The sequence below is a fragment of the Pelodiscus sinensis genome, chromosome 11 (assembly GCF_052426305.1).
Source record: "Pelodiscus sinensis isolate ZL-2025 chromosome 11, ASM5242630v1, whole genome shotgun sequence".
Taxonomy (NCBI): Eukaryota; Metazoa; Chordata; order Testudines; family Trionychidae; genus Pelodiscus; species Pelodiscus sinensis.
Genome location: NC_143062.1, coordinates 18,015,648 through 18,137,543, shown reverse-complemented (window position 1 = coordinate 18,137,543; position 121,896 = coordinate 18,015,648). Strand labels below are relative to the sequence as shown.

Genomic DNA, 121,896 nt, shown 5'->3' with positions numbered 1-121,896 from the left:
CAGGATTTAAGATATCTGCTCAGTGGCCCACTCTGAAGCCCCTGCTGTCAGACAACAGTGGGAAGTGAGCCAGAACTACTCCCCATGCCCTGCTCCCCCCTGTGACAGGTGGGCTATGGGGAAAGTAGATGGCTGGTGTATCCCAGCTGTTGAGGCTAACTCCATCCCATCCCCCAACTACCCCTTGACAACCTCGCTGCACGACTCACAGGAAACAGAGCCAGGGGTCCGGTCCATGGTGTTCTTTTTATTAATACCACATCAGTTGCAGTTTGACAGGAACCGGGTTGATCAGCTCCTGGGACACTACTGTAATTTATGCTGCACGCACACACGCACACACACACACAGAGCTTCATTAGTAGTTTGTTTCTGGTTTTGTGTCTACATGTTCTCTTTAAAAAAACAAATTGCCTGGCACAAAGACCTGTTCAACATCTCACAACAGCAGTAACAGAACAGATGTAAGAACTGGGCCAACGCTTCCAGTGCAGAAAAAGGTCCTGGGGAGGGAGAAGTCGGGGCAGGCCGATCAGTGCAGTTTCCTCTGGGGATAGCAGAGAATGTGGTTTGGTGCTGCGATGCTGAGAAGAGACCAGGGCAGGAGCAAAGAGGCTTCGAACTACCTTCATTCATCCCGCCACGCTTCGCCCAGGAGGAGGAAGGTGGCACAGTCCCCCAGCCAGCTGCAAATCCTTTGGCTTCAGCATGTGGCTTCTCGGGTCTGGAGGCAGATTCCCTGTAATAACCTAACTGCATCTAGGCTTTGAGTCAGCTGGGCTCAGTTTAAAAGCAGAGTTGTATTTTTTGTTTAAACTCTGCCACGCAGGGCTCAGAGTCCCTTGCTCCATTAGCAGATGCTATGCTAAAGAGGAGCCTGCAATTCTCCATAGCAGCCAAAGTCTCCTTTCTCCCTGCCAAACTAAATTGACTCGAGGGAGGGGAGAATCCCCTTTGCCCCCAAATGCTGAACAGCTCATTCATCCACCAGGTATTTTCCTTCCACTCCAGCTAGCCAGGGGCCCCTTTCCCCCTGGAAAAAGCAACAGAAGTGAGCTTTTGGTCTAAGCCTCTTCAGACAGCCACCTTTCACCAGGGCATGGCAGACTGGTTAAAGACCAACTACTTCCAACCAGAGGAAACTCAAAGCTGCCTTCAAAGGAAGTTCAGCGAATTAAGAGTCTGTACAAAAAATACAAATATGCTGCTCTAAGGCTATTCTGCACACTAGAGTATTAAGTACCATTTCTCTACCTGGCTGGGGTTTAAAGGGACCTTTGCTCCCCGCTGCCAGGTTGGCAAAGGGGCAAGGCAGCATGTGGCACTGTCTCAGTAGTTCAGCTCTCAGTGGTCACCCACCCTCCAGGGGCTGAGAAGGGTTCTGACAGCAGAGGAGTCACATGCAGAGGTCGGGGGAGGGAGGGAAGTTGAGGGATGTTATTTTTCCTCTACACAAGTATAGAGCAGTGTACAGCAGATACAGACATGTTCATCTCATAGTAAGAAATAAAAGGTACAACCTTGGAAAGGGCAGGGGAGCACATTGCAGGAACTGGAGAGGAGAGGGATGAACCAGACTAAAGCACAGAACTGAAGTCACGCAGGGGGGTACTCACACCTCCTTTCCATCAGCAAGGCTGAGGGGGCAGTTTCCTGGACTTCCCACCCCTCGCCTTTGAGTACGAGTCTGACCCCCACGGAGCCAGCTGGGAGAGTATTTTGGAACAGGGACTGCAGAGTGCTGCTCTGTGGAAGTGCAGGAAGCTGAGAGGGTTGTCTCCTTGCAGCAATTCCCCTTGGCAGGCGGGAAAGCGGTCAGTCGAGCAGAGCGCCACCCTGCCCTCACGGGAGGCTGGGAACCGAGGAGGAGCCAGCGCGCAGAGCAGCATTCGGTTCCCTGCGACCGGGGACAAGACCCTCACAATCATTCAGGTGTGCTGAGGCCTCCCCTAATGGCTTTGACGGCAGGTGTCCTTTAGTCTGGTGCACGTTCTGAGCCCAAGGTTCTAGGCTTAGAAAAGCAAATGCCAAATAATAACAAGAAACACTTGGAATGCAGGCTCAAGCTGACTCAGCATGTTCCTTCATAGGTACAAGTAACAATGGTTATAACTATCGTATGGAGTTTAGTACGGACTGGATCCTGGGGCTGCCCACCCCCCAGCTTATTCTGGTTTTTTCTTCACCACTCCTGGAAGTTTTGCTTGGATCCTACAGGAAAAGAAGTGGGGAGAGGGTGAGTTTACAGGGTGAGAGGTCAGCCAGATGCTCATTAACTTATGACAGACTAGTGGTTGGAGCATGAAAGATGTTTATGAGGCTACTGGATCGGAGGCTTCGGCTCAGGCAGCACACACCCACGCTTTGAGGTGGCAGGTTCTAGCCCAGCAGCCATGTCACTGCACTGGATTTACTTAGGACCATCCATGTGGCTCTCTCCTTTCCATTCAGCCCCTTTTCTAAAGAGCATCTTGTGCCCCAACTGCTCTTTGCTCCAGGAGGGATTTAGCAAAAGCTCATGGAAGCTGTGGAAGAACCAGATTAGACTGGAAACTGCTGGGGCCGGAACAGTCACACGTGTGTACACAAGGAGCAGCCCAGTGGGGCCCCCCATTGAGAACTACCCGAATGCAACGAAGGGAATTCTTTTCGAAGCGTCTAACTCCCCCTACAAGTCAATGGCAGTCAGGCATCGAGAGCAGAAAGCCACTCTGCAGTACACAGGTCACATGCGGCTCTTTTACAAAGTGTGGCTCACAGAGCCCCCCATGGATCCCCACCTCACCTAACACAGGGGTGGGCAAGATACAGTGGCCCGCCACAGCCCAGCAGGACCCTTGGGCAGGCTCCTTGCCTGCCTCAGCCCCACACATTGCTCAAAGCAGCCAGCTGCTGGGGCTGGTGTGTGTGTCTGCAGGGTGCACCCCTTGGAGTCTCCATGCCCTGCCCCCACTCCCAGCACCATCCTCACAGTCCCCCATCGGATGGTTGCAGGCCAATGGGCGCTGCAAGAGCAGTGCTTGTGGGTGTGTGCAGCATGCAGAGACCTGCTGCCCCCCTCCTCTATTGGGTGCGCAGTGCAAAGATGCCCATGCTGACCCCAATAGTCAGCCACTTTGAGTTGCATGTAGGATGCCACAGCAAGGGAGCCTGTCTGAAGATCCTGCTGAGAGCCACCTACAATAAGCGCTTCCCAGCCAGAGCCTGCACCTGGCACCCCCTCCTACAGCTCAATCCCCTGTCCCAGGTCACATCCTCCTCTGGCACCCCCTCCTATACTCTTGTCACAGGTCACAATCCCCTCCTGCACCAGACCCTGCACCCCAAACCCCTGCCCCAGGTCACAACCCCCTCCAGCACCCAAATTAAGAGTCTAAAAAAAATGACAAATTGTGAAATATGCCGCTCTAAGACTATTCTGCAGTTTCTTGGACTTCCCACCCCACGCCTTTGAGTTTGAATCCCTGATGACCATGGAGCCAGCTGGGAGAGTATTTTGGGAGCAGGGACTGCAGAGTGCCACTCTGTGGAAGTGCAGGAAGCCAAGAGGGAGAGAGAGGGCTGTCTCCTTGCACCCATTCCCCTTGGCAGGTGGGAAAGTGTTTGGTCCAGCAGAGAGTCATCCTGCCCTCATGGGAGGCTGGGAATCAAAGAGGCACACCCCCTAATGGACTCCCTGCCTGCCTCAAGTCATAACCCCCTCTTGTACCCAAACTCTTTCCCCGCCCCAGGTCATAACCTCTTCCTGAACCCAAACTGCCTCCCAGACCCCTCCTCCCCATTAATATCACAGAAAAGTGCCACCCTGCCTATTTACCAAATTCTTAGAATGTCCCCCTCCATGGAAAATTATTGCCCACCCCTAGACTAACAGATCAGCAGGGAGAGGAGCTTGAGGCATCTGCCCTCTGGTGGGGCTCAGGGTTTTGGCCCCACAGGTCACACTTGCTGGGGCCCAGAGCTTTGGCAGGCACCTCTCATGGAACAGAAGCCCCAAGTTCCAGCAGATGAGCCCCCCAGGGGTGAAGCGCTGGCAGGCGTGTGGTTCCCACGGTTACGGTATGCGACTCCGAGGGCAGGAAGTTTGGTTCTCGGATGGACAGGCTCAGTAGCTGTAACCACTGCGCCAACCACCAGCACACCCAGCAGAGATGCTTCTCTTCTGCAGCAGAAGCAGGGCTCAATAAGGACTAGCTGGGAGGCTAAACCTTCACTTCCAGACAACCTGAACCCAGTCTAGCACACTGGCTCCCTGCACCTACGTGCCTCTGGGGAAGCCTTATGAACTAAGAGCACATGATCCATATGAAGATCACATGCACCCCAACCCTGACCCGCAATGCCTCTCAGTCAAAGTTCATTCACAACAATTAAAAACAGTTCACATGGGGCTTACACTGCTGTTAACTAGAAGCCCCAGCATGCCTGCTGTTATACAGACAGTCCAATCCCCAGGAGAGGATGAGCCCTCTGTCTGGGACTCCTTGCTCTCAGGTGACGGGGAGATGGATTTTGACAGTGGGGTTTTTAGAGAAGTGCTGAGTGGACTCACTTTGTAATAATCGACTTAGTCTGGTCCCGGGCAATTCCAACGTAGTGATCAATCTGTGTCTAAGGAAGAACCAACAGGTTAGGACAGTTGGAAGGGGCAGTGTATCCAACAGACAGCAATGCCTCTTCCCTTCACAGTTCTCTGAATGCCTGCGTCAATTTCCTTTTTAAGGCCAGGTGGGGCCATCACACTCATGTGACCAGACTACTAATGTAGCTACAAACTTAGCATAGGCAAACTTTAGCTAGGAACCACAGAGGCTCCTTATATACCTGCATTTCTCCTCCTACGAAGCTACTGCCTTAAATTCATGTGCCTCAAATGCAGTTCTGACCAAGGCTAATGTAGGGCTTTTACAGAGTTTGGAGGAGGATCCGGTGCCTCGGGCATCTGCTAAATGGTGTGTGCACCAAGAGATTGAGATGACTCACCTTGTATTTCTCATAGACAACTGGAATACCAAAAATCAGCAATTCCCCTGCAAGAGACAGACAAGACACTGGTCACAGGGAAGACAATAGCTCTTTCTTCTCTGGCTGCCCATGGAAACATACTGCCTTGTACAGAAGTGCTTCTGTACCATACAATATGGTCAGTATCATGACAAGATTCTATCTATGGTTATTTATATGCCTCAGAATCTCTAATGGAGCTATCCTCCCAGCACTCCTGAGGCAGGACAGTGCTGTTATCCCCATTTTACAAATGGGTAAAAGGCACAGAGAGACTAAATGACTTGCCCAAGATCACACCAGTTATCTGTGGCAGAGCAGGAAATGGAACCTGGGTCTCCTACCTCCCAAGCTAGTGTGCTAACCAGGAGGCCGACCTTGTGGCTCCTTAATACTCATTAGTAAATGCTGAGGGATGCTCAGCAACCCCATGGCAGAGTACAGCCCAGCTCTGACACCCCTGCCTGTAAGAACTAAGGGTTCACTGGTTAGGGACGGACAAACTAGAAGCTGATGCAATGGCTCCCAATATCCTGGTACACTGCTATGTTATTTAACACATACTGGATGGGCTCCTTGACGGACGATGAAACAGAAAGGTTGCCAGGCAGACCAGGGAACTGCTGTGTACAGAGGCCCATTGCCTTCATGAACTGCAGCTGCTCTCTTACCAAGAATGAGGAGGGTGATCCCGTTGAAAACAGCCCCGACGTAAGTCATCAGCCACATGACGACTGCCAGCTGCAAAGGGAACAGTTCTGTTAACGGGGCAGCGCTCACCTGCTCCATGCAGACTAGACTGATGCCACATTGGAGCACCAGTCCCTGGAAGCTGATCTGGGCCTCTTGGGATCGAGTTTTGCTTCATTAGTAAGGTCACAGCACCACTGATTCTAAACTCTTTGGGGAGGGAATGTCAACTGTGTACATGTACAGCACCTAGCACAAGGCTTGGTCCATGACTGGGGCTCCTTAGTGCTGTAATACAAATTCCCAATAGGATTTCACCAACTGCCTCTCTCAGTGATCTCTGGCTCATCTGTTTGTGGTGCTATTTCTTGCTTCAGAGCTGCCCAGAAATCAGTTCGGGCTGCTGAGCTCTAAGGAAAGCTCCCTCTCTAAAGAAGATTCCCTAAGGCAGGTATCACCAGAGCTGGGCTTCCCTCCTGCAGCATCACTGCCCAACAATATCCTCTGCTACCATGGAATCCCACCACCAACCTTCAGGGAATCCACCAGGTCCTCCACCAGGAAGAGACGGATGATGAGTTTCAGAGCTCGGTTGACATGCACCATTGCAGCATTCACATAATTGTGGAAGGCCTCTGAAGACAGGGTGATATCGAGATCCAGGTAGGCTCTGGAAGAACAAGAGTTGCACTCAATGAGATACATCAGCCGTATGCTAACAGTCTGACTCTCCCTGCAGAGCCAATCCATGCAGAGGCAGAAGAGTGCTATTTTTTAGGATCCAAGGAATCCGTTTGCTCTGGCAACAGAGCTTCATCCTTTTAGATTCCAAGAGCCCAAGTTTAAACCCCATAGTTGATACGTTCAAGTGCACTGCTGCTCAGAAAGGACTAACAAGGCAAGAAACCCCAATGGACTGGCTCCTTTCTGCTTCTAAAGGAAGGCATTAGACCACCACCGAGCAGGCACCACAGCCAGCAGGAGGGGAAATGTTCTAATCCTCAAAGTTCAAACCTGGTACACTTGCTACAACAACCAGACAGGGTGGAAGAAAGGGCCACTGGGACAGCACCACCCTGAGTGATAACTAAGGGAAGGAGAGGTCTTCAAACACATTCATGCTAGATTTGGAAGCGCCTGCTGCATTTGAAGTGCCATCAGCAGGATTAGGATGGAAAACATCCTAGTGCAGTAGCTCTCCTGAACTGTGTGGCTTGGATCCAGTTAGTTCTTCACTAGAGGATGCAGACATTCAGATTGCTTATGTGCAGTCTCCTTCACGGCAGCCTTGACATGAATACTGATGTTGGGAGGTGTTTTTGAGAAAGATCACAGATTGTCAACTCTGGGGCAAGAGCAGTCCTTAATGTATGTATAGCACCTAGGCTAGCAGAATGGAGCCCAGCATGGCTGGAGCTGCTGCATACCATGACAATAAAAAATGGAATGTACTGACATCAGTGTTCAGGTTCTAAAGCCATGGGTTCCACCAATTACTTTGGGAATCTTCTCTGCTGCAAACACTGACAAAGTAAGGGCTCGTCTACATGGGGAGTTACTCCTGATTAACTACCTACATGGATGCTCTTATTCTGGAGTAAAAGAGCTTTATTCCAAATTAGCTTAATTCACTTCCAAATTCCCAAATGAGCTATTCCCAATCTGATTTACTTTCAGGTTTAGACAAGCCTACACCATGCCTGATTGAGGTAGCCATGAGAGACTGACTACTCCCCAGGATTTTGACCCTGCTGTAGATGCCATGGCTCAACAAGTTTAAGTAGTTTTGTTGCCCCTTCCAGCTTGCTTTGTGTATAACAAATAGGATGCTGCTAGGAGACCTTCCTCCAGCATAGGGCACAAATAGCAAGTAGATAGTCACTCCACTCTGTGCAATGATTCCTGTGGGGTGGGACAGTATCTATCCTGTGAACTGCTGAGCAGTCACTTTCCGGGCACACGATCGTATTAAACAGAAGAGAAGGGAACGTGCCATTGTGTGAGCCTTCTCGCTCCTATTTCCACTCTGCCAGTGCTACTGCAATGAGAAGAGCTTAGGATACATCATTCCAGTTAGTTAGGTAACTGGGGAAGCTGTCCAATAGCCACATTTAAGAACAAAGGATTGGCTCACTTGAATGGATGCCCCTCTTCAGACTTCTGTACGGCCTGAATGACTGACTTGTAGACTCTAAAGCTGATGGTGACCGACAGCAGCGCCAGGATGAGGTAAGAAACCACGCTGATGACGCTGAAGGCGGCTAGAGAGAGCAGCATGATCAGTGACGTGCCAAAGACAAAGCCGGTCGTTTTCACATCTCGCCAGAAGATCAGATCGTGCACTGCCAAGGAAAGGGACAAAACAAGGGGAAGTTATGGAGGTGAGGGTAACACAACAGCAAAGAGTGCTGTACAGTGGGGAATCCAGTGCAGGCCCTTGTTAAATACTCCTTACTCAGACGTAGCTTTATGGGCCTATAGCAGCGGTTCCCTTGCACTACGCACAACAGGTCCAGAAGCCCAATCGTCTTCCTGAATGCACCTGCATATACACAGCATTAAGCAGGTGTAATTAATGAAACCAAAAAGAAAACCGTTTCTAAGTAGTGTTTCTTTAGCATCAAGTAATTAGTACGTAACTCCATGCAACTTGAACATAAGAACGGCCTTACTGGGTCAGACCAAAGGTCCATCTAGCCCAGCATTCTGTCTTCCGCTGGTGGTCAATGCCAGGTGCCCTGGAAAGAATGAACAGGTAACCATCAAGTGATCCATTACCTCACAGAGCACAGGGGATGGACTCAAAACCAGACAAGTGGAAACAAACCCAACGCAGAATTCTATTTGCTTACTCAGCCTTACTGGAGAGAGTCAAGTGGGAGCCCAGCTTTAGAGCTGGCAGACAGAGATGTTAAGCAGTTTGAGTGAAGTCACTCAGCAATATTAGCAGCACAACTGGGACCCTTCCCTTCTCGACAATATTACCCTATATATATATATGGGGATATACCTTTCTCATAGAGCTGGAAGGGACCTTGAGAGGTCATTGAGTCCAGCCCCCTGCCCTCATGACAGGACCAAGGTACCATCCCTGACAGATTTGCCCCAGATCCCTAAATGGTCCCCTCAAGGATTGAACTCACAACCCTGGGTTTAGCAGGCAAATGCTCAACCCACTGAGCTATCCCTCCTTCTTTCCCTAAGAAAAGCAAGACTGTCCAGAGTAAGCTGTCACAAGATACAGTCTGAGCAGGGAAATACCCGCTTGTCAGTCACAGTGACTGCTTAAAATCAAGCCTTTGACAACAACATGCAAGTTTTCATGCAGAGCATTTCCTTTATCATTGCAGATTTGTGTTGAGTAAGGGCCTCTCCCTTCCATCACACCCCATTACTTCAAAGCCTCAATGTGCCAAGAAGTCAGCCTTGTGCCCCAGAAGCCTAGGAATGGCTGGAATATTGCAACACAGCATTCTTATTTTGCTGGAAGGTTAAAGAGCAAAGCCACTCAGTGAAGACCAAGAAATATGAACAGGGGAGGGGCGCTAATGGAGGAAGGCTAGCAGTCAAGGACACTGACTGTAAAATGAGAGGAGCCTGTTTACTGCTGAGCAAGTTCTAGCAAATGCGACACAGGGCAGAACTGAGTGAGCTGAGCTACAGAGACAGGAAATGCAGCTGCAATAGCTTCAAAATGTCTATTAGCTATGATGAAGTCACCACAATCCACTTATTACACTACTCCCCCCCCCCCCCAATATCACAGTTTCAGCGCAACCCAATGTATGTTTATCCAAAGGGGACAGAAGATTAGTAATGTTTCTTTCCCCCCAGCCAATATGCTTAATTAAATCACACCTCAGACACCCATTTGATAGTACCAGACACCACATACTGATCTCTGAAGCATCAGCCCTACCCATCATGGCTTGGTCTGTGGTGCTTATGCAGCGCCCAATGCTGGGGTATCAAAGTATTGATAACACGGGTGACAGGTCTTAGCCACAGCGTCATCTCCAATGATCTTAGAGAGTAATTTGTGTTGGAGAAGTTACTCCAAAAGCTCTACTACTTTACAAATAAGCGAATGTCTTTAACAGAAATTTAAAACTCCAATTAGGGAACCTAGTCCAAGCCCAGGGTATACTCTCCATTCAGAATAAGGCCAATCTCTTTGGGTATTCCCTGGATTTAAAGGGCTTTATTTTTCCATCTCTTGTAAATAACGTCTCCTGGTAGGAGGCGCACGCTTTTGGGTATTACATTTCTTTGCCTGCAGTATCCTGCTTCCAGTAGAAGAGGGCGCCATTATCATTAATGGCAGCCTGCAGAAAGAACAAACACTAAATTGAAGAAGGATTTGCAGCAGTCCCCAACCTGTTTCCCAGTGCTGTTTATTCTACTAGTGACAGGGGGAGAGAGAGAAGATAATTGGGCAGCCAGTCAGCCAGCACCTCTCCCAGTATGCTGGCACTAATCCATGCTCCAAGCAAAACCTCTGCAAGAAAGCTATTCGAGTCTGTTCCAGGCAGAACAAAAAAGAAAAGGAGGAATTTCCAGAGTTTACCCTATGTTTTTCATGGCTGCTTTAGATATGTTAACTGAAGGTTAACTTTGCTAGGGAAGGTTTTGTGTTTTGCTTTTTTAAAATACCCAGCGATGAACCCCACTAGTGACAACATATTTAAAAAAGACCTGGCAGTGGGGGGGGAGAAGGGCGGCGGCGGCGAGGAGAGCTTTAAGACTTCTCTCCATTGATCTTCAGATTGAAACCTAGCAGAGAGCAAGTCTTCTGGTTGTTTTGGAAGAGCATAAAGGGTGCTCATTTTCTTAACTGCCTCTCCCAGGCAGTTTCTGAACCAGCAGCTTGGCAGAATTGGTTTTCAGTAGCAGAGCTTCCAGAAGGGAAATGCGGTAGGAGGGGAAGTGAGAACAATCTACACAATTACAGGCTGCTGGAGAATTAGCAATTTTAATTTTTCCCTGAATGCTTGCACAAAGTAGAGAGCGAGGGCTGATGGGTGAGTTAAAACAAAGATGGGAAGTGCAATAACCCAGATCAGAGGTAAAGGAAACATCCCAGAATCTCTAGCAGACTGTGATTCCATTTCATTGCTATGTCTTTGCCTGCCTGTTTAAAATCCCAGCCCCCTGCTAGTCTGTGGATCAGAGTCTGGAATGAGCTGCACCTTCATGTGTATACAGTATTCTGGCTTGGATTCTTGTAGCCAAACAAAACATGAAAGCGGTGGGGTGGAAGGGAGGAGCTATATTAGGAGCCTGCATTCCTTTTGAGGACGCCATATGCACTGCTAACACGGGACCAACTGCTCAGGTTGTGATGCTTCAAAACAAGCCCTCTCCATACGGATTAAGCTCCTACACTGAACAGGAACCAAAATAGGTTAATGGAGCCTGCTTCATTCTTTATATTTCATCCCCAGCCAGATCCAGAGCCCTCAGAAGAGGACAGAGGAGGCATTTACAAAGCAGCACAAGGCTGTTACTGTGAGAGACACGAGAGGCGCTTGCTCTGCGCTACGAAAGAGCCTGGCAACTGGCCAAAGATAAATTTATAAAAAGCCCTTTTGAAATGGGTTGCTCTCTCCTGACCTGCAGAAAAATAGTTTTTCCATGAAGAGATGCCTGGCTGTCAATCTCACATGCAACAAGGCAGAAGGGAATCACTTCTGCTACCAAAATTGCTGGAGAGAGAGAGAAAGCCAAGAACCACAGTTTGTCTGCACTGCACTAGACCAAATCAGAACAAAGAACAACAAAGCCAGCCTCCTATAAAGCAGTCAGGAAGAAATACACAGATGGGATGTAACTGCCTTGTCACATTCTCACTAGAGGATTTTGGCTGGTGATTCCCAAGCTATTTTATGCAGGAATTATGTCTACATCTCTCAAACATACACATGCTCTTGAGCCCAATATCCAAAGATAAAGCTCTGAGCACAACAGCCATATCAGACTAGATCCCTTCTGCCTGAATACACAGCATCATCCCTCTCAATTCACTTGATTAAAGGAATGCCTATGGGTGATGTGTGGTTTAGACTGACACCACCACCTTTTTACTTGAGGCCCACACCTCAGATGAATAGATTTGACAAGCTAAACTCAACTTCCACTTGGCTTTAATCATCTTTTACTTAAGCTTTCATCTCTTCCCTACAACACTGTGGGATTCCTGACCTTGCATAGTGAATTTAAGATCCATAACTGGATGCAAATTAAGGATGTTAAGAGGCAGGTAATTGACTAATCATGTAGACAATACACTTTGTATCGACTACACGATTAGTCAATAAGGGAAGGCGTTCAGTCCCAGTGTGCGCCGGTCCAGGAGCTCCCCTTGCTGCGGCTCTGAAGTTTAAATGTAGGAGGAATCGGACGCGCAGGCCAGGGATGTTGAAATCTCTTTAATCAGTTAAACGTTATGTGTAACTCATTAACTGCTTTTATAGGGGTAAGCTGGAGCATCCCTGCCTGCCCATAGCAGGCTGTTCTGACTGGGCTGGGCCCACAGCACTGCACCACAGGCAGAGAGCTGCTCCAGCCCATACTGGGCCCACCAGTTAACTGGTAATAGGTGATGCTTACCAGTTAACCATTGACATGCCCACTGCAGGCAACCCGGCTCCTACTACATTTAAATGGCAGTGGCACAGCAGGAGTAGGTCCCGTGAAATGCAGAGCTGCAGCAGTTTTGGACCGGTGCAAGCTGGGACTGAGCTGGGGCTTGCTCAGTCCCGGCTTGTGCTGGGTCTAGTAGCCCCTGTCCCCAGGGCTGGCTGCAAACAGGGGCTGCTGCTGAAGCAACTTCTGCCTATGGCCAGCCTGGGCACTGCGAACAGTGGCTGCTGCTTTAAGGGGCGGGGACGGGGGTGGGGAGGGGGGACAGGAAGCAAGCAAGCTTACATCCATAATACAAATCACTCCGGCTATTTAAAACCACAATGAAATGTATGAACATTCCTGCACTGGCAGTCCTACCCTCCAGCTCCTATGGAAATGTATCTTCTGTGGGCTTTATCAAAGATTTAAGAGATTTGCAGGAACTGGATATAGAAGGGTCTCAGCTCCATCAGTGCAGGATGCAGAACTGCTTATTACAATGTATTGTCTAAAGCCTCGTCCAAGCAATGAGTCTTCCGCTGCTTCCCCTGGAACCTACAGATCACTCCATTGCTTCCCTTTATCCCCCCCAAATAACTGCACTGTTCTTGGCAGGGCTGGATTAACTCTTCAGGGGCCCAGGGCTATTGGATTTTGTGGGGCTCCTATATACAAGTCTCTCAATTTAAAACAATGATCACATGCAGGGTGTGGGGGAAGGCTTGAGGCTTCCCTTAGGCTCCAGGAGGGGGCCAAAAATGAGGGGTTCAGATTACAGGAGAGGGATCCAGGCTGGGGCTAATGAGTTTGGAGTACAGGAGCAAGAAGGCTCTGGGCTGGGCTGTGGGATCAGGGAGGTGGATTAGGTTGCTTACCTTGGGCAGCTCCTGTTTGGTGGTGCAGTGGGGCTGAGACACCACTTCCAGAAGCATGTCCCTTTTTGTGGCCCGGGGGGAGGGGACACCACATGCTGCCTTCCCTTCCCCCGATCACCACAAGCCAGCTCTTGCAGGTCTTGCCCAGTGGAAGACTGGAGAGGGGGAGGGGAAGAGGGAGCATGCAGAGTTTCCTCCCCCTCACCAGGCAGGGCTAGATTAAAGCAAGGGATTTACTGGCTGCAGCATTTAAGATCTGGACTTTTGGCAGCCAGGAGATCTTTTAGTGGGGCCCTGGGCTGCAACAGCTAAGTTAACCAATTCTTGGTGTTTACACCCTTTACCAATTCACAGTATCATTTCCCAGGTCTGTTTCCATTGACTCTCAAGGAAGGACGTGTCATTTTAACATTTTTTGAAGATTATATATCCTGTGCCCCACCTCCAACCAACTCAAGCACCACACTCTCGGCTTGCCAGCATTTAATTGTTCCTTGCATTGGAATAGCACATGAACACCAAAACGGGCTGGTCGCACTGAAACCCCAAAAACTGAAGCGATTCATTTAGCGCAGTTCAACCACGGACTCTGACCCCTTGCATTAACTGAAATGTCATTCTGTCAAGAATGCCTTTCCATTCACTTGAATGGACACTAACTGCGCTTAGCTGTAATCCATGAGTGAATCTGTTCCCAGTATCCTTATTTTATATGCATACGTTAGATAGGGAGCTTAGAAAACCGGATTGAAATTCCTCTTACCAGCATAACCACAGTGGAAGTGTGAACAGAGCTTCTATTCAGGCCTCTTTCTAGTCCACACTTCCCTGCTCAGCCAAGCCACAACTTTGTCTAAAGAAATTGTCACAATACCCTCTTACAAAATCACCAGTGCTTGGGTTAGCAGTCATTTTGAAAATGAACCACATGAGGCAAAAGCCTCAGGGGCATCAAGTTATTAAAGGAACTGTTTGTGCCCCTGAGTATTTGCTATTCTAGCTGGCCATCTGATCATGTCATCTGGATTAACAGAAGTACTAGTGAAATGGATAGCGGTGGGTCCTTTATTCTCAACCTCCCATGCCCCAAATTATTCCCCAAGCACAGTTCTCACCCAAGACTCCACGCAATCTAGGAGGGACACTGTTATTTGTGATTTTATATGGAAGGCATTCATAAAACACAGAAACAGGTAACAGATTTAGATCAAGGGTGGGAAATTTTAGGCCCGGGGGCCAGATGAGGCCCCCAGCTTGTCTGGATGTGGCCCCCAAGGCTCAGGGGGAGCCTATCCTGGCACTCCAGTGCCCCTGCTGTCCCACTGCGGGGCTGGAGCACACAAAAGCTATTAGGCTAAGTTCCCCTAGGCTCTGGTGTACGAGGGGAATGTGGGGAGAATCTTCCTCCTCAGTCAGGGGCCACATCAGTGAGGGTTTGTTTTTTGGGGTTTTGTTTTGCTTCTCACTTGTGTGCATCTCCCAACTGATTTTTCTGTGGGTCAGTGGCCCCCAACCCAATAAAGATTCCCCACCCCGGATTTAGATTAGAGCCAGAAGGGAGCATTGGGATTGAGTCAGATCTCCTGTGCACCACAGGCCCACAGGGCTGCCCTGAATCAATTCCTATTTGCTCTAATCCAGACCTTTCAGAAAAAAAAAAACCCAGTGTGAATTTAAAAATTGCTAAGCTATTGTACTTTGTTCCAATAGTTAATTCCTCACTGTTCACAATTTGCACCTTATTTCCAGACTGGATTGTCTTTCATCAGCTTCCAGACATTAGATCAGGTCATACCTTTGCCTGCTCAACTGAAAAGCCCTCTACTATCAAATTTCTGCTCCTGGTGTAGACTAATGAAGCCATTGCTTAACCTTTGCTTTGCTAAACTAAACAGATTGAACTGCTCCAGCCTCTAACTATAAGGCACATAGTCTATTTGACAATAAGACAGACTTCAGCAAGCAAATAGCCCTTTTTTGAAGAATGGCAGAATGCATGTGGACATTAATCAAGCAAAGTTCTCGAGGAGGAAAACATGATTAGAACCACATAGAATCCAAGATGTGCTCTTGCAACCACAATGCAAATTAGCTGGTTTCCTTTGTAAAGCTAGATTTCTAAGGGCATTAACAAGGTGAGTGTCTGACAAGCAAATAAGGACATGAGACTGATATTGTATTTCCAAGATAAAATGTTTACCTGAAAACCCAGTCGGTAGCCTCACTAGGGCATGTTCTACTCGAGATCCAGTCACACTATCACAGACAGCTTCTTTGGGGATTTCACCATCAGTATTAATGTGAGTGGTGGCAGAGGTGAGCTTCATATTTGTTTGCTGCTGGATGCAGAGAGGTCGCTTCTCCAAAGTAGATTTCTGGGCAGGTGCTGAGGTGTCATGGTCCTGGTTTGCTACTTCACCTTCTAGTAGGGAGGTTTGATTTTGCATTAGAGTCTGCTTCTCATCCCGTTTCCCACCTAGTTCTTTAAGGGCCTTAATTGTTAGCTGCTCCTGCTCAAAGTCTTGAGCTACCGTGGGGGATCTTTTAGAGAACAAAGGTTTCTGGAGGTCGCCCTCGTCATCCGTGAGTTTTTGCACAGCATAATCACCATCCACTTTCACATCTGACCTATTTGCCTCATCTTTAGGAACAGGTCTTCCTGGAGGAGTGGTTTTTAGAGCTGCAGTTTCAGCCTCTAAGAAGTTTTCTGTCAAGTCCTCTAGAGAGCCATTACCTTGGGAATTCAAGCACTCCCGCATGAAATCCACGAAGTTCTCCCCACTTAAGGCACCTGGATGTTCTTGTTCTTCCAAGTTACCCAAGGGCAGAGAGAGGGGGACTCTCTCGTTCGGCATATATCTAAGATCCTTTAGTGGAGCACTTACTGGAGAAATGCTGCAAATTTTACCAGCCCTGAGCGGTTTCCCAAAAAGCCCTGGATCAGAGTCGCTTGACTGTTGCGTATTTATAGACGTCAAGTCCAGAGTGGGTGACTTGGGAGGTTTTTTCTCTGCAACTGGACTCCTTCCAACAATGTCCAGGTGAGTTTGTATAGTTTCAAAGTCTTCACCAAATCCCCGTTTGTCTTCTGGTGTCTTAGAGGACAAGTGACCTTCTCTGCTGTATTTGTGCAGCTTGTTACATGTCTCTTCGTTATCTGCAATTATCCAGTCTCTTGTTTCATCAGCAGTAGCAGGAGCTGAGGTCAGCTTCTCCACTGGTGCCATGCTGCTATCTGTGGGGTGAAAAACAAGTTTCTTGTTTCCACAGGCCAGATCTATTGGCACGTCTTCTATCACAGTGTCATCAGATTCGCCAGAACTGTCTGCATCTGTGATTTCAGCCAGGCCAGGACTTGACCAGCTCCCATCAGCCTTCAGTTCAACTGCAGAAGGTGAAGCAATCTTCAGTTTAACAGCTTCTTGGTCCAGAGGAACACGTTTATCAAATTGAGGTGCTGCTAAATCTGTATATGCTCTGTTTTTCTGATGGACACTGACAGTGACAGGATGAGGGATGGGTGCTTTGCATGCTTCTGTCCTACTGCCTGTTGGCTGCATAGGAGTACTGCGAGCCTCTTTGGAGGGCATTGCAGATAGGTTTGAGATTTCAGCAATCTTGTCAGAATTCTCCACTTTAGGAATCAAGTCCCAAGTCAGCAGCTCATTTGTGAAGCTGTGCATCTCACGTACACATTTGGACACTTCTTCTAGTGCAGCTGTTGTACCTGAAGATTGGCGTGATAGCCCAGGTCCTGTTGGAATGCTGCTCCCACTACGAGTTTTCACTTGGAACTCACAGATGCTATCTTCTGGAATATCCGTAAGTAGCTCTCTCTCACTGTGCATCACCCAATTGCTACTGAGATCATTGGAGTTGCTGATTAATGAATTCTTATACTCCTTATCAAAAGCTGCTTTGTCAATGATCACCTCAAAAGGCGATTCAGGAGAGTCTTTTTCCATAGGGGTCTCCCCACCAGATGGCATGGAAGAATGTGAACAGACACCTTTGATCAGAGGTTGCTCACTATCTTGCTTCTGGTCAGTCAGGAACATAAATCTGGATTCACTGCCTGTAGTGCTTCTCTTGTTTTGGCCCATAAAATCTTGGTCCTTACGTCTGCTTTGTTCAGCTTTATCTTCTGACAGGCAGATACTGGAGCCCCTTGCATAAGTATGTTCAGGAGAATTAGTTGAAATCATTGGGCTATCGGAATGAGGTTCTGTGCAAACAGAAAATGGTGAGCCTTCTGACCCAGGGGATCCAATGGATGTTGCCTCTATTCCAGAGTCTGCACTTGGTCCACGGAAACTATCCATTCTTTTGTTGTCTACAGCAACCACCAGCTCTTTCACCTCATTTGAGGGACAGGGCTTGCTGTCTATTTCTCGGCTGCTGTCTGCCCAAGTGGTCAAGCCAGGAGGTTCAGATCTCAGAATCCCTGCAGCTGCCTTATCAGAGAGAGAAGCAGGCCCCTCTGAAGCACGATTTGAGAGAGGAAGAGATTCAGAGTGCAGTTAAAATTCAAAAGTCAAAGTAGGCAACATGCACTCTTGGGATCTAGAGGAAGAGAGACGGGACCCAAGCCACTAGCCTTGGCAAACATGCATGGAATTGCCAGCCATAAGATAGGAAAGCCACTTTACACACAAGAGGTTGCAATCTATACCAATACTTTCCAAGCTGTTGTGATTTCATAGCATACAAAAGGGAGTGTTAAGGCCTACAAAATTAAGTATGCAAAGCAGCTATGGAGGAGCTTTAAGGCATGCTGAGAAAGTTAAAGCAATACAAATTAGAGTTTTGACTTTTTGTTATGTGCTATTTATGACAGATGGAATTGCTACACAAATAGAACAGGTCAGCCTAAATTCATCACCCAAATTAAAGTGACCCCTGAAACAACCTGAAAGCATTATTACACCTGCACTTAAGTGACAATGCTACAGTTATTGCCTACTGAATTTTCCAACTCAGTATAGAAACGGAGTGCAAAGGCACCTAGTCCTCCTTTGTTCCACTCAAGCCTGTGGGTGGGGTTCTGCCCTGTTCTTGGAAGAAGGGGGACAAGAATGTTCGCAGCAACACATTCTGCAGAGCTGGGATGGCAGAGTCTCATCCCCAAGAATGTGCAGAAAGGCAGTTTGGTTATCCCATCCAAAGGTGGTGTCTCATCTAGAGCATTCGCAGTTAGGAATGCAGGACTTTATAGGGTGTATACCCTATCAGAACCACTCCAATCTCCTTGAGCTTTGATGTGCTGTGATAAAAGCTTCACCCAGTGTTCTTGCAGATGTGCTTAGGAGCAGTTACTCTGATTGCACTGCTGAGGGAGCCAGTCTGACCCACAAGCAGGATAGAGTTATTTGGGAAACACTCCCTCCAAATGGAATTATAATTGTGAAAGGAGCAGAGGTGGGACCAATCCCTTTGCAGGTGGGAGTGTGCGCCTCTGGCATGATTTGGGTCTGTATGGCAGTAGTTTCTTAGTGATTCAGTCATGTTGATCAGCTTCTAAACAACTTCATACAAGATGAATCAGAGCAAGTGCCTGGGGAAATGTGCTATATGCTAAGCTGAGCTTTGAAAAGCATATAATAGAAAATAGTTACTCAATGCAGCTCCATTAGGATTTCACATGGAATGCTGTCCATTTTATTTACATTAAAATACGTTGGTTTGACACTGAACACAGATGTAACAAGGAATAAACTAGAGATCGGTCTTAACCTACATGCAAGGAGGACATCTGTGATTAAGGTGACTACGTTCCGAACGTCACTACAATAGAATTCCCAGCACAACAAAGAAAGGGTTTAGAAAAATAAGTGGCCAATTTTAATAGTTTAGCTTATATCTAGATAACACTTCTACTTATGTGTTGACTTTAGCAAATTTTCATTTATACCCACATCTTCCTCTACTTAAAGATGCAAAAAATACAGATTTTTTTTAAAGCATACGACATATATTTCTAGCTTGTCCAGTAACATCTATGAAGATGTTACAAATGCTAAATACAATGCAAGCAGGCCTTACATTGCTTCACAAATCACACTTCAGGAACTATAAAGCTTCACCAATGAAAGTTAAGTTTCCAATGAAGAATTACCTTTGTTACCATGACCATAAATGAAGTGATGTAGTTGGATACAACATGCTTGTTGTGCAGTCTCTGTAACAGCAGATATTGACTGGGCTTACTACAATTATATGAAAATATTACTAGATTCTAAAAGGAAGGGTTTTTTATGGAAAATTAATTTTCAACCCTCTTTAAATGAACAACAGGAATCATAGCTTCCCATGATTTCAGAAGGTGGTTTTGGAATCCCATCAATGGTGGGTTATAAGAACAGATTATCAAACACCTGTCAGGGATGGTCTAGCTTTACTTAGTCCTCCATTAGCGCTGGAGGACTCAACTAGAGAACCACTTAGTCCCTTCCAATCCTATGCATCTATGACACAGAATACATGCAGTTTGTTCAATGTTGCACTAGTATGCATTCAAGGAGGAGGAGGAGGTTGGACAGAGTATGAGAAGATTTAAGGGCAGCTGCCCTGAAGTTTAGGCTACTTGAACATGGTAGCTCTGTCTAAACCACACTCACACGAATAGAGAACAAGAAATAGAAATGATTTTCCTGTGTGCCTGATTTTCAGAGCCTAATGCTCCTGAAGTCCAAATGAGGGCTTTTAACTAGCAGAAGACAGTAACTGTCAATTTTGCTTAGTGTTTAAAATTTCTACCCATTTCCAGAAGATGCCCAAGACTCTTCCTCACATGAGAAATACCTAAAGTGTTAAGAAGCCAGCTTTGAAATGAACTTCCTAACATTCCAGATGGCAGACCCTCAATAGTCTTCTTCCCCAGAAGCCCAAGAAACTTAATATCAACATTCAGGAAAAGTCTGTCCAGTTCTAAGAAGCAATTTTCTTAGAATAGAAAAAAATGTGCTATGCAAGCTGAAAGAGTGACAATTACTACACAAAGCATTATCCAGATTTCTCTTTGATTCATCTGGAGGAAAACTGTGCACATTTTAAAGAAAAAAGTTAAATTTTCAGTGAAAGAAATTCCTAAGTTAAATTATCGCTAACGGGCACTTTTTTTTTTTAACTGGAGAGCACTGGCAAAATATACAACATGTTTCTCAATTTCGAAAACTAAGTTCTTCCCAACTATGCCTGCATTCGCTCATGTGGGGACACACAAAACTGTTAGGACTTGAAGGAACAAGGTAAAAGGAGATAGGTACCAGAATTCAACCATCAAGTTAAGGGCGCATCGGGCCTTTTCTAGATTGAGCATATGTGATAGTCACCCCTGCAACTGAAATCTCTGGCCAAGATACACTGCTTTAGGAGTTGTGGGGATGGAATACCGTCCTTTCCAAGGCTATAGCTTGAGATAGAAGATGGTTGTAATATATTTTAAAAATGATTTTCAAACTTTTCTTCCATCTGTGGACCACTAAAAAAAAATATTTAGAAATCTGAGACATTGTCCACAGGGCCCCCCGCCTCCTCAAGGTTTGTGGACCAGTGTGAAAACCATGGTTCCAACAGATCTTAAACAAGCTTCACAGATATAAGGTTAATCTGAAACACAGGCCTCCTATATGCAAATGACTTGTATGAAGATGGCATGAAAAGATGTTTTTTATAAAAGTGTTTCCTGTTTTTTTAATTTTAAAATGGAGAATCAAGATTTCTGTACCCGGCTTCCTTATGGAAATTAAAAAAAAAAAAAAAAGATAGCAATTGTTTAACTGCAATGGCAAGCTCTTACTTGGGGAATACTGGATTATATGGAATACTGATCTGGTATGCAACTCTTATGTTCTTATAATTGTAGGACTGCCAAATTAGATCAGATCTGGGCTCCATCTAGATCAGAATCCCATATCCAAGTGTCCAGATGCTTCAGAGAAAAACGTAAGAATCCCATAACAGGCTTCCTCATTTACACAGTCAAAACACAAGTCTAAGGATGTGTCTACACTGCACCCTTACCTCAAAATAAGCTATGCAATCGAATACCCCAAATCAAATACCTGGTATTCCAAAATAGGTCCACAGTGTAGACATAGCCTAAGGTATTAAATTTAAGTATGTCAATAGTTAGACGACTACGATTCACCAGAGCCAGCAAGGGGGTAGGTGGAGCAGGAGCAGGTGCCCGTGAAGAGAGGGCTTAAAAGCTGGCTCCCCACAGACACCAGAGCCACCTGCCCATCCCACTACCATGCTGCTGCCTCTGATAGAGAGGCAGCAGCACAGAGTGAGGCAGGCGGGAACTGATACGTGGGGAAGCTGGCTTTCAAGCCAGCTGCCCACGCATATTGGCTCCTGTGGACCCGCCTGCCCCCCACTTGCTGCCTCCTACAGAGGCAGCGGGGGGTGTGGTGGGCCTGGCAGGAGCCAGTGCTGGTGGAAGCGGACTTAAAAGCTGGTTCCCCCCAGCACCATCTCTGAAATGCCACCTATATCAGAGGCAGCAGTGTGTGGGGGGGAGCGGAGGGGGGGCTTCCCATGAACAGAGGCTGCTTCATGGTAGCAGCCCCTGTCCGCAGGGAGATCGGATCCTCAACGGACAGGGGCTGCTGCCACCCCACGCTGATGCCTCTGTATCAGAGGCAGCAGTGCAGGGTGTCAGGGAGTACACTGGCTGATGGCCTGCTCCTGGGGACTACTGAATAGTAGTGCAACTACTAAAATTTCACTTCCTTACACGACTATTCAATTACACACTATCCAACATAATTAAATTGTTCCTTCAATTGTTGGCCTCTGAGGATAGAGCAAGAAGCAATGGGCTTAAACTGAGCAAGGGAGGTTTAGGTTGGACATTAGGAAAAAGTTCCTAACTGTCAGGTTAGTTAAACACTGGAATAAATTGCCCAGGGAGGCTGTAGAATCCTCATCTGTGGAGATATTTAAGAGTAGGTTAGATAAATGTCTATCAGGGATGGTCTAGACAGTATTTGGTCCTGCCATGGGGGCAGGGGACTGGACTCTATGACCTCTCGAGGTCCCTTCCAGTCCTAGTATTCTATGATTCATCACTTTAGTATAGGCACTTCACAACTGTGAATATATTTATCTTCACACCCCTTTGTGTGTTAGGGGAAATGTTTGTATTTTCATTGTATAGAGTAGAAACTGAAGCCTAAAGGGACTATAGGATATTAGAGGTGTTAAGTTGTGGTTCTGACTAATTGTGTAGTCAAAACAATTTGTATGAAATAAACAATTAGTCGATAAGGACCATTCTGCACAGCCACAGCAGGGATAGCTTCAGGAATCCTCCTATTATTCACTCAAGTTGCGTGCAAAAAAAATTGCACAAATGGAAGTCAGCCACAGGGGAACAATTCTCCACTTTAAGTTGTTCCACTGTAAGCGCAAGTTTTTTGGAACATATCTTGGACTTATAACGAGGATGGCCTGTAGTGTAATGTAGACACTTAACTACAGTAATGGAAGAGGTTCTTCTATCACTGTTGTAAATCCGCCTCTCTGAAAGGGGGTAACCTGGTCAATGGAAGAATTCTTCCATGACCTAGCACTGTCAACACTGAGGCTTAGATCAGAATAATGACATATCTCAGGCGTCTGAATTTTTCATACCATTGAGTGACATAGTCTGCCTAACCTTCCAGTGTTGACTTAAATTACTTGCTCATGGTCATGCAGGAAATCTGTGGCAGAGCAGGAAATTAATGTTGGTTTCCCTAGTCCCAGGCAAGCTCCCTAACTGGACCATTCTTCCTCTTTAGGCTCAAAACCATTAAAAAAAAAAACCTATAGAGGCTATCTTTAGAGCAGGCAATATCTGTAGGAACCTCGCTCAACTTACAGATCAAATAAACTTGCTGTGCACTCTTTCACTCTCAGAATTCAATGTTCAGGTCATTTCTCTTACAGATTTGAGAATTGGTTTATATTTGGTTATCCTTCTGAAGTGTTCTGCATCTTGCTGTTTACACCACTTGATTAGTTTGTTTTCAAAAATTCATAAGCAGAATTTACTACTTTTAAGTCTAACAGCATGTTAGCTTATGGAAAAACATGGGGTTACACTGAAGATCTGTAGTAAGCTAACAAAGTGGTGGGGCAAACACTATATAATTATCACTTTAATAGGGTGATAGGCACTTGAGTCAGTATCTTTAACAACATGTGGATGCACACAAACACATCTGCCAAGTGATCAATTTGAAAAAAATATTCAGGCTTTTTGCCACTGAACTAATTTGTGTTATTTTTAATCCAAGCAAATACAACAGACAAAGATTGAAGCTAAAAACGTGCAAAGCAGTATCAGCACTTGACAGCCACAGCACCAAGATAGGAAGTTAGCCAGCAGACACTTTGCAGTCAAGCTAGGTTGCAAAGGACTTGAGTAACTGGGACAGAATAAAAAGAAAAATGTTTTTTAAAAGGCTGTAACCGGCTAACAACTTTGTTCCCATGGCTTGCCCCAAAGTTCTTCAGTCTTGCAACTTCCTATTCCAGATGCCTGGAGTGTACTGTGCCAGCTGCGTGAATTGGTTAGACAGCCATATAAAATAATTTGTATTTGTGATACTGCATAGCAGGCTTTTCCTTGCATTATCCTGTTTATGTAAGTCAGGAGGCAGCTCTTTTCCTTAGCTCTTTTTTGAAGGGTGACCAGTTTTGAAGTTTCTTCACTTTCTGGTCAACTAAGACATGACAATGTTTCATTCTGCCCTGGAGCTCCAACTGTCCCTTATAGCAGGAGTCACAATGTATTTGAAGTTTAACTGCGTACATGAAATCAGAATTAAACTAGTAACTCTGGTGGTTCCAACAAACCCAACTTTTTGTTTATTAAGTTAAATGAACAGCATCTCCAAAGACTGGCTGATACCAGGGCTAAGTTGACCACTAATACTATATTTAAATATTTCTAGTATTTCCAACACCATAAGTTTTCTAACTTTCAAAAGGTCTGGGCTACAAACTTAGAATTAGTAGATGTCAGTCAAAGCCACATGAGAACACTCCGGCTGTGTCTACACTGGCCACATAACCCGTAACAGCTATGGAAATGAGAGAAGTCAGAATAGGGAAATGCGCGGGGGATTTAAATATCCCCCGCGGGATTTAAATAAACATGGCCGCCGCTTTTTTCCGGCTTGGGGAAAAGCCGGAAAAGAGCGTCCAGACTGGCGCGATCCTCCGGAATAAAGCCCTATTCCGGAGGATCTCTTATTCCTACTTCAAAGTAGGAATAAGAGATCCTCCGGAATAGGGCTTTATTCCGGAGGATCGCGCCAGTCTGGACGCTCTTTTCCGGCTTTTCCCCAAGCCGGAAAAAAGCGGCGGCCATGTTTATTTAAATCCCGCGGGGGATATTTAAATCCCCCGCGCATTTCCCTATTCTGACTTCTCTCATTTCCATAGCTATTACGGGTTATGTGGCCAGTGTAGACACAGCCTCCTAGATTAGACTCTTTTGTCTCATTTTGTTTGGGAAATCCTACTAAGGGATTGGATCAAGTTGAATTTGCCCATCCATATCTTGGGATTTGTCTTTAAGAAAAAACTTGTACCACTTAACTATGTCAGGATATTTGGAACATTACAACATGCCCTCGCCAAGTTCAGAGGCATTTGTAGCAGTATAAAGGTGCTTCCTGTTGGTACACATATTTCCATGCAGGAAGGGAAATAAAAGATGCCTTCAATCAGTAATGCTTGACCAGTATAACTCTATCAAATACTAGGGGTAGTTTTGGTATAACTGTATCGATTAAACATCACAGCCCTAAACAAACTAGTTATGCTGGTTCAATATCTGTGAGAACTCTCTCTCAGAGCAATATCTGTGTGTAGACCAAGTCCTTGGTTTAGTGAATGGCTTTTCTCTTGTAGTAAGATGGAAACTGAAGTAATTTCAGATCTCAAGCATTTTCCTAGCTTACATTCCACCTTGTATTAACCATCTATAGGTCAACAGTTTATCTCCCCACCTCAGATTAGAAAAAGGTGGCATATTAAAGTATCTGTTGTCTAGTCTTTTCTATTCTATTAGCTACTGCCTTTAGCATCCTATTAAAAAAAGTATATTTGGTTGCTTTACGGGTATAGGATGGTATCATTTGCATTCATGACAAGACATGGGATGAGATGTGAAATGGAGAGAGAGAACACAGCATTCCCCACTCCTACCATTGCCTGAACTATATCAGCATCAATTTCCATCAGGGAATCCACAGCATAAGCTAAAGCACTAATGCACTGGCATTACTGTTAGATGCATCACTATATGTTGGATCAGAATTTCATAACAGCAAGCTACTATAGCTACCACAGAAGACATGGGGGGAGGCTTTGCTATTTTCTCCCTACAGACATTAAAGTCAATACCACTAAGGTACTACATATGCTAGTAGCCAAGCTGTTTTCCCAATACGAGTTCAGATGGGGCCTACAGTTGGCAACCAATTTAATCAACAGGTCCCAATGTCAAGCTCTTAGAAACACTATCCTACCCAAGCATAAGAAGAATTCTTCAAAGAAGAGCAGTCACTTTAACTCTGAGCTGAAAGGATTGTACTGGGACTTTTTAAACAGTTTTCCCCACTGATCAGGTTACCAGCATAAGACCTTGCACTAATACAGACAGAGCTAACATCTTTGTAAAAATGCTCTGATGGATAGGATCCCCATTGCATAGACTGGCAAACAAGGAGGGGAAGTGATTTGCCTGAAGCCCATATGGCAAATCAATAGCAGAGCTAGGGGTAGAACATAAGAGGCTCAGCCTTTTCTAACTATTAGCCCATGCTGCCTCCCCCAAAATAAAGAGGGGCTTATAGCAGGACAAGCAAAGCACATGGTTCTCCTCTGCATTCGTTGCCTGGTAGGACTGTGCTGAAGAAATGCACAGTTATTACAATGCCAATTCTCAATCAGCAGCTGGATGAAAAGAAAAGCCACAACACAGTAATAGCAACCAATCCTACATGTCAGTTAACTGCCTCCCTGGATTGTGGTATTAATCTGCAAAAAATTCAGCAAGAGACAAGACTATCAATAGTTTCACCGGAGCTTTCCATATGAACTGCACCAAACCTGTCTTGTTCTCCCAAATCTCTATTGCTTCAGGGTCACTATGTAATTTAGGAAATCCCACACATGCTCCTTAGCTTGTAGCTGTATATCCCTTCTGCAATTTGCTGTTAATAGCACTATCTAACTTCTGTATGAGGAAGAAAGAACATGTCTTTATCTTTCTTACACCAAGAGAAGAAGGTATTGGCTGCACCAGATCATTAGCTAACAGCTGCTGAGTGGTTCACATGGCGGGGAACTGTTTTGAAGTGATAGATTTTTAAGGGATAATTGTGGACAAGAGAAAGCCTTATGCCCCAGTTACAGCCTCTTTCTCAACATTTTTCTTTGATTAGTGTACAAGAAAATGATAGACTTGCCTTGAGAAGTCGTAAAGAGAGAGACAGGCTGAGAGGAAGAAACAAAGGAATCTGAAAGAAAATATACAGGATAAGAATTTGACAGTTATATACACTGTTTTGCAGTGAACCTCAAAAGCTGCAGAAAGGCCACAGAGCAAGAGGAAGAGCTTCTTGATTTATTTACTCACCTTGCTGCAACAGCTTTTTTTTTTTAAACGAAGCAACTATGAATATTAAGCCAAGCAATCAGTTTCACCCTCACCTGCTTGAAAAGGATAGTGTGAATCTATTATACACCAGTTTAGAGATAGAATGGGGGGCAGTCAGTGCTTGTATGAATTCATTAGATTTTCATTAGGGTTTTGCAAGTGTCTGCAGTGCTAAGCGGACATCTTCTAAAGCGCTGGTAACTGCATCAGCTACACCCATCTAATAAATAGGTTTCCAGTGTTGCCACAATAGACTGTTAATACGAGCAACACCAATGCCAAAAAGCCATATATTAACATATATGTTAATATGTGGGGCTACTGATGCTTCCCTTTTTCAAAGTTTGATTCCCACTTGTCTTAGCTAGAAACTACACATTTCTCCACCTCACCACAATATAAAATAAGTTCACTCTAAGGCTGCATGGGAGGTGTACTTTAGCTCCACTCTTCACATACAACTACAAAGACAGAACCACCTCTGGAAACTGCACAGACCACTTTCCTTAGAGATGGCTGTCTATTCTAGCATCTTCTAACAGATATTTAAACTCAGATAAGGGCTATACAAATTAAAACAAAAGACACTTTAATTCTGGACTTCCTAAAAAAGAGAAACAGAAGTTCTATATTACTTCATTTCATGTATGCACTTTATCTCCAAACCAAACACTCACCGTTACATCACTGTCCCAAAATGCACTGTTCTTATTTTAAGAGATATCTAAATAAAACTGTCTAGAAACCAAGGGGATTTATTCTCCTGCAACAGCGTAAAGGAAGTTGTTGGCCTCTGTGGGATTTTTGTCTCTCACATGGATGTGAAACTAAGGCCTTTCAAATTTAAACTGATCTTACCATATAAAGGATGAATTCAGTCTCTACATACGTAACTTCAGAAGTTTATTTTTCATATACATAGTACATCAAGCACTGGAGGCAGTATAGTGGATTTAGCATGGGACCAGGAATCCACTGTATGTGTTATGATTAACTTCCTCTGTGATCTAAAGCAAATGATACAGCCTTAGTTTCCCACCTCTAAAGCTTTAACCCTGAGATACAAAACTAGGCAGTAGCATACATGGGACTAGATTGTATTCCCTCTTTCTTTTTTTTCCTCTCAGAACCAGTTTATCCAACTCTTCAAGTGTCTTATTTACCTTTGGCTATAATCCTGTGGAAATAGAACGAGAGCAAGTTCTGGAACTTCAGGAACACAGTTGCAAATTTTTTGTCAAGAATTCCACTGGGTCTACACAATGGGAGGAATCTACCATCTCATTTTCCCCATTCAAAGCTCCCTTCTTAACAGCAGATTTTAACATAAGAACTATTTATCTATTGCTTGCGTAAACAAAAGTAGCTGTTCATAGTTATTAGTCAGTTATGATCAGGGTGAGAGGTCTGCACAGAGTCTTCCAATTGACAAAAGCATACTGTATGGCTTCAGATTGCATTCTTCAGCCCTAGCTCTGTGCAGCTGAACAGAGATCCAATGGAGGAATTATGAAGATTTTTTTCACCTTCAAATCCTATACCTGGATTCATTGCACTTTTCAAATTCCAGATGCTCTACCAAAGAACCTATTTAATGTCTTTAACTGTAGGAATATCCTTTAAGTAAACATTTTGATTCTCACTTTGTAAGAAGCTTGAAAAGCCTTCTCTCAAACCAGTTACAAGCCTGAAATTTTAGTGGTTTGAAACTCAAGCTTAATTTCTGACAAAAAATATACGGCCAATAGCTATAGGATTTTATAACTTCGAAGCACTAAAGGTATTTCCCACCTGGCTGTATCACCTCTCAAAATGCCAGAAAGCATTCCAAAACAATTGGCTCCATCCAGAAGAGATATACCTTAGCATATGAATCCCTGAACAAGCCCTTTACTGATGCCTAAGATTTTCAAAAGTCACTAACGATTGTGGACATCTCAGTTTTTGGTTAACCAGTTTAACACTTTAAAAGGGGACTTACTCAATAAGCACCTGCACTCCTCATAGCGAGATGCTTTAATCAGTGACTCAAGGTGGCACCCAAAAGTTTCAAAACCTCTGGTTCCCCGTGAAACTGTTGGCCTAGTGCTGCTTCTACTTATCTTGTGCATCTCCCTGCACTTTCATGTGACAAGTAATCAACAGGTTTTAAGAGAAAATGTTCCAGTGAATTAGTGCATCCTCTACTCCAGGGATGGGGAACCTCAGGCTCAGCATTGGGGAGCCCACACTGGTGCTCCTGCAGGGCTGGAGCACACAAAGTCTACTAGCCTGGGATTTCCTAGGTCCTGGTGTGCAAGGGGAATGTAGGGACTGTCTCTCAGTCAGGGGCTTCTCACTTTGATTCTTACTTGTGTGCAGCCCGACTGATTTTTCTGTGGGTCAGCATCTCCCAACCCAAAAAGGTTCCCCACCCCTGCTCTATTTCACTAGAAAGCCTGGAGCTGTGGTGTCTCAATGTTTTTGGTCTGAATGGAGACTTTAGGTGCTATGTTAGCCTAACAAAATATTAAACACAGTCTAGGGAGATAAAACTCGACTCAGCAGTATCTGATCCCCTCTAATGATGGGCTGGAGAATAGTTTGTGCTGGGAAAAAGCTTCTCGTTTAGGAGCCATGATTGGGTGGAAAGGAGGACGAGAGCTCTCTTCAGCAGGACACCTGTGAAGACAATCTAAGCACATGGATTAGTATGGAGGCCATAAGGGCAGGCTGCTGGCATGGTGATAAATCTGGTTTAGAGCATATAATGCTGGGAGTTACACTCGCATTCAGACAGATTAAGTGACCCATAGACCATGTGTTCCATGTGTATAATGAGAGGCCTGTAGATTTAGATCCAGAGCTTTAACACTGGAGATATAGTAGTATTCTTAAAATATGTGAAGAAATATCTAACAGATGAAGCACAGCAAATTAACAAGGATTGGTACGGGTCTACCGAGACTTAGCAGGATCCAGTAAAATAAAGTATTCTTACGTCAGGAGACCCAAGCTTTTCTTCTGCTTCTCAACAACTTGTTAAAGGCCATCAGAGCACATCACAACTTGTGTGACTCAGTTGTTTAATTTATAGTACTTAATGCAACTTAGCTGAGTGCTAAGTGTTACTGTCGTGCAGTTCTGCGTTCCAGTGGCCAGATGCTGCTTTTTATCTAACAGGAATACATTATATTATACAAGAAACACTTGTATATCTATAAACACAGTACAGCACAATATAACTAAGCAGTGTGATCATTATCTACCTAGTCAAAAATGATGCTACTGTTTTCTGTAAAGAACTTGTGATCTGTATATCATCTTTCAGCCTCTCTAAACAAATTAAAGATCTTCTTTTCTGATCTGAAAGAATTTACTTCTCTTTATTGCTTTGCATATAATATTACTACACTATATTTCCCCCCATCATCAAGCTGGTAATTTTAAAGTAAATACTGATAAGCCTGTGACCTTAGCTGCTATAAAACCAAACCAATTACTTGAAAACTTACAGCTAGACAATAGCCGGTTGGATTCTGTAAGCAAAAGAGAAGCTTATTGATTAGACAAAGCCATTTTGGCTTGCAGAGTTGGAAAGGGCTTTCAATTCATAACATACAGTTTTAGATAGTTGCATCAGGTTGGTTTTATTGTTTAAAAATAAGTCACGCTTTAGCTTCAGAACTTCATTCTCAAATACACAGCCCCTGGTATTTTATGTGTGTCGAGACTCCATTTTTCATTAGAAATTAGTGCTGGTTTCACAGCCCAGACACAGATGTCCTCCATATTTATCATAAAGCAAGTACAGCATAGATAGCAGCAGCACACATTTCCCCAATGTTATCCTATCACTGACGAGATGAGAAGACCAACTGCAGAGATTGAAGGGGGCAGATGTACCCTTCTATGAAGTTTCATATTTAGCCATTGTTAGCTAAGACATTCTCTACTAGCTAACACCCCATTGAATCAAATCATTGATCAGAGAGTTGCCAGTTACTGTGGCACCCAATCGCCAGCACACTGCTCATGCTAGCACATCCTTTCCTCCCCCATCAATGGACATGTGGAACTAGAATCCTGCCTGGCATATTTCTTTGCTACTAAATACAATGTACACCCAACATGAGAAGGTAGACTGTCAACTTTGCCTTTCTGTGATATGGGAGCAAATACACAAGAAGGAACACTGAAATAGCAGACATGCTTGCTGACAGACTTGTCACTAACCTCACATTTGTGAAGCATTTGACTAAATAAAGTTATTGTTAAACTTGAGTTGAGCTATGTCAGAAGTTCAATTTCAGATCACAGAATTGTTGTTTGTCACAACTGCATCTGCACCATTGTATCCCATCAGGCACTGAAATAATATATATAATTCAAATGATTTTACCTGTTATTTTTATGAAGAGCCACAAAGCCAGGTAGTAGTAATAACTATGGATGAGAAGGGACAACTGCATTTTTTGGGGGGGGGAGGGGGGGAGAGGAGGATGGGACTTTTTGTGTCAGGGCTGTTGACACACAGAAAAATTAGTCAGGGGCTGCACACAAATGAGAAGCCAAAACAAAAAAAACCAATCAACCAAAAACCCATGACAACCACCCTCACTGATGTGGCCCCTAACTGAAAAAGAGAAAGGCACTCCCCATATTCCCTTCATATGCCAGAGCCTAATGGGCCTCAGGCAAGATTTTATGGGCTCCAGTCCCACAGTAGCGGCAGGCTGCCCAGTGCTTGGGAGAGCCCTGAGCCTCGGGGACTGGATACAGGCAAGCTGGGGGCTGGTTCCCCACCCCTGCTTAGTTGCAGTCAAACACCTCATTAGCTATTTAAAATAAAACTTTCTGGGGCTCAGAGAAGCTTTCAGGAATACAAAATGCTGTTAGTCACTTAAAAGGTTAGCTTAATGGGTGATGCTTACAGGGTAATGGTTAACCGGTACCCAGGGAGCAGCCCCCCCACCCTGCACAGGGCCAGAAGCAACAGCAGCTTCACTTTAACTGGTTAACTAATTAAATGGGATTTTACATCTCTACACACATGTGGATGTGCAGATCATTTCTGGAGATGTAGATACAAATTTTGCATCCACGTAGGGCTCTAGATATAAATTTCAAAAATATTATGCCTATTAGACCAAAAGGCTGGTTAAAACCTTAACCATGTAGGCTTGATCACTTTTGTAAGCCATCCCTGAGATTTTCCATTAATTAAAGGACTTGTTTTTGCACTGGATCTCCCATAGTCAAGAGCAGTTGGGAAAGAGTAGCTTCAGAAGGTGGCATGAAATACCTTACAAAGGTGATGTGTAAATGAACAAATAATGAAAAATTACTTCAGTTCATAAATGAAGTAGTGAGACTGTTCTTAAACCATCACAAGTGTTTTCATCCACTCATTTCAGGTACTCTATCCACTTACTCTTCTATCTTGCTACATGCCACTAGGATTTTCACTTCCTGAAGCCAGCAAACTGGCTTAAGGACATTTAGACAATTTTCACTTTATTTTGAGCAGGGTGACTCTCAACCCATATCATGCAAACATCTAGGAGTAAAGCCCAGATGCTTTCTTCTTAAGAGAATCATGCAACGTTTTGCTTTTTCTAGCTACAAAAGAGTAGTAATGTGTGGGTCTGTCTGGTAACAGTGCCAGCAGTTACAGTCTCATATGGACAGTGGATGTGTTTTTTCCATTGTTTGAGAGAAAATGAAAGTTCAGGAACAATATAAGAAGCCTGTAGCCAGTGCGTGCAAATGTTCCTACTGCGTTCCCACATTGGCAATATTGCAATTACAATATCCCTGTAGCCCAACATGTCTGTTCATGTCACTGCCAAGCTCTGAAACACTTCACTGAAGCAACAAGCAGTTATGCTGACTACTAGCTATGTAGGTAGCTTCCCCAACACTGCTCAGGACAGCATCCTGATGATCCATAGCAACACTGTAGTTGATTTGGTTAAAAAAAAAAAAAAAAAAAAAGAGTGTTCTGCCCCCTCTTCAGCTGACACTTCCATAATTAAGAACAGAACAGAGTTAAAAGTTGCTGAAAAGTCTATGGTCAAAATCTGCACATTTTTCAATCTCATGTTTCCCCCATAGGAAGTCTGATCACTGGAGGAAAGAAGCTACTATTGTTTGAAGTAAATATCCCGTATCTTTCAAACAAGGATTCATAATGCTTTAAGGCACAAAACCATCCTAAAGAAGACAAAAAAAATATCATGGGGGAAGTTGAGACACAGCAAGATGAAGTGTCTTGTCATAGTGACTCCATGACAGAGGTTGGAAACAAGGAGTTTCTACACCCAAGCCCCTGCACTAGTGACTAGACAAACCTCAACCTGCCTGCCTTTTAAGAACCAAAGAATGACCAAGCTGATTTCCTAATGGTAAAAACTAATGTATCTATTAAGGATGTGAACAGCTAATGGTTAACCAGTAAGCATCATCCTTACTGCATAACAGTTAACCGGTTCCCTGGGAGCAACCTACCGTGGGGCAGAGGGCTGCTCCAGTGCTAGCAGCAGGAGCCCCAGTGTGAGGGCTGGGAGCCAGCATCAGCAGTCTTAGCTCCAGCCCCAGCATGGAGGCCAAGAGCCAGTGGGGGCCGAGAACTGGAGCCCCACAGGCTGTGGGCCACTTCAGCTGGGCTAGGCAGCCCCCTATTCAGGATTCTGCTTAGACAATTAACCACTTAAACATTAGGCTTATCAGTTAAACGTTAGGGATTTTACATCCCAGTATCTATAAACCATCTTGTTAGTCTTTAAAGTGCTACATTGTCCTGCATTTTGCTTCAACTACCCCAGACTAACACGGCTACATTTCTATCACTATTCTATAAACAGGGTCAGTGATTAGCCTTAACTGGATTATGACTTGTATTAGGGATGTAAAAAGTGGGTTAAAACAGTCACTGTGTAACTGATGAAAATCTTTGTGGTTACATGAGCTGTGGGCTCTGCAGTATAAAGCTTATTTAAGTTTTATACTGCAGAGCCCACAGCAAAGCATCTGAGAGTGGAGCCGCCTGCCCCTTCCAGCTCTGCTCTGCTCCCAGGGAGAGGGCTTCAGAATTTAACCAACAAGTTGATGCTTATCAGTTAAACTCTGAAGCCACTTTCCTGGCAGCAGGGCACCTTCAGAGCTTAACCGATAATATTAACCAATAAGCATAAGGTTATCAGTTAACCCATTAAACTTTAACATCCCTAATTTGTATTCCAGTAGCGGAGAGGTGTGAGATGATCTCAGGATCCCATGTACAATGCTTAGCATAAAAAAAAAAAAAATCTTTGCCCCAGAGAGCTTTATCTAGGTGAACAAAACAGGAAGGAAAAACTGAGGCATGGAGTGGAAGAGATCTTGTTTAAAGTCACAGCAGGTCACTGGCAGAGCTGGGAATAAAACCCAGGATTCCAGAGTCCCAGTTCAATGCACTACATAGCTTGCAACAGAAACTCTACATACCAGGACTTTTCTGGAACACTGAATGCTCCATGGTATCTTCTTCAAGTTAAGTGGGGAAAGGTGGGCCAGGGCAACAATTTTTAGAGTGAAGAAACCAAATCTTGAAATGAAATGTTAAACAAATGGGCAGGGTAGCTTGGTAATCATGCTGCATCATTTAAAAAAAGTGTATTAAAGTTATCTTACAGGCTGAGGGACAGAGATAAGGCAAGGCCGCAAAATACAAGGTTATAGTGGTAACTAAGCATTTTAAAAATCATTTTTGTTGTACGACATGTGATCCAGAGGAGTGGTTTGTAACCAGTAATAAAATCTTAATTAACTTCTTCACTATGATTAAGTCAGAAGAAGTCTACATGTTTAAAGAGTTACTGTATAAAATTAGTAGTGTTAAGCTCTCTAAGCATGCACAAAGTCTGACTTTTTGGAAATACTGAGGACTAATGGCTCTCATTGACTCCAGTTTGAATGACTATGCAGCATCTCAAACTGAGGCACAAGTCATTATGCATAAGCAGTTCACTGGGCAAACAGATGGCTTTAATCTCCAGAAGTGTTGCTATTTAAAAATCAAGACATCAAAGATTTTTTTAAATGTTGTTTGCAGTGGAATTTATAAAAAAAATGCAGTGCAAACAGTATCTAGAACAAAACCAAGTTCAGATACTACAGTTGTGATAAGATATACAAACTGCTGTAATAAACATTTAGTTTTGGGACATAGAAAAAAAGTCAGATAAAATGTGTTTTGCAGGCTACCCATGTTTTTACTATTAACACATTAATAAGCACTGAATTAGCTTAATTCTCCTGAATACAGATGGGTAAACTGAACTGAAGATTTGACACCCATCCACCTTCATTCCATGTTCTAACCTTGTAGTGTCCAACACGCTATCCACTAGCCACGTGTGGCTATTTGACTGGTTGAGTGTGGCTAGTTCGCTACAGCAGTAGCCACTATAATGGCTTCAGAACTGGTTGGACACCAAGGTTCTAATCACTAAACGACACCACTTCCCCAATAGCGGAAAACATGACTGTTACATGTGAGTCATATTACATCATTTTGGTATATCATCTTGCATATGTTTAATCTGAGCTTCAGGCAGACACTGGGCATAAATTAATCTTCTTGGGGAACAGAGTCCACACCTGATTCTAGAAGAAACATGACTCTGAACCCTTTTTGCCTTCTGATTACAAACTGTCTGTTAAACCACGGTGCCAATAGCTGTCAAGATGGCTCAACATTTATAGAACACTAGCTTATCTGGAGAATTTGAGGACAAAGGTTTGATTTCTAGGATAGCTGAGGTAATTCACAAACAATTGTGGTGAATCAGAGACTAAACAGTCCTCAAATACTGGGTGAAAGGGCTGCATTTCAGAGCAGACAGGGTGATGGATTAACCAATAATGATGAAGGCAAAGCACTAAATTGCTGAGTAATAACCTCCCTTTGCACCCCAGTTCTGGCACAAACTAAAACATCTGCAAGGAGGGGGTGGAAAAGCATCATGACACAAGGTTCCAGAAAGGCATACATTATACTCGCATGCTGTAAGGCTGAAGTGTGAAAGCATGCTGCCTCATCTTCCTTCGCTTGCCTGTAACCACACAGACCTGTCCTGCTAAGAAGTAGGAAAGCCATTTCATCTCTGAAATTAGGCTTGTATGGCACTTCAAAAGGGTGTTGGGCTTTAAGACGAAAGATGGAAGCTGCTGTACAGCTCATGTGCTGGGATGAGCAGTTTCTACAGCTACCCCGGAAAATCAGCTTCTCAACCAAATGAATTCTATTTAGTGAGAAAAACATGCCAGCCTGGTACATTCCCACGCAGGAGACAGGCAATTTGGTAAACAAGTTAAAACAGAAGACCCATGAATTTTTAAAGCTAACAAATCATTTTTGCTCTGGATGCTTGTTGAAAAAGATGAAATTGTGTTTATCATTGTTATGGCTGTTATAAAAAGCGCTGCCCCTTTAAGAGCTGTCACCTGCCCAGTTTTTCCCCCCCTCCAAGAAGGCATCTGCAGTGCAGATCTTTGCAAGAGAAGCTAGCTTGCCAACACCGAGCCTGACAGGGATATAAAGAGAAGTAAAGCACAGCCTCTTATTTTGGACAGCTCCCCTTAAATGAAGGGGGGATTTAGCCACATACTGCTTTGTTTAATATGCTCTCCCTCCACCCCCACTCCAATTACTGAGCAGCAACATAACAAAAGGGAGCATTTGCAATTGCTACCACCCCCTCAAAAACACAGATCACTGCAAGCTTCCAGCAGTCCCCCACCGCTCTTCCACCTGCCCTGAGAAATGTTTGTGATGGTGAAAGGGATTTTTCTAGGAATTAAGGTATTTCCTCACTGCCATGTCTAGTATTGGAACAATGGAGGGTGTGTGTATATATATACACTGTACATCTTGCATCATCACCCATCCAGCCCTTGCAGAGGGGTGATCCAGTGGGTATTGTGCTCTCCTCAGCACACCCCCTGATTTTTGATAATTCCTACAGTTTTGGGCCTTAAGAAACAGAGACGGTAAAAGTCAGCCCAGACTGGGAGGCTCAGCAAGATCTGGGAGTGAACACCACTAAGGCAAAGGGAATCTGCTCTATCACCTCCCTTCAATTCAGACATTGTTCCCTGACCCAGTCCCCTTTTAGTTTGAACCATCACTGTCAAAATGAAACTAGAAAGTGCAACATAGTACATTCTGCAATCCTCACCACCCCAATCTGAGACCCCCACCTCAATCTTCTTCCAGCCACCAAAACTCACCCTGCCCTAAAAAATCACACCTTTTACTTTACAAAATCCACCCTACCTAGCCCGAGTCTATACCCCACCACAGTTCTCTCCCCATGAGCCAAATTCCTGCCACCCTTGCACTTCAAAGCCCCTAACTATCCCCCAGTGATAGCAAGCCTGTAGCAAAGCTTCCCATGCCCCAACCTCGATCCAACCTTCAGCCCGAGTCCCCCTTACTCAAAATCTTAGCCCCCACTCACGCGCCAAACCCAAACTGCTCCCAGCTTCCCCCCCCCACTCCTTTAGCCCAGCCTCCACCCCCAGTTACTTCCCTCTTTTGCCGCCCCCGCCGGCTGTTCCCTTCTCCCACCCTCAGGCTCCCCCCCCACACTCCCGTGCCCACGTTCCCCGCCCCCCAGCTGTCACCAGGCTGTTCCTCGCAAGCACCATGGGCTGTGCCCACCACTCACACGGCTGTTCCCCCTCCCCCCACCCCAGCTGTTCCCAGATACTCCACAGGCTGTTCTTCCCACTCGTCGCCCCCAGCCCGCTGCCCGGCTGTTCCCTGCCCCTCCCCCCGGCTCTTACCGGCACAGGACTGGGAGCTGGTTCCCTTACAGTCGCGGCCGCCCGCGGGCATCGGGGCGGTACCCGGCTCTGAGGAGCCCCCTCCGGCGGAGGAGGAGATATACGGCGACTGGGTGGCGGGGTCGGCCATCTTCGCGACAGCAACGGGAGCCTAGCACTAAACGTCCGTCCCTCACGGCGGGAAGATACCGAGTAGACTGACACCGCGCAACCGAGCTCGGCTGTCCTAGCTAGGACGGATTGCAGGATAGCAACTGCGCATGCGCCATGGGGGAGGGCCGAGAAGAAGGCGTACCCCGCGCAAGCGCTTGTAGCTAGAGGCTGGACGGTTGAGCACCAGGCGTGAGCCACTGGAACAGAGAGGCGCTCGCAACGCGCAGGCGTCAACGGACGCCAGGTATTCACTACGCCTTCTGAGTTTTAGGGTTTGAGGTTGCTTATTACGCATGCGCCAAATGTGGGCAAGGGCGGAGTGGGCTCCCCTTTTACGCATGCGCAATAGATCCGATTAACATATGTGCTTTAGGCTCCAGAAAACCAGACTAGGGCGGGTGACGCCCTGCTGAGTCGAGACCGGGCGGCTGCTGAATTGATTCTTTGGTTCGAGTTTAATGGGAAAGGAGAATTTGTCTTTCATTTATTCCCCTTCAGCCTTTCTCGTATTTTCTCTCCTCCCCTTTCTTATTTCATCCGTTTGCCTTTTGTCACTTTCCTTTTCTTTATTTTCCCATTCTCTCTTTTTGCTGTTTTTTCTCTTTTCTCGCAAATCAAAAAGACATTTAAATCCATTTCCTTTCAAACCAGCCCTTCCCAAGACCTATGGGGCTGGGACTTAACTCCCCACTGAGGAGTACAGGGTTGCTCCCCTGAGTGACTGTCAGGCAGGTATGGCTGCCTTGGTCATGTACGAGGTCATGGTAGCAGCTCCCTGTGCTTTGAGCTATTGCCTCAGGCTCTCTGCAGATGCAGGCAGCATTAGTTACAGCTGAATTATCCTTTCAAACTTTTCTCCACAACCACAGAAGCTGGAAACTTCCTTTGTTTTATAAATGGAAACTGAGCTTTTGATGCAGTCATGACTCCAAAAGCTGGCATCCAACATGTGCCAACAGCCCTGCATGGCTGCACCAGAGCTGCACTCATTCCAGGGATTTGCTGTGGATCTGGTTGGAGCTATCTATGCTTTGCTGTCTATTGGTGTAGTTAAGATAACATCTTTTGTTTCCTTATCAGAGTGATTTTACCTTTCCGTTCTCTGGTTAAGCAATTGGATCATTGCATGCCTCACAGGACAAGATTGTCCGTGCCTTTTAGGGCAAAATGGAAGAGACTGTAGTTCAGATATTTGAATATATGGCGTTTCTGATGTATCAGCAGAAACTAAACAGTTGCTAATGTATATTTGCTTTCAAACGTATTCCCATCAGAGCTGTTTCTCTTCCTGAGTGCCTATTGGAGGGAATCTTTGTTTCCACATACAGGAATACTGCAGCATTATCTAAGAGGTAGGATCAGAACAGGGAGTGGCTTCTAGTCAGGTTGGGAACAACTGGGAATCAGGACTCCTGGGTTCTTTTCCAAGCAAAGTGTAATAAAATGTGGGGGCTCTTCAACCAGCTTCTTTCTACACTGTGTTTAAGAAACAGCATTGCCTATTGAACCCCCTCTCTTGCAGCATGGGGCCAGTCTGGAGTGTGAGTGAAGAGTGCCCCCTACTGAGTTACTCACTCTGCAGCACAGTGCCCTCCCCCACCCCCATCGTGTTGCACAGGGACGCTAAAGTGAGTACTGACTGAACACTGAGTAAGCCCTGCTAGCAGCACAGATGCCACAAGTAAAATTGCTTGGAAACTGCTGAAACTTTTAGGCATTTTGTAAAAAATGAGTTATTAATAAAAGTTGTGTAACCACAGACCTAGTGTGGTATACTGTTCCATGCAGTGGCACCTAGACCACAGCAACAGATAAGAACAAGAGGGCTACGTCTACACTGGCCCCTTTTTCGAAAGGGGCATGCTAATTTTAAACTTCGGAATAGGGAAATCCGCGGGGGATTTAAATATCCCCCGCGGGATTTAAATAAAGATGTCCGCCGCTTTTTTCCGGCTTGGGGAAAAGCCGGAAAAAAGCGTCTAGACTGGCCCAATCCTCCGGAATAAAGCCCTATTCCGGAGGATCTCTTATTCCTACTTCCCTTTATGCTCAGTCTCCAAGAAATGTGGCTTTTTATAGCTTTTAGGTGTCTTACACTCTTTGCTACGTCTACACTGGCAGCTTCTTGCGGAAGAACAGCCGTTCTTCTGCAAAAACTTGCCGGCTGTCTACATTGTATGAGCATTCTTCCAAAAGTAAATTTACAGTATAGCATTGTAAAACAGGGCTTCTTCCGGAAGAGTTATTCCTCTCCCCAGGAGGAATAAGCCCTCTTGCGCAAGAGCTCTTCCAGAAGAGGGCAGTGTAGACAGGCAACATGAATTTTTTGCACAAAGAAGCCCCTATGGTTAAAATAGCCATCAGAGCTTTCTGCGGAAGAGAGCGTCTACACTGCCATGGATGCTCTTGCAGAAAAGCACATTTCTAGCGCAAAAGCACATGGCAGCGTAGATGCTCTCTGTTGAAGAGTTTTTGCACAAGAACTCTTCTGCAAAAGAATTCTTGCACAAGAAGCTGTCAGTGTAGACATAGCCTTTGACTCCATAGAACAGTATGCCAAAATAAAGATCTTGGGGCTTATTGTCAAAGTGTTCCATGGCCTATGCCAAGGGCATCTCACAGTGCCTAAAGGCCCAGAACAAAGACTTGTTAACAACCTGGCTTTGCTAGCACAATGAAGCTCTCTGCAACAAGGATAACATTTTGTTGGTGGGCTGGAGCTTTCACTCAAGGGCTGGTGCTTGGCTATGGAATGGACTTCCCCACCTTCTGCTTCAGGCTCATTTCTTTGACCTTGCTTTCTCTAACAAACATGTATACATAGGGGTGCTGATATATAGTAGGTTGTGTCAGCCAAGCTCAAGGCACACTCCAGGGGCTCTTTGTATCTCTCCTTTCTCTCCCACAAGCTGCCTGTGTGCCATTTTCCCATTCCTCATGATTTGAGGAAATCCTTGCAGCCTGTCCATCCTCTCTTCATGCCTGGAGCTCTCTGACCGCCTTCCCCACTCCCCCTACCCTTCATATTAGTGTCTCCCATTCATGTCAAGTACTCTATGTGGTTCAAATTCCTCATATGCCAGGGACTCTTTTGTCTTCTCCATTCTTCCCTTTTTGCATACTAGCATCCTTCCTTCTCCCTCTGGCTGTTCTCCATTCTTCCCTTTTTGCATACTAGTATCCTTGCTTCTCCCTCTGGGTTGCCCATTGTCCTGTTCCCACCCCATGTCAACAACAGCAGTAGATGCTTGTGCTTTTGGCTCTGAGGTTTGCAGGGAGGGATAATCCCTCCCGTTGCTCAAGATGCAATATCTTGCATGGAATTGGTTGTGAACATCCTAATTTAGGTGGGGGTGAACTAATCTCTGTTGGGGCCTGTAGGTACTACTGGAATACATTAATAACAACAACGATAAATGTGTAAAGGCCTGCCCACCTGCTGTGCATGACTCCTCTTCTACAGCCAGCCCACAAAGTTCCTTCCTTTTTGCTGTCAGTTCCAGGACTCAGTCTCATACCTTGGGACTCTTCCTCAGAAGCCAGGAAGCAAGTTTAACTACAGCATTTGAAGGAACTGTTTAGAATAGCTGCAAGAGAGCTGCAGTGAATGGAGCTATGGGAAGAAGCCACATGTACAGGCAAAGATAATGCACTGGCTAGAAGAAAGGCGCAGAGCCCAGCTAGAGGCATTGTGAGCAAAGGCAATGCACAGGTTGCAGGGAAGGGCCAGGCAGGGCTCATCTTTCTTTGTGGAAGATGCACCATTCATACAGAGCCCTATATGCAAAGCTCTGCCAGTGCTCTGTAATCAGTCAGGGCTCCTGCCTTGGACTCCCAGGAGCCAACCACTAACTCTTACTCTCGCAAGCCTGGGCATTATCCCAGGCTCTGCTCTGAGAATGCTTTGGGTGGCGTGGGGCCCAGAGCAGCCAGGTCCGCAGTTACTCTCCCAAGGAGGCTGCCGAGAGACATAGTCCTGGACAATAGAGCTACCCAAAGAGAGGCTCCCCGTGTAGCGAGGGCGCCCGCCCAGCTGGTTGCTGGAATTTGTAGTCCTCTGACGCCATAGTTCGTTGAAATGGGTTCGTACCAGATGGGATGGCAAAGGGACTACATTTCCCGGCATGCCTCTCGGGAACGGTCGACTCTCTGCCTTCTCCCTCCCTCCTGGCGATAGCCCCGCCCATCCCATCCTGGCCCCGCGGCGCGGGCGGGGGGGGTCGAGGAGGAGGCGGCTCCATGTTGATCCCTGCACGGTGGCGGCAGCAGCGAACGGTGTCAAGCTGGAGGCGGCCGGTAATGGGGTCCCCTCCCCCCTCCCGGTATTAGGATCTCCTGTGGTGGGGGAGTCCCCGGTGGAGAAGGCGGGCGGGCCCTGGGGTCTGTGGAGCTGGAGTTCCCTATGGGGGGGAATAGGCATTCCCCACGCACAGAGGGAGGCATGGGGGTCCCGAGGGAGGTGCAGTCCCATAGACAGAAAGGGGATTTCTTATACGGAGAGGGAATGAGGCCATGTAGTTCCTTTTAGGGACAGGGCATATGTGGTCCCCAGAAATGAAAAAGGGGGCTATAGGGTCCCTATATGTAGAGAGGGGACAAGTCATAGGGTCCCCCGTAGAGAAAGAAGGCTATAAGGCCATGCAGCAGTAGAGAGCTGACTAGAACAGGCATCCCAGTGTGAGGAGAGGGTTTCTGTATGTCCCCCTGACCACCTTACATCAGGCCCTGGATGTGCATGTATAGAGTTGGCTGGGAGCTCTGCCCTCTCCCTGGATGAAAGGACCATTTATACCTCTACAGCTAGAGTCGTTAGAGCGCTTTGGGAATTTTATATGTATGTAACCGGCGGCCTGATTCTGCAATCGAGCACAGAGTGCCACTTGGTTTATGTGGCCTGTTGGCTATGCCAGTTGCTTGGGAGGGTATCAACACAGATGTTTGTTGCCCGGCTCTGTCACTGTCCTGCTGGGTGACCTTAGACAAATCATTTCCCTTCTCTGTGCCTGAATTTCCCCATCTGTGAAATGGGGAGAATGCTTCTCCTCACCCCCAACCCAGAAGGGCAAGATTGCTCTCTGTAGTTTTATTTCCCACATGCCAATGAGGCAGGATCTTTCCTTTCAGTCTTTGCCCCTTCTCCCAGGAGGTAGGCACATAAAGGGATTGGAAGGTGATGAGATGGATGTAGAGTGAGATTATAAAGTTTGACCCTCATTTGCTTGGGGAGCATGACCTCTGGCTTTTGATAGCTGTCAGTGATGCTGTCAGTGACTTGACTTATAGAATCAATAGGATAAAGCCATGTAGAGATTTGGCAAGGCCCGTTATGGTACTGAAAGTATTTTTTTTCATTGTTACGTTAGGATGGAATTGAATATTTGGGTATGAGGCTCTATGCTCTTACATGCTCATTAACCATCTGGGGATCAAATTACCCCATAAATGCTGGGTCGTCCTTTACCTTTACTTGAATCAGTTTCTGGATGCTAGATGTACCCTATAGCCTAATTCAGTGAAGAAGAAGGAATTTGAAGGTAAGATAGTCCAGAGGGTATGGTGTTAGAGAGACTTGGGTTAAATCCCTGTTTGGCCACAGGTTTCCTCAGTGACCTTGGGCAAGTCATGTAACTACTCTATGCCTCGGTTCTCCCATCCTTTAAATGGAAATAATAGCACTGCCCTGGGTTACAGGGCAGGTGTGAAGATTATGAGATGGTATCCGGGTTGTGTGTGTACTGTATAGATAGCTCTTTCTAAGACCGTGGCAGAGACAGGTATGATGCAGGCAGGGACTGGGCAGTCTTTCCTTTCACCTAGCTCCGTTGATGTTCCTCAGTTCTGGCACCTGTGAGGTGATAATTTACATCTTAGCTAGATCCAGTTCCATGTCTGGCTATATGTCCTGCATACATCTCACTATCTAATGTGTGGCAACTCCTCTGATGTTTTGAAGAGCAGTTGAGATGCGGCGTGATTAGCAGTTGCATATGAAAAATCAGGCGTTGCATTGGTAATAGCACAGGAAGCCCTTCTGCGATTCCCTGCCTACTTAATGTGAACCAGGCCTGGATTTCCTGACTGTGGGAAGGGTGGAGTAGGCAGGCAGAGTTGCTCTGTGTTTTCCACTCTCTGGCAGTGGAAACTACGTGCACGTAATTTTTGGGTGTGTGTGTGGTGCTGCCTCTCTCTCTCTCTCACACACACTCACTCACGCACTCCCAGGGAAGTACGTATATCTACAGCGGGGGAGGGAGCGCCAAAGCTTAACACTTAGTCATCTGTGCAGGCAGAGCTTTTGTAACTGCTTTTGAGTGAATTTAATCTTGGCTGAAGGAAGCCTTTGCAAGAGAAGCCTGGGGCAGATCCCTCTGCATGCTGGTTAAGTTCCAGCTGATCTGTGTTGAGCTGCATGTTTAACACCCTTGCATTGCAAATGTGTGCCCTGACTGGGAGTGTTGAGTAGGGAAATGTTGCTGTATGTTGCATTGTGCACATGTTGTGTTGCTTTGCAGGGATAAGGTGTGTCATGGCAAATGTGGTGGACTGTGAACCTTTTGTGATGAGCTGTAGACATTTTGAACAAGGTTGCTGTTGGACCCCATCAGATGGTGTTACAAATGTATTGTATTCAAGTGTCAAGAATGCTTTTCATCACCAGCACATTGTGTTGTGAATACTATTTGTATTGTGAGTTATTTGTACTGTGGTCATACTATAAGTTCCAATCATGTATCAGGACCTCATTGTGCTAGGCATGGTATAGAAGCAGAACAAAAAACTGATCCCTGCCCCAAAGAACTTCTAATTTTGGTATAAGTTAAGAGACAACATGTCGATACGGACAGTGGAAAAGCACAAGGAAATAATGAGATAATCAAGTTGTCATGATAAGCCGTTGTTCCAGTCTTCCAGCATAGCCCTTGTCAAGTATTTTGTAGCTGTCATGGCAAAGAAGAGTTTTATGGAGGGATTTGAAAGAGAATAAGGAGGTGGCTTTGCAGATGATTGCACTGTACAGGCAGTCCCCGGGTTACGTACAAGATAGGGACTGTAGGTTTGTTCTTAAGTTGAATTTGTATGCAAGTCGGAACTGGTACATATTGTAGGGGAAACTCTAGCCAAACATTTCTCCAGAGCTCAGTTTTATTCTCCCACACCTCACTTCCCTCAGTCCTTTATTCTCAAGCTGAGGGGTCTGCTGAGAGAAGCCGCTCCACGTCTCCCTGGTCTGCTCGGGGGGCAGGGGGGGGAGGCCGCTAGCTTCGCGTCTCCCTGGTCTGCTGAGGGGAAACAGCTAGTGCGGGGTTGCCTCACCCCGTTTGTAAGTAGGGATCCGATGTAAGGCGGATCCATGTAACCCGGGGACTGCCTGTATTGCAAATGGTTTGTACCACAAATGTTTTGTGTCCCAAATCCTTTTCCTTGGAAATGCATTGTACAAATTTGCAACCAGCCTGTCTTGCTAACACAGAGGTGGGCAATAATTTTTGTAGGGAGGGGGGGACCATTTCACCAATGTTGATAATGGCTGCGGGCCGACCCCAGAAGGGGTGGGGCCTCAGGCAGAAGGGGCGGTTCCTTCTAGGCACTGTGTGCCAGCAGGGGAGACTTCACGCACTGCCTGGTGGAGCAGGAAAGCACGGGAGGTTTCCCTGCCCTGGCCTGCCAGGGGTGTGCAGTGCCCAGAGGGAGCCGCCAGCTGTTTTGAACAGCTAGTGGTTCTCTCTGGCACCAGGCATCCCTGGCGTGGGGCAGAGACTTCATGCACTACCCCGCCTCCAGGTCCTGATTAGCCTGGGGGGTGGATGCATGGCTGGGCGGGCCGTGGGCTGGATCAAACGGGTTGGCAGGCTGTATCTTGTTCACCCATGTGCTAACACCTTGAATTGCTTCTCTGGGGCTCAAGCGGCCCACTGAACAGTAGCTGGCATGTCTCATTGTTGACGCTGCTCAATTCTGAAATGTTCAGGAGTTGTGGTCATGACCTCTCCAACCCTGAGGCCCTTTTGTTCCTTACTCTTGTGATATTTTCCTCTGCACCTTGGATATTTGATTCCTGGCTTGTTGTCTGCAATATTGACCAGAGGATGGTGCTAGCATTGTGGTGTCAGGACTTTAGTGAGCTTCAGAAGGGCTTTTTCTTGTTTTTTTCCCCTGTCACTGTGTAGCTGCTGACACTGGATGAAACCTTTTAGGGAATGGTTTGAAATATTGGCTTGTGTATTGGCATTATGTGTTTATCACACAGGAAAATGAGATCGTGTTTGAGAGAGTAAGGTATAATGCAGCCTCAGGATAAACTTCCTCTTCACCCAGCTCCGCCCATGCCCCTCAAGATGGACCCACGGTTTCAGGCTTTGGGCTGTCCTCTCCTCCCCTACACCATGTTTTCCTATGTCCCATAAACCTTCCCGGTAGCCCCCTGCTGTCCGAGTCTGGGCTCTTTCCTCCATCCAGCTCTGCCAGTGTCCCATAATTGTGACCTACAACATTGCTTCTTTCCCAGCTCTTAGGTCTTTACACGCACATCTTTGCCAATGCCTCACAATCCCAATCTGCCGCCCCCTGCTATCCCAGTTCTGGGCTCCCCACACATAGCTGTGCTGCTCCCCCTTAGTGCTGACTTCCAGCCACCTTCTGTCCCACTGCTAGGCACCCCACAGACAGAGCTATCAGTGCCCTTCAGTTTTAGGCTGCCCGCTCACTGGAGATAGCCTTAATGTGACTGACAGTGTCTGGAATGGCAACTGATTAGTCGGCAGTGTTAAAAAAATAGACTGCTCTCCTGCTGACAAAGCTAACACTGCTCATTGAAGATGGAAGGTTTTTGTTGGCAAAAGAGCTGCCAAACAACGGCTATGCTGCACAACTTTTAGCGACATGGCTACAGTGCCATAGCTGTGTCACTAAAAGCTGCATAGCGTAGACAAGTCTGAATCTTTTCCTGCAATGGCTTTGGGAACTCTACTCACTTTGCTTGTTGCCTGAATCAATGTTAAACCGAGGTGGCCAGAACTCTTGTGTATTAAAGTGGTATGGCACTAAACAGTCAGAAAAAGGATGCTAATTGCTCTTTTGCTGCACTTGGTAGTAAAGATAAAAAGGAACTGATAGTGTTGCTGTTTACTATGTGCATTACTGCAGACATCTCGCCTGAGATTGGGGCCCCATTATGGTGTGCATGTTATTAGTAGCATTATGATAGCGCCTAGAGCCGTGGTCACCAACAGGTCTATCGCGAGGCCTCAACCAGTCGATCGCGAGGCGTCCTGTCCACCCAACCCCCATTTCCCTTCCACTCCCGAGAAGCCCCACTACCTACCTCAAGTGAAAATGGAAGTAGTGTCAGCTTCCCAGGGATGGACATAAGTCCCACAGCTAAGCGCCACTTCCAGCGATTCCGGAAGTAGCACTAGCTGCTCTGCTGGGTGTACTGCGGGAGAGAGCATCGGCTCCCTGCACTGCACAAGAGGGGTGAGTCAACCCCGAGGGAAGCGCATGCGCGGGGCGGTCGACCCTGGGGCAGGCGCACGTGGAGTTTCCCTGCACGGGGCTTCCCTGCGCCGGGGGTCGGCCCCTGGGGCAGGTGCGTGTGTGCGGGGTTTTCCTCTGCCGGAGGGTTGGCCCCAGGGCAGGCGCGCGCGTGGGAGGGGCTTCCCTGTGCGGGGTTGACCGCGGGGCAGGCGTGTGCGCACGGGGCTTCCCTGCGCTGCGGGGGGGTCGGCCGCGGGGCAGGCGTGTGCGCGCGGGGCTTCCCTGCGCTGCGGGGGGGTCGGCCGCAGGGCAGGCACGCGCTGGTTTCCCTCTTGGGGGGGGGGGGGAGAATCCTGGGAGGAGGCAGATACAGGAGACTCTCTGCCTCCACTGGCACCCCGCTCCCCAGCTCCCACTCCCCAGCCACAGAACTCTGTCCCCACTCCCCGAACGCTGTCCCCACTTCCCTGTCCCGAGCCACAGAACTCTGTCCCCACTCCCCGAACGCTGTCCCCACTTCCCTGTCCCGAGCCACAGAATTCTGTCCCCACTCTCCGAACTCTGTCCCCACTCCCTTGTCCCCAGCCACAGAATTCTGTCCCCACTCCCCTGTCCCCAGCTACAGAACTCTGTCCCCACTCCCCTCCCCACTCCCTGAATGCTGTTCCCACTCCCCTGTCCCCAGCTACAGAACTCTGTCCCCACTCCCCGAACGCTGTCCCCACTCCCCTGTCCCCAGCCTCAGAACTCTGTCCCCACTCCCCTGTCCTCACTCCCCGAACTCCGTCCCCACTCCCGTCCCCAGCCTCAGAACTCTGTCCCCACTCCCCTCCCCACTCCCCGAACTCTGTCCCCACTCCTCTGTCCCCAGCCACAGAATTCTGTTCCCCTCTCCTCTAACTCTGTCCCCACTCCCCTATCCCCAGCCACAGAATTCTGTTCCCACTCCCCTGTTCCCAGCTACAGAACTCTGTCCCTATTCCTGTCCCCACTGGCACCCTGTCCCCAGCTGCAGAAACCTGTCCCCACTGGCACTCTGTTCCCTGCTGCAGAACCCTGTCCTCTGCCCTCCCAGCACCCTGTTCCCTCTTCCCTGCCCCCCGCCGCAGAACTCTGTCCCCACAAAATGTATAATTATAAATGCTTCATTTTAGATTTAAATAGCATGAATAAAAACCAGACCATTTATTTCATAACTATAAACACGTGATTTTAATTTTATACATCACATAATTTAAAAATAAGCTGTTTATCAGAGTGTGTAAGTAAGGGCTGGGGATAGCAAGTGATGGACAGGAGGAGAATAGAGAGCTTCAAGGAAGGGGCGGGGCGGTAGATCTTCGCCTGTTTGGAGATTTAAAAAGTGATCTTGGATGTTAAAAGGTTGGAGACCACTGGCCCAGAGGCTCCAGTTGAGATTGGAAGGTCTGTATTGAGTTGGACTCTGCACAGCCCTCTTTCTTAACTGAGATTAAGGGGTTCTGTAATGTGAGCCACAGAAAAAGTCTGTGGCTAATCATGGAGCAACTAGGGTGTCCCCCAAAGTTCCTCAACATCCAGCTACATGAAGACCAGCGTGGCCAAGTCAGACATGGCACTGACTCTCAGAGCCCTTCTCAGTATGCAACGGTGTAAAGCAAGGCTGCATCCTTGCACCGACTCTACATGATCTTCTTCAGTATGATGCTCCAAAGAGCTGCAGTAGAACTTGATGATGAAGATGGTGTCTATATCCGATACTGTACTGATGGCAGTCTCTTCAACCTGAGGCGACTAAAGGCCCATACTAAGACAGTGCGGCAACTCATCTGAGAATTACTCTTCGCTGACGATGCTGCCCTTGTTTCTCACATGGTGACAGTGCTGCAGCGCATAACATCCTGCTTTGCAGAGGCTGCTGAACTCTTTGGACTAGAAGTCAGCTTGAAGAAAACGGAAGTTCTCTATCAGCCCGCACCTCGGGAAGATTACCGCCCTCCCTGCATCACCATTGGCGAGTCAGAGCTGAAGACAGTTCATCAGTTCAGCTACTTGGGGTGTATCGTTTCCTTGGATGCCGAGGTCGATAAAGAGATTGATAACAGACTGGCAAAGGCAAACTGTGCATTCGTTAGGCCGTAGAAAAGAGTCTGGAACAACAAGCATTTGAAGAAAGGCACGAAGATTGGTGTATACAGAGCCGTTGTACCGAGTACCCTCTTGTACGGTTCCGAGTCGTGGGTTACCTACCGGCATCACTTGCGTCTCCTTGAGTGCTTCCATCAACGCTGCCTCCGCACCATCCTTAACATCCACTGGAATGATTTCATCACCAACATTGAAGTCCTTGAACAGGCGGAGGTTACCAGCATTGAGGCCATTCTATTGAAGACACAGCTGCGTTGGGCAGGGCACATCTCCAGGATGGAGGATCATCGCCTGCCCAAGATTGTGCTGTATAGTGAACTCGCCACTGGCCACCGCGACAGAGGAGCACCGAAGAAGAGGTACAAGGATTCTCTGAAGAAATCCCTTGGCATCTGTCATATTGACCACCGCCATTGGTCTGCTTTAGCCTCGGAACGAGCGGTCTGGAGACGCACCATTCACCAGGCTGTCTCCTCCTTTGAGAATACACGTTGGGTTGGTCTTGAGGACAAAAGGACATGGAGGAAGAATCGTGACACTGCAGCACTAAACTCAGAACAGAATTTCCCTTGCTGCCACTGCGGCCAAATCTGCCTGTCCCGTATTGGACTCATCAGTCACAAGCGAGCTTGCATCAGACGTGGACAAACCCCTTCCTAAATCTTCGTTCGCGAAGTCAAGCCATGAATGTGAGGGGACCCCATTGGACTGGGTACTGCACAGAGAAAGACAGTCAGAGATAAACCCAACTCACAAGAGCTTGGGTTCAGTGATGCTTGCCTGACCTTTCAGGGCCAATTGAATTCAAAGGAGGAACAGGGACTGGGGATGTTAAATATCAGTTAATTGAATAGTCGATTAACCTTGTGAATTCTTATCGGTTACTCGACTATTCTATAGTCCCTGGGGATGAGGCCGGAAGCCAATGTGCTCCGGCCCCACTCCCAAAGAGCCCCCTTCCACTCTGCGCTGCTGCCTCTGATACAGAGGCAGCAGCTTGGAGTACCAGATGGGAGCTGGTCCATGAGAGAAGGCAGTTTAAAAACCAGCTCTCCTCACAGACCAACTGCCTGTTGCCCTGTGCTGCTGCCTCTGATACAGAGGCAGCAGCGCAGGGTGGTAGCAGCCCCTGTTGAGTTGAAAGCAGGGATCTGAGCTCCCAGACCCAGAGTGAGCCAGGCTAGCTGCCCACCCGGCTCCTAATACACTTTAAATGCAGAGCGACAGCAGGGGTAAATCCCAGACCTGGTGCAAGCCATGACTGAGCCAGGCTGCTGACCAGCATGCTAAAAAATTTACTGGCTAGGAGGGAATGGGTGTAGTCCATAGCATTAACCTATAAGCTTTTGCTTATCGGTTAATCGACTACACCTGTGTTTCTTAAACTTCTGAAGGCCGAGGAACACCAAGCAAAAAATGTTTTTGATGAGGAACACCAAGGATTTTTTGTTAGGAGAAAAAAAAAAAGCGGGGGCGGGAGGGGAAGGGTCAGGGAAGTTATTGAGAAAAAAAGTCGCCTGCTCCTTTAAGGGTGGCCATTTTGAATTCTGTTGTTCTCCTTGGCACACCTCCGACTGCCTCCGTGGAACACAGTTTAAGAAACACTGTAATACACTGTTACATCCCTATGAGATACTATCTCCAAAATCTGATTTATAATTTTCTGAGTCGCTCCCGTCCTTAAGAAAAGCCCAGCCTGGAATCCAACATTTGTAGGACTAGCTGAAGACCAGGATTAGGCTTTCCCCAGAGAGCTGTGGATCCCAGCATGATGTCATGGTCATTCACTGGCCTCAACCACTGAGGTACTAGCTGGCCTAGAAAAGACTTGATTTGGGCAGAACTTGCTAGCAAGACTACAGGTTAGTAGGTTCCCAGATGTGCATAACAACGTGTGCCATTAGTAAACAAAACCCTACCAAAACACTTCACTATATGTGCAATTCCCCCTGCACCCAGGAAGAGGACAAACCAAACTAGGGTGTTGAGGGCAAGGTAAGAACCTGTACAAAATAGAAGGCAGGAGGAGGGAAAAGGAGCTGGCGGGGGGAAGGGGCCTTCTTGAATTGTAGGCACCAGAACTGGGACAAAGCATTCCAGCAGCATTTGCATGAGTACCAAATACAAATGTAATAGAACCACCCTATCTGTCTTTTTAACCATCTTCTCCTGGCTGCCCTGATCCCCTGGTGAGATCTTGAACTCGACTAGCTGCTGATCAAAGCTCCCTTTTCTAAATTCTGGAACTAACGAGCAACCTCATGATCAAAGCATGGGGCAGCAGGGTTGCTAATGCCTTAGGGGCAAACCTTTCCCTCTCTATTAGCTTCTGTTGTTGAAAGAGGATAATTCCATCCAAGGAAGGGGGATTGGGATGGATGCCTGTAAAGTGATTTGATAGTGAAGAGCCAAGGAAAGTGGAAGGTTTTATCCATAGCCCCTCAGATCTCATTACAGTCCATAGCTTGTGGAAGCATCCAGTGAAATGCTGTGGCCAAAAAGGCTAACGAGAAATGTGGCCATTTAGGCGGAGAATCTCGTATAGGTGTAGGGAGGCTCTGTTACATTTGTATTTAACACTCATGCGATCACTGCTGGAATGCTTTGTCCAGTTCTAGTGCCTACAATTCAAGAAGGTTGCTGGTGAACTGGTTCAGAGAAGAGCCAGGAAAATTATTAAAAGATCAGAAAAACATGGTTTGTAGTGGTAGACTCCAGGAGCTCAATCTGTTTAGCTTAAAGAGGAAGTTAAGGGAAGGTTTAATCACAGTCTAAAAGTATCTACATATGAAACTGTTGTTGTAGCCATGCTGGTTTCAGGATATTAGAGAAACAAGGGCTACGTCTAGACTACATCCCTTTTTCGTAAAAGGGATGTAAATTAGACGTATCACAATTGCTAATGAAGCGGGGATTTAAATCTTAGGATAAGGGATCTTTCGGAAAAGGCTTTATTTTCCGCAAGATCAGTGTCTAGACTGGCGCTTTTTTCCAGCAAAGCTCTGTGCTGGAAAAAAGCGGCAGCCATTTTTATGCTAATGAAGCGGGTGAGATTTAAATCCCCACTTCATTAGCAATTGCTATACGTCTAATTTACATCCCTTTTACGAAAAAGCGATGTAGTCTAGACATAGCCAAGGCGGGTGAGCTTTTTGTTGTTGTTATGGAACCAGTTTCTGTTGATGAGAGAGACAAGCCTTTGAGTTTGTAGTGCTCTGTAGCTTGGAAGCATTTTTCTCTTGCCAGTGGAAGTTTGTCCACTAAAGAGATTATCTCACCCACTTTATCTCTCTTCATGGGCAACAGAACTTTGATAGTGAGCTCTTTAGTCTAGAAGGAAAAGGTCTTAGAAAGAGCCCCTGGCTGGCAGTTGAAATTTGGGTTAGAAATAAGGCACAGATTTACCAGTGAAGGGGCTTGCCCAATGGAAAAACTTCCAAAGGGGCATGGTTCAGCGTCCATTGCTGGGAATGTTTAAGTTAAGGTTGGATGTGTTTCTAACAGATCTGCTCTAGTTCAACTAGGAATGGATTCAGGGCTGGCCTATGGCCTGAGTTATATAGGAGATCAAAGTTGATGATCACAGTGGGCCCTTCTGGCCGTAGCATCTGTGGATGCACCTGGTTCCATTTGCTGCCCAAACCTGCCCCACAGTGAGGAAGCAGAGGTTCAGACCCTAGGCTGGCACCAGTCAGAGGGTGAGTGGGTTGTGTTCATTTACACCAGCTGAGGAACTAGCCCAAGGAAGCTCTCTTATGGCAGCATTATTCTGTGTGGCATGTTAATTCACACTATTTTCCTTCAGCTGCTAGTTCTTTGGGGGCAGGGGTTGTCTCTAAGATCTGTGCTTGGAGAGCACCTGATCCCACGGGATCCTGGCCCATGTCACTTCAGCACATTAGCTAGGCTCTGGTCAGCATTGAGGTAAAATCCTTCTCTGTGGAATCTGCTGCACAAGGCTGTGAAAGATAACTGCCTGCCTGTGGCCCTAGCTCAGAAAGATTTTTAAGGCCAACAGAGAGCCACTGTCTAAAAATAATACTTCCCCCCTCCATGTTCCAACATTCATTCATCGTTATGCCTATTTTGCAGGTGGAGATTTAGGGATGCACAGGGATGAAATTACCTGCCGTAGGTTGCATGGGGAATCAGCTGCAGAGCCAGGAATAGAACCCACATCTCCAGAGCTACCAGGGTCTTAACTTCTAGCCCAGTATCAGCTCAGGCTCAAAGTATCCATTCATTCCACTTGACCTGAATGATTGGCACCCATGTTGGCCTAACCGGGGTGTAAGCAGCTACACTGCAGCACTTATCTGTATTACTCCATCTCCACTGAGCTGCTCTCCCTGTGTGCATGTCTAGGACATCTTGGGTCTTATTCCATGGTTCTCTGCTGCTACAGCAAGCTGAGCGGCTCTCATTCTTTCCCAGTGAATTGTGGGAGGACCTGTCTGTCCTTCGGGGGACACTGGGGGAAATTGAGGCACGGGAGCAGGCCTGCTGATAGGAGGGGCAAAGGGGGGCAGTTGCTTTGGGGCCTGGTGACTTTAAAGGGCCCAGGGCTCCCAGCCACCACTGCCGTTCCAGTGGCAACAACAGCAGCTGGAGCCCTGGGCCCTTTAAATCGCCATTGGAGCTTTGGGTGGCATGTACCAGGTAGCACTGACGGGCTTGTTGAGGGAGGTTAGCCCCAATCTTGCCTCTTCCTCCTGAGGCCCTGCTCCTCCCTGAAGTCTGGAACCAGCTCCCCCACCACCTTTGCCCAGGGCCCAGTGAAATCTATCTGCCACCTTGCACTGGAGCACTATCAACCCCTCAATTGATTTTATTTGCATCCTCACTGCAAAGTGGGGCTGGTTACCAGTCTGAGTAAACCTGGACTCTAACCCCCCTACACTAGTTGGGCAACTAAACTTGGGGGACAGGGTTTTGTATGTATGGGAGGGGAGCTGGGGTAACACCCAGGTAAAGAGCCTGCAATGAAGATATACTCTGATGACAGGACACAATCGCAGCAAGAGAGCAGCAACCTTCACCTGCTTGAGCCAGTTATTCCGACAGAAGGGCACCCAGATTTGCATGTGTTCTTTGGGCTGAGGGGTTGATATTCAAGGCTCTGACAGGTGGTCAGGCCACTTCCTAAATTTACTCTGTTCCTGCAGCCCCCATGGGTACCTGGATGTGACTAGCAACAGGAGGCTTTCGGTAAAGACTGCAGTGAAAATAACCTGGCTCCACCCTGCTCGCCAGATATCTCTGGTTCCAAGGCTTCCCTGTCCTGAGGGAAAACAGATCCAGGCTCACTCTCACCAGCTCCGGCTGCCTTGAGACATCCCTTTCTTGGCTGTTCTGTCTTGCGGGTTGCCCTGAAGACTTGGGGGGTAATCTCCGATGCAGTGTTGACATGGATTATTGTAACCTCTTTCCTCACTAGCCCCCAGCATGGGGGAAGGGGGAGCAGCCAGCCTTGCAATGGGAGCTCTAGCCTGGGGTGGGGTGGGGGTGTTATATGGCATTTCCATTTATTCAGCTTGTACCCAGATCCTGCTGGGCTTGGGTTTTAGTATCCAGCTCAGCAAGCTGCTGAGCGCCACCCACTCAGCAGGATTGGGGCTTGAGGGGCATGTAGCTAACCAGCTTAGCTTTCCCTAATCAGCTCCAGGTGGAAGGTACCCTTTCCCATGAGGGTGGAAGTAAGATCTCTGGCTCTGTGTTTGGAAAGGGAAATCAAAATCCTTTACGCCCTAACCCTTGGTCCTTTGGTGCTTGGGAGATTTCTGGTGTGTGGGTCAGGCCAGGGCTATGGTTCCCTTTCTGTACCGAGAGAGAGAGAGATAGGAATAGTCCTATCGGATCAGCCTCATGGAGCTCCATCTCTGATCAGCATGAAATGCTTCAGAGAGAAGTGAGCCCTCACCCCCTGAAGCAGCCAGACGTGGGAAAATCTCACCTCCCTCCCAGAAGATTGGTCCCAAGACTCCCATCCTCTCTTCCACTTCCCAAGCAATGTATTTATGCCCACAGGTGGGGACGCCATGGGGCGAGGGAAGCCTGGGCCAGTGCAGATTGTCTTGGTGCACAAGGAAGCCCACTCCTTTGAGCTGGATGAGAAGGCGCTGAGCCGAGTGCTGCTGCAGGATTCCATCCGGGACATGGATGTAGTGGTGGTGTCAGTAGCTGGAGCCTTCCGGAAAGGGAAATCTTTCCTGCTGGACTTCATGCTGCGTTACATGTACACTCAGGTAAGTTCTGTTCCCATGATGCCCTGCTGCTGCATTACATATTTACTTAGAGGAGGCACTGCCCCCTTCCCACAGTGCTTTGCTCCAGCCAACCTAGCCTTGCTCTCAGCCGAGAATCCCCTCCTCTTCCCCTCCCCCGCTTGTTCTGCAGAAGGAAGGCAGCATGTCCGACTGGCTGGGGCAAGAGGATGAGCCCCTGCTGGGGTTTTCATGGCGTGGGGGCTCAGACCCTGAGACCACTGGGATCCAGATCTGGAGTGAGGTGTTCACTGTTGCAAAACCAGATGGGAAAAAGGTAAGGTGGGAGCAATGGGGTGGGGGGGTGTCTCTGGCGGGGTGGAGGCATGGGGTAGGGGGAGCATACCTGGGAGGATGCTGCACCTTTGTGAGTATGATGCACAGAAAGGGCTGTGCCCCCCGGCTTGCAGCATTATGGAAGAAAGTGCACAGATCCTGGCAGTCAGCCAGCCTCTGTCCTGGAGCCAGACCTCTTCTCTGCCTGCTTTGCTTTGGCCTCCTGCCATTTTCTGCAGACTGGTGCAGCTACCCATGGAATCTGCAGGAGGGTGAGACCTGGGTCAGAATGGGATCAAGTCAGCAAGCAGACCGGAGTGCCATGCTAGGGGGAGGGCTAGTGTTAGCAGCTGTTGGTGTGCCAGGGACAGGGAAGCATCAGTCGGGATGATGCTAAGCCTGGTGATCTTTCCCTTGTGGAAGGGGTAGGCCAGGCTGATAGTGCCCCATGTGCCTTTGCTTGGATGCCATCTCCCCACTTGGGAGGGGAGCATTATCTCCACATAATGAGCTGTGGCTGGGGTCTCCCTGGGTTCCAACGTGGGGATGTGTCAGTGCACTTCCTTACATCCCAATCTGTGTCCCTTTTCCCCAGGTGGCAGTGGTTTTGATGGACACCCAGGGTGCTTTCGACAGCCAGTCGACCGTCAAGGACTGTGCCACCATCTTTGCGCTCAGCACCATGACCAGCTCCATGCAGGTGGGCTAGGCAGAGGGGAATGCCCTGGGATTAGACATGGGAAACCATCCCTTCCCTGCAGGTGCCTGGTATGTGGCCCTGGTGACAGGGATTGGGTCTTGGTGTCATCAGCATAGCATGTGGCACGGAGGCTGCCATCCCCCCAGCCCATAGGTGAACTGCACAGATGATCACCTCATGGCTCAGGACCTTAAGCAGTACATTGGGGGCTCTGAACATTGCTTGTGGCTGGGAGCACTCTGTTCCCACTGTGAATAGAGCAGGTGGCATCCACCTTGCTCTGGGTTGGTTAGCCCCATGGGGAACTTGCTGAGATTTCAGTGTGGAAGTTTGGGAGACATGAGCTTTAACCACACACATTGTGTTTGTCTGGGTAATGTGGGAATAGCCTTAGAGATAGAGGGGCCTTGCTTACAAGAACAGGCCAAAGAAGGTGACCTGGAGGTGACGGGGAAGGGGAGAGATGTGCACACAGTGTTCCCACACCAGCATTATGACTGGGAAGCTCGGTCTCACAATCTGATTGTCTGGTAGGGAAGGTTTGAATCTCTGCCTTGCAGCTTCCCTAGAGGGTGCTTGATGTTAACAGCACCTTCTTTCCTTTCAGATCTATAACCTGTCCCAGAACATCCAGGAGGACGACCTGCAGCAGCTGCAGGTAACATGGAAGGCCATGGGGGCCTTGTAACATGTGGATGTGGCAGGGAAGGTGAACTCAGCACCGAGGTGACTCAGAAACAGTCTTTTGAGTTGCTGTACCTGGCTTTGATAGGCCTGACTGGGGTGTGGGTGAGGCAGGGGTCTTACTTGGCCTGCAGTTGATATTTACATGGTGTCTGGTGCTGGCTGCATCTCCATCTGGAGCACCAACAAGGTAATGCCAGCTCCAAGCTCTCTTTCTGGATCAGCAGGGTAAGATCTGTCCCTGTAGCTACAGGATGCTGTGTCCAAAATGGCCAGTGCAATTTAAGATTGCAATGTATAAATGGGAGTAGTGAGCAGGATTTTACCTCTGACTATATTGCTGGTGAGACTGGTTTTTGGAATAGTGCTCACAATTTTGATGTGCATGTTTAAAAAAAAAAAGCGTGTTAAAAATTGGAGCGGGTGCAAGAGTAAAGTCAGAGATCTGATCAGAGGGCTGGAGAAATGCCTGACAGTGAGAGACATATGGAGAGTTAAGTTCTCGAAAAGGAGATTGAGAGGTGACTTGATCATCATGTACAAGTAACTTCACAGGAGAAAATCCCAGGTACTAAACAGCTCTTTCACCTAGTGGGGAAAAGCAGCACAAGAACCGATGGCTGGAAGTTAAAGGCAGGCATGTGTACATTAGGCACCAGTGTTTCACTGTGGGGATGACTGTCCTTTGGTACAAACTCCCAAAAGAAGTGGTGATATCTCCAGATCCAAGCAGGAGGACTTTCAGAAAGATGCTTTAGCCAAGTTCATTTATTGGGTTCAGTACTAGTGGAATGAGTGACATTATCTGGCCTCTGCTATACGGCAAGTCAGACTAGTTGATCTAATGGTTTCTTCTGGCCTTAAAATCTGATTACTGTGCTGGCCCATGTGGCTGTTGTGGGATGATGACCCAAGATGTGTGCATGTAGCTTTGTATCTCTGCTGACCCCCCAGTGATCATCTTCCTGTCCACTGCAGCTGTCTTGCCTTAACCATGAATCTCTCTGTTCTCTCAGCTCTTCACAGAATATGGGCGCCTAGCCATGGACGAGATCTTCCTCAAGCCATTCCAGGTAGACCCTTAAGCCCAGTCTGTCTTCATGCTCCACTTCATGCCCCAAGGGCTGAATGAGCACACAGGCCCCGTGGAGGAGCTCGTTGCTACACAGGCCTGCAAGGGGAACTAGATTAGGCCCAGGCTGCAAGTGTCCAGAGGTACCTGCAGAACAAGTAGCCTTAGGCAGAAGTTTTTGATCATTATCCACAATCCAGTAAGAAACTGGTTTGGAGCATGACTGCATTAGCCTGCTTGTTGTGTTTTGGAGCTGCTGGTTGTCAGGATACGAGTGTGTGACCACTGGATTTAAGCCGGAGTCCGCTCTTGGAATAGGGGCAGCTGCAGACGGGGCACTAGAGAGGCCCAGTTATTTTTGTTTGTAGTTCTCCATGGTCTTTTCTCCCCATGGAGTGTCACATCCCTCCTCTCCCAGGCTGTGGAAATTCTCCTGGGTTCCTGCTTCTGGCGAGGTGGCTTCTTCATCCGTGTCTCAGGCTGAGCAATTGGAGAAAATACAAGAAGGCTGGTCTGACCTTGCCTCTGCTCTAGCTTCTGGCTGTGTCTTCTTTCCTGCTGCTGTCAATAGGGATCACCGGTCTCCTTCTCAGCTATCACTGATTAGTGAGCAGGGCAGGTGGTGCTAGGTTCTGGACCTTAAAGGGCAGGGCACTTACCCTGTTACAGAAGGGTTGGTGGCACTAAGTGGCTTCAGAGCCCCAGCCTGTCTGTGAAATGCATTTGATAGGTCTCCACCTACTTCCCATCACAAAGAGCTGATGAAGCATGGAGATTAAATTCCCTTCTCCTAATAGGGGTCACAGCAATGAGACAGAGACAGGAAGCTGTAGCTGTGACTTGCTTCCCAGCCAGCAATCACATACAGGAATCCTATTGTCCCCAGTTCTGTGGCCTCCCCGCTATCTTAATGTCCTTCCCTGCTGAATCAGTTCTGCTCCTTGCAGGGGCAGTGAGGTGCTGCCTCTTGCTGTCAGCTGCCCAGGAGAGATTCAAATGCTGCCCAGCTGATTAGCAGAGTGCCCACAGCTGGCAGCACGTGTTTCTGTTGGTGGGGAACATCTGCACAAACCTTGGTGCACATAAAAAATGTGTTCTGCATATGCATGGAAAAAATTAGAAGGAACATTAGCTGTCACCCTGTTCTATCACTATTGCCCAATACAGTCCCAAGCTGGTGGTACAGAGCAAGCACATCCCCTCAGCCAGAGATGGGGAACCTACGGCCTGTGGGCTGGATTAGGTCTGTGGTTTGCCTTGATCAGGCTCGGGGCTCCCTCCCCCCTACAGGGGTGCGAGCTAGTGCTGGCTTCCTGCTACTGTGGGGAGCTTCAAGCCTCACAGGCCCAATCCAGGCAAGTTGAGGTTGGATCCCATCATCCCTTGAATCAACACCAATGGGAGTGATGGGGGGTGGTGCTGGCAGATAGTAGTTTACAGTCACACGGAGCCATGCACACCGCCCCCCTCAACCCTCCCGCCCTGAGTTGCACTAAGTAGGCATCCCCATCCTCTGTCCTCTCCTGTCCAGACCCCACACCTACCTCCCCTGCTCCACTCCTCCCTCCTGCACCCTTCCTCCTACCCAGACCCTTCACCCCCACCCTGGTCCTGCACCCCCCTTAAAAATCCCCATCCCAGCCCACTCCTGCACCCTACCTCCCAGCCAGACCTCCCACCCCAGCCCAGCCCAGTCCATTTCCCAGCAGCCCCCTCCCATGCACTGTGCCCCTCATTTTTGGCCTCATCCCAGAGTCTTCTTTTTCTTGTTTCTGAAATGGGGGGCCACATCTGTTAGGGTTTTTTTTCCTCGCTTGGGAGCCAGGTCCGTGAGGTGTTTGTCCTGCTTCAGTCAGGGCCCCTGACTGATTTTTCTGGGGTTCAGTGGCTCCAGACCCAAAATAAATTCCCTAAACCTGCCCCAAACCCTCAGCTGACCCACTATGACCTGCCTTCCCATCTCTCTCAGACCCTGATGTTCTTGGTCCGGGACTGGAGCTTCCCATACGAGTACCCCTATGGCCTGGAGGGAGGAAGGAAATTTCTGGAGAAGCGATTGAAGGTGAGGACTGACTAGGACAGCCACACTGGCTACACATCCATAAAGGGGGTTGGCATTTGATCCGAGTGAGCGAGCATGCTTGGGGCATCACTCAGCTGAGAGCCATTTGCAGCCCGGAGCTTAGAGCATGGGATGTAACTCACTTGCTTTCCAGCAGGTGGAGCCTGTCCCCCCAATCTGAGACTAGCTTGTCCCAGGAGTCTCTCTCAAACCTGAGCTCTTGACTGTGTTGACTCCATCTCTCATGTGTTGCTATCCCTCGGCTCTCAGGCCTTGACATCTTGCTTATGGGCCCTGCAGGATGACTGAGAGCTGAAGTCAGCAGGGTTGCATGGAGAGAGGGACAAATTAGTGCCAGATTTAGTCTTTTATTCCTGCTTTGTGCACTGATCCCCCCCATCCTCAGGCTTCCATCTTCATAGCAGAGTGATTCAGCAGCACCCCCTTGGGGAGCTATTAGTGGCTGTGTCAGAGGGGACGTTCTCCTGCACACCTTGGCCTTGGCCTGGATCCAACAGGATCTTTGGGTCTAGTTCATAATCCCCCAGGCAGCCCTCACTGGCATCAGGGTGGGAGGACTCCTTCTCCTAGAACAGGGGTGTGGCTCACTGGGATAATTGATGACATGGGAGATGTCGGCCTGCCTGTAGGTGAAGACCCATCAGCATGAGGAGATCCAGAACGTCCGCAGGCACATCCACTCCTGTTTCACCATGGTCAACTGCTTCCTCCTGCCGCACCCAGGACTCAAGGTGGCTACTAGCCCCGGCTTTGATGGGCGACTGAAAGGTAGGCTCTGTGCAGAATTGACTCTGCTCCCACCACAATCCAGAATGAATAATATAGCTCCCCTTGCATGGACTCAACGTAGCCTGTTCCTAACTCGGACACTGAGGGTTTGACAGGACTTAGGCCACAGCCACTGAGCACTGGAACACTGCCTCCAGGGTCTGCAAACTCAGAGTGCTGAAGAATCTGCATTATGATCTTTTGGAGACTGTATCTTAAAGGGGTCTGGTCATCTTAAAATTCCCAGCAAAAAATGTGCTCTGCTCAGGTTACAAATTGTAAATAATGGATTTGTCATGGGCTGTTCTGAGAAAACAAGGGAAAACCCCATAATATTTTCTCAAAGTTTTGGTGAACCAAAACGTAGGCAGATAATTCATTTGGGGTCCATCATTTTGGTTTTTGTGCTCCCCCCTTAAATTTTTTATATATAAAAATAAAAATAATTAAGTGAAAATTGTTTTGGTTTTTTTTGTCTTAAACAGTTTGCTAAAACTGACACCTGTGCATGAGATGTCTGTGTTAATTCAGATCTGCCTTTTCACTGAAAAAAGTTGACTCAGAAAATGTCCGGCTCTAGTTTAAAGTAGTTGTTATATTGAACTGTGTGAGGGCCTAAGAACCCTAGTCGTGGACTGGGACCCATAGTGCCCGGCGCTGTGAAAACAGAACAAAAAGCTGGTCTCTCCCCCAAACAGCTTTTAGATTAAGGATAAGACGAGACTACAGCTGGATACAACCAGATGATGAAGCACAAGGAAATCATTAGACTGCCCCACGCTCCTAAAATACTCTTATTGCAGAGCCACAGCATGGGTAGTTGCTGGACCCAGCACAAGCCAGAACTGAGTGTTTGCAGTGCTAACCCTTATCGATTAAGCGTGTAGTCAACAAAAATTGTATCGACTTAAAGATTAACAAATTACATGCTGCTTAACATCCCTAGTGTGTCTGTCTATGCTAGTTTCTTAACATGTCTTATTCCTTCCTGCCCGAGCCCAGACATTGCGGCTGAGTTCAAGGAACAACTCCAGCAGTTCATCCCCTTTGTGCTGGACCCTGGACAGCTGTTGGAGAAGGAGATTAATGGTTCCAAGGTCACTTGCCGAGGCCTGCTGGAATATTTCAAGGTGGGCAGAATCTAGGATGAATGAGAAAATGTAGCTGTTCTGATGCATTGTCTTTCCCTAGCCAGCAGGTGGCAGCAATACTAAAGCCACTGGCTGGTAGCCTTTGCAAATTGATGGTTGGGAACCAGGGTTTCCATTCTGCAGGGAATGCCAACATTTTGGCTTTTTTCCCCCCTGAAAATTTGTAAAAAGAGCCAAAATTTCCAGTGAAATGAAAATTCTTATACATTTTGATTGGGGTCCATGGGAAGCATTTGATAAGGTAAAGCATTTCCTTTTTACTTGATCATTTGGATTCTGTTCATTAGATTTTTACAGTCAATATTTTAATATAATAGCTTGTGTTGATTGCATTTAGCATTGTATATTTGTTATTTTATATTAACAGATAAATATCCATTATATATATTACATATTTCAATATACCGTAATTAATAAATAACATTAAATTGTACATTAAATTAAACATATGTAATATACAATATATATAATACAGTATTACAATTTGTATCTTGATAGTCCAAACAGAACGATCAAGTAGAAATGAAAACAGTTTATTCTACTATGAAAAAATGAGCAGTGAAATGATTAGTTTTGACATTTTCCCATCACATTCTTTTGAAATCACCACCCTCCTGCAAACTATTTTTGTTTTATTCAAAACTGTTCTTTTTGATGGAAGACTGTTTTGTTGCAAACTCTGTGACCAGCTCTGGTTACAAACCTTTGCTGTTTTAAGGAAAGACACCCTGTAGCAATGGAGTTGGGGAAAACTTCCCCCTGGAGACCAGTTACCCCATTGCTGCAGGGATGCTGGTAAGCTTCACAGACTGGAGCTCTGAGTGGTTGGGTCAGTCAGTCTGTTCTGATCCAGGCTGCCTCTTTCCTGTGATTAAGATTCCCAGGGCAGTGACTAAGAAGTGAACAGACACTGGTCTGTGATTTCATGTTGTGAGGTTGGGGCACTAACCTAGGACTGAGGAGGTCTGGGTTCAAGTCCCTGCTCCATTGCAAATGTCCTAAGTGATCTTGAGCAAGTCCATTACCTCCTCTCTGCCTTGTTTTCCCCATGTATAAAATAGGGATAACAGCACTGCCAGAGGTGTAAAGGAATAAATACATTAAAGATTATTATGTGAGCCATATAAGCACCTAAACCCTAGCCTAGGTTTCCACCTTACTTTCACTGCTGTCACTCTCCCCTCCCAGGCTTATATCAAGATCTACCAAGGAGAGGACCTGCCTCACCCCAAATCCATGCTGCAGGTGAGTTTGGTTAGCTAGGGCTAGCCTGTGCCCGGGGAAGAGGCTAATGAGAGGACCCAGAAACCTCTTCTGACTCTGGCTGTTGGGTAGAAACAGCAGTGAGTGACTAGCTGAGCAGCATGCCCTGAAGATCAGCTGCCTTCCACTGTCTCTGAAGGCGCCAGGGCCTGCATTCCTCCAAAGGGCTGGAAGTGACTCCCATTCAGAATGTGAGCTCTCCTAGCCCCTGCTGGCCCAGAGGTGTCTTTTCTAGGGCAGGCAACATAAATCCAGTCCTGCTTTCCTCTGGTGTCTGTTCTCAGCTGGAAGCTGCATCCTGCTTATCAACCCAGGCAGTGGGTAAGAACTGTCCTCTGGATGCCAGAGGGATACCAGGTTAAGCCAAATGCAATCCAATTTCCTGTTGACAGCAGATGGATCTGCACCCTGCAGGTGTGTACCAGCCTGTGCCTCCCAGAGGCTGCAGCCGCTCCAGCGCCACCAGAGGCAGCAGGTGGTACTGCACTGTGCACTGCAGCAGTGATGCTCATGGCAGTGCTGCTCAGTGGTTTGCTTTCACCCTCTCTCTGCAGGCCACTGCAGAAGCCAATAACTTAGCAGCTGTGGCATCTGCCAAGGACATGTATTACAACAAGATGGAGCAGGTGCGTGAGGTTGTGTGGGCTGGCATCTGTTGGGCAGCTAAGATTAGTGTCCATGTGATCAAACTGTGTATTCCACTTTCCCCACATGCTGGAAGTCAGGTCCTGCCAGTGTCGCTAGCAGGTCTGCTGCTTATCAGCAGAACTTGCAAAGATATTGTTAGAGGCTGGAAAGAGAACCCTGGAGTTCTGACTCCCTGGCCGTCTGCTCTAATGCACAGGCCCCCACTCCCATCGTACAGCTGGGGATGGAACCCAGTTGTCTTGTCTCCATCGCCCTGGTCCCTGCAATTGCTGGTGAGCTTGTGGGGGGGGCGTACTCCCGTGGGGGATATTCTGAATTCTCATAGATTCATTTGGGCATAGAGATGCAACCTCCTATATGATGCTCCCTTTCTTCCCAGATGTGTGGGGGCGATAAACCCTACATCTCTCCGGAGATCCTGGAGGAGAAGCACCAGCAGCATCGGGCATCAGCCCTAGAGCATTTCCAGAAGATCAAGAAGATGGGGGGGAAGGAGTTCAGCCAGCGCTATGAGGCAGAGCTGGAGAAGGAGATGACTGAGCTCTTTGAGCACTTTGCCAAGCACAACAAGAGCAAGAACATCTTCAGCACCTTCCGCACTCCGGCCGTCATCTTTAGCGCTATCATTGCCCTCTACATTAGCTCGGGCCTTACTGGCTTCCTGGGGCTGGATGTGGCTGCCCAGCTCTGCAACTGTGTGGTGGGGCTGCTGCTGATCGCACTGCTGGCCTGGGGCTACATCCGTTACTCAGGCCAGTACCGTGACTTGGGTGTGGTCATTGACACCACTGCTGACTTCGTCTTGGAGCAGGTGGGAAGTGCTAGGTGTGGGGGGGTAGGCATGACAGGGGGATGCAGATTGGGGCAGACCAGGCCTGGTGGCATGAATGGCTTGGTGTGTGGGAAAGAGGATAGTAGCTATTTAAAGGGAAGGTGGAACTGGCGAGCCAGGGAACTGACAAGTCCTATGGGCTGAGAAGGCTCAGTTCCACTGATAACATCATGACTGTGCAGTGTGGCTGTGGTACTGCAGGGTTTAGTAGCACTCACAGGACCAGAGCTGGAGATCCCCACAGAGGTCTTCCAGCAGTGGAAACGTGGCCACCCTTTCCCTTTGACCTCCCACAGAGCAGGTGGAACAGGAACTTGTTTCACACACGGAGAAGCGGTTTCACCCATTAGCCAGCGTGTTATAGTGCATATTGGGATATTCCAAGTGTCCCCACTAACCAACCTCTCTTCTGCACCTTTTCTCCAGGCCACTTCCCGCGTGGGCAATGCCACCCGGGCTGCTGTAGCTGACACATCGGGTGCAAGGGCTCCAGCGGACAAGAAAACCCAGTGAAGCCTTTGTGCCAAGGCCAAGTTGGGGCATCACAAAGTCCTGTGCTCCTGCTGCAGCTGGCTGGGTGCGGCTCCATGCCTCCAAATCTAGACTCTTCTCTTCTTTCATTCTTGTTTCTTTTCCCCTTCATCTTTTTTGCTTCCCCACCCCCTTTTTATTTTTTTTGCACTTTAAAAAAAAGACCAACTGCAGCTTTAACCTTCTACCTGTGCCAGCCAGTGCCTTGTCACAGAGATGGGGCAGCCGGACCCCACCAGACTTACATTCCTGCTTCTGGGAGTGACCCCTCTACTGGAGACCACATCTGGATCCCGGCTCCTTTAATGGCTACTTCCCATCGCGTGGGATCTGCTTCCCTCCAGCACGGGGAAGGGGCAAGTGTACGATCCCAGGCTCTGCCTCTCACTTTCTGCTCTCTCTGCTGTCTTCCCTCTGACCCAGCGGAAGCAAAGGATCCTCAAGGCCTGAGCAGAGTCACCCTTGCTGTTCCTCATTTTTCGTTGCTGCCCCTTGTGCCTTGGTAGAACTGAACTGTCATTGGGTCTCATGGAGACGAGGGGAACATCCCTCAATCAGCTGCTGCCTTAGGGTTGGGTGGGGATGGTACCAAAAAATACACACACACCCATCCTTCCCCCTGTCCAAAAGAGCCTTAGCCAACAGTGTGCTGTCCTGCCCTGCCTAATGTTGGCCAAGGACCAGCGAGCCCGTGATATGATTCTGGTGCTGCCAGCCAGCCTGGGCTCCTTAAGCAGGACCAACATGCTTCTAGTGAGAGACTCCTGCCAGTCTCTCCATCATGGACCAATGTGGCCTATTCATTTTACAGCCACACTTTCCTCCTATCCAGTGTGAAGAGCCCACTACCCCAGTTTCAGTTTTGGGGCAAAACCGAGCTCTGCTCAATGGAGATGCGCCCAGGGGGTCCTTTGTGCTGACAAACCCGCTCTTAAGTAGTCTTGTGCTGCAGCTCAGTCCCACATGGCATAGCTGTTGAAATGCAGTGCTGCTCACGGGGAGAGGTGGGGGAATGCCCTACTGAGCACCATGTGGGAGACTCCCTTTGTTAACATCTCTTGCTGAGTGACCACTCACCTTAGCCCTTGTGAGTAGGGAGCTTTTGCCATTGGGGTATCACACTGTAAAATCCTTAGTCTCTTGTTGGATTGTCTGGTGTCCCTTTACCAGGACCACTGATACCATTCGCCAGCCAAGCATGTCATGGCCTCCCCTCTCCACTGCGATCTGGCTGGAGTCAGTCAGGCAATGCCAGGATCTGTGATGTAAACCAGGGGACCAGATACCACCCATTCCCGGTCCAGTCTGACTCCAGCCCCTCCACCCCACCAACCCTGAAGCACTTGCACATTCCTGCTCATGTAAAGCACAAGAATAAAGCTCATTCCATTTCATGGTCACAGCACCTTATTTGGGAGGGAGTGGGGGTTATCCCTTTCCCTGGGAGGCTCAGTGCCTCTCTCTGTGTCTATTGTCCCTTGGCTGTTTGAGGCTTGTTCTGCTGGAGACTTCCTTGGCTCATCAAAATTCTCACCAGTGTATTGCCTCTGTCCGTGGGCCTGGACTGGTATTGCAGGCATCAGTGTGCGGGGGGGGGGGAGGAGGGGGGGATGTTGAACTATCTATAGTAGTGGTTCCCAATCTGTTCCAGATGGGACCCATTTTGACAATTCAGGAAGACTTAGTGACCCAAGGCAATTAAACAGGGTGAGGGGGGGTAGAGCCACCCCCAGCAACCCTTTTGAAATGTAATGGTGACCCATAGGTTGAGAAACCCTGATCTATAGCCTCTTTTTGAAATTCCTCAGTCCTGTAAGTATCTGAAGTCACCTTCATGTTGCCCACTTGAAGCCTTCTCTACCACCTCCCTATCAAGCCATTCCCTACTAGCCCTGGCTAGTTCCCACCAGTTGTCCCCCTGAAGATGCCCTTCCAACTTGCCCCCGTAAAAGCTGTCTGCATGGAGTCCAAGAGAAGTACATGATGAGGGGAGTGAAATCTGCAAAGGCTTTAAAGAGGGTGGGAGTGAAACTTAGCTAACAGGGACCAACTGTGGCATCAAGATTCTTTGGGAGTGGATGGATGATTATGCTGGGCTGATTCCCCCACATTGAGTTATCTTTGGAAAAATTCCTCTCCCAGTGTAGAATTACCAGTGGCTTCAAATTGATTCCACTAAAAGCTTTTTTTTGGAGGGAGAAACCTTCTCCAAATGTTAAAAAGAAAACATTAAGTATTAAGACTATACCACTAAAGTCAGGCCCCTTAAATTCTCAGCTCTGCAGTGTCATCTTTCAGTTTCCATTCAACCTTTCAAACGACTGGGTGACCAGCTCCATGTTACTTCCTTCAGCAGGGGTGCAGTGTGGTGAGGTCACTGTGTCAAGCGAATGGTTGTCTCTGTCCCTAGAGTAGCAGCCCACTGCCTGCTAACCTTTTGGCACCTTGGGAGGAAGAATGCCCTATCCCCATTTTACAGAGGGGGGCTACTAAGACACAGTGGTGCAGTGTAGCCTAGTGGATACAGCCAAAAAGGCCTTCTAGTCCAGGTTTGCCAGTTGCCTGCTGGGTGAGCTAGGTAAAGTCATGGTCAGCTGAGAGTGCTTTGATCTCAATGGAAGCAAAGGGTTGGAGAAGATGGAGGGATTGGCATTACACACAGATCCAGTGGCTGGAAGCTAAAGCTAGATAAGTTCAGCCTAGAAATAAAGCTTCCCCAACAAAACAAGAGCTTGGCTGTGGTTAGTCATTGATGTCTTTGGGGCTATGTAGAATAGTGGTAGAGATGTAGCCGTGTTAGTCTGGGGTAGCTGAAGCAAAATGCAGGACAATGTAGCACTTTAAAGACTAACAAGATGGTTTATTAGATGATGAGCTTTCGTGGGCCAGACCCACTTCCTCAGATCAAATAATGGACGAAAACAGTCACAGCCATATATACCAAAGGATACAATTTAAAAAAATGCACACACATGAAAAGGACAAATCACATTACAGAACAGAAGGGGGATGGGGGGGGGGGGGGGAGGAAGGTGAATGCCAGTGAGTTAATGATATTAGAGGTGGGGAAGGGGAAATGTCTGTGAGTTAATAGTATTAGAGGTGATAATTGGACAGGTTTAAGTTGGGGGTTGTAGGTGATGACAAGTGGTGTTCTATTGTTGGTTTTCTTGGGTCTGTCTTGAAGTAGATGGTTTCTAGGTATTCGTCTGGCTCTTTCAATTTGCTTTTTTATTTCTCTGGGTGGGTAGTTGAGGTTTATAAATGCTTGGTAGAGATCCTGAAGCTTCTGGTCTCTGTCAGTGGGATTAGAGCAGATGCGGTTGTACCACTTGTCATCACCTACAACCCCCAACTTAAACCTGTCCAACACATTATCAATAAACTACAGCCTATATTGGAACAGGATATCATACTCAAAGAGGCTCTGGGAGACAGACCAATAGTCTCCTATAGACAACCACCTAACCTCAAGATGCTTCTTACCAACCACCACAGGACATACCACACTAATACCAACCCTGGTACCTTCCCTTGCAACAAACCCCGTTGCCAGCTTTGTCCACATATTCATTCTGCTGATACCATTATTGGACCTAACCAAGTGAGTTATAAGATCAAGAACACATATTCCTGCACATCCAGAAATATAATCTATGCTATCATGTGCCGAAAGTGTCCGTCTGCTATGTACATTGGACAAACATCTCAGACACTTCGCCAAAGGATTAATGCCCACAAAACAGATATCAGACAAGATCACAAAGAGAAAACAGTTTCTTGTCATTTCAACCAGAAAGGACACAGTCTCAATGACCTGCTAACCTGCATCCTACTTCAGAAGACATTCAAATCTGCACTTGAAAGGGAATCCTCTGAACTGGCATTCATGCTAAAATTCGACACCCTCCGCACAGGTCTTAACAAAGACCCCAACTATCTTACACATTACAAAGATAGCTTCCCCAATTATCACCTCTAATACTATTAGCTCACAGACATTTCCCCTTCCCCACCTCTAATATTAACTCACTGGCATTCACCTTCCTTCCCCCCCCACATCCCCCTTCTGTTCTGAAATGTGATTTGTTCTTTTCATATGTGTTCATTTTTTTAAATTGTATCCTTTGGTATATATGGTTGTGACTGTTTTCTTCCATTATTTGATCTGAGGAAGTGGGACTGGCCCACGAAAGCTCATCATCTAATAAACCATCTTGTTAGTCTTTAAAGTGCTACATAGTCCTGTATTTTGGGGCTATGGTGGATTTTCCATCTCCGGGAGCGTTTGCATCAAGACTGGAGCTCTTTAAAAGCGATGGGTGGGACCTTTCTGGAGAAATCCTTGGGGGAGGGTCCTTGCTCTGTGCTGCGTGGAAAGTCAGGGTGAGCTGCCTGCAAAATCCAGCACTCAACCTGGATGTAATTTGGTCCATGAACTCAACGCACGCCGGGTCCGGCGGGGGGAGGCGCTTTGGCTGCCCAGCCCCACAGTAGCCGGCGACCTGGGGCCCCCATGGAGTGGGGGCGATGGTTAGCGAACAACAACGTTACAGCAGACTCCGGCTGCCACGATGGGCGGGGGGTGGCGCGCGGCATGAGCCTGGGGCCGCATCCCGGGAGTCCTGCTGGGCGCGTCCAGCCTGCTCGGGCCGCCCGGCGCTGCGCCCCGGCCCAGGGCTCGTGTCCGGCTCACGCGCCTCTCGCCACGGGCCCCAGGATGCCGGGGAGCGACCGGCTGGGCGGAGCCCCTTCGACCTCACGCCCGAGCTGCTGACCAAGCGTCAGCCCGGGCCCGCTGCAGCCTCCAGCCGCATGACGCACCCGCAGCAGCGCGCTGGGCGCGACGCCCTCTGCCGCCCGGCCCGGAGGAGAGGATCGTCGGGGGCTCGCCTGGAAACCTGCCCCGCGCTGCGGTCCTGCGGCAACCCAGTGCGCAGCAGTCCGGCCCCCCCGCCGGGTTCCTACCGCCCTTCGGGTCTGGCCCTTGGATCCGCGCCCCCCCTCCCGCTCCTATTTCTCCCCGGATCTGCACCCGCCGTGCTCCTACTGCCCCTAGGATCCACCCCCCCCCCCGGCTCCTACTGCCCCTAGGATCCACCCCCCCCGGCTCCTACTGCCCCTAGGATCCACCCCCCCCCCCGGCTCCTACTGCCCCGGGATCTGGCCCCTGCTGTTCGTAGGCTCCTACTGCCCCTTGGAGCCCAGCGCTTTCCCGGGGTCCCACTATCTCCCCCCTCCTCCTGTCCCTCAGAGCCACTCATGCCTGTTCCTTGAAGTTTCTTCCCCCCCCCCCCCCGCATCCACTTTAACCCCTGCATTCCCTCTGCTGCTCTTGTCCCTGCTCCCCTCAGACTTCGAGCCCCTTCTGCCTCTGGGACTTGTCCCCACCACCACTAGGACCAGCTCTCTGCTGGTCTCCTAATACCCAGGTGTAGTGATCTGCTTCCCCCCCCCCCAAGGATCCAAGCCCCAGTGGCTCCTAGTGCCCTATCCTCCAGGATCTGCTTCTTCTAGGCTCCCCACCCAAGCTCCTGACCCATTTGTGAACTGGCTGCCCAGGGAAAAGATCATTTCCCTCTCCTGCAATAGGTGCTCAGGCTGGGCTCTCACACTCCTTACTAGAGCCAAGCGGGGGCCACTGGCTGCACCCTGGAAATAGGTGCCTTGCTGCATGGTAACGCCAGAGCCAAGCTAGTGCCTGGCAGTTGTTTATTAGAACCACTGTTCTCTTTCACACCAGGCAAAGGAAGCATCTGGAGTCATGGAGCCAATAGAAAAACCGATTCCTTCCAGACCCCCCCACACGCTGCGGCAAAGCGAGCATGAAGCACTGCCTGGGACGTGTCTCACGTTGGCACCACTGGGTAAGTAGCAATGGGAGATGTGAAGAGGCAGTGGTGTCTGGCTGTAGCGTGATTCCACAGTCCCTTGCTTGTGCAGTGTAGCTGGACATGCATCACACCCTCATGTGACTGGGTGGGGAAGGAAGGGTGTTTGGGGGGGAAAAAAAAACAGCCAAGATTCTCCCCAGGGGCTCAAAACTGCACAGTGAGGGCTTAGACAGCTCCCATTATCCATTCTGGAAGCATAAATGGGAGAAGCACAATTGGAACCCCCAAGAAACTCTCCCTTGGTTAGCATGCAACTGCTGTCTGAATTCTTGACAGGCCCATCTGCCCCCGCTGGCATAGACACTGGATCGAAGATGTGGTGATTCTTCATGCTCTAGGAAGCCAGGTGTAAATTACAGTACCCTCTAGGCTGCTGTACACCCCCCCTTCCTAGTGTAAAACTATGGGAAGTGCAGAGCAGATTTAAAACCTCATCTGTGTGCCCCCAATCCTGCTCCATAGCTGACAATCAGACCAGCTGCGTTTAGACTGGCATGATTTTGCGGAAATACTTTTAACGGGAAAAACTTTTCCGTTAAAAGTATTTCTGCAAAAGCGCATCTAGATCCGTGCCAATCTAGACGCGATTTTGCACAAAGAAAGCCCTACTCACCATTTTAGCTATCGGGGCTTTTTTGCGCAAACCAGTTCTTCCCTGTCTACACTGGCCCTCTTGCGCAGGAGGGCTTTTTCCAGAGCATGAGCATGAAAGTATTTGCGCAAGAAGCACTGATTTTGTACATTACAGAGTCAGTGCTCTTGCGCAAATTCAAGCGGCCAGTGTAGATGGCTGGCAAGTTTTTGCGCAAAAGCAGTTGCTTTTGCGCAAAATCTTGCCAGTCTAGACGCACCCACCATGTATGTACAATGCAGACCATGGAACAGGGTGGGCAAAAGGACCAGATCTGGCCCACCAAGCACATTGATTCAGCCCATGGGGGCTCTGCTGCTTCCCCCCACCAATCGGGGGCGTTTCTTGGGGGAACCCTGCCTTCAGGGGGTCCCTTATTGTGCCTTCCTGAGGCAGGAGCCTGGTCCATTCCTGGGGCAGTCTGTGTTGGCTATCCAGCTGTTCCCAGGGCAGCCAGGACTCGAACACACCACTGTGCTCCCCAAGCAACTGCCCTATCCCCAGGGACCCCCTGAAGGCAGGATTTTGCATGCTCCTCCACCCCCGTACCAATCAGGGCCTGGGGACAGGAGAGCACATGAAGCACCCTGGGGGCGGGGGGGGGGCGCAAAGGAGAGAAGAGGGTAGAAGGAGGGGAGGAGGAGAATTCACACACTGCCCCCAGGCCAATCAGCTGGCAGTTGACTAAGTGCTGCACTCCCTTGCAGGACTGGAGCAGGGAGCCAGAGACTTCGTGTGCTCCCCCTCCACAGGCCCCAATTGACCTGGGGGAAGCAGGGGGGAGCATGCGAAGTCTCCTTCTGCCACCAGAGGCATGGGTACCTAAAGGGAACTGCCAGCTGTTCAGAACAGCTGGTGGTTCTCTGGGGGGCACAAAGATTTTACATGCTCCTCCACCCTCATACCAATCAGGGTCTGTGGGTCAGGAAGCACTGAAGTGTCCTGCCCCTTCTACCTGAGGCCCTGCCCCTTCGCAGACCAGGGCTTCTAAAAAACACCCAACCCTGAATTTTTGCCCCCCTCCAGTCAAAAATTATTGCCCACCCCTGCCATGGAAATACTTGTGATACAATGGGATACAGCCTCACCTTGGATCAGGGATGAGCTGACCACCAGATAAATGGCAGGGGGAGGAGAACAGTTCCAGGTCCCCTCTATGTTAATTTCATCCCAGCTCGTGTTACCAGGGGCAGTTCGCTTGAATGGCTGGGGATCTGGCTGAACTGTCCTGTCTCTGCTGCTAGGACAGGGGGGGGAGCTTTTTTGGGGGTTGGAGGCTGCTGACCCACAGAAAAAAAAAAACCTATTGGGGTCCACACAAGTGAGAAGCAAAAAAACCCACAAACAAACCAGCCTTCACTGACATGGCCCCTGACTAAGAAGCAGAAGGTCACTCCCCACATTTCCCCCCCCACCCGAGACTAAAGGGGCCCAGGCTGGTAGATTTTTTTGGTGGTTCAGCACCGTAGTGGGGCGGTGAGGGGCTGGAGCACCAGTGTTGGCCAATGCTGGGGGGGTGGGGAGCTCTGAGCCTCAGGGCCAGATCCAGCCCGCTGGCCTTACATTCCCCAAGCCTGTGCTAGGTGTACCAAATACCAGACTTCCCCAAATCCGGCCTGATCTTCCCCTAGGGCTCTCTCCTGGCCTTAGCTTCTCCCTAGGTGTTTTCTTCTACAGCAGTGAGATATAAGGTAGAGCAAGCTGCATGGCCCATTCAGCCCTGACTTACCATGGTAACTCTATTGTGATGCACTTACCTGTTATGACTAGGAAGCAGGCTGAGCCCCCACTCAGCTCATGACACCTGTGGGCTGCAGTCCAGCCTCAGCACCCATCTCTCTGTCCCTGTAGGTGCATCTGCAGCAAGCTGTGGCTCTGCCCAGTCTTCTTTCAAGACCCGGCCTGGAGACGACGAGATGAAAAGAAGCCTTAAAACAGAGACCCACAGCTCCTTGAAAACATGCCCTTCCATTGTGAGCATTGTAGGGGCAGATGGGGACCAAGCAAGCACATGCAGCTCCCACCATGCTCTTACTGTGTGTCTGGGCAGCATCTATGCCTGAGATCCTGGATGCTACCACAGCAGAAATAATCAGTACTCCTAATCAGTCATAATTAAGTAGGCCATAAACAATTAGGCTTTTACCCTGCTGCCCACCATTTAAGTGTCTGGGTGCCCACCCTGCAAAATCAATGACAGCAGGGGTCTTTCTGCCACTTCCTCCCATACTTTTCCCCTCTCCTCCCTGCACCTCAAATCAGGGTCTAGCACCGTGAAACCCTGATGTCTGTGCATTGCCTGGCACACAATGGGGGGGCCTTGATCACAGTGGGGGGGGGGGGGGGGGGGGGGGGGGGGGGGGGGGGGGGGGGGGGGGGGGGGGGGGGGGGGGGGGGGCATGTCTGTGTAGTGCCTGACAACTGAGGTCCTGATTTCATTCAGGACTGAGATCAGTGTGAGGCTAGGCTTAGGTTCTGCACAGGCCCCAAGTGAGATCGCTTCTGCCCCAAAGCAGGGGAAACAAAGAGACCAGCTCATGGCAGAGCTGGGGCAAGGACACAGGTGTCTTGAGTCTTAGCCAGTTCATTACCCACTAGGGCACCCAGTCTCCCCTGGGAAGCGACCAGCGGCTCCTTGAGTCTGGAATGCAGCCAAGCCCAACCCAGAAAAGATGTGCAATGGAAAGGTTAGATCAGTCGCAACTTGGCCCACCCCCTCCCTGCAGTTGGAGCTGAGGTGGAATGGCTTTGCCCTGTATCCTGCAGCCCAGGGCTTGCTGGCTCCCATTTTGCTGAACTTGTACATTTTTCTCCCCTCAGCTTCTGGCATTCCTCCAACCTCAGCACTTTAGCCCATTGTGTCTCTCCCCCACTGCTGGGAGGCCCTGGTTGGGGCACCTGGCTCTAATGGATGTAAACCTCAGACACTCCAGCTTGAACACTTTGATCCAGCAAGTTGGGAAAGGAAATAGGGCTCAGTATTTCCCCTTCTCTTCTCCTCCCACCTCCCAGGCTGATGTAATAATCTAAAATCAGCTGGCTCTTACACAGAGCTTGCAAAGTGCAGTACAAAAGAGGTCAATACCATCAGCGACAATATAAATTGGGAAACTGAGGCAGAGCAGGGACACCACTTACACCAGGTCACCCCACAGGCCAGCAGCCAAACTGGGAATAGAATTTAGGTCTCCTGATCCGAAGCCTGTGCTCTGTCCACTAGGTCACACTGCTTTGGAGAAAGCAGGTTAGTGGGTGGGAATGGGGTGGTATCCCTGTAAAGGGTCAGGAAGCCTCTTGTGGGGCTCCCTGTGTTCTGACTTCTCTTTGCCCCCAGCCTGCACATCTGATGGTGTTGCTTTTTGCACTGATTGGCACATCTTCAGCTTCTGTCACAATCTTGTCACCATTTCAACAGTCTAGCCTCACACCCATCATGCTTGGAGTCGAGACTGATCCCCTGAACGAGTCACGCAGGACGTCCCTCTTCATTGTGCACCTGTGCCGGGCCTGACCGTAACCTCCCACCCCATTCCCTCCCCTGCAGGCAGAGCTGGAACCAGGGGACTTGATTGAGATCTTCCGCTTCGGATACCAGCACTGGGCCATCTACGTGGGAGACGGCTATGTTGTTCACCTGGCCCCCCCTAGTAAGGCCTGATTTCACCAATGCCTAGAGCAAAGTGCTACCCCCTCTGCTCCTTTAGCATGTCTGCTGCAAGGAATGGTGGAGCAGGGAGACTTGAGACAGAATTAGATTTGCAGGCAGTGGGAGGAGAATGGTTAGAGGAGGGGGGCTGGGAGTCAAGATACTTGTGCTTTGTCCCCAGCTTTGAGGGGAAATGTGGACTAGTGGTAAGAGCATGAGGGTAGGGAGCTCAGAGCCAGGACTCCTAGGCTCTATCCCCAGCTCTGGGAGGGGAGTGGTGTCTAGTGGTCAGAGGTGGGGGTGGGAATTGGCGTCCCCGAGTTCCATTCGTTTCCATTCTCAGCGACTCTCATCCCAAGGTGAGGTGCCTGGAGCAGCCTTTGCCAGCCTGATGGCCACCCTGACCAACAAGGCCCTGGTGAAGAAGGAGCATCTCCAGGATGTGGTGGGGAGGCACCGCTACCGGCTCAACAACAAGCACGACAGGAAGTTCCCCCCACTGCCAGTGGGGAAGATTGTGCGGGCCGCTGAGCAGCTGGTGGGCCAGGAGATGTCCTACAAAGTCACCAGCGAGAACTGCGAGCACTTCGTCACGGAGCTGAGATACGGCGTGCCCAGGAGCGACCAGGTGCGGGGGCTGGCTCCTTGTCTTCCTGGCAGGGCTCCTGGGTCTCTTCCCAACTTTGGGAGGGGAGTGGGCTCTAGTGGTGAGAGCAGGGAGTCCTGAGTCAGGCTGTTTGGAGTCTCAGCTCAGCCCAGCCCCTGATTCCTTGAGCATCCTGGGCCAGTCACTCTGAGTGTTTCCACATTTAACTGGTGCAGGTGGCTCTGCAGCCCACTGCTGCTCTGCAGTTATCGTCCCTCATTCTTCCAGGGGGTTTCTCATTTGCAGAGCCCCATGTGCTTTACAAAGCAGGCCAGTATGACTACCCCATTTTACAGATGGGGAAAACAGAGGCACAGAGTACAGGTGGGGGAGTGAATCACTATATATAGAGCTGGGAATACAAGCCTGGTATCCTTACTCCCAGTCCTGTGCTCTAGCCCCTAGGCCCCATTGCCTCCTGCTGCACTGGTAACAGGCCAGGGTGTCTGACTGTCCCCTCATCCTGATTCTCTTCCTCTCTCGTCTTACAGGTGCGGGATGTCTTGGTGGGGGTGAGCGTTGCTGGGCTCGGGCTGGCTGCCCTGGGCCTCCTTGGGGTTGCAGTCCAAAGAAGAAAACGCCAGAACCAGTAACAGACTGAGTGGATCAGTGGGATTTGGGTTTTTTTGGATCCAAGCAGAAGAGACTTTGCAGCTGATTTGGGGGTGCGCTAGGAGCTTTGTATGTGTTGCTCTGTCCTCTACAGGGTTAGCATCCTCCCCACCCCCTCACCAGCACAATAATAAAACCAGGAGATTAGTACAAAGTCACCACGGTCACTGCCTGCCTGTGGGGGTTTCAATCAAAGGGGGGGAGCCAGCCTATGCTGGGGTCTTGCCACCCTGGGGGTACTGTGTGGGGAGGTCGGGGGCTCTAAGGCTGGTCTCTCTTGCCAGGGGTTGATCTTGGTTCTTTTGGGTCAAAGTGGGAGCTGCTGGCTACAGATGTATGGGAAGATCTTGGCCACTTCTTTGTGAGCCTACATCATGTCCCAGGCCCTGAGGTGAAGGGAGGGATTCCCAGGTCCAATGGCAGTGGCTGAGCTGGTGGGAGGAAGGTGGTGAGAATCCCATGTCCAGTGCAGGGACCGAGCCCTGGAGGGGAGGTGGGGGAGCTCTGGCTTTTGGACTAGCTCACCTCTAAATAATCAAGGGTCACATGTTCAAAAGCACTTAAGTGAATTATGAGCCAAAGTCTTGTTGAAAGTCATTGGGACTTAGGTGCTTTTGAAAAGGTCCCCCCTTGCCATCTCAAGGCAGCTCTCCTGGTGCCCCCACAGCCATGCAAAGCCCCAGATCAGCGGGCGTTCTAGAATTAATGCTAGCTGCTAGGGCTGCCAACCTTGTGATGGCAGAAAACCCAGCACCCTTGCCCTGCCCCTTTTCTGAGGCCCTGGCCTCTGGTCATTCCATCTCCCCTCCCTCCATTACTGGCTCTCCCCCATCTTCACCGGGCAGGGGATTGGGATGTGGGAGGGCAGGCTCTGGGGTGCAGGAGGGGCCACGGGGGGTGCAGAGCTCCAGGAGGTAGATGGGAAGGGGAGGGGGTCAGCGGTTGGCGTGTGGGACAGAATGAAGAGAGCAGGCTCCAGGTAGCGCTTCCCTCAGGTGGCTCCCGGAAGTCGCCGGTATGTGCCTCCAGCTCCTAGGGGCCAATGGGAGCTGCAAAACCAGTGCTTAGGACTAGGGACGTTCGAGCTTAACTGACTAGCCAGGTAACCGACATGATGATGCTTATCTGTTAGGCTGAGCTGGCTCCTGGGGAGGCAGCTTTGCTGCAGCAGGGCAGTGATGAAGCCTCCTTCCCAAGAGCCGGGCAGGCAAGTATAAAGCTAAGCTTTGCAGCAGCTACATGATTACCATATTAAGCGCTTTTTAACATTCCTACTTGGGCCACACCTGCACTGCAGGCAGGGGCAGTGTGCAGAGCCTCCTTGGCCACCCTGTGCCATGGAGCTGCGAGGACATGCTGGCTACTTCTGGGAGCCACGCAGAGCTCACCACACTTGGTCAACCCAACTTTTAGCAACCTGGTGAGCACCAGGGTCCCAGGTGCCTAGCAACCTTAGATTGTACCCCGATAGCTAGAAGCCCCTGTAAGGATTCTGGCCCCACTGCTCCAGGCACTGCCCAGACTCCAATGGAGATGGAGGCCCCATTATTCCAGTGGCACAGCTGCAGCTGAGTGACCCCTCATGGTTGCTCACCAGACTGCTGGGGATCCAAAGGTGTTTAAGTCTTCGGAGCAGGGGTGGGATCCTTTTTTGGGTCAGGGGCCACTGACCCACAGAAAAGTCAGTTGGGGGACCACGCACGCACACATGCCTCACTCACACAGCCTTGGACAGAGAAGCAGAAAAGCACTCTGCACACACACCAGAGTTGGGAGGGGGCAGGCTAGCAGATTTTGTGGACCCTCCAAGGCCCTGCGGTGGGAGCAAAAATGAGGGGTTCAGTATGTGGGAGGGGGCTGCCAGGAAGCAGACTTAGGGTGTGGAATCTGGGTGAGGAGGAGGGTGCAGGAGGCAAAGAGGGGGTACAAAGGCTGGGTAATGAGAGGGGCACTTACCTGGCACAGCTCCCCAAGGACATACATGCATCTGTAGCTGCCCACTGCTCCCAACTGTTCCTATTGGCTGTAATTACAGCCAATCAGATTGATGGGGGGGCTGGCATGCCAACACCAACTCCCCAATCAGGGAGCAGAAGGAAGAAGAGAAATCTCAAGCCTCCAGAGATTATACCCAGCCCCAGTCTTGGGGTCCCAATACACACTTGCCTGGTGCAGACCCTCTATCTAATAGCACCTGCTGAGGGCTATAATCACCCAGCCTACAGCCCAGCCCCTGGAATCAGCTGACTCCCCCATAGTATAACCACATCCTCTCCCAGCACCCACATTGCAGGTTACAGTTCTGCAGTCTCACAGGTCACATGGTGAGTGTAGCAAAACACACAGATACCGTGCAAGGGAACCCACAACACTACACACCTCACTTAACCAGATGCAAAAATCTACAGCAAACAAGAAGCTCACCCTTCCTGCATTCAGCTGGACCAGGTTCCTCTACCTCCTCAGACCCCTGCTACAGAATCTCCATGCTTGAGCTAGCAAAAAAGGCTAAAGTCCACCCCTTGATCAGCCTCCCTATACCTGCCCGGTCCGGCTGTCAGGTGACTCCCTCCTCCTGCCTCACCCTGCACAGGTGATCCTAGGCCCAGGTGATTTTGTTGCCAGGCAACCTTGCCCTGATAAATCTGTTCAGCTGGCTCAGTGAGATTTGGTTTCAAAGCTTGGGCACTTAAGCCAAGGGTGCTCCTTCACCACCAGCTGTGAGGGATTCAGCCTGATGGAAGGTTACAGCCTAACTAAGACGGTAAAGAATCCTGCCAAATATCCACAGAGAATGCCCCTATCAAACAGAGTCTTATGCTGCATATACAGAGTCCTCAGACCTTCGCAACCACCCCCTACTCTGAAAAGTTTCTGACCTAGATAGCCACCCCTAGCACTGCATGCCTGGCACATTAGCCCCGACCTTGGTCAGGGCCTTTACAGCATTTAGCATGATATGGGCCCTTAGCACGGTCAGGCCCTCTGGTCAGTACTGTAATTGAAACCCTAAAAATGTCTCTCTCCAGCGACTGTAACTTTCTTACTAGCTCAGATGTCTGGATTCAGTATTTCTGATGTGACTGACTTCCCCAAATAACACTTGCGCTACATCTACACTGCCTCTTTTTTGCAGAAGAGGCAATGCAAATGAAGCACACGTTAGCATCTTCTCATGCTTCATTTGCATATTCTCTTCCAATGCTTTTTGTGCAAGAGATTTTTGTGCCAAAAAATCTGTGGGTCTGTGTTGTGCAAAAAAACTCTTTTGCACAAGAACCTGTAAACATCATTTTTTGAGGAATAAGGGTTCTTGCACAAAAGGGATTTTTTTTGTGCAAAACGGACCCGTCTACACTGCTTTTTTTTTTGCGCAAAAAGCTCTTCTGCAAAAAGCATCGGAAGAGATTATGCAAATGAAGTGCGAGAAATTGCTAATGAGCGCTTTATTTGCATTGCCTCTTCTGCAAATAAGAGGCCATGTAGACGTAGCCGTGGATATGGTAGGTATGCAATTTGTGTTGGATATTGGTACTTGGGGTACATAACCAGGGTGTAGGTGCAATGAGCTGGTTTTATGTCTGAAGATAGCCTTGGTAAGACCCACCTTGCCATGCTGCCTTCTGCTCTGTTGGGCTTCCTTTAAAAAGGATGTTGAAAAATTGGAGCAGATGCAAAAACGAGCCAAAGAAATGATTTGAGGACTGAGAAAATACCTGTCCGGAAGAGACCTGGGCAGCTTGCTCTGTTTACCAGCTCCAAAAGCAGATCAAGCAATGACTTGATCAAGGTGAGTAAGTAAGTGTCAGATGCTGGGGCATGAGTCAGACCAGTGAGCAATTGTGTCACTGCCTGTAATAGACTCTGGCATGCCACAGAAAGCTGCTGCTACTTGTGGCTCCTTGCACAGGACACATACCCAGCCCGAACTCCCTGTATAGCTTGCTTTCAATCCCGTTGTATCCAACAGCTGCCAGCAGTCACCAGACATGCTCTTGCCTTTCCAGCCTTGGCTGATGTTAGCAGGTGACCTCAACAAACACCCCAGTCCCAAATGTTCCCAAACCCCTCTGCTCTGAAATGTCCAGCCCTCCCCTGCAACAGCCAGAAGAATAATACAATCCATTTTCTCCTTTAAAGAGACAAAAACCAACAACTTGCCACATCAACTGGGATAGATTAACAGTACAACAGGTTTATTAACAGAAGAAGACAGGCTTTTCAGTGAATCCAAGCATAAGAGATAAAGATAAAAACAGCTACAAGCCAATAAAATGCATCTAGAAGTCTAAAGCTTGCTCTAGCATTGGTCAAGATGGTTTTTCTCACCCCCCACTCTTCCAGCAGCATCATGGCTAACACCCCCATGGGACAGGTTCTTCTCCAGAAGCCCCAAAATGCTGGTTCCTTTGTCTACTTAAGTGAAAAAGAAAGCTTGGGCAGTACTAACAGGAACCCCAACCCTAGCACCCTACCCATAACAAGCCTAACTATAGGATGGAGACCCCTATCCATAGGAGCCCAAGCCCTAGCCAAGTATCCTCAGGGTTCCTATAGGCATTGTAGGAGGTTGTCTGTAGGCGAGGATTGGCCTGTCCCCCAAAGCCTGTGAGAACTATGGATCATTTTCCAGGCTAGGTTGTAGGTTGTCAACGATGTGTTAAGAGGGGGTTAAGCTGGTGGCTGTAGGTGTTCTTGTTATTTTCTTTGTTGGGCTTCTTGTCTTGAAGAAGCAGATTCCTGGGTACTTGTCTGGCTCTGTCAATCGGTTTCTTCATTTCCCTCTCTCGAGGTGCAAATGCACCTCTTTCTTTGATCACACAAGGCGGGTGAGCAGAAGGACTCGACCCTACCTGCCAGTGGAACACCACCCTGCTCTGATTGCACAGCTTCTAAACCAGCCAGTCTGTCCAACCTGTTGCCAGTTCAGAGCTAGTGCCCCCAAAGGGGATTGGCCTTGTATCCCTCCCTCATCCCTCTGAATCAGCCAGGCCTCCTGCCGTGGGGCCAGGCTGGAGCTAGCATCCCATGGTGGGGACAGCCCCCCCATCCTGCTCCCTACCTTCCTGGACCAGCCAATCCTGCTCTTCTCGTGGTTTTAACGAGAAGAGCAGTGTATGCTAAAGGACAACAGCTCGGTCTTGACTATAGAATTGGCTACAGAATTATACAGGAACTATCCTGTTCAATATCTCACCTTTAAAAACTAAGCAAGACAGTGCCTGAGTGATGTTGAAAAACACAGTAGCCCATACCCTGAAGCAGGGGTCTGATATCTTAAAAATATGTTAGCGCCTAGGTTTTGAAACCCTTACAGTGGTTTCAGTGACTGTGATTAACACACTGTTAAGAGTAAATTTAAACATAGGATTTCATTATAGTCATGTGATTTCCCCATGTCTAGAAATGGGTTCTATGCACTAGGGAAGCACTAGTGGAGCAGGTTGCGTTCTGAATTCCTATGAGCTAATGGGTGGGGAGTGTTCAGGTCAGGGGACAGGCTATAGAGGGTTGGGGGTTTACTCTGACAGGCTAACTCATGTGAAAGCTCCAAATTGCCTTGTCATCACCACCATGTGACAGAGACACTTTTTGTGTGTGTGTGAAATTAGTAAAAGCACAATCTATTTCCTTTATTTGCTCTGTGCTGCCGGGTAGACTCTGCCCCGCAGAGAAGTTCTTAGGCTCCAAAGGAAAGCAAAAGTGAAATTGCAGTGCGGAGGGGAGAAGCGCAGAGAAAATCACTCTGCACTCCAGCACTGCGGAGACGGCCCTGACGATGGTGAGTAGCTTCTCACAGAAAGTGCCCAGGACAAACCCCTCCCAGGCTCTGGGTGCTTTCGGGCAGTGGCTTGCAGCCTTTCCAGAATATTGTCCTTGTCCCAGGAGTCTGCTCCCAACTCTGGGCAGCGGGGGTGGACCTTGGGTTCAGCTCCACCACCCACAGCTGAAGCCTGTCACTTAGCTTCCTGGGGCCCCTGGGGCCTGGTGACTGGGCAACTGCCCTGCTTGTCACCCCTAATACCAGCCTTGTACTTGTAACCCCCCTAAATCTATGGCCCTAAGTAGGGTTGCAACCTCCAGATTGAGAAACACCTAGCACAGAGCAGTGAGAACAAGCCCGTTAGTCTGTATGGACTTCGCGAGTGCTTGTCATGCAGCCGGTTGTAAATCTGGGCAACTAGGCAGATGAGTTGCTGTACCCCCCCCCCCCGCAAGAGCACGGTGTACCCCCAGGTACCTGTACCCTGCTCGAGAGTCTGCACGGTGGGTGGGAGTGGGGTGGGAGTGGGGGGACCGACTCGTGCGAGTGCTGCTTGAGAAGCCACCGTGCCTAAAACTAGCCGGGGGGCCAACGTGGCACAGGCGGTGGCTCAGGCTAGCCACCCAAGCACAGACCTAGGAAGTCAGGCAGGCGCGGAGGCAGCGGCTAGCCTGAGACACTGCTCCTGCTGCGAGCCACGGTGCTATTTTTAGCGCGCCTGCTGGAGCAGAGCTAGTGGGTGACAGTTTCCCGGTGCAGACACCCCCTTTACGTGAGCTTGGCTCCGCGCCTGGGATGGCCGCTCTAGGCGCAGTTTCTTAGAGGAGCTGGGGGAGTCGCTCGCTGGGGATCTCTCACCAGACAGCGGCTCAGAGTCCCTGGGGGTGCCTGGGGAGCAAGTGCTCCAGTAGGGAAGCCATGCCAAGTGCCTCCTGAGGTGGGGAGAGGAGCGCCTGCCCCTGACTGGGGGGAAGCTGGATGGAGTCCGATGGACAGCTCTCTCCAGGTCGTCTTCAGCCTGCTCTGGCAGTCCTGCTAGTGTGTGTGTGTGTGTGGGGGGGGAGCCAGTGAAGGGTGGTGAGTGGGGTGGGGGGAGCAGGGAGAGATTATCAGGGAACAGAAGGGACTCGATGAGGGTGGGTTTGGCAGAGGGATGGGCAGCGCCAGCGGCGGGAGCGGGGAGTGTTAGCAAGGGAGCTGAAGGACAGTGGGAGCTAGGCATTACTGGCAGCAAAGGGACCCAGTGCGTGGGGGTTCATGGGAGCAGGGGAAGCTGGCAGGGGGGATTAGCAGCATGTGGGGGACCCCTGAGGGGACTAGTAGACAGCAGGGGACCAGAGGGCAATGGGGGAAGATTAACAGGCGTCGTGGGGAGGAAGTGAGGGGGTTTTGTGGGAGATCGGGGGGGCCGAAAGGCTCAGGGGGAGCTGAGTTGTGGGTGCTGGAGGTGTTTGCAGCAGTCAGGTTGGAGACAGTGTAGGGGGGATGGGCAGAGGAGCTGGTGGGAGGGATAAGTAGAGGGAGGCAGCGAACGGGTTTCGGAGGGGTGAGAGGCCTCAGAGACAGTCGTTGGTGCTTCCTTTGAGCATTCAGTTTAATCTGGCTCTCACTCCCGCAGGAGGAACCAAAGCCTGGGGACCTGATAGAGGTTTATCGCATTGGATACCAGCACTGGGCCCTCTATGTAGGAAATGGTTACGTCATCCACCTGGCCCCACCCAGTAAGGAATGGCCCCTCAATGAGCGGGGAGAGGTGCTGAGCTGGCGAGGGGAGGTTGGACTGGGTGGGGAGGAGCTGCTGGGCATGTCAGTCTGGGACAAGTGGGGGGGAGGGCTCCATACCAGACTGGGGGGCGGAGGGGGATACACCCACTGTGATCCAGCAGGAAATCCATCCTGGATTGTCATGCATCATTGGGGGTGCCTCCATTTACTGGGGCTGTCTGAGTTTCTGAGCCCTCGGAAGTTGGGTAGCAGGACATGGGGAGACTGGGAGGGATGGATGGGGTGTCTCAGGCTAGGCAGCCCCATAAATTGAGATACCCCTAAAACCACTGGTTACCTGTGAAAACATCTGCCCGTGCATCTGCCCAGCCAAGCCTGACACTCAGATGGCCCCACCATGGCCCCCACCCCCTGGTCCACCTGGTATGCATGGGTCACACTCCCAGCCACTGCCTTCAGGGACAAAGCTGAAGCCTGTGATGTGGGAGAGGGGAGCAGTGTGCTAACTCAGAGATGGGGACAGATCTGGCTGGGGTAGGAGCTACGGGATGGACAGAGAGAGAGAGATGGATGGATGGACTGAGGGGATGTATAGTGATGAAAGAGATACATCAACAGATATGTAGCTAGATATGAACATGTAGCACTGAGTAGATAGAGGGCTGTGCATAGAATCACAGAACACTAGAACTGGAAGGGATCTTGAAGGCCATCAAGTCCAGTCCCTGCCCTCACAGCAGGACCAAGCATCATCTAGATCATCCCTGACAGGTGTCTGTCTAACCTGCTCTTAAATATCTCCAATGACAGAGATTCCACAACCTCCCTAGGCAATTTATTCCAGTGTTTAACCATCCTGACGGTTAGGAAGCTTTTCCTAATGTTTAACCCACACTTCCCTTGCTGCAGTTTAAGCCTATTGCTTCTTGTCCTATCATCAGAGGCCAAGGAGAATATTTTTTCTCCCTTCTCTTTGTAACTTGAAAACTGCTACCATGTCCTCTCTCAGTCTTCTCTTTTCTAAACTAAACACACTCAGTGTTTTCAGTCTTCTCTCATAGGTCATGTTTTCTAGACCTCTAATAGCTTTTGTTGCAACATTGTCACACTCTTGACTTACATCTAGTTTGTGGTCCACTATGTCCCCTAAATGGCTTTCTGTGGTACTCCTTCCTAGACATTTTGTATGTGTGCAATTGATTGTTCCTCCCTAAGAGGAGCACTTTGCATTTGTCCTTTTTGCACTTCATCCTATTTACTTCAGACCATTTCTCCCTATTCCCCAAAGCACTTGCAACCTCTCCCAGCTTGGAATCATCTACACACTTTATAAGCGTACTGTCTATGCATTTATCTAAATCGTTGCTGAAGATATTGAACAAAACTGATCCCTGAGGAACCCCACTTGTTATGCCCTTCCAGCATGACTGTGAATCATTAATAGCTATACTCTGAGAACAGTTATCCAACCAGTTATGCACCCAACTAATAGTCACCCCATCTATGCTGTATTTCCCCAGTTTATTCATGAGAATAATATAATCATAGAATACTAGGACTGGAAGGGACCTCGAGAGGTCATCGAGTCCAGTCCCCTGCCCTCATGGCAGGACCAAATACTGTCTAGACCATCCCTGATAGACATTTATCTAACCTGCTCTTAAATATCTCCAGAGATGGAAAGTCCACAACCTCCCTGGGCAATTTATTCCAGTGTCTGACTACCCTGACAGTTAGGAACTTTTTCCTAATGTCCAACCTAAACCTCCCTTGCTGCAGTTTTAGCCCATTGCTTCTTGTTCTATCCTCAGAGGCCAAGATGAACAAGTTTTCTCCCTCCTCCTTATGACACCCTTTTAGATACTTGAAAACCACTATCATGTCCCCCTCAATCTTCTCTTTTCTAAACTAAACAAACCCAGTTCTTTCAGTCTTCCCTCATAGGTCATGTGCTCTAGACCTTTAATCATTCTCGTTGCTCTTCTCTGGACCCTCTCTAATTTCTTCACGTCTTTCTTGATATGCGGTGCCCAGAACTGGACACAATACTCCAACTGAGGCCTAACCAGCGCAGAGAAGAACGGAAGAATGACTTCTCGTGTCTTGCTAACAACACGCCTGTTAATGCATCCTAGAATCATGTTTGCTTTCTTTGCAACAGCATCACACTGCTGACTCATATTCAACTTGTGGTCCACTATAACCCTTAGATCCCTTTCTGCCATACTCCTTCCCAGACAGTCGCTTCCCATTCTGTATGTATGAAACTGATTGTTCCTTCCTAAGTGGAGCACTTTGCATTTGTCTTTATTAAACTTCATCCTATTTACCTCAGACCATTTCTCCAATTTGTCCAGGTCATTTTGAATTATTACCCTATCCTCCAGATTAGTTGTAACCCCTCCCAGCTTGGTATCATCTGCAAGCTTAACAAGTGTACTTTCTATACCAATATCTAAATCGTTGATGAAGATATTGAACAGAGCCGGTCCCAAAACAGACCCCTGCGGAACCCCACTTGTTATGCCTTTCCAGCAGGATTGTGAACCATTAATAACTACTCTCTGAGTACGGTTATCCAGCCAGTTATGCACCCACCTTATAGTAGCCCCATCTAAGTTGTATTTACTTAGTTTATTGATAAGAATATCATGCGAGACCGTATCAAATGCCTTACTAAAGTCTAGGTATACCACATCCACCACTTCTCCCTTATCCACAAGACTCGTTATCCTATTAAAGAAGGTAATGTGAGACTTTATCAAATGCCTTACTAAAGTGAAGGTATACCATGTCTACCACTTTCCCCTTGTCTACAAGGCTTCTCATTCTATCAAAGAGAGCTATCCAGTTGGTTTGACATGATTTGTTCTTTACAAATCCATGCTGACTGTTACTTCTCACCTTATCTTCCAGATACTTGCAGAATGATTCCTTAATTATTTGCCTTATTGTCTTTCCTGGCCAGAAGTTAAAATGACTGGTCTGTAGTTTCCTGAGTTGTCCTTATTTCCCTCTCTATAGATGGACACTATATTCTGCCCTTTTCCTGTCTTCTGGAATGTCTCCTGTCTTTCATAACTTTTCAAAGATGATGCTAATGGCTCAGACACCACGTCTACCAACTCCTTGAGTATTCTAGGATGTATTTCATCAGGCCCTGGTGACTTGAAGACATCCAACTTTTCTAGAAACAAGGAGTCCTGTGGCATCTTAAAGACTCACAGATTTATTTGGGCATAAGCTTTTGTGGGTAAAATCCACATCATCAGATGAATTGGAGTGGACATTACAGGCATTCATGTGATGAATTGCATTTTACCCACAACAATGTATGCCCAAATAAATCTGTTAGTCTTCAAGGTACCACAGGACTTCTTGCTTTTACAGGTACAGACTCTGACATCTCAGATGTGAGTCCCTGGCAGGCATTATACATCCTGGGATATCATGAGGAGGGAGGTGTGGACAGAGAGGAATGTATGCAGACTGGAGGGATAGAGAGGATGTATGGAGGGTATAGAAAGATAGGGGTGTCTACATGATTGGATCACATGGACATTTGCCACCCCAGGTGAGTTTGCAGGAGCTGGTTCTTCCAGTATCATGTCTGTGATGACTGACCGAGCCATGGTGAAGAAGGAGCGTCTCCGAGACGTTGTTGGGCGAGACAGGTATAAAGTCAACAACAAGTATGATGGGAGATGCTCGCCACTGCCTGTCAGCAAGATCCTCAGCGAGGCCGAATCTCTGGTGGGCCAGGAGATGGCGTACAGTGTCACCAGCCAGAACTGCGAGCACTTCGTCACCAATCTGCGCTATGGCCAGCCTATGTGCGACCAGGTGTGGGCAGGGGCCCCTCGCGTGCTTTCCCGGAGGGTGGGCTTGGTATAAAGCCACATCTCAGAGCTGCTGATGGGGGAACAAAGAGGGCAATTGCCCAGGGGCCTAAGCAACTTTAAAGGGCCTGGGACTCTCGGGGCTGCTGCTGTGGTAGCTGGGAGCTCCCTGCCACATTTAAATTGAGACTGTGCAGTGTGGTGGCAGCTGAGGGGGAGGGGGAGCCCCTGGGTTGCTCTGGGCTTCCTGACATATTTAAATCACAGCCATTTAATAGCTGGCTGGGATAGCAGCAGCACGAGGCACCCAGGACTGCGGCTGGGGGTGGGGGGAGGGAGGCAGCTATCCCAGGCTCTTTAAATGTTGGTGCAGCTCGGGCAGCAATGAAGGGCTGGATGGGGGCAACCCCCTCCCCCTTTTGCAACAATCCCCTCCCCGCACCTTGTTCAGGTACTTCTGTTGGCAGCCCAGCTACACCTACTTGGTCAGGGTCTGTGCAGCGCATGGCACAATGGGGCCCTATCTCACTCATGGTCAGGGCGGCGCCTGGTAGACCTGGGCCCGGATCTTGGTGTATAGCTGCTGCTGTGCCCCTATAAGGGGGATGTGGTCCTTGTGCTCGTGTTAGAGCCCTGGCGTCGCCCCAGCTCACGGGCCCAGCCTTTGGATCTCACATGTTTTGAAGCAGCTCCAGGCACTGCTTCTGGCCCTGGCCTTGTGGCATGTGCCCAAGGTACAGCGGCCGTTTCTGGCACCCCTCCCTGGGGTCATAGGACTCCATAGCCCAGCTGCCCTGGGTCTCAATACTAGTGCTAGCCCCCCTCATCTCCCCAGTAGCTTATGTAGCACCCAGTCGCTCCACCCCCTTCCCAGAAGCTTCACTCGGATTTATAATTTAACCCCCTGGAGACGGTATGGCAGGCAAAGAAAGGAACTTAACCACACACTCCCTCTCTCCCTCCCTCCCTCTCCTACTTGGGAAGCACACCGTGCTACAGGCCTGTGGTTGAACACTCACCACCTGAACACAGTCCCCTCCCTCAGAGCCCTACCCACCCCTGACGGTCTTGGGTTCTGGCCAGTGTCATCTGGGGAGGCCAGAGCCCCCCTGCTCAGACTCCTGGTTCTGCAACGGCCTGGCCCCTTGGCTATAGCCCATTGCTTTGTAAAGCCTCTTGTCTTCTGATACCTCTTGCCTGCCTCTCTTCGCACACTGGGCTTTTCCATGCTCTGGTCCTGCTGTGTGCTGATGGGCACAGAGGCTGTTAAGCATCCATGACAAAGAATGCCACAGTGGTGAGGAAACTGAGGCAGGGAACGGTGTGTAGGCGGGCTCATCCTTAGACATGCACGGAATACACAGCTGGATCGGGCACAAGTCAATCTGGCTCCGTTTGAGCTTCTCTAACACAGTCTTTCCGCCCACAAACGGACGGTCTAATCTGTACAGTTCCAAGGGCAGCTTGTGCTCAGCAAAGCCAGTGGGCCTGGACACCGTCCCTAGACCAGGGCTCCCTGGCAGCTAGCTGACTGGCTCCCCTTTCTGTCCTGCAGGTCAGGGAAACCATGACGACGGTGGGGATCGCTGGGGTGAGCCTGTTGGCTCTGGGACTCATCGGAGCCTTTGTTACCAGGCCCAGGCACCAGAAGCAATAGCATGGACTCCCCTCTGAGTCCCAGGCCCAGAACTACAGCTGCAGGGTCCTGCCAGGAGCAGGCTGGACTTGTCAGCATCTTCCTGTCATATGTATATTTTCTGCTACTAGACGTTTCCAAAATAAATTAACCTGCCCTCACATGCCGCCTCTGCCTGATCTTGCCGGTTTCACCTCGGCGTGGGGAGTGGGGGACTGACTCAGATCCCCGTAAATACCCACCTTGTGGGGTGGATTGTGGTGCTCTCCTGGTTTGTCCCTTTCCCAGTCACTCGATCTTCTCCCGCTCCACAGCTGGGCTCCCTCTGCCCTGAAGGGCAACTCACTTGCCACCCACGGAGCCGAGAGCTCAGCCGGGACCACCCAGGACATGCAGGTGGGGGGTGGTCCTGGCTGAGCAGGGACTGGCGAGGGTTGACAAGCCAGCCAGCTAGGGTTGCCAGATGGCTGAAACAAAAATACCGAACATGCCCCCCCCCCCCCAAAAAAAAACACCGGGAAAAAATTTTGTTGAAGGAAAAAAAGGGGGGGGACCAAAGTTGTTGAGCAAAAACAAAACAAAACAAAAAAGACTCAAAGAACCTGGGTCACTGCTAGGAGTCCAAAAAAAACAAAAAAAACAAACAACACAAAACCCAGAAACTCTTCATGGTGGGGGGAGGAGGACTGGCCAGGAAGGGAGCGGTGCTGGCTGGGAAGGGGGGGCAACAGGGCTGGCCGGAGGAGATGGAGAGACCAATGGGAAGCAGGGCTGATCGTGGGGGCGGGGGGTTGGGTGGAAAGGGGCTGGCCACAGGATATCGGGGGAGGGGAGACCAGCCAGGAGGGGGCGGGGCTGGCCGGGAGTAAAGGGGGGCGGGAAGCACAGCTGGGAGGAATCGGGGGCCGCGGCGCTGGCCAGGAGGAAGGGGGGGCCGGAAGGAAAGGGGGCTGGGAAGCATGGCTGGCGGGGTGGGGGGTGCAGCGGCACTGGCCAGGGGAGATCAAGAAGAGGAATGGGCCGGTGGGAAGCAGAGCTGGGGTGGGTGCAGGGGGGCTGGCTGGGGACGATCAGGAGGGGAAGTGGGGGAGGCCGGGAAGGGGGGGGATGAGCAAATTGGCTGGCGGGGAGCGGGACTGACCTGGGCACTTGCTGCCTGGCCTGCACAGGCTCCTGGCGACGCATGAGCGAGGAGGAGGCTTCCCCTCCTCACACTCAACCGACTGAGGGCTCCTGGCGGCAATTGCGGCCCCGCCTCCCAGCCAGGACTCCCAGCTGCTCCCCCCACCCATGCCAGGCTTCTGTCCGGTGTGCAGCTGGAAAAATCAGAAAATACTGGACATTGCACATGTCCGGTATTTTCTGATATTTTTTTTACCGGACAGAGCGCACAAATACCGGACTGTCCGGTACAATACTAGACACCTGGCAACCCCCCTTTAAAAAAATTTAAAGTATCCCTTTAAAAAAATTTATCAGTACCTACAGTTTTCAGACACACAACATTTTTTCTACAATTGCAACATATTTGTTTAAACAACCTCATCGTATTCCTGTCACTCCTTACAAGGTACATGGCCCATGGAGGTCAATGGGGCTGGGCTATTTTATATGTAAAGGTACTGAGAAATGTATCAATTACTTGAGAGGAAGAACGGCATTGCGCAAGAGGGGTTTTCTTGTGCAAGAAGGGGCAGTGTAGTCGCTCCTTCTTTCACAAGAGCCTCTTCTGAAAAAAATGGTGGCTCATTAGGTATGCAAATGAGGCTCAGCGATATTCCATGCGTAGCCTCATTTGCATATTACTCACGCAAGAAGACGCGAGTGTAGACATAGCCCAACTGAATGTCATTGTTTTGGTAATATTATGGGGCCTCAGCATGTCTTAATCAAGCACTGCAGGGTATGGATTACTTGGTAATTGCCCTGCTCTGTTCATTCCCACTCAAGCATCTGGCAGTCAGAGAAAGGATACTGGGCTAGATTGGCCATCCTGGCTCAGGCCAATGGCCCATGTTCTCATGAAGTATAAGAATCCAGGCGGGTGTTCCTGCTGAAATCACACTGCCAGCTCTACCCTGCTATTGATCGAAATGCTGATATACTCAGATCAACTCACTCAGCTGTTGCTATTTTCAGCTGCAGGACTGAACTTTGGACCCTGCGGCACAGTACTTCCTATACATATGAGGAATGTCTGGACACTACAGATTGAGGGTCAGGAAGGGAATGTCAGTGGAGGACTATTCAGACTCGCTACCTGGTACCCACCCCTTCAATACACCCACCCTGAAAAATGGGCAGGTAGAGGGCACCTCAAATGACCTGAGCACGGAGCGATACCTCTCCGGTGAGCTATCTCACTTAATATCTGCTTGTCTCAAGCATGCGCTTGTCTCGAGCATGGGTTTGAGTGAGGACAATAGGAGGGTTGGGCACAATTTCAGTTCAGGCACAGGTAGAATCAGCAGCAGAGACGTATGTGTCCCTCCCATAGGCTGGATCCAAGTCCTGAATATTCCACCCACATGGAACTTGCCTTAGATAAATCCAGTGGCAGAATCGAAACTGAAAGCTGACAAGCGTGTGTGGGAAGTCCAGAGCCAGGATAGCTAAGGAGCTCCAATCCCAGCCCCATGACGGAGAGATATCGTGTCCCTGTAAGTACTGAGGCACTGCACCAGGGTCGAACTAAAGCAAGTTAGTAAACAGCTCTGGAGAGTTTTAGCCAAAGGATGGCTTAGAAGTGGCCAGTCCTGGTAGCTGTTTGTCCATCAGCTCAGAGGCAGTCAGGCAGATCTGTCTGTTTGAGTTCTGTGAACGCCTGTTGTTTCTCCTGTAGCAGTAACGGGGCTATTGGAATACATAGATTTGGTGGAAGGGAATCGTTGGGTTCCCAACAATGGTTTAGAAGGCCGGACTTCTGGGTTGTCTTCTCAGCTCTTGGAAGTGAGAGTTCTAGTGGTTTAGAGTGGGAGGGGAGTAGGACCCAAGACTCCTGCATGGGCAGCGTCCTGCCTCAAAGCCCACCACCCCGCTCAGCCTCCTCCCCGAAGCCCTGTCTACACTCCACCCCCACCCAGCCCCTTCCCACCTACTCAGTCCCACTCAGCCCCTACCTGCCTCTCTGCTCCCTTTCCCAGGCCTCTTCCTGCCCATCTGCCTGCAGCTCACTGCTCACCTCTCCGCCTCCTCCCCCATCCCTCTCAGCCCACCTCTCACCTTTTCACCCCATGCCCCAGGGCTGGCTGCTCACTGCTTGTGGGCGCCTCTTTGCCACCTTCCCTGGCCAGCATGCAGAAGGAGTGGGGACAAGAGAAGGCGGAGGGAAGACAGGGACTCAGGGACAAGAGGGTGAGTGGAAGCGGGGCCTTGAGGCAGACCAAGGCCTCTGGGAGCAGAGAGGGCCATCCCTGTGGACAGAGAAGTGTGCAGAGCTGCCTGGTCGTATCTCTTCCTAGGAGTTGGAGGGGGGACTTGCTGCTGTTTTCAGGAGCTGCTTGAAGTAATCACCATCTGCAGGTGATTGACAGGAAGGGTCAATGGCCTTTTTGGCAGTGGCTACTCAAAAGGCAACAAGCTGGATGTCTGGGGAGGCCTAGTCTCCCCTGGCCTCTTATACCCAGCACCCATAGACTGCTGGGGTCTGACAACAGTGCGATTGGAGGATATCTGGATCCACACTGTAAGGCTGTATCTAGACTGGCAAGATTTTGCGCAAAAACTTGCCAGCTGTCTACACTGGCTGCTTGAATTTGCGCAAGAGCACTGACTTTGTAATGTACAAAATCAGTGCTTCTTGTGCAAATACTTTGACGCTCCCGCTCAGGGATAAGCCCTCTTGCGCAAGAATACTTGCTCAAGAGGGCTAGTGTAGAGAGGCACTTAATTTTTTGTGCAAAAAAACCCTGATGGCGAAAATGGCTAACGGAGCTTTCTTGCGCAAAATCACATCTAGACTGGCCACGGATGCTTTTGCGCAAAAGCACTTTTGCGCAAAAGCAGCTGTGCCAATCTAGATGCTCTTTTCTGCAAATGCTTTTAACAGAAAAACTTTTCCGTTAAAAGAATTTGTGGAAAATCATGCCAGTCTAGATGCAGCCTAAGAGTGTCCCATATAATGAGGAAAAGTTGAAGTGCCTTTGTTGTTCTTTTGTTGCACTCTTTGTTTCAGTGGGGAAATCACCAATGTGATATTAGTCTTCTTTTTAAAAGAAAAAAACAAAAACCAAAACAAAGCAAAAAAAATATTAATAATGGCTGTTGAAAATAGCAGCTGAGAAGATGCCAGCATTTGTTGCTCAATTTTATCCTACTATTTCTACAACAAATTACAGTGGATCAGTATTTGATTTTGGAGAAATGATGTAACAGCTGCCTAAATTGAACTTGAGCTCTCCTGTTCAAATCTGGAAGGCAGACATTAGATTCCCTTGGAGCATCAGATAAATCTGGAAAGGAAAAGCCCATTTCTGCTTGCATGGCTGTGGAAATTGACTCAAATCCTCCCGTGTGCCTGGGATGTGTCTAAAGCCGCTCAGGCCCTCAGTAGAACCTTCCCTCCATTACTGATCATATTAACCTCTCCAGGTCCACAGGCTAGGCTTCAGGCAGGAGCAGCCCTCTCAAGCCACCCAGTTCCTTCTTTGGGGCTCCCAGCCCAGGACACCAGCACCCCTGATCTAGTCTGGGGAAGGTTTCTGAGGACAAGATCTGGACCAAAGCCTCCTACTCCCTCTGCACACAAGTTTCGCATCCACCCCCCCTTCTAGCAGCTGGCTCTCCAGCACAGAAAGCTATTGTGCAAGGCTCTCATCTCGCACCCCTCCCTTTCTTGTTGCTAGTGACCAAGGGACTGCTGGGAAATGTAGTCTTTTCCATACTCCAAGGGTCAGCTCTTTAGGGCATGGAGTTGGCCAAGGAACTGCAGCTCCCATAGTACCTTGGGCTTTCAGTTCCCATTCCATCATGCTCCGCAGGCTCCCACTGTAGAGCACAGTGGGGAAGAAGTGAGTGGTATGGGCATGTTCTGAGCTTGGGCCCTGTGCCATGAGACAATTGGCACAAGAGTAAATCTGCTACTGCTGCAAACGCTGACGCTCACTAAAGCGGAGCACGTCTCTCTCAGCCCTCTGCGGCCACCTCCAGACCACCATGCCTATTTCCTCGGTAAGTACCAGCTGCCAAAAGAGCCCCAAGAACTGTCAGTCAAACCTTTTAGCTCAGCTGATCCCTGCTGTTGTTTATCTGTGTTGGCTGGGTGTTGTATCATGCACGCAAGGTAGTAACAAATTTCAACAGGTCTTTATTTACCAAAGGTGAAACCTCTTTACAAAGCTGGTGCTTCCCTCTGTAGCTCTCACTCAGGCCTAGCCCATCTCCTCCCTCCTCCTTTCTGTTTCCTGTGCTTCCAGATTCCCAATAGCCAGTGCTCCCAGTTCTAATAATTACAATCAGCATCTAAAACACCACACTGGGCCATGTCTGGACTGATTTCACTCTCTCATTTGTGGGGAGTGTTCAAGGAGTGCAATGCAGTGTCTGGTGTCTGATTACTGAGTCCTCTTGGCATGTGTCCTTGGACTAAATATAATCTTGGCTAGGCTGGCTGGCCGGAAGGAGAGATCCTGCTGTTGCACTGTATCTGGGCTTGTTTCCTCTCAATGGAGAGAAAGCAGGGAAGGCTATTACCCATCGTCAATCACAGTGCTGCATTCTACCCTCTGCAAAGCAAGAGGGATTTGGTTACTCAGTTGCCAGGCATTCAGGCCTCTTGATCTGCTGGAACCTCTTAAATCTGGTTGATTCGCTCAACACCATGAAAACAGACAGCAGGGCTATGTCTACACTGGCATGATTTTCTGGAAATGCTTTAACAGAAAAGGTTTTCCGTTAAAAGTATTTCCGGAAAAGCACGTCTAGATTGGCAGGACGCTTTTCCGGAAAAGCGAAAATGATGATCGGGGCTTTTTTGCGGAAAACACTACTGTGCTGTCTACACTGGCCCTTTTCCGGAACGGTTTTCCGGAAAAAGACTTTTGCCCGAATGGAAGCAGCATAGTTTTTCCGGAAAAGCACTGATGATTTTACATTAGATCGTCAGTGCTTTTCCGGAAATTCAAGCGGCCAGTGTAGACAGCTGGCAAGTTTTTCCGGAAAAGCGTCTGATTTTCCGGAATAACTTGCCAGTGTAGACACAGCCCAGGTGTATCCGACGGGGTGATCTGAGGGAGCTCAACTGGAGGCAGTAGGAAAATGTTTGGGTTCCTCCCCCCATAGAAAATTTTTGATGAAATAACCTTTATTAAGCAAAACCTGCTGAAAACTGAGTATTTCTGGTCAGAAACTAAGTATTTTTAGCCAAACACTGAATAATTTTGGCCAAAAAATGGACATTTTGAATCAAATTAGTCAAAAATGATTGTTTTAGCCTCAAACTGACAATCTGAATATTTAAATAAAATATTGTCAATCAACAACTAATAAAATTTGAATATTTGTGGATGAAACCTGCATATTTTTTGCCAAATCAGAAGTTTTTCAAAACTGACGAAAGCAAAATAGTTTAACTTTTTCACCTAAGTAAATTAACTTTTTGGTCTTTTGTAAGAAATGAGATTTTTAAAAATGAACATGGAACCTTTCCATGAACATTTTTGTTATCTCAAAACTTTAATTTTCCATTTGAAAATAGTGCTCTGAGGGACAATTTCCTGTCACTCTTAGTCTAGCAGCAAAGGAAAATCCCAACTAAATTCCCAACCCCTGCATATCCACAAGAGGTGTAACCTCAGGTCTGCCCTGAGATTCTGCACCCAGCATGCCATAGACCTAATGATGCATGAACAAACAGCCCATCTGGAGAACCTGTCCCAGGTGCCTCTTAGTGGCAGGGAGACATGCCCCTAATAACCCACATCATAGAATCATAGAATCATAGAACTGGAAGAGACCTCAGAAGGTCATCAAGTCCAGCCCCCTGCATCAAGACCCCTGCATCAAGACCAAGCACATGCCTGAGCCAAATCCCTTCTCCAGTTGCTCTTAGACTCCCTGCCTCTGAACCACTCTCCCTTCTGCCCATTTTGGTGGCTAACTAATCTCTAGTTAATTGCACCATCTTCACTGTACATTACACACCTTCCTGGCATCTGATGCACAGGGTCTGCTACAGTGACAGGCTGGACCAGCTGGATTCCTTTGCTCCAAAGGCAGAAGCTGGTGTGTGGGGCCCTGCCATTTGCCAGGTCAATCCCCATCAGCAGTTGGACTGACTGTTCTCTCAAAGACTCTGTGGTGCTGAGGGATAGATACCTTGCAGAGGGGTATGTAGGTAAGTAGGTAGATTTGCTCCTCCCTGTCTCACTTGTCATGATGATTTTGCTCCAACAGGTGGAACCCAAGCCTGGGGACCTGATAGAGATTTCCCGCTTTGGATACCAGCACTGGGCTATCTATGTGGGAAACGGTTATGTCATCCACTTGGCTCCCGCTTGTAAGCACCCCACCTGACTCTGCCACAGCTGGGGGAGGGAATTGCATGAACAGAGGGTGCTGATGTAAAGCAGTGCCTGAGGCTAAGTTGTCATCACTGGGACTCAAACCTGGGACTAAGCCAAGGGTGGGCAAAAGGGTCTCCATGGCAGGACCTGGTCTGCCAAGCAGTTGATCCGCCCTGCCATTCCCCCGCCCCCAGGCCAATTAAGGCTTGAGGGCAGGGGGAAGCGCTCAAAGTTTCCTCCACCCTGCCAGGAGAACACAGAACTTTGAAGCACCGTGTGCTCCTGGCAGGGTGGGAGGAGACTTTGTGCCAGGGGCATGGGTGCCTAGGGAGAACCTGGGGGGTAAAGGGAGGGGCTCCCCCACCTCCAGACCAATCATGGTCTGTGGGTGGGGAAGCCTGGAAGCATCCTGGCCCCGCCCCTTCCATTTGAGGCCCTGCCCCTTCACATTTTTTGAAGTGGCCCCCAGCAAAAAATTATTGCTCACCCCTGGACTAAGCCATTCAGCCTACAGGGCTTGAGCTCATAGAGATAGTTTATTGTTTTAACTTCGTCTTTCTCGTATGCGACACTGTTAAGATTAAACAGTACTTTGGCGTAAGGCCATGACTGGTCACTGTGCACACCATGGGTCATAGACTCCCCAAGAAGGAACCGAGTTGTATGATCAACAGCATTCCAGTGCCCAGGGCTCCACCTGAGATCAGGAGAATCATGTGACTGTCCCAAAGAGGTAAAGGCAGAGGGTCTGACACCTGCAAGGGAGCACTGAGCTGTCTGGGGACGAAGGTGCATCCAGCCCTATAGCTGGGACGTGTGCCCTGCTTGGCTTGGTCTAAGACACGTCCCACATGATGGAGACTCCGGGGAGGGATGGGCGTCCATCCAGATCCATTAGCTCACGGTCCATGTGTCGGTCTTGGATCCCCAGGTGAGAATGCTGAAGCCGGGTTCTCCAGCTTGATGTCCGTGGTGGCTGATAAAGCCAGAGTGAGGAAGGAACCCCTGTGGGCAGTGGTGAAAGGTGATGACTACCGAATCAACAACAAGCTCGACAGGAAGCTGCCCCGGCGGAGGATAGACCAGATTGTCCGGGAGGCAGAGTCTCTGGTGGGGAAGACGATGTCATACAGTGTCACCAGTGAGAACTGCGAGCACTTTGTCACCAAGCTGCGCTATGGAGAGGCCAGGAGTGACCAGGTGGGAGCGGAGTGGTCCCTGCTCCATGCGTGTGTATATGTGCACACACGTGCCATGTGGGGCCCTGCTATGTGTGCACACACCCATCTAAGAGCAGAGCCATCTCATGCCAGGCTCTTCACAGACACACAATGAGAGACTGTCCCTACCATGATGCATTTACAATCCAACGGTACAAAGGATGGGAGGGGAAAATAGAGGCCCAGAGCAGGGAAGGGACTTGCCCAGGGCCAGCAGCAGAGCCTGGAATAGAATAAAGGGATCCAGAGACTTGGCACAGCTTCTGAACCATCCAATTTGCCCAGTTACATTTCCTCCAGTGAACAGTGGAGGCCAGATAATCTAAGACAGACGGTAACTCAGCACAGCTTTTGTGCCATTTACTGCTGTGTGTAAACCCCTGTGGGCTACCTGGGGTCTCCTGACCAGGTTTATTCTGTGTTTTGCAGGTCCGAGATGCCGTGTTTGCAGGGGTAGTGGGGATCGCGGGCTTTGGAGCCCTTCTGGCATTAGCTACAGGCATTAGCAAATTGCTCTCTGACAAGCATGAGGATGAATAATGTAGACATCGGCCTGGGCCAAAGACTCCAGCAAGGACAATGGGAGCTGATCTTTACAGGAGCCAGCTTATCTTTTTACTGCTTTCTCCTTTGGGACCACTGCTTTTGGGAGTTTGTTCCAATGGTTAATCATGTACACTGTGAAACACCGGTGCCTTATTTCGAACTGGAGCAGGTCTGGCTTTAACTTCCAACCACTGGGTCTTGTTCTGCCTTTATTTGCTAGATTAGAGATTCCTTGAGTGCCTGGAATTTTCTCCCCATGAAGGTACTTATACAAAGTAATCAAGCCACCTCTCAACTGAAGCTAAATCGATCAGATGCTTTAAAGCTCCACTTCCAGGCATTTTTTCCAGCCTCAGATCCCGTTTGTGGCTTTTCTCTCCACCCTCTCCAATTTAGCAACATGAATGTTAAATCTCAGAGGGGAAGCCATGTTAGTCTGCCAAAGTGGTTTTTAATCCATGAAAGCTGAAGCCCAAATAAATCTGTTAGGGTATGTCTACACTACCCTCCTAGTTCGAACTAGGAGGGTAATGTATGCATACCGCACTTGCTAATGAAGCCCGGGATTTGAATTTCCCGGGCTTCATTAGCATAAGCGGGGAGCCGCCATTTTTAAATCCCCGCTGCTTCGAACCCCGTGTAGCGCGGCTACACGGGGCTCGAACTAGGTAGTTCGGACTAGGGTGCCTATTCCGAACTACCGTTACTCCTCGTTTCACGAGGAGTACCGGTAGTTCGGAATAGGGACCCTAGTCCGAACTACCTAGTTCGAGCCCCGTGTAGCCACGCTACACGGGGTTCGAAGCAGCGGGGATTTAAAAATGGCGGCTCCCCGCTTAAGCTAATGAAGCCCGGGAAATTCAAATCCCGGGCTTCATTAGCAAGTGCGGTATGCATACATTACCCTCCTAGTTCGAACTAGGAGGGTAGTGTAGACTTACCCTTAGTCTTTAACATGCCACAGGACTCTTCATTGTTAAAGCAACTAAGTTTTTAGACATTTGGGACATTCTTGGAGAGTGCGTGTATAAATCTAGCTAGGAAGATTCTGCAGCAAATCAACACACTTGCATCAGCATTGACAGATTGTATAGGTCATGCCGAGCCACTTGCTATGAAAGAAATAAAAGCTTTGTGCACTTGCCTGACACGGGTATGGCCTGTCTCTGAAGGCGTTAGGCACGTGTTTAAGGAACGCTCCAAAGGCCTCGTCTTGAGATATTTACTGCTTTTCTTACAACCCCAGGTCCTGGAGTCATGAGAGCATGCCAGAAGCTGGGAACTGGGACCAGGGATCAGGGGATGGCTACTTGATGACTGCCAGTTCTGTTCATGCCCTCTGGGGCAGCGCTGAGCAACCTTGGCTAGTTAGCGGGCCTCCTTCATTTCAGTGGCTGCAAGATGGTTGCAACCAAGACAGTCTCCTGGGATAGGGTAGTTTTGCTAACTGCGCTTGCATACCTAGAATTTGCAGACTGTGCCGATGAAACTGTAGCAGCACTTTGATTGAATACAGAGGGAGCACATGGCTCTTATGGTCAGTGCTGTGAGCAATCAGCACTCACTTCACTTCCCGTGTCCTTGCTTTACGTGTGTGTCACTTTAGTAATACTGGTAGGAAAAAAACTACGTGGATGGAAGCCAGTGACATCTGGCAACCCTGTGTGTGGGCGACAGTAAATAAAAAGTCTCGTGGATCACACACAGAATCCTGATGGGCCACAGGTTGCTCACCATTGCCCTAGGGCATCTGGCATTGGCCACTGTTGGAAGACAGGATACTGGGCTAGATGGACCTTTGGTTTGATCCACTATGGCCAGTCTTATGTTGAGGGAATCTTGGCTTTCAAAATGTTTCCAGCCTTCCTTTGTGCAGAAAAGGGCTTGAGCCATGAACAGCACACCAGCTGGTAAACACAAAGAACCCCAAAGGCTGTACTTGTCAGAAAGAATTTGTACCTTTCCTGTTCTTGGGTGGGGTGAGCTGACTCCATGGCTTTGAATGTGAGGCTCTGGAGCTGGCAATGCTAGAATGCCCATCAGCATAATTATGCACGATCCATTTAGTTCCCTGAGGCCATTGCTGCACCTGCTCCTGAGCTCTGTTGCGCTGAAGGGGACACTGAATCAGGGGCCCAAGTCAAGCAAAATATTTAAGTGCATGCTTGCATGTAAGCATCCAAATAGTACCCTTAACTAGCTAGGCATGGATCGGACCCACTGCCCTAGCAAAGGAATGCCCTGTGGTTCATTTCCCAACTAGGGATGTTAAATTTAGTTTAATCAAATAATTGATTAGTCGATGAGTCGATAAGTGGGGAACTGCAGCAGGGTTCACACCCGGCCCAGGAGCTCTTAATCCATTTAAAAGGCTAACCTGCAGCAAAAGGGACCCAGCGTAAGCCCGGACAGCTGATTCCTGGCTTGCGTAGGGTTCCTCTGCTACACACCAGCCTTTTAAATACATTTAATGTTGGCTCTTAATATATTTTAAAAGCAGAGGTGCATCTGGGACTAGGCGTGAGCTGGGAATCAGCTGATTCCCAGCTCATGCCTGGTCCTGCTACTCCCCTGCTCCCCACAGAGACCGTGCTGGAGAGAACCAGCTTGTAAGCCGGCTCCACCCAACCCTGATTCCTGCTGTCCCACCTTGTTGCCTCTGATAGAGGCAGCAAGCGGTGGAGGAGGGGGGAGAGCGTCTAGTTGCCTAGTCACTTACATACCTATTCCCAACCCATAGTATTCTGGGTAACCCAGTTAATATATGCTTAACTTTACCTCACCTTTTTATCCCTATTTTGGAATTGTAGACACAGGCAAGGAGGTGAAGGGGGGCTGTGATTCTCATAAGGATTCAAAGGAAGAAGCCCCCACTAGCCGGGAGGGAGTGAGCCCCCCACCCAGGTCAGGCTCAGGGGAGGGAGAACCCCCCAGCTTCCTCCAAAATGGGGCTAAGAGAGAGAGCCCTTCTGCCCTGGGAGGGGCCAGAGGAGAGGAAGAGAGCCCCGCTCCCAGGGACAAGCTGGTGGGGAGGGTGCAAAGTCCCTGCTCTCCTGAGTCACCCCCTGCCCTGATTCCTGCACTCTCCTGTGCCCCCAGTCTCCTGTTCTGAGCCCCCACATCTCCAAGGCCTTGCCCTGACTCTGCATTCCTCACACCACCTGTCCCCTGTCCTGAAGGGCCAGGGCAACACCAGGTAAGTCCTCTAATATTGAATAATACTGGTAAAACCTCTGTAGTAAGATTAATGCCTGAAACAAAGCCCATAGGCTACGTCTAGACTGGCATGATTTTCCGGAAATGCTTTTAACGGAAAAGTTTTCCGTTAAAAGCATTTGTGGAAAAGAGCGTCTAGATTGGCACGGATGCTTTTCTGCAAAAGTCATTTTCGCGGTCGGGGCTTTTTTGCGCAAAACAAATCTGAGCTGTCTACACTGGCCCTTTTGCGCAAAAGTTTTGCACAAAAGGGACTTTTGCCCGAACGAGAGCAGCATAATATTTCCGCCAAAAGCACTGATTTCTTACAGAAGGAAGTCAATGCTTTTGCGGAAATTCAAGCGGCCAGTGTAGACAGCTGGCAAGTTTTTCCAGAAAAGCGGCTGATTTTCCGGAAAAACTGGCCAGTCTAGACACAGCCATGTAGTGTGGGCTATGAAGCCTGAGGCCTAGTATAATGGTCAAGGCTTTGCTAATATAAAGCAAAGCTAAGCTGTGAGGCAGGCCCCTGCTCATGGAACTTGTCACAAACAGTGTAAAACACTAACTGGTAATAGGCCCAGGTGTGGAACAGTAATTGGTACAAGGTACCAGCTGTAAAATGGTAATTGGTACTGGGCATAGGTTGAAAGCACATTCCAGAAAGACAGTAACAACACCTCATTAAAAAGGACATTGGTACCTGCACACCCACCACTGATAAAAGGGACATACTGATCAAGATTTAGGGAAGTGTCTAAAATGGCAGCAGTAATGGATAGAGAGTTTCTAATTGAACCACCAGGTGCAGGGGAATGGGAGGTATCTAAGTAACGTCAGAGGGTGGCACCTTGTTATGTCAGGAGTGATGTGTGACTTGTTTGAACTTGTATATAAAGTGGTGTCTTGAAGGGGCTGTCTTTGGCTTAGGGATCAGTGAGCACTCTCACTGACTGAGCTGACCGGCGTGGTTCGGGAGAGTCTACTGAGAACTATTACTGCACTTTATAAACCTGGCGCCTTCAAATCTGATTTTGTGGTCTTTGGGGGCTCTCCCAGAGTCTGCTGTATTGACCACCTGCACAAAGTGAACACAACACATAGGAGGAGCACGCGTGCATGCAGCATCATTGACAGAGCAGGACACCACAATGGCGAATTCTGACAACCACAATCTCTGGTGTGGATGAAGTTAGATCAGCATAAAGGTGCCTCATTCTGGTATAGATTAGTGCCCTGCAGAAAGAGGACTAAGGAAGGAGGGAGGCAGTATGGCTTAGTGGATAGTGTAGTGGCGTGGCACTCAGGTGGCCAGAATTCCTGGCTGTGCCGCTTACTTGTTGGATAACCTTGGGCAAGCCACTGCCTTGCTCTATGCCTCAGTTTCTCCACCTGTAAAATCCTGCTTTGGGAGCTATGAATACCAAGAGCTAGGAGATCACTCTGCTATAGGTTGAAGGCACCTTTGTAAATGCTGTGCAGAATAAACTGCTCACTCAGCAGACCACTGGGGGAAATTCCCCACAAGGGTGAGCAGTGGTTACCCGGTAACCAGGCATGGAGCAAACTCCCTGTGATGTCATGATAAGTCCTCCACAGCCCCCTCCCCAACAGACAGTGTTACATTAACCCACCACAGGGACGGCGTGAGCGCCTCCTGCAGGTACATAATGTGTGAACAATCCAAGGAGGGGGGGTGTATGGCTGACAAGGAGGATGGGCCAGTGGGACCCAGCTGTTCTGAGCTTTGATCCCATCTGTTGTAGTGCTGGGTAAATTGCTTTGGCCGTGGGTTTCCGTGGGTTTTCTATGAGAGGAAGCGTGGTCTAGAGGGGAGAGGGGGAAGAAGAGATACTCAAAGCCACACAGCAGAGCTAGGAATAGCCCTAGGTGCCCTGAGCCTCTGTCCAGTATGCTAGCCAGTGGGCTCCCCTACCTCTGCTGCCTTGGGGGTTGTTAGCCATGTGGCACATGCCTTTGTTTTAGCTATGCCAATAGGAAGCCCGCAATGCGAACAAGATGAATGATGAGAGGCAAAATAATTCCACCTCCTGCATCAGGGTGAAGATCCCCTCTGTCCACGTAAGTGCGGCCACGCGCCCAGCCACGCCGTGGCTTTCACTCATGACGTTTGCTCGTGAGCTGGGTAATGGTGAAGTCAGTGGCACTTTCTGGGTCCTGTGCCCGCTAGAGTCTGCTGCAGTGTTTGAGCCACAAAAAGCCACCCAGGGAGAGTGTTCACTGGCTGAAGCCCTCCCTCAGCCTAGCTACACAGTTTCAGGAGTGAAATCCAACCCCCCAGAACCCCTTTAAAGACCATGGGATGCTGCCTTAACATGTCACCTAGTACTGAACTAGGGACGGTGCTCTTCATTCCCACTTCCAATATTGTCAAGGAAACAAGTGGTGACAAGCCAGCAACCAGTTGTAGGGATGAGAATGGAAGCAATGGGGAAATTAGGGAGGTGGTGCGGCTACCAGAGAGCCGTGGAGTGACTCCGCTAAGTCAATAGCTATAGGGCCAGATTCTGATCTCAGTGCTCCGAGGGTAGATCCAAAGTCACCCGCTGACTGCAATAGAGGTCAAAGCTGGATTCTGATCTCTGCTCCCCCTGGGGTCCATCCAGAGTCACCCACTCACTTCAACAGAGTCAGCCCTGGATTCTGATCTCAGTTCTGTCTGAGCAACTCCATTGAATTTCACAGGGTCAGGGCCCTGATCTCTTGCACTGTAGTTCAATACAGCATATTCCCACTGTCGTCAGTCAGGTAGGGACTAGATCTTGCTTTTATTGAATCTGGTCTAAAACTGGAGTAATTGCAGATTGATAGGCGGAAGAGTCAGTGTCTTAGCCCACCGGAAACCCATGGCATCACTCCAAATAGCACATTGCAGTCCTTATTCGTGTATTCTTGATAATGTGCAGTTCCCCCTTTCCTATGTGGCCACAATTCACCAGGACTCCCTAATGGGACCCCCATATCGCCTCTCCCAGGTGGAACTCAAACCTGGTGACCTGATTGAGATCTTCCGCTCATGCTACCAGCACTGGGCCATCTACGTTGGTGATGGCAAAGTCGTCCATCTGGCTCCTCCTTGTAAGTGCCCCCTCCCTAATGTGGGAGGTGTGTTCTTCTGGAGGCTGAAGGTGGGTCCCTGCCACGAGAACCTCTCTTAGGTGTCTCTACCTGCAGAGGAGGCAGTGTTCTGTGCAGGATGTGGGGAATTCCATGCCATGGGCGTTGTGTGCCTTGGAGATCAGTAATGTGACTGCCATGCCACAGTGTAGTACTGCCTGCTGCCCCTAGGGGGAGCTGGAACTGCCACAGCCCTGTAGGGTGCAGTAGGGACTGCTGCCACCAGATGATTCAGCGCCTACCCTGCACTACCCTTGACTGCCACTACTGGCGGGACAGGGGGCTGCAGGCAGCACAGGGTGGAGGTGCTGAGCAGAGGATGGCTGTGTGCAAAGCTCCCTACTCCCTCTGCTCCTGCAGCCACTACAAAGTGGGGTGTGGGGTGCCCATGTATCAGCCACTGCCCACAGCTTCCTGGGCGACCAGGAGAGCTTTGGGGAGGAATCTCCCTGTGGCACAGACAGCTCAGAGCCAACTCAATGGATCTCGCACCCTCCCTCCCAAGGTGAGCACCCCATGGACGGCGTTGCCAGCGTCCTGGCTGCCCTGTCCGACAGAGCCTACGTGAAGAAGGACCGGCTGGAGGTCGTGGTGCGCAAGGACCGCTACCGCGTGAACAACAAGCATGATGAAACACACCCTCCGCTGCCCGTCTCCAAGATCGTCCGGCGGGCCGAGCGGCTGGTGGGGCGGGAGATGCCCTACAACCTGACCAGCCACAACTGTGAGCACTTCGTCATGGAGCTGCGCTACGGTGTGGCCATGAGCGACCAGGTGGGTGTGAGACGGGGAGGAACATGCCCTCACGCCTGCATCACGACTGCAACCCGAGTTTCAAATCTGACAGCCCCAGAGCCTCTTGGGACAGCTGGTCCAGAGGGGTGGAGGATTCCTTCTCCCAGGAGTGTCACTGCCTTGCAGCCTGCCTGGCTGATGTACTGCAGAGTGCAGTACCGCCACGGCCTGCTGCCCTGAGCATCTTCTAAAGTGGCTGCAGCTCTGTGTGTGACATTGTCATCAAATCCTCCCCCCCCCCCCCGCTCTCACAGTGTTTATTATTATTTGGCATTTCAGCCTCAGTCCAGCACCCTGCTGCAATAGGTGCTGCACAAACCCAGTCAAACCCAGCATCCTTCTCCCTGCAAAATGAACCCAGCAGTCCCTTCTCCAAATCTATTCCATCCCTCAGCATTTCAGTGGCTGCCTCTGCTCCCCTGCCTGGGCTCCTCTTCACAGCCCCAGCTGGTTGCTGCTGCTCCTTTGCTTTCTGTATTGCAGCACAGCATCGAAAGAAGGAGACTGTAAGAGGCACCATGGGGTGGGGTGGGATTCATGCCCCTAGGCCAGGAAATCTTGACCTACTCTATGGTATGAGTCTTCCCTGGATTAGGCTTCTGCAGCAAGAGTAGCTTGATGTCTGATGGGCTGGCTGGACATTTCAGCTCCTGTCTTCCTCTACACCTTGGCTATGTCTAGACTGGCATGATTTTCCGCAAATGCTTTTAACGGAAAAGTTTTTCTGTTAAAAGCATTTGTGGAAAAGAACGTCTAGATTGGCACAGACGCTTTTCTGCAAAAGCACTTTTTGCGGAAAAGCGTCCGTGCCAATCTAGATGCAGTTTTGTGCAAGAAAGCCCCGATTGCCATTTTCGCCATCAGGGCTTTTTTGAGCAAAACAGTTTTTAGCTGTCTATACTGGCCCTTTTGCGCAAAAACATTTCTGGAAAAGGGCTTTTGCCTGAACGGGAACGTCAAAGCATTTGCACAAGAAGCACTGATTTCGGACAGTAGATCGTCAGTGCTTTTGCGCAAAATCAAGCAGCCAGTGTAGACAGCTGGCAAGTTTTTGCGCAAAAGCAAGTGCTTTTGCGGAAAATCTTGCCAGTCTAGACGCAGCCCTTGTGTGTCCCGAGCCTGTAAATGACCCCACGTGGGAGACCCCCCCCCCACACATCTGACGGGCACTTTGTTCTCTTCTGCAGGTCACGGAAGCCATTGCCATGGGCACTGTGGGGGTGATGGGAGTGGCGGCTGCTGTGCTCAGATCCATGGCTCAGAGACGCAAGCATCGGAAGGAGTAATGGCAGATGGAGGGAGTGGGGTTTGTGCCAGTGCTGGCTTGGGGCAATTAACCCACCTCTCATCCTTTTCATCAGATTGGTTTCAGTGCAATATGAAAGCTAAGTGAGATTTTGAGAACAAAAGCTGCCCCATAGAGGATAACCACTTGTATTCCAATAAACCCATCTTGAGACCCCTGCGTCTGTCTGGGAGGGAAACGGTCACTAATGTGGCTGGTGACTTGATTGCCTTGTGCTGTGATTTCCTCTCTTCTCTCCCGAGTTAAGCAGGGCTGGGCTGGCTGAGTGTTTTCAAGGTTGGTCTTCTGGCGAACTGCACTGATTCAACAATGGAGGCTCTGAGTGAGGTGTTCCCTGTCTGACAAGGTGTAAAAACCAAGTTCATAATCAGGCACTTTATAAAAAGAAGCTCCAGGGTTTTAACTCTGGTGTCCTGGTCAAATTAAAAAACATAGCAAGAGACCTAAAAAAGAGTCACCGTGGCTTAACCACCATGTAAAAGAAGCAGTGAGGGACAAAAAGGTATTTTTTAAGAAGTGGAGAGGGCCGATAAAGAAAAGTTATGTATTAGTTCCCTAAATAGAAGAACTAGAGGACACCAAATGAAATTAATGGGGAGCAGGTTTAAAACTAATAAAAGAAAGTTCTTCTTCACACAGCGTGTAGTCAACCTGTGGAACTCATTGCCAGAGGAGGCTGTGAAGGCTAGAACTATAACAGAGTTTAAAGAGAAGCTAGATAATTTCATGGAGGTTAGGTCCATAAAAGCCTATTAGCCAGGGATAAAATGGTGTCCTTGGCCTCTGTTTGTCAGCGGCTGGAGAGGGATGGCAGGAGATAAATTGCTTGATCATTGTCTTCGGTCCACCCTCTCTGGGGCACCTGGTGCTGGCCACTGTCGGCAGACAGGATACTGGGTTAGATGGACCTTTGGTCTGACCCAGTATGGCTGTTCTTATGTTCTAAATTCCCACGGGGCTAATTTCACTCTGTCTCTCTAAATTTCAAATGGATATAGAACTCACTCGGTTACCTTAGTAGTATTGTTGTCTAATGCTTGTAATGCTCCACTCTAGAAGCAGCTGCATGCCAGTGCTAGATAAGGGATACCTGTATAATCAGCCTCCACCCAGTGACGGCTTCATCTCAGGTTTGGGTGGATAAACTGCATCTCCGCTCTGGACAAACAATCCCCTTGGGTATGTCTACACTACCCTCCTATTTCGAAATAGGAGGGTAATGTAGGCATACCGCAATTGCAAATGAAGCCCGGGATTTGAATTTCCCGGGCTTCATTTGCATAATCCGGGCGCCGCCATTTTTAAATCCCGGCTGGTTCGAACCCCGTGCCGCACGGCTACACGCGGCACGAACTAGGTAGTTCGAACTAGGCTTCCTAGTTCGAACTACCGTTACTCCTCGTGGAATGAGGAGTAATGGTAGTTCGAACTAGGAAGCCTAGTTCGAACTACCTAGTTCGTGCCACGTGTAGCCGCGCGGCACGGGGTTCGAACCAGCCGGGATTTAAAAATGGCGGTGCATCGCTTATGCAAATGAAGCCCGGGAAATTCAAATCCCAGGCTTCATTTGCAATTGCGGTATGCCTACATTACCCCGCTAGTTCAAACTAGCGGGGTAGTGTAGACATACCCTTAGTGAGGGAGTGAGAGGAGGGCCTGGCCGTGCAGGGATTAAATAAAGCCTTTTTGCCCAGCTAGCCCCGCCCTGTTTACCGGCAGCCAATGACAGGCCTGGAGGGAGGATAAAAGAAAGGAGCCTGTCTCAGTTAGGGGCTGACCAGTGAGGATACAGGAGATGGTTCTGCTGTCTGCAGGACCTGAGCCAGAACCTGTCCTATTTGACCAGTCACCAGAGCATGTAAGCCTCCAACCCTATCTCCTGGGGCAGAGGGGGAATTTACAAGGAACCCTCAGGAAGGAGGGGGAAATTTGGACAGTTGGGGCCATTCCCCAAACTTAAGAACTATGCCCAGATAAAAGGCCAGAATTCCCAGGCCTGGGACAAAAGCGGCAGGGAGCTGTTCCCCTTTCCCTCCTGCTAAATCGGGGTCCTAACCACTAGGCCACCCCACTGCCAGGGAGACCCAGCCACACCATGTGTTAACTGTGGTCATGTTTCATCCAGTGGTGGCTGGATCTCAGCACCAACTGAGAGATCCCTGTACGGCACAAAGCAATGCCATCCAGCTGGGTGTGAGAACTCATTTTTCTCTCTGAAAATATATTACTTAAAAAAAGCCCAATTTTAGAGCCAATCTCATAATATCTCTTGCAGCTGCACTCTGGAGTTCGAACCTGTGGGTTGTGGCAATACTGTACCATTCCTGTTTTAAAATCCTTATATTATTTCTGGCCACTTCCCTTTGCAACACTCTCAACATTTCCTCTCTCTGATGAGGATCCTGGGGTGCAGCCTCTCTCTGCAACCTGGGGTATCCTCACACCTTGAGGATACAAATCTCTGGCAGGTCCTGCACCTATACAGCCATCCACAGATAGGGACACACCTAACAGAGTTACATGGATACTTCTCCTAGCCACACATATACCATTGATAGGGATTCCCCAGCTAATTCCCCAAAGCTCCCCAGCCTTGCACCCCTGTCCTGTTCTGGTCAGGCGCCTAGCCAGTGTAAGATCATTACCCAGTCCACCCTGCCTCAGTGTGGAGAGGGCATGCACTAGCCTTTGTAAACTGAGCTGAGATTTCCAGGGCACTTCAACCAAAACACAGATTTAGGTAAGATGTAAGCCATATATGTTAACTATAGAAAGATCTTAAATGCTTATAAGTAGCAAGCATAGAGATCAAAGTTGATTATTTAAGAAATAAAATAAATTCACAGTCTGAGGCTTTGTCTTCACTGGCAAGTTACAAGTCAATAAATCGGCTCTCAGCACTGTAACGCCCAAGGTGTCTGCACTGCCAAGGTACTTGGTGTGCACAAAATCTTCAGTTCCTGTGCTCTCCAAAAAACACCTTGACAAGAGGTGTACAGCTTTCTGTGCAGTGACTACAGCTGGGGTCCCACTGTGGATGCCCTTGTGTATTACAGCACTGTGACTGTCCTATGGTACCTGTCCCACAATGCCTATTCTTGCCTCTCTGGCCATCGGTTTGAGCTCTGCTGGTCTGCTCCCAGGTGACCAACCCTGCAAACCCCTTTACAGTCTCTGGGAATTTGGGAAGTTCCCTTTCTCTTTGCTCGGTGATGCATGGAGTGCTCTCAGTGCATCTTTCCAGGTGACATGCCTTGTCCTTACTTGGATCAGTGCTGAGGTGCTGGACTTCATCAGTATCTGGGGAGAAGAGGTTGTTCAGCAGGTATCAAGAAGAGGGATTCAAAGGGATTCACCACAGGGCATAGGGACAGGACCCAGGATGCCCTGTAACCCTCCCTCGCCCATCTGCATTCTCACACACCTCAGCAGAAGAAGAGGTTGAGGTGCTCTATTGGGGTATGTCTACACTACCCCGCTAGTTCGAACTAGCGGGGTAATGTATGCATACCGCACTTGCTAATGAAGCCCGGGATTTGAATTTCCCGGGCTTCATTAGCATAAGCGGGGAGCCGCCATTTTTAAATCCCCGCTGCTTCGAACCCCGTGTAGCGCGGCTACACGGGGCTCGAACTAGGTAGTTCGGACTAGGGGTCCTATTCCGAACTACCGTTACTCCTCGTGAAACGAGGTGTACCGGTAGTTCGGAATAGGCACCCTAGTCCGAACTACCTAGTTCGAGCCCCGTGTAGCCGCGCTACACGGGGTTCGAAGCAGCGGGGATTTAAAAATGGCGGCTCCCCGCTTATGCTAATGAAGCCCGGGAAATTCAAATCCCGGGCTTCATTAGCAAGTGCGGTATGCATACATTACCCTCCTAGTTCGAACTAGGAGGGTAGTGTAGACATACCCTTGGAGAGCTGCCCAGAGTTGCACTGCTACAACTGCTGCAAGTGTGGTCACACTACTGCACTGGGAGCTGACAGTGTGAACACGCAACAGCAGTTTCCCTGCAGCATTCTGGCTACGTCTACACTGCCTCTTTTTTGCGGAAGAGGCAATGCAAATGAAGCGCTCATCAGCAACTTCTCACGCTTCATTTGCATATTCTTTTCCGATGCTTTTTGCGGAAGAGGTTTTTGTGCGAAATAAAAGCAGCGTAGACACGTCTGTTTTGCACAAAAATCCCCTTTTGCACAAGAACCCTTACTCCTCAAAAAAATGAGGTGAACAGGTCTCCATTGTATACAGCTCCTAAGACAGTGCATTCTTTTCAATGGGCCATCAGCTGGTCAGGCTACTCCATTGTTGTACCTGAAAGGTTGGTGGGGGATGTTCCCAACCTCACGATATATTTCTATAACACACACACACACACACACACACACACACACACACACACACACACAGCAAAACTCGATAGCACCCCATACAGTGGGAGCATCCATAATCCATCTGAATATTAATGTTCATCAGATTTAGACCTTTAAAATGATACCTCACCAGGCACACTTTGTACAAAACATATCAATGATATAACACTGAATACAGATTGGACCTCCCTTGTCCAGCACCCTTGGGACCTGACCCATCCTGAATGAGGGAATTTGCTGGATCAGGGGAGGTCCCTGCTCCCAGCTTCCCAGGAGGCTGCCTCTTCCTGCAGCTGGCTCCGCTCCAGCCCCATTGCCATGGGCTCCAACCTGCTGGGGCTCCTCGTGGAGAGAGCTCCTCAGCAGCTGCGGCCGTGCTTCTCCCCAGCACAACTGGGAATCCCCAGGATTTCCATTGCTGCCCCACCTGGCTGAGGCTCCCTGTGGACGGGTTTCGCACTCCTGGGAGCCAGGGTTCTCTTATCCAGCAACATCCATGGTTCCTGTTGCTGGACCAGAGAGTCCTGGATTTTGGAGGTTCAACCAGTATAGAGATTCCAGAGTGTGGCTTTGTGGTATTGAGTGCCACACACTCCTTCCTTGACGATGTGGTGACGCTGCCCCACGTCTCATCTAATTTTAGCTTTTCTTTTCCAACAATGAGCTAAACAGGTTGGAGCAGGTTTAAAACTAATAAGCGAAAGTTCTTCTTCACACAGCGCATAGTCAACCTGTGGAACTCCTTGTCAAAGGAGGCTGAGAAGGCTAGCACTATAATAGAGTTTAAAGAGAAGCTAGATAAATTCATGGAGGTTGGTCCATAAAAGGCTATTAGCCAGGGGGATAGAAACGGTACCCCTGGCCTCTTTGTCAGCGGCTGGAGATGGATGGCACGAGACAAATTGCTTGATCATTGTCTTCGGTCTACGCCCTCTGGGGCACCTGGCGCTGGCCACTGTCAGCAGACAGGCTACTGGGCTAGATGGACCTTTGATCTGACCCAGTACAGCCGTTATGTTCTAAACAGCGTCCCCAGAAACAACAAGCTGGTGTCTGTTCATGCAACTTACTATTGAGACAAACACTTACATCCTCAGCGATTGGTAAAAGAAATGTATGTCGGTGACATGTAGGCCTGCCAATGGGTGGGTAGTTACCCTGGGACTCAGTGATTCAAAGGGCCCAGGACTCCCAGTTGCTGTAGCTGCTATTGTGGCACTCTGGTGGTGGTTGGCGCCCTGGGCCCTTTCAGCCACCACCAAAGTGCTGTGTGGCACACTCTGGGAGGCTCTGAGGGGGGTGAAGCGCACACCATGGTCTGGAGATGTGGAGGGCTGGCTGCTATGGCCCCACAGCTTTCCAGAGTGTGGAGACACACCCCTCCTCCCATACACACACTGTGCAGAGGGAGCTATCAAAGCTGCTGTTCTTCCTGGTGACACATTTGAATTCGTCAAGGGGAAACAGAACCCGAAATCTTCTTTTCTTGGAGTTCCTTTGTTTCAAAGAAATTAAGTCTTTCTGCTTCTGAAGGTCGACAAAAATGCCACGTATTGGGGTGCTTCTTGAAACAGCTTGTAGAGCAGAATAGTTCGCATTGGGCTTTATTCATAGAACCATATATTCTAAGTCCCGAAGGGACCATTATGATGCTGTAGTCCAGGGATGGGAAACCTAATGCCCAGGAGCTGGATGCGGCCCCCAGCTTGCCTGGATCCGGACCCTGAGGCTCAGGGCGCCCTCCCCCCGCAGCATTGGAGTGCCTGTGCTGGTGCTCCAGCCCCCCTGCTGCCCCATCATGGAGCTAGAGTACACAAAATCTATTTGTCAAGGGCCCACTTAGGCTCTGCCGTGGGCGGGGAATGTGAAGAGTATCTTTCTTCTACTCCGCTGGGGGCCATGGCAGCGAGGATTTGGATTTTGTCTTTTGTTTCTCACTTGTGTGTGGCCCCCCCGAATTGGTTTTTCAGTGTGTCTGTGGCCCCCTGACTCAAAATAGGTTCCCCACCCCTGCTCTAGTCTGACCTTGGCTTAACCCACACCAGCAAACTCCCCCAGAGTAATTCCTATTGCAGAGCTTTTAGAAAAAACATCTAATCTTGAGTTCAGAATGGCAAGGGATGGAGAATCCACTAACCCCAGGTTACGTTATTTCAATACTCAGTTACATCCATAGTTAATAAGGAACATTTTGATGTTGATGTCATTTGCTAATGGAAAAACATTGCATTAAAAGGTTCTTGACCTGCTCTGTTACTAAGGTAGCAGCCCGCAGACTGTGTACTTTTGGTAGGGGCAGCTTTTCCAGGGTGTGTCTACACTGCACCATAAGTCAAAATAAATATGCAATTTGCATAGTGCTAACTGTGTGTATCTTATTTCGATCCTATTTCAGAATAGCTTATTTCATACTTTGGCGCTGTCTACACGGCACCAAATTTTGAAATAACCCGCTATTCCAAATCGTCCCTTCCTTCTAGTGAAATGAGATTTACAGGGACATTGGAATAGTGAGCCTGTTATATTTTGAAATAACTGGCTTGCTGCTAAGATGTGGGATGGGTATCTTGAGATCCTGCAGTGTAGATGTAGCTCTGGAGAGCCAGCTCCCATCTAGGTACCTAAGCCTTAATCTACACTAGGAAGTTATTTTGAAATACCCCTCCCCCTTATTTTGAATGTATAAGTGCAGCATCCACATAACGAAGCCTGTTATTTAGAAATATTGGGCTAGTTATTTTTGCAATCTGTACTCCTTTCCTCTGGGAATAATGCTTATTTTGAAATTTCAAAATAGTGCTAGTGTGGATACTCTGGTGCCACTATTTTGAAATAACTACTCCCCAGAGTAAGTTGAACTAATTACTCCCCAGTGCTTCCTGGAGTTCTAAGTTGAGGTAGTGTATCCACAATAAGGGAGCCTGCCTTGGACTAATTTTGAGATTTCCCAGTAATGGGGACATGCTGTTTTGTTTTGTTTTGTTTCGTTATTTCCAAGTTCTGATGTTGATTTTAGTTATTTTGAAATAATTTCCTACTGTAGACATGCCCTAAAGGTCCACATTTTCAAAAATGCCCTGCCAGCTGACAGGGAATAGGCATTGCTGTGGACTAGCCCTTTGGATAACCCAGCCAGTTAATTTCTTTCTCATAAATACTGTTTCTGATGCTCTAAAAGATGGGCTGGGGGTAATTTAGTTACAGGCAGTCCCCGGGTTACGTACAAGATAGGGACTGTAGGTTTGTTCTTAAGTTGAATCTGTATGTAAGTCGGAACTGGCCTCCAGATTCAGCCGCTGCTGAAACTGACCGCCAGTTCTGACTTACATACAGATTCAACTTAAGAACCCCAAGTCAGCTGCTGCTGAAACTGATCAGCAGCTGATTCCAGGAAGCCCGGGACAGAGCAACTCTGCCTCGGGCTTCCTGTAGTCAGCGCTGGTCAGTTTCAGCAACGGCTGACTTGGGGACGTCTGGGGCAGAGCAGCTGGGGTGCTGCTGGGTTGCTCCAGTAGCACCGCTCCTCGGCGCTACTGGACCAACCCAGCAGCACCCCAGCTGCTCTGCCCCAGGAGTCCTGATTCAGCCGCTGCTGAAACTTACCAGCAGCGGCTGAATCAGGACGCCTGGGGCAGAGCAGCTGGGGTGCTGCCGGGTTGGTGCAGTAGTGCCCAGAGCGGCGCTGCAGGACCAACCGGCAGCGCCCCAGCTGCTCTGCCCCAGTGTCCACAACAAAAGCCTGGTCTGCTGGGGGGGGCACACTAGCTGCGCCCCCCCCCCCCAGCAGACCAGGGACACAGGGAGCAAAGCGGCAGCGGGGGGGGGGGGTGCCTCGCCTCTGAGGCTTTGCTCTGGCGCCGGACCGCTTTGCTCCCGGTGCCCCTGGTTTGCTGGAGACAGTCCCCAGCAGACCAGGGGCACCGGGAGCAAACCCGCAGCCGCGGCGGGGTCCCCGCGCTTCTGAGGCTTTGCCAGAGCAAAGCCTCAGAAGCGCGGGACCCCCCGCGGCTGCGGGTTTGCTCCCGGTGTCCCTGGTCTGCTGGAGACCGTCTCCAGCAGACCAGAGACACCGCGAGCAAACCTGCAGCAGCGGCGGGTTCCCCCGCTTCTGAGGCTTTGCTCTGGCAAAGCCTCAGAAGCGCGGGAACCCGCCGCTGCTGCGGGTTTGCTCCCGATGCCCCTGGTCTGCTGGAGACGGTCCCCAGCAGACCAGGGGCACCGGAAGCAGCTTTTCTCGCCCCAGAGCTCGAGGTGGCTGACCGCTGCCTGTGAGCTCCGGGGCGAGAAAGCCCCATTCGTAAGTGCGGATCCGACATAAGTTGGATCCGCGTAAGTCGGGGACTGCCTGTACTACATTTTTATTAAAGATATTTAACAGCACAAGTTATTTGCTTATATACATGTGAAACGAGAGAAAGAAACACACAGATAAAGAATTCAATGCCAGCTATGAGCTATATTGGTTAAGCCATGTTTTCCTGACTCAGAAGTTTTATCCTTTTCTTTCAGTCCACCTTTTTTTCAGTTAGGTGTTCGGTCACTGATCTAAGGCAGAGTGTGTTTGGCTCTGCTTCTCTTAATTCTTTTATTTTGGTGTGCCATACTTCTATGAATTATAGCCACGTAGATATACATTCCATTACCTCAGCCTCATAAAATGGCTGGAGACCAGGAATCTTTGACCCCCGGGTTCCTTCTATTAGAAATATGAAATGAAAGTGACCTGCAGGGGGAAGAAAAAAGCCACAGCTCAGGGTAGGCCTTCCTCCACATGGAGGAATTTGCACAAAATCCTTATCACAATCCTTGTGCTGCCTCCGTTTTTTTCTGATTATAAACAGCAAATAAGCAACTTTGATTCCTCTGTTTTGCTTCTTGCTGGAATTAGCCCCTGAGCAGTCATATAGCAACTGATACACTGACAATCAGGCAGTTGGGCCTAGCATGTTCATAAAATGTTACAGCTTATCCTGGGTCCTTCACGGGGGGGCACAGACTGATCCAATGGGTGGCTCAGGACAGTGGCTTTTACTGCTAAATTTTGTGTGGATGGAAAGTATCAGGGCTGTATGGGAACAACTCAAGGCACAGTTTGTGGTACGATGTATTTAATTCCATTGCGGATACTCAGCTAAGTGCTATGAAAATACACATTACTACAAAGGTTCCCATTTTGGCTTGGGGTGAGTTAAATTTTGTACTTGAAGGAACCTATTACACTCAGAGAATATGGTGTCCTTGCCAAAATGAGCAGGCCTGCCCTTTGACCTCACAGTGATTTGTCTGAGCATGTACAAGGGAATCTGTTGATCAGTTTATAATGGAACACAGATGTAGGAATGGATGTCACCTCCTGGGTCAGAGTCCCTTCCCTGCTATTCCCAGACAGCCCCATCATATCAACTCAGTCAAACTTTTTCACCTCCATCTACAAACTAAATGGGCTGTGTGTCTCTGCTTGTCCTGTGGGGATGCTGCTGAGGGTTGACCTCAGGAAAATGAACCATGTGTGGGGAGGGCTGGTGAATCCCTGCTGCTAGTTCCGGGCCCCTCCTGCTAGCTCCCCGCCAGCAACTGGGTGACCCCTCCTACTCATGGCATTTGGGATGCATGTGACTCCTTGTGCGCCACCATGTGTCACCCCTGCCTGTGTGGTTTCCCATGTTGTCCACCCATAATGCTGACCCTGCAGCTGCTCCAGCCCCTTTCTCCTCTGATGGGTAAAAATCTTTTACGTTCTAGCCTCAGTTGACTACTTTCTCCAGTGTAAGTCCTTTACCACTAGCTTTTGAATTAGTCCAGCCCCAGGGCACCTTTTCCTTGTGTCTCTCATCACTCAGCGGCCAACCTGTGTCCCTGCCATTTTCACTGGACAATATTTTTTCTCTTGCAGGAGAAACCTAAGCCAGGTGATCTGATTGAGATTGACTGAGGGCTTTACAAGCACTGGAGTGTCTATGTGGGAAATGGTTACATTGTCCATTTAGCAGGTAAGATGGGTGATACCTGGATTCCTTGTGTGAAACACCCAGCAGAGAGATGGTGAGCTACCCTGCAGATGAGGGTGAGGCAAACGTTCATGCACTAAATTCGCAGTGAACAGTTATCTGCAACTGGTGCTCAGGGACATTTTTCATCCTAAACTATTTTTTAGTGAAAAGGATACAAATTTCATAAAATCATAGGACTGGAAGGAACCTCCAGATGTCCAGTCTCCTACACTTGCGGCGGGACCAAGCATTATTTAGACTATCCTGGACAGGTGTTTGTCTAACCTGCTCTTAAAAATCTCCAATTAGATTTTTAAGAGCAAATTAGACATCTCTCCCTGGGCAATTTTTTTGAGGATACAAAAATATTTGGCAAATTTGTTTCAATTTTGCCAAATTGTTTTGTTTTAAAAAATTCCAAACCCCAATTAACAGTTTGATTTTTTTTTAGTTTTAAAATTTCATTTAATTTTAGTTAAAACATTTTTAAATGTAGAAATACTTGAAACAAAACCTTTAGCTCACCTCAATTGATTTTTTCTCTATAAACTTTGAATTTGCCAAAAAATTTGAAAAAAAAAATGTTGGGGGTCAACACAAAAACATTTATTTATCAGCATTGCCAACTAATAAAAAAACCCCATCATAGTTCACACCCAGTGTACCTGGCTACTCTCTAATTGCAGTTCTGCAACTAGGTTTGTTATGAGGCTGTTAACTAGAGCCTCTGAGCTAACGGATATATGGTCTTAAGCAGCACTGGAAGGGATCTCCTGGGCCCTCGTATCTAGGCCATAGGTGGCTGGTATGGTAGGCACCCCCAGCTTGGCCCTCCCCACACTTTAACTCCAGAATGCCTCCTATAGGTGTACTGGGGGCAGAGTGGTCCTGCCCCTGAGCGCCTGCCCTCCCAGTACTCTGGGGCTGGGGAGGTTGGGGCTGCCTGCCCGCTCTCCCTATGCAGTAATAGAGAGGTAGCCGTGTTAGTCTGATCTTGCTGAAACAAAAGGAAGAACTATGCAGCACTTTAAAGACTAACAAGATGATTTAATAGGTGGTGAGCATCGTGGGCCAGACCCCCTTCCTCAGATCATATTCTGGAAGAGAATTGGCATGACCATATATATCAAAGGAATACAATGAAAAAAGTGAACACTTTATTAAACTGACAAATCAAATTTAGAACAGAAGGTGGGGTGAAGGAGCGGGAGGGAGGGAATAGTTATCTGAGTCAATGAATGGCTAATCAGGGGTGATAAGTAGGGAAGCTATCTTTGTAATGAGTAAGGTAATTAGCATCTTTGTTAAGGCATAAGAACATAACATAAGAACGGCCGTACTGGGTCAGACCAAAGGTCCATCTAGCCCAATATCCTGTCTACTGACAGTGGCCAGCACCAGGTGCCCCAGAGAGGGTGGACCGAAGACAATGTTCAAGCGATTTGTCTCCTGCCATCCCTCTCCAGCCTCTGACAAACAGAGGCCAAGGACAACATTTTATCCCCTGGCTAATAGCCTTTTATGGACCTAACCTCCATGAATTTATCCAGCTTCTCTTTAAACTCTATTATAGTCCTAGCCTTCACAGCCTCCTCTGGCAAGGAGTTCCACAGGTTGACTACACGCTGTGTGAAGAAGAATTTTCTTTTATTAGTTTTAAACCTGCTACCCATTAATTTCATTTGGTGTCCTCTAGTTCTTCTATTATGGGAACTAATAAATAACTTTTCTTTATCAGCCCTCTCCACACCACTCATGATTTTATAAACCTCTATCATATCCCCCCTCAGTCTCCTCTTTTCTAAACTGAAAAGTCCCAGTCGCTTTAACCTCTCCTCATATGGGACCCGTTCCAAACCCCTAATCATTTTAGTTGCCCTTTTCTGAACCCTTTCCAAGGCCAAAATATCTTTTTTGAGGTGAGGAGACCACATCCTAATAATTCCTAGCATCCTATTTCCCTTTTTGACCGCCGCTGCACACTGTGTGGAAGTTTTCAGAGAACTGTCCACGATAACTCCAAGATCTCTTTCCTGATTTGTCGTAGCCAAATTAGCCCCCATCATACTGTACATATAGTTGGGGTTATTTTTCCCGATGTGCATTACTTTACACTTATCCACATTAAATTTCATTTGCCATTTTGTTGCCCAATCACTCAGTTTGGTGAGATCTTCTTGGAGTCCCTCACAGTCTGCTTCTGTCTTGACTATCCTAAACAGTTTGGTATCAACTGCAAACTTTACTACGTCACTGCTTACCCCTTTCTCCAGATCATTTATGAATAAGTTGAAAAGGATTGGTCCCAGGACTGACCCTTGGGGGACACCACTAGTTACCCCTCTCCAATCTGAAAATTTACCATTTATTCCTACCCTTTGTTTCCTGTCTTTTAACCAGTTCTCAATCCAAGAAAGGACCTTCCCTCTTATCCCATGGCCATGTAATTTACACAAGAGCCTTTGGCGAGGGACCTTGTCAAAGGCTTTCTGAAAATCCAAGTATACTATATCTACTGGATCCCCCTTGTCCGCATGTCTGTTAACCCCTTCAAAGAACTCTAACAGATTAGTAAGACAGGATTTCCCTGTACAGAACCATGTTGACTTTTGTCCAACAAATTATGTTCTTCTACATGCTTCACAATTTTATTCTTTTCTATTGTTTCGACTAATTTGCCCGGTACTGAAGTTAGACTTACCGGTCTGTAATTGCCAGGATCGCCTCTAGAGCCCTTTTTAAATATTGGTGTCACGTTGGCTACCTTCCAGTCATTAGGTACGGAAGCCGATTTAAAGGATAGGTTACAAACCACAGATAATAGCTCAGCAATTTCCCATTTAAGTTCTTTTAGAACCCTTGGATGAATGCCATCCGGTCCTGGAGATTTGTTAACATTAAGTTTTTCTATTTGTTCCAAAACCTCCTCTAATGACACTTCAATCCGGGACAGTTCCTCAGATTCATCTCCTACAAAGGACGGTGCATCACCCACAAAGGCCCATTCATAAAGTATCAAATTTAAGCATGAATGACAGTTCTGAAGTTTCTCTTTGTAGTCTGGTGTTAAAGTCTCTTTGAAGTAAGATGCATGTAGTAAGGTCATTAAGATTATGTCCAGGTAGGTTGAGATGAAAACCAACTGGTTTTTCCTTGTGACGATGTCTGATGTCTGATTTGTGGGCATTAATTCTTTGGCGAAGTGTCTGAGAAGTCTGTCCAATATACATAGCAGAAGGACACTGTTGGCACATGATGGCATAAATTATATTTCTGGATGAACAGGAATATGTGTCCTTGATCATATAACTGACATGGTTAGGTTCAGTGATGGTGTCACCAGAGTAAATATGTGGACAAAGTTGGCAATGGGGTTTGTTGCAAGAGGCCTTAACAAATATTCTAATTACCTTACTCATTACAAAGATAGCTTCCCTCACTTATCACCCCTGATTAGCCATTCATAGAATCATAGAATAATAGGACTGGAAGGGACCTCGAGAGGTCATCGAGTACAGCCCCCCGCCCTCAAGGCAGGACCAAGCTCCGTCTACACCATCCCTGACAGATGTCTAACCTGTTCTTAAATATCTCCAGAGAGGGAGATTCCACCACCTCCCTTGGCAATTTATTCCAATATTTGACCACCCTGACAGTTAGGAATTTTTTCCTAATGTCCAATCTAAACCTCCCCTGCTGCACTTTAAGCCCATTACTCCTTGTCCTGTCCTCAGAAACCAAGAGG

General features: G+C 48.8%; 6 protein-coding genes across 17 annotated transcripts; 5 read left to right on the top strand and 1 right to left on the bottom strand.

Annotated features, from left to right (window-relative positions):
* Positions 1-227: 227 nt before the first annotated feature.
* On the bottom strand, positions 228-37,804 carry RTN3 (reticulon 3). Of its 3 annotated transcripts, XM_075939108.2 has the most exons (9): positions 37,669-37,800; positions 26,666-26,716; positions 15,394-17,673; positions 7,829-8,036; positions 6,226-6,364; positions 5,676-5,745; positions 4,984-5,030; positions 4,553-4,611; positions 228-2,211 (listed from the first exon to the last, which is right to left on the bottom strand). In XM_075939108.2, the coding sequence occupies exons 1-9, from the start codon at positions 37,796-37,798 to the stop codon at positions 2,166-2,168; spliced, it is 3,030 nt and encodes a 1,009-aa protein (XP_075795223.2). In that variant the 5' UTR covers positions 37,799-37,800; the 3' UTR covers positions 228-2,165. The 3 variants fall into 3 exon arrangements, with proteins under 3 accessions (XP_075795223.2, XP_089637284.1, XP_089637285.1); XM_089781158.1 differs by lacking the exon at positions 15,394-17,673; XM_089781159.1 differs by lacking the exons at positions 15,394-17,673; positions 26,666-26,716 and having other exon boundaries at positions 37,669-37,804.
* A 123-nt stretch (positions 37,805-37,927) lies between these two features.
* ATL3 (atlastin GTPase 3) lies at positions 37,928-67,087 on the top strand. Of its 4 annotated transcripts, none has more exons than XM_006125053.3 (13): positions 37,928-38,065; positions 55,450-55,667; positions 55,819-55,962; positions 56,557-56,661; positions 57,269-57,319; positions 58,362-58,418; positions 60,387-60,479; positions 61,130-61,268; positions 62,271-62,398; positions 63,608-63,664; positions 64,237-64,308; positions 64,710-65,141; positions 65,589-67,087. In XM_006125053.3, the coding sequence occupies exons 2-13, from the start codon at positions 55,461-55,463 to the stop codon at positions 65,673-65,675; spliced, it is 1,572 nt and encodes a 523-aa protein (XP_006125115.1). In that variant the 5' UTR covers positions 37,928-38,065; positions 55,450-55,460; the 3' UTR covers positions 65,676-67,087. The 4 variants fall into 4 exon arrangements, with proteins under 4 accessions (XP_006125115.1, XP_014430065.1, XP_089637286.1 ...); XM_014574579.4 differs by lacking the exon at positions 37,928-38,065 and adding an exon at positions 41,970-42,117; XM_089781160.1 differs by lacking the exon at positions 37,928-38,065 and adding an exon at positions 42,049-42,143.
* A 2,967-nt stretch (positions 67,088-70,054) lies between these two features.
* LOC102459953 (phospholipase A and acyltransferase 3-like) lies at positions 70,055-77,280 on the top strand. Of its 5 annotated transcripts, none has more exons than XM_006125051.5 (6): positions 70,055-70,079; positions 71,437-71,560; positions 74,070-74,191; positions 75,763-75,865; positions 76,224-76,492; positions 77,002-77,280. In XM_006125051.5, the coding sequence occupies exons 2-6, from the start codon at positions 71,458-71,460 to the stop codon at positions 77,101-77,103; spliced, it is 699 nt and encodes a 232-aa protein (XP_006125113.3). In that variant the 5' UTR covers positions 70,055-70,079; positions 71,437-71,457; the 3' UTR covers positions 77,104-77,280. The 5 variants fall into 5 exon arrangements, with proteins under 5 accessions (XP_006125113.3, XP_006125114.3, XP_075795234.2 ...); XM_006125052.4 differs by lacking the exon at positions 70,055-70,079 and adding an exon at positions 70,086-70,226; XM_075939119.2 differs by lacking the exon at positions 70,055-70,079 and adding an exon at positions 70,251-70,625.
* A 5,464-nt stretch (positions 77,281-82,744) lies between these two features.
* LOC102459717 (phospholipase A and acyltransferase 3-like) lies at positions 82,745-90,271 on the top strand. The gene is made up of 4 exons (XM_006125050.5): positions 82,745-82,904; positions 84,505-84,607; positions 88,186-88,454; positions 90,006-90,271. The coding sequence occupies exons 1-4, from the start codon at positions 82,902-82,904 to the stop codon at positions 90,105-90,107; spliced, it is 477 nt and encodes a 158-aa protein (XP_006125112.2). The 5' UTR covers positions 82,745-82,901; the 3' UTR covers positions 90,108-90,271.
* A 2,321-nt stretch (positions 90,272-92,592) lies between these two features.
* Positions 92,593-99,900, top strand: LOC102459481 (phospholipase A and acyltransferase 2-like). Of its 2 annotated transcripts, XM_006125049.5 has the most exons (5): positions 92,724-92,746; positions 95,066-95,255; positions 97,479-97,581; positions 98,520-98,788; positions 99,238-99,900. In XM_006125049.5, exons 2-5 carry the CDS (start codon positions 95,241-95,243, stop codon positions 99,346-99,348), a joined length of 498 nt encoding a protein of 165 aa, XP_006125111.3. In that variant the 5' UTR covers positions 92,724-92,746; positions 95,066-95,240; the 3' UTR covers positions 99,349-99,900. The 2 variants fall into 2 exon arrangements, with proteins under 2 accessions (XP_025041442.3, XP_006125111.3); XM_025185657.3 differs by lacking the exon at positions 95,066-95,255 and having other exon boundaries at positions 92,593-92,746.
* Positions 99,901-104,153: 4,253 nt separating this feature from the next.
* LOC102443502 (phospholipase A and acyltransferase 3-like) lies at positions 104,154-107,941 on the top strand. Of its 2 annotated transcripts, XM_075939123.2 has the most exons (5): positions 104,154-104,212; positions 104,536-104,631; positions 105,546-105,648; positions 106,193-106,461; positions 107,670-107,941. In XM_075939123.2, the coding sequence occupies exons 2-5, from the start codon at positions 104,569-104,571 to the stop codon at positions 107,766-107,768; spliced, it is 534 nt and encodes a 177-aa protein (XP_075795238.1). In that variant the 5' UTR covers positions 104,154-104,212; positions 104,536-104,568; the 3' UTR covers positions 107,769-107,941. The 2 variants fall into 2 exon arrangements, with proteins under 2 accessions (XP_075795238.1, XP_075795237.1); XM_075939122.2 differs by lacking the exon at positions 104,154-104,212 and having other exon boundaries at positions 104,254-104,631.
* Positions 107,942-121,896: the final 13,955 nt, after the last annotated feature.

Bases quoted from the DNA above. Each gene is read 5' to 3' on its own strand.
- RTN3 (XM_075939108.2), bottom strand. From the start codon at position 37,798: ATGGCCGACCCCGCCACCCAGTCGCCGTATATCTCCTCCTCCGCCGGA. The intron at 6,365-7,828 runs GTGAGCCAATCC...TTGTTCTTCCAG, and splicing joins GAAGAGGGGCATCCATTCAA to AGCCTACCTGGATCTCGATA. The intron at 4,612-4,983 runs GTGAGTCATCTC...GTTCTTCCTTAG, and splicing joins TTGTCTATGAGAAATACAAG to ACACAGATTGATCACTACGT.
- ATL3 (XM_006125053.3), top strand. From the start codon at position 55,461: ATGGGGCGAGGGAAGCCTGGGCCAGTGCAGATTGTCTTGGTGCACAAG. The intron at 56,662-57,268 runs GTGGGCTAGGCA...CTTTCCTTTCAG, and splicing joins CCATGACCAGCTCCATGCAG to ATCTATAACCTGTCCCAGAA. The intron at 58,419-60,386 runs GTAGACCCTTAA...CATCTCTCTCAG, and splicing joins TCTTCCTCAAGCCATTCCAG to ACCCTGATGTTCTTGGTCCG.
- LOC102459953 (XM_075939119.2), top strand. From the start codon at position 70,509: ATGACGCACCCGCAGCAGCGCGCTGGGCGCGACGCCCTCTGCCGCCCG. The intron at 74,192-75,762 runs GTGAGCATTGTA...CCTCCCCTGCAG, and splicing joins TGAAAACATGCCCTTCCATT to GCAGAGCTGGAACCAGGGGA. The intron at 75,866-76,223 runs GTAAGGCCTGAT...TCTCATCCCAAG, and splicing joins TGTTCACCTGGCCCCCCCTA to GTGAGGTGCCTGGAGCAGCC.
- LOC102459717 (XM_006125050.5), top strand. The intron at 84,608-88,185 runs GTAAGGAATGGC...TTGCCACCCCAG, and splicing joins CATCCACCTGGCCCCACCCA to GTGAGTTTGCAGGAGCTGGT. The intron at 88,455-90,005 runs GTGTGGGCAGGG...TCTGTCCTGCAG, and splicing joins GCCAGCCTATGTGCGACCAG to GTCAGGGAAACCATGACGAC.
- LOC102459481 (XM_025185657.3), top strand. From the start codon at position 92,723: ATGACGGAGAGATATCGTGTCCCT. The intron at 92,747-97,478 runs GTAAGTACTGAG...TTGCTCCAACAG, and splicing joins CGGAGAGATATCGTGTCCCT to GTGGAACCCAAGCCTGGGGA. The intron at 98,789-99,237 runs GTGGGAGCGGAG...TGTGTTTTGCAG, and splicing joins GAGAGGCCAGGAGTGACCAG to GTCCGAGATGCCGTGTTTGC.
- LOC102443502 (XM_075939123.2), top strand. From the start codon at position 104,569: ATGAATGATGAGAGGCAAAATAATTCCACCTCCTGCATCAGGGTGAAG. The intron at 104,632-105,545 runs GTAAGTGCGGCC...CGCCTCTCCCAG, and splicing joins TGAAGATCCCCTCTGTCCAC to GTGGAACTCAAACCTGGTGA. The intron at 106,462-107,669 runs GTGGGTGTGAGA...TCTCTTCTGCAG, and splicing joins GTGTGGCCATGAGCGACCAG to GTCACGGAAGCCATTGCCAT.